Below are 144,179 nucleotides of genomic sequence, written 5' to 3' on the forward strand. Positions count from 1 at the left end.
TGTATCCTTCCCCAACTAGGTATGTATCCTTCCCTGGCCACGCCCGAGTGAAAAAATAGTCCCTATGAAAAAATAGTCCCTTTTAGGTCTCAGGGAGGCCTGAAGCGTGCAGCATGGTCTGCATCAGGTAAGTGCACAAAACACCTCCCTTTATGAGCCTGGCGCCTATGGCGCCAGGACTAATGTCCAACATGAGCCTGGCGCCAAAGGCGCCAGGACTGAGTCCAAAGAGCCCCTATGAGGGGCCCCTGGGCTTTTACCCGAGGGCATGATGCCTGTTTCCGGGGGTGCTGGGCCTGGCCTGGTGCTCCGGGGGGAGGCAATCTGACAGTTTTGATGCTTTATTTCATTTGAAGCTTTTTTCTCCGTTTTATATTTTGATTAATGTTCCTGACTTTGTTCATCCATACATCATTATTTCTACATGCGTCATTTGAAATGAGCGGACCCTCTTGCTGTATATATCTTCTCTGGCTCCCTCTATTACCCTAAAAAATGAGAGAATTGCCCTCCTTTGTGTTTCCTCGTGGATGCCAGTTGTTTCCTGCACTGCCATCACCACCAGGAGAAATACAAAGCTATAACCGCAGCAACGTAAAAAAAAATCTGTCCCTTCTGGAAAGGATATAGAGGCAGCCAGGGGTGTTGCTAGATCTGGAAAAGATCTGGGGCTATGCTAATTTTGGGACTGTCGGGACTGGGGGCTAGCTAGCCTTTTGGTTGTAACCCCTGAGCTTCTATCCGGTGCTACAACCCGGGGCTATTGCTCCCTCAGCCCCCCTCTCCCCCCAGCAACGCCTCTGGAGGCAGCCCAGATCACAATAAGGACACCGCTCTCCAACAACCAGGTCCCCAGGGACCACCTTCCCTCAGCCCGCATGCGTGAACTGAGTTATAGGCGCGAATAAACGGAATGCCAATTAAAATGAAATTATGATTTCGGCGACTCAGACAGTCTAAGGGCTGGATGAAAGCATATGTAAATTACATGCACAGGTTTGCTTAACGAGGGCTTATTGCCCGCGCTGATACACGCACCTGAGCTTACCGCAGATTCGTGCTGTGGGTCGATAAGGGAGCGGAGCTTTGCTTTCTCCCAGCATGCTAGAGGAGATTATATAAAAAAGAAGTACTAGAAACGAAAGGCCGGCTTTTTCAGCATTTTACTCCCATGACCATATTTTGAATTCATTTTTTTCCTCAGAGTGTTTGAGAGCTATGACCAAAAATGGAAAAGAGTGAAAAGCAACCAGGGTCACCCCAAGATAGCTTGAGCTCTGGGGCAAACAACCTTGAGGTCATTGCCGAGCCCTTGGGTACCCCAAATTCAATTACAATCAAGAAAGGGCCTTGCAAAGGAACCCGAGCCCTGGGGTATTGTAGGCCTCTCAGCAGATCTTCCAATAATCCCCTCGCCCCACTCTGATGCCTCCGCTTAGAACTCTCAAATGCTGGTAGTATGCTATGTACACAAACGTTATCAGTTCCCAGAAAGACTCAGCCAATAGCACACCTCGCCTAGTATACAATGGCGCGCAGGGCACCGACTCTGGGCCTGGTATCAGTTTTGAGTGGTTGCAACTGGTCTGAACATTGACAGATCCTGAACATGCCCTCTGGAGTGTGTGGTCCTGGACATAGGAAGTGCACTCTACATAGAACAGTTACAAGGAACTACAACTTGCACAGAAGGTCAGTACTACAGCGCTTCGTGCCGCAGGACTGAGGTTTAGTGTTGGGAGAGCATGGTCAACCCGGATCTAATAAAGCTAGTGGTAAGCTAAACATTTTCCAAGGTAGGGCTAGATAATTACCATATACATCCCAGAAACAGGACATAACATATGGATCCTTCAGTCAGCCCGGAGTATCTGGAAAACCTGGCAAGCGGAATATTGGAGCTCATTGGGGTTGGAGTGAGTTGGTTTGAATCCCGGGTGGGGTGGAGATGTGTGTATCAACAGTGTGTCTCATTGGGTCCAGATATCATCCCTTCCAGTGCAAACCAGGGCTAAAGTGTAGTGCTGCTCGGACGAGTTTGAGGAAACCCTGAACTATGCCACTATTGTAGCGTTAGACCCCATCAAACTTTTCAAAATGTATGTGAGGTTTAGGCGAAAAAGGTTTCCGCGAGTCCCACCTTTACGTAGCTATGGCACGTGCTTCTGCGGTTGTGATCTGTCTAAAGAAAGTATTTATAGAGGCACAGGGTGCTGTAAGTGGCTGATTCCCAAAGTAGTCACTGTAAGTGAGAGACTTTCTCCTTGTTTACTCCTGATTTACCTTAAGTAAAGCAGGAGTAACTTCATAGTAACGTCTTTGTGAATCAAATAGCCCTCTATAGGTTTAAGTCAAGTGTGAGTCAGCGTTACTTCTTTGTGAATCAGCACCTGCGCTTAAGGTACTGTAGGAACGGACCATTTATTTAACTGGACTCAGAATAATAGTTCAGAATTCCCTGAGGGAGGGTGATCGTTTGCCAAACATAGACACATGGTATTGTTGGTGAGGAAACTGAAAAGGATGAAAAGCCACTTTGGGGGATGCACGTGACATGTTTTTGGCGAGGGGGCAGAAAGTCTCAGAACGGCCTTAAGAGTTACTTACACACGTCCATGTTTTCTGAGGGAGCAGAACATGGCACGAGTTTGCTTGAGAGGTGCACAGGCATCGTTTTCCTGAGGGAGAACACATGCTCAGTGTCTGGCTTGCTAGTTACACGTGTGAACATTTTCTTAGGGAGCAGACAGCTAGTGAATGGCTTAAGAACTGCACATGCATTTTCAGGCGTCGGTAGACAATCACGGATACACATAAACGGCGTTTCTGATGCCGTAGCAGGAAATCATTGCGCTTGCATGCGTCTAATACACACATATTCCGTTTGAGGGCAGAGAAGACATTCACAGAGACTGACCTGAGTGCTGTACACAGGCATTACTTTTTTGTCTAAGGGGATTCAAAATCACAGCCAGTTCAAAGAGAGTTTTTTTTTTATAGGGCTTCAAAACCTCTTTGGGATATTCAAGGGTTCTGATTTGGCCCAAGAACGAGCAAGTCTTCCAATGGGGCTTGATGTTTTGCGAGAGATTTGGTCAGCAGAGCCAGACATGCCCGCAAGTGCCCAGGGCCACACACGAGCTCTGACCAGGACTCTTGAAGGGACTACCTGGTGTTAGTGAATTTCAGTATCGATAACCCAAGTAATCCAAACATGAAACATTGCTTTTAGTGCCTCCTTAAATAGCTGTCCCAGGGTCACCATCAGGGAATGAAGCTGTCTCCCAATAGTAAAAAGAGATGCCCTTGGGCCAGGGATGGATCCAGCAAAGTCCCCAAGGATGGCAAAAATACTTGCATTGGCTATGAAACCTCTCCAGCTGATAAATGTTCGAAAATCTGCAGGATAGCATTTATTTATTTATTGAATGGCTCTTTCTTCGGCGTCTCATGAGCCCGCACATTGACTGCTTATGGCGTCACCATTAGTGTAGTGTTGACTCGGTTAGGCCCCGCGTGCGCTGCGCCATTGAGACCTTTAATTCTTTAGGAGTGGGGGTTTATTGCGTGCCTGCACTATGGACCTGTAGTGCTGAGAGGCGGGTAGAGGAAAGCACATGGACATCACTACTCCTCTGTAGTACTCCTGTAGCGCTGCGCTGCTTCTGTTGTTCTAAATGCACATAACTAGCCACCGTGAGAAGCATCTCTCCGCTCTTGTTGGTCCTTGTCAGTGCTGCTCTACTCCTGCACTACTCTCACACGTGATCAGTCTTCAGGGCTGCTGTACATGGTACGAAGGCGCTGCCCCTGTTTACAGTAATGGCTAATGTATGCCAAAAGCTTCCATTTCTACTGTCTGTGCTACACCTGCACTATTACTGTATGTGGTAAACCAGTGATGATTTCTGTTTGAGGTCCGCCTTCACTGCTCCTGTCTATGGCAAACCTGCACCATTGTTGTATGTGGTAAACCAGCAATGGCATCTACACGAGGTCCGCCTTCATTGCTGTAGCCTGCGGTAAATGTGCACTATTCCTGTATGTGGTAAACCAGCAATGGCTTCTGTATGACGTAAGACTCCATTGCTCCTGTCTGTGGTACGCGGGCACTATTCTTTTATGTGGTAAAATGGTAATGGCTTCTGTCTGTGGTAACCCTGCACTGTTAATGAACATGGTAAGCCAGCAGCGGCTTCTGTAGGAGGTAAGCATTCACATTCACGGCTCATGTTTGTGGTAAACTTGCACTATTAATGATCATGGTAAACCAGTGATGGCTTTTGCAGGAGATAAGCTTTCACTGCTCCTGTCTGTGATACACCTGCACTATTCCTGAATGTGGTAAACCAGCAATGGCTTCATAGGAGGTCAGCCTTCACTGCTCCTCTCTGTGGTAAACATGCATTATTCATGAACATGGTAAGCCATTGACGGCTTTTGCAGGAGTTAAGCTTTCACATCTGTCTGTGGTACACCTGCACTATTTCTGTATGTGAAAAACCAGTGATAGCTTCGATTTGAGGTCAGCCTTCACTGCTCCTGTCTGTGGTAAACCTGCACTATTCATGAACATGGGAAGCCAGTGACAGCTTTTGCAGGAGGTAAGCATTTGCTGCTCCTGTTTGGTGCCCCCCTGCATTATTCCTGTACGTGATAAGCCAGCAATGGCTTCTTTATGATGTAACCCTCAATTGCTGATTGAGTGTGTGAATGCCCTTGTACAGAGTGTGCTACCCTTGCAGGTCTCTTGGTGCTAATTTCACTAACATGATCTGTTCAGTAGGAGACTTTTTTGAATGACACTTAAGATTTATTGCACATGTAGTTTGAACATTCACAGAAAAGTCTGCAATGATCCAGCAAAGTCCCCACGCTGAATACGACCGTGCGCAGCCCTACATGCAAAGTTTTCAATGCGTGGTCCCCGTATTCATGGAATCCAAATCGCAAAGCAACCCGACACGCAAAGAAAACTGAGCTGCGTGAGAAACACCCACAACACACCCCCACACAAACCAAAACCATAGCCATAGATCAACCTTTGCGCAAACCTCTGTGTCCACCTCTGACCCACCATCCGCACCACAGTGACACTGCACGTGGTCCCCTGTAAGTCAACACTGCACCCCAGTGAAACTGTGCAAGGTCCCTCGTAAGTTGAGGCTGCACCCCTGGGCAAGCTTCCTCGTAAGTCAAGGCTGCACCCCTGCAAAACCACGCGAGTTGCGTCGTAAGTCAAGACTCCACCCCTTCGAAACCACGGGAGCTCCCCCATAAATAACGGCTGCACTCCTGCGAAATTGCACATGGTCCCCCCTAAGTGACGGCTGCAGCCCTGCAAAACCCTGCAAGCTCCCCCGTAAATAACGGCTGCATCCCTGCAAAACTGTGAACCGCCCCCCCTACTCCCAAGGCTCCCAAACTGCTGGCATATACCCCTACTGCACAGCAGCCCCTCAAGCCCAGACACCACCCACCAGCCCCCCCTCACCTCCACGAATAAGCCCAGGCTTCCCCACTCAAGGCCAGACACATTCACCAGTCCCCCACACCCCACCACTACTCCAGGCTGCCCCACTCAAGCCCAGATACCACCCGCCAGCCCCCTTCACTTCCGCAACCACAGCAAGCAGCCCCCTCAAGCCCAGACACCACCCACTAGCCTCCCTCACCGCTGACACTACTCCAGACAGCACCCCAAACCCAGCCACCACCCACCAGCTCTCCTAAACTCTACCAATACCCTAGGCAGCCCCCTCAAGCTGAGACACCACCCACCAGCCCCCCTCATCTCTACCAATACCCCAGAAAGCCCCCTCAAGCACATACACCACCCACCAGTCCTCCTCCCCTCTGACACTACTCCAAGAAGCCCCCCAAACCTAGACACCACGCACCTGCCCCCCTCACCTCTGCTACTACTCCAGTCAGCCCCCTCAAGTCCATATACCACACACCAGCCCCCTCACCTCCGCCAATACCCCCAGGCATCCCCTGAAGCCCAGACACCACCCAACACCCACCAGCCTGCCTCACCTCTAACACTACTCCAGGCAGCCCCCATCACCTCTGACACTACTCCAGGCAGTCCTCAAAGCCCAGACACCACCCACCAGCCCCCTTACCTCCACCAATATCCCAGGCAGCCCCCTTCACCTCTGTCAATAACCCCAGGAAGCTCCCTAAAGCCCAGACACCACCCAGCCATCACTCTCAACTATGCCACCACTCCAGGCAGCCCATTCAAGCCCAGCCACCACCCAACAGTCCTGCTCAGCACTGCCACTACTCCGGGCAGCCCCCTCAAGCCCAGACACCATCCACCAGCCTCCCTCACTTCCACCACTGCTCCAGGCAGCCCCCCTCAAGCCCAAACACCACCCACCAGTGCCCCTCACCTCCACCAATACCCCCAGGCAGCACCCTGACAGTCTGCCACCCTACCAGTCCAATGTATTGAGCTTAGGGCCCTTTAGGGACGTGCATGCAATGGATGGAGTCACAGAATAACTCTGAGTCCAAATAACCAAACCAACTCAGGACGATGGCAAAGTACTGTTTTACTATCAATTATCTAAAACATGGAGCTACAGCGAACATCAACAGACGTATGCTCGATTTCTCTAAACAATCTTTTCATAAAAACATGATGATATACTCAAAATTCGTCAGAGGTGACGTCATACTACGTGGCAAATAATGTCAAATCTACTGGGGATCGGGATAGGTTTAAGGGGAACATCTAAGTACAGATTATATAGGAACTAGGATTGCGATTGGCTGCCCACTGTCAGGTGGACAATATATGCCTACCTCTAAAACATGTAATCTTCAAAACCATTAGATACACGGTTTCTGATTGGTTTCTCAAACTATAAGTTCCTTAGTTATATGGACCACTGCAATTGGTTGACATGCTTGTGCCATGTCTGGAACATTCAGTTCACTTAGCAGCACATAAGGTCAGGCCCAGGTGCAAGGAGATGGGGCCAGACTCTACCTCCCCACCCAATTAGCCCAGCATCTCTCATCACCCAAGCCTTCTGCCATGAAGATTGTCTTTGAACATGGGAGTTCAACACTATTTTCATCCGTGGCTCATGGGACAAGAGACCATGATCTGGTTCGTGTTGCAGGTTTTAAATGTCTTAAATGAATAACATTTGGCACTCTTGGTGTTCTTTCTTTGCACCTTAACTAGAGATAATTTATCCTATGCATGTTCACTCTTTTTTCCAGAATAGATAGCCGACCTTGGCTGCTTCAGTCTTGACTTCAGGCCTGACAACCTCACAATGGAGCTCCACTATTCAGTTTATTCTTAATGCTACACAATTTTCCCTTTCTTCTTCATGGGTCCTGGCTTACTAAAATTCATGAAACCGATGTCCAGCTTCTATACAGTGGCGGCTTTGCATGCATTCTATTCACTACATAGCCAGCTTCTATCGTGATGTAGTCTACTTGCGTTACATCGCCTGTACAATTATTGAACGGTTGATTCCCTGCAGCACTTTGTGCATGTGTAATCTTCTTTTTCATATTTAAAAGTTCACTTAATTCATTACTTCATCATTAGTTTCTGTAAAATCCATACATCCTCTTCAGCCAGTATCCCACAGCGCCGTTTATACTATTCTATTTTCTTTACTCTTTTTTATATTCCTTCAGGGAGTTCCTCCCTAAGATTGCATTCCGTTTGGGGATACATTCGATAGTGTTGCCTCAATGGGTATCTTCTTTCGAACATACGTTTCAGTATTGGCACAACTGCTGGTGTCAAACACGGCAAAATCTCAGGCTTCCAACATGTGGGAGGAAAGGGGGTGGGGTTTCCTGCAGAGGCATGCAGCTGCTCCTCTACAGTATAGCTGCAACTCACCCGAACCTCTGTGGTCTGCCTCCACCATGAATCAGACCTCGAACATGTCCACCACCAACACGAACAACTGGCAGCACTGATGAGCAATCCAGGACCGGAGCATCTCCTTTCAATCCCTGGCAGACCTGAATCTGCAGCACCTCATCTGGACAGCAGCAATATTGTGCCAACAACACTGTGGCTACCCCATCCGCATGCAAAGTGGCATGTGTATATTAGCCATGGGTCATTGCAAAGGCTTCAAAGCAAAGCAGGTGAATGCATGTTGAGGACAGAAGCACACAGAATCAAACCTTAGGCATATCCATGAATAATCACTGGGCACATTACAGCCCGTGCTTAAGTGGCCCATGTGGTAGGGATGGCAAAGTCCCTGTCAGGGATGACAACATGACATGCCTGTCCATGGCTGATGAGAAGTCAGTCAGAGAGTACACAGCTCAGTGAGAAAGGAAATGTGTGCTGCCACACAGAAACATCGGGTACAACTGCATTCCAGTGGCAGAAGTGGAGCATGACATTAGAGCAGGTAGTGTGTGAATGCAGATGTCGGTGGGCATGTGAGTATGACATGGGAGTGACACAGCAGTGAAATAACAAATGCACAAGTGATAATTCCAGGCCACCCATCCACAGTGAGCCCACTTTCCACACAACACCCACAATGATAAATACACACTGCAGTGAATAGAGTGTGGGCAAATACACAATCCCAAGCATGTGCAAAGGGGACACATGTACAACAGTGGACCTGAAATAAAAACAATGCAAAAGCGTTTAAATAAACATGAACAGGTGGCAATCCATCGCCAATGAGAGTCAATAAAAAAGAATCATAAGACATCCACACCTCACTTCAACCATACCTCAATGTACATCATCACAAACAGAACAGAAGCCTCCACGCCAACCACACTGACACAACCAGGCCAAACAGGGAGTGATGCTGCACACAGAATGGAACATGAGCATCATCCAGTGCAGCCTCCATTCATCTGATGGCCTCACCCCCACATGTCAGGCGCATGTGCATCCCTCCACCTGCATCACAGCATCACCATGGCACACACAGTCATGCCACAATACACATGACCTGCAATGAACAGATGCACTGTGCGAAATTTAAACAATCAAATGCATAGACAGACACATGAACTGCATGGAGTGTGGAATAAACTCATTGAAAACCTGAAAACCTGTATTGAACATAACTTTATACATGAAAAACAGGGAAGGAATGTCTCTGAAGTCAGGAGGAAAAGTAGAACACGGAAATTAACCCTATTCGTGAACAACTATATACATGAATAACTAGGAAGGAATGTCTCTTAAGTCCGGTGCGAAAAGAAAAAAACTGAAATGAAAGCTATACCTAAAGAACTATATTCAAAGGCAGTGGGCTAGTGCTTCTCTCCAATTTCTGACAACATATCCACCAAGGCTGAGTAACAGGTCACATGCTCCTTACTCAGGCGGACTCCGTTGTTGCCTTTAGGGCTTGTAGGGCGGCCACCAATTGATGCACTGCTCCTCCAGGATGGCAGCCCGCCTCTGCATCTGGTGCAGTGCCACCTAAGCCCTGTCCACCTTCACCTGCGCCTCATGTGCCCACTGCCTCTCTGCAAGCAGCTGCCGCTCATATCGGCGGAACATGGAAGATATAGCTGTCAAGGCCCCCCTGTCGTCCTCCTGCTTCATTGGCGACACCTGCCTCCTCTGGGTGTTTTGCCCTGTTACAGTCTGCCTCCTCATAGTTGCCATCTGCTGATGCTGTGCCCAGTGCAGGCTGTGTTGGTACACCCTCTGACGTGATTACATTTGTTGGGGGCAAACTGCACCTGCACTGCTCTGAGGTACCTGCTGACCCTTTGTTCGCTGTGTCTGTGTTGGTGCCTGGGCAGGCATGATGACCACATCAGCCGACGTTGATGGGACTCGCAGCTCGGGCAGGGACGTTAGCTCCACCAGACAGGGTGATGGTTGTGGGAATGGTGCACAGGGGGCCGTGCTGGAATGTGGCCCGGAAGGCACCCTAGAGGATGACTGGTGCACAGAGGAGGAAGCCGAGAAGGGGGGTGCGACCGAGGCAGAGAACAACCAAAAGAGCACACCAGAGAAAAGGGCTGTTGCCAACAATGCCATGAGGTGTCACTGCTCATTGTGATGATGTACAAGCATACCATGAGTAGACTGTCCATCATCATGGATGACTGTGATCTGCTTATTGAGACCAGACAGCAGGGGCAGCACATGATCTCTGATTGACACATCAGCTGGCATGGGGATGCTGATTTGGGTGGAGGAAGCCCAAAAGGTGCGCACTGCTTCATCTGATGGCCCGGGATTCTGTGCAGGCACCCCCACGGTGGCCTGCACAGCCTCATGCCCCTGGGACAGGGTTGTAGCATGAACACACTCCTCGACACCCCCACCTGACACCATGGGCTCGGCTACAACTGCCACCTTGTCCGCCTCCACCTCCATCACCCTGGATGATTCCAGGGTGTTTTCCTCCGTGGATGGCCCCTGTGTGGCATCACCCTGTCTCACTGCTGCTGAGGAGTCCCCTGCCTCCTTCACCTCCTGGGACTTACCCTTAGCAGCCACGCACGATGGTCCTGGCACTCCCTCAGCCACATCGCTCCCGAAAGATGAGCTGTAACAGGGGAGTGACTGGGGTCTGCGCCATGGTCTGGTGGATTTGTCCCCAAGTCCACACTCACAGCACCACTTCCGCCCTCTTGTCCAGCTGCAGCAACTGTGGTAAAGGAGACACAAACCATCGGCATCAGTGTACAGTGTCAAAGCATGTGTGACATACACAACATTTACAGTAACATGAAATCACCCTGGTTCAACCAGCAATATACACATTCTCACACATGGCCATGCAATTCCCATGAAAATCGACACACCAATCCAGGATCATTGATGACCACAGTCATGACACATTCACGTGTAATCACAGCACAAGGACGCCAGTCCCTAGACAATTACCAAGAAATAAGAGATGGCATTATGGCAATGCCAACGTAACCCAACTCCACCTGCTGCTTTGCTACTGTGGGAGACATGGCACAGGAGCACATGGGTGGGCAGAGAGTCAACTGGTAGGTTGGCCAAACATGGAATGCATGGAAGCACAGATGGGCCGGGATACCGCTGTGTACACATTGGTGGCAAGACACAGTGGAATGTTGGCTCCCAATAGACACTCATGATTGCACTACTCAAAGCATGGTAATGCCAACACCTGCTTGGCATCTGTCCACTGTAGATGAGGTCCCAAATACAGCCCACAATCCAACCATCCATTCTGAAGTACTAGGAACTTTCACACCGAAATATGTGATGTATGATGAGCAAATAAACCAGAAGAGAGCCGCAGTGGGGCTCTGTCCAGTACCTATCAGAAGAATAGCACCTATTGAAGTACCAATACCAAGGAAACCATGGACAGTAAGATATCCATTGAGGAAACCCTATCAACAAATGAAACGAAATGAAGATTGTCTAAGTACAGTCCCTGAAAAAAGCAAAAAGGTCTTAATGGAAAACGAATGGTGATGTCACGAGCACCCGGACTGAGTCATATATGACAAAATGATGACCAGAGAATGATGTAAAGAGACGAAACGCCATGAACAAGGATATCATGAACCTCAAGTGAAAGGACAATGTCAAATGTAAGGATCTTAAGCTGTAAGCATGATGAAGCTATTTGACCAGTTTACACCTGTACATATGCTTGGAACCGCAAGAAAGCTAAGAAAACCATGCGGCTTGCTATGCTTAGTAGAAAGAAGCATGTTATATAAGTATACTTCCACTGTGCACAAGAAGCAGAATTAACCCAGGGTTACTAAAGGCCACACGAGGAAAGTTTCAGCAAGAGGCACCTCGTGCCAGAGAAGCCGAGGTCATATCAGTGGAAGAGATGAACAGTAGCTACAATTAATTGAAACTAAGAACAGAATAAGCTGCCTCTGAAAGGTCAAGATAAGAAGACGAAGGCAGGTGGTGGGTGAAACAAAAATCAAATACACAAATTATGTGGAGAAGAGGCAAATTCATGGTGTCTGAATCACGTGACCAACTGAACAAGAAGAAGCGAGAGCTCACACATACGCATTGGCACCAGGCCAGGCGTAGATATCAGAACTTTTCCAGACAGAAGATGCAGTCTCGAGGCCAACCACAGTGAAATAATTGACACAATGCTACTAAAGTGATGATTGATTGCAACAATAATTGGAGGATGGCCGGTTAACTAAGGGGCACCCACACCTGGCTGACCATTCTGCGTGCTACTAAGCAAAGTGGAAAAGTATGCATGGGATTGGTGCCAACCCAATCACAATGGACCAAGTAATCTAGGGTCCTTTAGTTAGTAGAACCAATAGGACATCATACTTTTAGTGATGTCTGCAGTAGCCATTCTAAAGGAAGGGCTTAGATGCCCCACCTGACAGTGTTTAACCAATATCCTCACTCTGTTACCATGTACAGATATAGTACCTATATTAAAGTTACCTTTCCCGAACCAATAGAATTGTATGCCAACTTTTAAAAGTTAAACGTCAATGATGACGAGTTTTCAGTTTAAATCATGTTGTTTTTATGAAGTTTGTTGGAGTTGGAACGAGAAGGAAGATCGTGCCACTGCTGATATTCATAACTACCCGTTTTTCGTACTTGTCATTAAACGGACTTCCTTTGCCAAACCGTTGAGTTGTCATTATTGATTTGGTGTTGGAGTATTAATCTGCACCCCCATCCTTCTCAAGAGTGCTGCTATCTTGTATTAAAGTGCTTCTGGGCAAACACTGACTCTATGGGCCGGATGGGGGTCTCAGAGCACACTTGGTAGCAGAGATTGATGGTTATCGATTACATAAGACACCCATTGACTGTCAACATAAAGTAACTCTAGGTCCTTGGCCATATCACGAGTCCTTTGCCATCAGGCAGAGTAGACAGTGAAGCTTCCCATAGACAGTGGTTAGATTAAAAGTAGAATCTGCAGATAAGGATCTGAAGGGACCGTGTCCCCCACGTAACCCCTTCCCACTCCTACGGGCAGCTGAGCGATTGAACGGCAGGAGAGGCGGTGACGGAGGCGGTGATCCCGAGGATCCAGAGAGGAAACATGTGAATGGTGAGTGAAAAAGACGACAATCTTTGGCAAAATGTATATACCTTAGAATAAGTAAGGGAAAAGGTAACGGAGGGAGGTAGGAAAACAAAATATAGTCAGAAGTAGAGTTTGATATATATATATATATATAGAAAAAACAAGGAAAGGTGCGCACTCCAGTTCCCTGCATAACCTTCCAGGCCACTGGTATTCTCCTCCGACCGGTTTCTCTGCCAATACACGTCATCAGGGAGGCTGTGTTCACTTGCAGCTCACCGCAGGTGCAGGTGATGATAATCTGCTGCAAGGGCTTCTGGTGGATGCAGTCATCAGGTTAGCAAGGAAAACGCTCATGGCCAATCCCACAGTGGAGAAAGGGGGGGAGTGTAGCCTCCAGTGAGGCACTCCAAAGCCGGGCATATATCACCCTGGTGCAGCACTCTGTCAGGTCTTGAAGATTCCACCCTTCAAGATCCTGCAAAAATGGAAAAAACAAGGAAAGGTGCGCACTCCAGTTCCCTGCGGTGAGCTGCAAGTCCACCCAGCCTCCCTGATGACGTGTATTGGCACAGAAACCGGTCGGAGGAGTACACCAGTGGCCTGGAAGGTTATGCAGAGAATTAGAGTGCGCACCTTTCCTTGTTTTTTCCATATATATATATATATATATATATATATATATATATATATATATATATATATATATATATATATATATATATAGATATAGATATATACACACATATATATGGGGATGGAAATAGTGACTTAAAAAGGTGATTAAAAATAGTAAAAGAGGATACCGGGGAGGACACCGGAGAAGAGAGAGGATACCAGGGGGGACACCCAAGAAGAGAGAGGATTCGCCTAAATTCCTACACTTTAACATAGCGGCTAGAAGAAACTTGTATCCAGAGTCCTGAATGAAGAGGAACAAATAGGTCACCACGGCGGTTAAAGACGCCTGTGAAAGGGATACATTTAAACTCCATGTCGGGGTAAATATTAGAGGCAGAGGTATAAGTGACCAGCTGGAGTATGTCTAGTCTGTTTGTGAAAACAGAAATAAAATATTGAGGCTGAGTACCCCAAAAGGAAATACACCAAACACAGATTACAAAGGAACATACAAAGTACTTTATTCTCTACTAAATTCAACTACAAAAACAGTGCAAAGTCGGATAGCTATCGGCCCTCAGTACAACACAACGAACTCCAGCGTGGTTCAGTGTGTTCAGTGAGAGACTGTACATTTAGAATGCATTCGCTTTTTATGCATTTTGTGGGCACTATGTCCAGCCCCACTTCGGGTTAATATTGTACTTTATACATCACCAATTCTAGGGTTCATGCCAAGTCTCAAATAACCGCATTTAACTGGTTTGTCTTTAATACATGTAACAACAAGCGTATGCATTAACTGTGTATTCTAAAGTTTCGCATGCAGGCCTTCTTAAACATAAATACAATGTAGTAAGACAGATGTTCTTCGTTCAGTATGCAAACACATTATCTCAATATATGCTTGTGGATTAGTTTCATCCCACGAGTAATCCCTTTAAACATAGGTCAACGAAGGACGAGGTCTCAGTTCATGACCTCAACAAGTGGCCTGCTGGCAGATTACACATTAGCTACGTACAGAGGTCAAGACAGCCATGTTGTATTTTGCAATGACATTGTCTTCCATTTTAGCTCACAGGGTGACTTTTCCACAACAAATCCTAAAATGGCGGTTTGACCTAAAATGGCGGCCTACATAGATTAAATGTCAGGACCATGCAACACAGATCTCGCAAGCGACTTTCGAGCAGCTTGGCGTAGGCCAATATTAAATATATTTATTACAGTAGGAGGCACAATATACTTTTTATTCCGACATGTTAACTTCTGTTAATGTGTTATTTGTTGTGACGTCATAGATCGAAATTTTTCCTTCAAGAAACTAGCATAAAATGTACGTGATTAAATAACTGAGATAATATAGTGTACGAATTGATGTTTATTGATTAAAAAGCAGATATAACATTTTTGTGGAAAAAACAGGATTGGAGCAAGCAATGATTGGTGCTCGCTCATATTGTTGGAATTGTTTAAGTAACGAAAGACATTAACAAATGTCGTATAAAGAGAAAGTGAACAAAGTTAAATATGGAAGACATGACTCCATTAGTACACCTGTGCAAGCAGTTGCCAAAACATGTACATAAACTGAAAAAGTACAGTTCAGCATGGGTTAAAGGAACCGCTCACAAAATGTTTATGCTTTTATGCCTTAGCCCCAGGGTGGATCCTTATCTAAAATGGTCTTGCAACACATGACGACATATTTACACGCCACATGCACGGGCAAGAAGTTAGACAAATGCCTAGCTAGTCTAGAATTGTGGAAAATGTATCAACAGAATAAGGAGGAGGAGCCGTCAGTAGATTGGATACTTAATGTATGCACAGAGGGGTGTGGGACGCCTACAGCGCCACCTGCCCCGTCTGAAACAAAAATTGAAGACAGTAAGGATGAAGGGTTATACCCACTAAGAAAACTTAAAGCAGCCACAGGGTATAGCAACCCGGCATCTGAGTCACCTAGGCAAAGCAGTGATGAAAATCTAGACAAAGATAGAGACAGAGATATCTCCTCCAAAGTCCTGAGGGACAAGGAGAGACGCCAGAATGAGGGAAAAGACCAGGCACAAGCAATTACATCTCTCGACACGGAGAGAGAAGGCAAAAAATTGAAAGAGAATGAGGATAGAACGGACGAGATAGCACTGATTATGGATGGGAGGTCAGATTTTATTGAAACTCGATGGCAAAGGCATTGATGACGCGAAACAAAAAGAGAAGCTAGATGATGTACAGAGAAAGGAGACTGAAAAAGTAAAACGACTGAGAGATGAAAGAATAAGAAAAAAGATTGACAGAGACGAGAACAGTTATATCGTGAAGTGCAAGAAAGGCAACAAAATCGTAAACAGAGAGCAGCAAATGATCTGGACAGACAGGAGCAGCGAAGGATATGAGAAAAAAGAATAAAGAGATGAGGAAATCCAAAGGGCAAATGAAAGTAGAGATGCAAAGAAAGAGGAAGATAGGGTCAGAGAAGAGACGAGGAAGTCAGAGAATTCGATGACAATGTATAACGTAAGCGAAGACAGAGAGCACGCAATCTTGAATATCTGGAAAGGGAGGTCAAAAAACCTGAGCCAGTAGTAGACTGGGAAGATATAGAAGAATTATTTCCTGAGTACGATTCAGTACCAGGTACGCCTAGGGCTAATATCGAGTATGACTTTGACACCAGAAGCATCAGAGAGAATATTGATAGAATTTATGATGAAATGGGGCTAGAACAAGTACCCAAGGGGAGGATGAAGACAAGCGCCTGGAGAGCACTCAGCTTTACGATACTGAGGATGTCTCCTGAAGTAGTGGGAATAGAGAACTGTCCCTAGATAAGTTGGAAATAAGTAGGAACAAAGAGGATGCAAGAAGTTGCACGAGTTGGGGACAGACAATATCTGACGCTGAAAGAGAGGAGCATGAGGAAAAGGAGGAGGAAAGGAGACGTGAAAAGCGATTCTCAAGGGGGATAGGGATAAGATAGTCAGATACTAGTGAGTCTGCACTGAGGGTATCAGAGTAAGCCGCACAATCAGACCGACATGAAGAAATATCTCACGGTCAGTGGGGGGTGTCTCCATCACCCTATGTGAGCCGGCTAAGGACATTGCCAGGCAGGCAGCGATGCAGGAACATTACCTCTGCAATAGACAGGAGAACAATTATAGAAGAGAGAGAGGGCTATGCGTCCCAATTTCTGTTGCTCGAGAAGGGAGGAGCAAGACCAGAGTATATTCCATGGCCACACATGGATCCGGAAAACCTGAAAAATAAGCTTCCAATGTTGAAATCGGGAGCCGGAAAATGGATTCACGAGCTAGAAAAAATTACAGGAGCGAACACGTTAGCTATAGGAGATATCAAAGGTCTCTTAATCGCCATACTAGGTGATAGAGCAGGCGATGTGTAGACACGGGCGGGTTACCCTGGTGTGACCACAGTTAATACTGCACATGACAGAGATCCGTTTAACAATTGCAGAGCCAAGGTATGGAAAGCATTACGATTGCTAAATCCAGACATGGGAGCTATTATGACTCAAAAAATGAAGGAGTCAGAAGACCCATTGATTTAAATTCAGAATTTTCAAGAGGCGTGGATACTCGAGACTCAGGAATCTAGGGGGAAATCTATACCGTGTTCTACCATATATTGTGCCAAGGGCTGCCAGAGCCAGTACAGAAACAGCTTAAGAAATTAGTAGGAATTGAGGCTAAACCGTGGTTGGAAATACAGCTGAGCATAGCACATTATTGCAGGCTGCTGCAAGAAAAGAATCACAAAAAAGAAGCTGCGTGAAAGGGTGAAGAGGCAAAATGAGTGCAGAAAAAATTGTCAAAATATGCCCTTGAAGGATCAATGATAACTAGCACAGACGGATCGAACATGCAGCAGGACAATAATCTACAGCAGAACAATAAGGACAATACTGGGTTTTACCGCAGTGGAAGAGGATTTAGAGGGAGAGGATGGCAGAGTAATAAAGGAGGTTTTCAGAGTAATCAGGGAGGTTTTCCAAATATGCAAAATGGCAACTAAGATATTTCAAATGGGCAAGTGATCAGACCACCGCCAGTATGTTGGTTGTATGGAATGACAGGGCAACTAGCACGCACATGCAGAATTCAAGGCATGATGCAAACGACCAAAGAACAGGAGCAGGCATGGTGAATCCACCGGTGTTTTTACAGCAGGGGGAAAATGGAGTTGCACAGAATCACAAGGTGCAACAGCAAATGCCAGGAGCACAACATAACTCGCAACCTCAGAATTTGATGAGTTTTCCACAAGGACAGTCTCAACAGTCACCTATGCAACTGTCACAAACAGTAAGTGCAGGACAGGCTGCAAACCCTGGAATGAGGAGTAACACTGGTGATGGGGAAAGTCCATCTGCACAAGGTGGGACAAAATTATGTATGCACTAGGACAGCTCACTGGGAACCCTGATGTGTTCTATCATCTCAGTGACACCAGACCCTCACCAGGAACCAAGGGTAGATGTCGTTGTAGGGGATAAAGAATATTCCTTCCTAGTTGACATGGCTGCAACACGTTTGTGTATACGTAAAGGCACATTTTCCTTGTCCGTGATGATATACATACTCTACAAGTTGTGTTCCTTTTACAAAGCTACAAGTTGTGTTCCTTTTACAAACGCACTTCCAGTCTCTAAAGGAGAATGTGTCATGAATGTACCTTGCTATATTCGCGACAAACCCCAGTAAACATTTTGGGTCGAGACCTGATGAAAAAGTTAAACATGACAATCTCATTCATGGAGGAGGGCATAGTATGTTCAACTCCAGGAATGCACTATTTGAATGTATGCAAAATGATTAGAGCATATGCAGGACCCACGACCATGAGGGCCGTACCATTAGAGCCTGAAATATTTGCGTATGGAATACGTGTGCTAATGGCAGGGCTGCCAGGCCTTGCTGAGAAAACCACGAGGACCCCACATGAATTTCTATTTAGACCAAGAATACCTATACAAGAGGAAAAGGGACAAGTATTTCCCTTGGTGATACACACAGCTGCAATACGAGGGAAAATGGCTTTGATTGATGGTTGTGATGATGAAGGCTGTCAATGGTGCACAGTAATCGCCATTGAAGAAGGATACAGATTGACTGACGTCACTGATGACAATCTGTTTGATGAGCAAGCAGATGGGGGAGAAATGGCAGTTGAGAAGCACCTCACTTTTTGGGTGAAAATGATCAAAAGAGAAGTGCCACGGAGAATGATGTTGGCACAAACTCGTCCTGAATATTTTGATGATGACATCACCCAGGTGCCTGTCTCAGTGTGGACCACAGGCCTCTATGAAGTAGGCTTACTGAAATGGGTCAGAGAAGTGAAACTTAAACTGAAGCCAGGAGCAATTCTTCCAAAACCACAACAATATCCCATGTCTAGGGAGGCAGATGAAGACATTTTTAAGAAAATTTTGGCTTTGATGGAGCAGGTCATCTTAGTGACATCAGAGTCGTCATGCGATACTGCAGATTACCCTATCAAGAAATCAAAGGGAGGGTCTTGGAGGCTAATTCAAGATCTGAGGCCAATAAATGATATTGTTGAGGCCGAGTTCCCTTTAGTCCTGAACCCGGATTCAATCCTATGTAATATACCTGTTGAGGCAAAATATTTCACGGTGATTGACTTAAAAAATACATTCACAATCCCATTGCACAAAGACTCACAAGATCTAACATCATTCACGTTCAGACAGATGTGTCTGAAAAGCACGAGGCTACCCCAGGGGTACTGTGAGTCTCCTATTTTTAACAGAGTCCTGCAGATGGACCTAAGCAATATTGGATTAGAAAGTGTTGTCTTGCAATATGTGGATGACATCTTAATTTTTCAGCATGACAGAGGAGCAATGCAGGCATGATTCTGTTCAGCTACTGACTATACTGTCTGAGAAAGGACATAAGGTTGACAAAGAGAAGTTACAATATTGACAACAAGAAGTGCTATACATAGGTCAGCTGATCCCACACGAGGGGAAAAGAGTTACTCCAGAAAGAGCTGAAGACATACTGATCACAGCCAAGCCACACATGGTCAAGCAGATGCAGAGTTTCTTAGGCCTCTGAAATTATGTCGGAGCATGGGTTTTCTACTACAGCTCATACACCAAGCCTTTGCTTCAGGCCCTGAAGAAGGCACATGTGACGAAAGGAATGATTGAATGGTCTGAGACCATGGAGGCAGGATTTGCTGAACTCAAAAGAGCCATTTGCACGGCACCAGTTCTAGGGATTCCGAATTGAGCAGAGGAATTCTACCTGTTCTTACACACAAATGGCAGCATTATGATGGCAGTGCTCACACAGAGAACCACATTGGGGTACAAGCCCCTGGCATATTATAGTGGAAACTTGGACCCAGTGAAGAGGGGTCATTTCCTGTGCGAACAAAGTTTAGCTGCCGTAGCATTTGCCATCAAGAAGGCTACTACCATTGTAACGGGATGCTCAATGACATTGTATGTCGAGCACTTGCTATTTGCTATTCTAGAGAAACCGAAAGGCACACTGACATCTCTGAGAGCTTCTGCTTATGAAGTGATCATATCAAATCCTTCGATTAAAATAGTCTGATGCAAAATAGTGAACCCAGCTATGTTCATAGCCTAGCCAGTCACTGAAGGAGAGCCAATACATGACTGTGTGGATTATGAAGAATTCTATGATGAAATCCCCAGAGTGAAAGAAAATGCATTGGCAGAAGGAGAAATTGTCTTCATTGACGATTCAATCAAAACGACGGGCAAAGATATACAGGCGTTGCTGTGATGAAGCACACAGCAAATGGAGGATTTTGAGTGCTTCTTAGTGCACAAATACCATCCGATTATTCAGCACAGGCTGCAGAATTATTACTGTTGATACTCGCTATTGAGAATCACGCAGACCAGGAAGTAACGTGTACAGTGACTCCGCCTATGAGACGTCCACAGTGCACGTAGGTGTAGCGCGCTGGAAAACAAGGGGCTTCCTCAGAGTGGACGGTATGCCAGTGCAGCATGCAGCCCTATTGGACAGGTTGATTAAGGCACTACAGCTCCCAGTGGGCATAGCGGTCGTAAAATGCACTGCCATATGAAAGGGACAGATCTTATCTCACGCAGAAATCAAGCAGCAGACACAGAAGCCAAGCGTATTGCATCCAAGAGCGAGACGATCATGGATGTGGAAGTCACAAATGTACATGAGAAAATTATTGTTGCGCGGGGCAAACCTGAGAGTTACAACAATATGGGATAAACACAGTTAATGGAACTCCAAGGGGAGGCACCACAGGAGGTGAAAAACCTCTGGAAGAGGCGAGGGTGTTCTTTACACCCCTCCGAAAGTTTGTGGCGACAAGACAGCACTGGTAAACCAGTAATGTCTATAGCCCTGTTAAAAATAGCGCTAGAGCAGTTACACTATCCAGCACACATGACAAAAGAGAATCTAGCTTCAACGGTCACTGAAGACTGGTTCATACCGAACATAGCAGAGCATGTTGCATTTTTTATGGTGAACTGCATAATTTGCCAACAGTTAATGGCTGGGCACACACTAAAAGTACTTAGAGGAGTTATCCCAAGGCCCAATGGACCTTTTCAGCACTTGCATGTCAATTACTTTGACATGATTCAAGTATGTAATGGGTACAGGTATTTAATTGCTGTGGTGTGTCCATTCTCTATATGGATAGAAGCAGGTCCATGTACACACGCAGACTCTACTTATGCTGCCAAATGTCTAGTGAGAGAAGTATTTCCCAGGTGGGGGGTGTGTGAAGTCATGAGATCAGATAACGGGACTCACTTTGTAAATGAAGTTTTCGAACAGATTAGCTGGTTGCTTGGTATAAAGCACAAGTTCTCATCAGCGTATCAACTGCAAGGTAATGCGGTATGTGAGAAACTTAACGGCTTGTTAAAGGAAAGGATAGCCAAGTTGAAGCTTACTCTAAAAAAGGGATGGTTGCACTGCCTTCCTTTGGCACTGTATGCACTTAGGAAGCAACCCGGTTCTGACCATCATCTAACGCCGCTTGAGATAGCCGCAGGAAGAAGAATGCACACTCCACTGACCCCGAGACAGAGCTAGATGTGATGCCCAGTCAACAGGAGAAATCTTAGGGTCTGAAATGCAAAATGACTTGAATTGCATTACATCTTGCCTTACTGTAATTTCAGGCCAGCTGCAGCGATGACTAAAAGGGTGCTGGGCAGCACGGAACACAGAAGATCTTACTGCAGACAGAGCTCAAGGACTATGTCTTCAATCCATCTTCCCTGGAGATAACGTTCTGGTAAAGAATCATACAAGGAAAATGTGGGACAAGCCAAGGTTTAACGGTCCCTTTACAGTGGAAGACAGCACTCTCTCTGCAGTGAAGCTACAAAGAAGAAGAGCTTGGATCTTTTTGGGGGACATCAAGCCATACATCGGAGAATGACCCCTATCTGCACCCCACCGTGAAAAGACTACAGACAATGGATAAGAACCACAGCATGTGCAGACAACATCGATGACGAGGAAGAAGGCTGAATGAGCAGCAGCAAAGTAAAGACAAAGAACTTTTGTGAAAAAAATTGTGGCTTCATTTTGGACATTCCTCTGAGCAAAAAAAAGGGGCTAAGGACATAAAAACGGACACTCTGTGCATCCTACTTGCAGGGTGAAGATGAAAATTGCACTCATAAGCCACAACATAGTCTGTTGACTTTGAACTTTGGACTGAGGCACACTGAAGCCTTGATTAGGAAAGAATATGCAAAATTTTGATCGAGGACACATAAATTGGAAGAAAATACAGTACCCAGATTCTTTCCACACAGAGACCTTGTTCGGAATCACTTGTGGTGTCCCACAGTAGCGACATCACCAAAGATGTACTGTCCTATTTCGATCTAGTGCTAAGATAGTACCTGTCACTGATGGGAAGGCTCACCAGTATCACTGACTTTCTTCAAGATCCTGAAAATGAAAAAACTATAAGGAGGTTGCTTACTGTAATTCCCGAACAGTTCCTCCAACTTCCTGAATACAGCGAGGTAAAACCAAATGTCCCAAGTGGAGGAAGAAGTGAATAGGCTTATCAATGTACTGTTCTTAGCCTAATTGAAGACTATCCAAATCTTGTTGGATGAACGACAGATGTATTAACTTTTCTTTGAGATCCAGCAAATACAGAATGTCTATGCATAATCCTAAATGGTATTGTGATCCAAGTTGCTCTTCACACACACCGAAATTGCAGAAACTGTTCACAGTGATTGAGAGCCTACAGTCCCAAACTTCAGCAAGGCAGGACAAATGTTCCTGTCACTAGAAGACAGCAGGTTGGCGGGTAATGTCTTCTTTCTCCTAATCCAGGATTTTCCAGAGTTTGTGGGGAGACCTGTAGATGTTGACGTTCTCACATTCATCAGAGACCCAGCTAATTCTACACAAATGAGTATGCTCTTGCATGGTATAGTGATGCAAGTGGAACTTTCTAACCATCAGCAGAACTATTTGAGAAGATTTTAAACTTTCCGCCGAGGGATAGATCGAGAGAGCATTGCCAGAGATTTCATGTCTTATTTTTATTTTGGCAAGGACACAACATGTCTTCGGGAATGAAGCAGATCAGAGGCGTACATTGGGAGTTTGTATATTTTGAACATGCACAGTAAAGAGACTTGCTGAATTATTGCTTGGTTTGGACACTTCCCAGAGCCCAACAAGAGAACTTTATCCAATAGAAAATTAATTGTTCAGACAAAGGGGGACAATTGTTTAGCAGCTGCAACTCACAAACAGAATCCAGAGATAACATTGGTTAGAATCTGTAGTAAAGTTAGCATCTCTTCAACGGATGATCGAGATGGGGATCCAGAGCAGCAATCTCGTCCTCCCGCAGGAGGAAAGACGTCCTCAGTTTTCTGGAAGTAAAAGCTGCCGATTAACCTACAGGCTCATAATGTATTTATGTATTATATTCATCCTTGTTTTACTGTCACTGACAATCAGAACTGCATTTATTATTGGTGCACAAAGCGTTCCAATTCCAGTACACCCACCTAGTGAGGCACACATGAAACCTGCGAAGGCACCCAGACCTTACATAGTCATTCCAGTCCCTAGAAGCCCTGATGGTGGAATTAATGAACTTGTGATGGATGTGATTAGCAATGACACACACACACACTAGTGGTAACAAGCGAATCAAAAAGCCGGAGACAGGGTCGGCAGAGTATGAATGTAAAAAGGTTACTGACAACCACACGCATGCAAACATTGAATGCACACACACCAGGCCTAGTGTCAACAACTGTAGAACCACAATCCAAGACATGGGAGAAGAAAAGACTGCCTACTATGAGAAGTTCCACTACAAGTAAAGTAAAGAGCCAAATGATGAAAGCGGGTGTCATGGAGAGACAAGAAGTGTCGGAAAGAAAACCAACAGAAACTGTGGTTTTAGAAACTCTTGATCCAACACCAAGAAGGGCAAGAGCAAACCCAGAGGAGAAGATCTCTGCACGAGCACAACTGATAGCAGATTTGTTATGGCCGTTCATAGCCAGAGCAAGGAAGAGGCAAGAGAAGTTGGGGAATAAACCCATAGAGACAACATTGTCAAGCACATATGTTACAGTGAAAGGGACAAGTACAAGTTCTACAATAAAGCCATATACTGGACCAATGCCAGAGTGGATATGGACATTTCTAACCAGAAAGAGAAAGGTGCAAGAGGACAAGGAAAGAACTTCCAGACTTGTGTCTACTCAAATGGCACAGATGAGAAGGCCTGCACCTTGGACCAGGATACCTGAGAATCCTCCAGCAAGAAAGAGCCATACAGATGCATTCAGGGATGTAGTTTTAGCGAACTACAGGATCAAGAGAAGCATGCACGGATACGACAGTGAACTAAACGATTACTTGCACAGCACAGCACATTTGGGAAACAACATTTGGTACCAGCACATGAAAGAAGTTGTCCCACACATAGCAATGTGCAAAACCAGAGGCCAGTTCATGGGTAGTGACATCTCACTGAAATGGGCAACTGAAGCAACCTGTCACTCACCGGGTGTATAGCCCCGTGGTGCAGTGGAAACCCAACCAGACTTGATTGCAGAGCCCTGGTTTAGGCCTAAAGCAGGGCCTCCTCTCTGTTGAGGGATAGGACTCTTTTCACCGATATGCCCCCAGACTGCTCTGAAGAGATAGTCAAGTGAGGCCGATCGTTTAAAAGAGAGGGAACAAAACACTGCTACGACCACCAGCTGAAAAGGAATAAACACTGTTTCATATTAGGTGAAAGCAAAGGGCATTTGCAAGTGGATATATTTATGATATACCTGAACTATGCAGTTTCTAGCTTTTCCTCTAGACTACCCCACTCTAAGAAAAAAGGAATAATTAGCTACCTTTTGTACTGAGTAAATAAAAGGACAGTAACTAGTAAGGCAAGGAAGTAATTCCCCAATGAGTATACCCAGCCTTACCGAGTTGGTATGGAAACAGGAAGAGAAGAAACAAAGTCCACAACGACTGGTATAAAATAATAAAGGGGAATGTTAGTACGGGTGCTACCCCGATGAAATGCAGAACACACTAGAGTCGGGATGGTGCACATCTCTGCAGAGCATCCCCAAGTGCACTGGCAAGATGTAAGTCTATCAGGAGACTGACGCGTCGTGATGTTGGTAGGAGGAATGAGGGTCAATTGGCAGATAAGAGCAGACAACACAGGTGGATAATCAGAGGATCAAGATAGCAAAAGTAATACTTGCGGTGTTGCAGCCGTGGGCAGGAAAGCAGTCTGGATATGCTGGCTGGAGGTCTAAGATGTTTGAAGTAGAAATGATGACAAAAACAAGAACAAGACAGTCCGGCTTTCCAAAAGCGTGGAGTAAACTGCGGACCACGATCAGATATAATGACAGCCGGGAGCCCAAAGATACGGAATACGTTCTGTAAAAACAGATACGCTAGCGTGGATGCTGATGGCAGACCGCTACAAGGCATAAAGATAGCCATCTTCATGAAGAAGTCGATCACAACCCAAATAGTGTCCATACCGACTACCGGAGGGAGATCCATAATAAAATCCATGGATATCATATACCAGGGTTTGTGGGGAACGGGTGGAGGCTGTAATAGACCGACCGGCCTGGAACGAGAGGGTTTGCATTGGGCACAAATAGAACAAGAGGCCAAATGATCAAAGACATCCCTGGACATAGTAGGCCACCACGCCCAACGACGAAGCAACTCCAAGGTCTTCTGTTGTCCTGGATGGGCTGCCAATAGAGAGTAGTGAGAGTAGGCCAAGGCACATGTTCATGCTTTCCCTGGAGGGATAAACAAACAACCTGGATATAAGGAAGGCCCTGTACAAAGTCTAGCTGCAGAGAGGGGCATTCCACTGGATGCGCAGACACCCATTGCGAGATGATGGAAAGCAAGGCAGGCTGTGGTGTGCAACCACAGACCACCCGGCAGGGTAACAACAAGTTGGGCCTCACAGTGGCATTGTGGGTCTCCGTACATAACCACGATAAAGCAACAGCACAAGTGTTGAGGTGGGCCGGGCAATAGCAATCAGGAAGTTGAACTGGGAAAAAAAAGGTGCCAGCGCGCTTGTCGAGCCGTAAGACACTTCATGGACTTAAAAGCCAGGAGCCTATGGTGGTCAGAGAACACGGTTACAGGATGTAGGTGATGGGGTAATTAATTTCATATGGCATGAGTTTCCTAGAAAAGAATGCCACAGGATGTACCTCCCTGGAGTCAGGACATTGCTGAGAAAGAACAGCCCCGATGGCGGAACCGGAGACTTCAAACTCGACCAAAAAAGGAAGGAGCAGATCAGGGTGTTGAAGGACCGGGGCCAAGGACAAGGCATCTTTCAATGTGTCAAACGCCTCCTGGGCCTCCGGGTTCCACTGAAAAGGCAGCTTAGAACTGGTCAAAGCAGTGAGGGGGGCTGAGATTGCAGAGAAAGCGTGGATGAAGCACCTATAAAAATTGGAAAACCCCAAAAAAGAGTGAAGTGCTTTGACTGAACCAGGTACCGGCCATTGGAGGACCTCCTTGACCTTGGACTGGCTCATACAAATGCCCTGATTGGTAAGATCATAACCCAAAAACTCAACGTGCGTGGAATGGAATACACATTTTTCGGCCTTCACGAAAAGGTGATTTTCCCTTAACCTTTGTAAGACAAGACATGCTCGGAGTGGGATTCCAAAGTAGGGGAATAAATAATAATGTTGTCAAGATAGACAACTACGAACCTATCCAGGTAGTCACGGAAGATATCAATCATGAAGGCCTGAAATGTGGCCGGGGCATTACATAGTCTGAAGGGCATGACTAAGTATTCGAAAAGCCCGTAACGAGTCTTGAAGGCAGTCTTCCATTCATCCCCCCCTCATGCGCATGAGGTTGTAAGCCCTGTGCAGATCCAGCTTGGTGTAAATAGCAGAAGACCCCAATTGATCTAAAAGGATGGAGATGAGCGGGAAGGGTACTGGTTTTTTATAGTCACTGCATTCAATGCCCTATAATCAATACACGGATGAAGGTCCCCCTCCTTCTTGGGAACAAAGAAAAGGGGTGACGCGGCAGGGGACCTGGATGGCCTAATAAACCCCATGGCCAATGCCTCTTTAATGAAGTCTTTCAGGACCTCGTCCTCTCGAACCGTGAGAGAGTAAACCCTGCCAGATGGAATCTTGGGACCAGAGAATAGGTCAATTGGACAGTCATAGGGCCTGTGGGGGGCAGGTGTTCAGCTGCCTTCTGGTCGAAAAACATCTTGATATGCAGAGTACTGCTTTGGGATACTTAGAGCAGAAGGGGATGTAACAGCACCTATGAAGGCCATAGAAGCCACCAAGGCCTGTGAAGATGAATCCAGTGATACCAACGTATGGCTAAAACAGGTCTCATTGCACACTTGCGATGGGAATTGCACCGTCCGGTTTGACCAATCAATGGTTGGATTATGATGCTGTAACCAAGGTATTCCAAGAAATACCCGGAACTGGGGTTCCTTGATCAAATCAAAGGACACTGTCTCTGTATGTCCTTCCTTGGTTTGCATGCGAATAAGAGATGTAGTTTGAATAACCATCCCGGACACCAATGTAGTGCCGTCCACTGCATGGACCGTTTCTGGTCGATCTTTGGATAGCAGTGGCATCGCATTACTAATGGCGTATTCATAATCCATGTAGTTGCCAGTAGTGCCGGAGTCTATAATAGCCAATGCCTGAAACGTTTTCTCGGACAAGGGAGAAAAAACCACAGGCAGACCAACTGGCGCGGTGGGAGAAATACCACCGATGGAGGAGTCCAATGAAAGCACACCCGGCATAGGGACTCCACCTACTGCTGGGGTCAAGCGTTTCCTGACTTCTTGATGGGTATTTTAGGACAATCTTTGAGAACACGATCAGCAGAACCACAGTACATGCACAGATTGTTCGTTCTATGATGTTCTCATTGAGCTGGTGTCAAAGGCCCTCTGATAGCCCCTAGCTGCATAGGTTCCGGAAGCGGTGTCCGAGGGCCAGACTCCAGGGGTGGCAGGACTGGTTACACCTGTCTCTTTACCCCCTTGCGTGCCACGTGACAGGCATAGTTCTGTAAAACTAGATCTAGGAGTTCACCATAAGCCGTAGGGACCACCAGAACGGTTGCCAGAGTATTTTTGAGTTCATCAGAGAGCACTTAGTAAAACACTGCCGACTTCTTTTCCTCCGGCCAATCTGTCTCCGCTGCAAGTTGATTAAAGCGAGTCAAATAGGAGAACAGAGAGGAAGAGCCTTGCTGCAGGCACAAGAACTCCAAGTCGGTTGACTTGTAACGGGTATCGAATACCCTAGTCATAGCTGTGATGAGTGCATCACAGTCATAGAACAGGTAACTGTTTGTCTCCAATAGAGGATTTGCCCATGCAGCAGCCGTGCCTCCCAGAAGAGAGAGCACAAAAGCCGCCGTGGTGGTGGAGTTAGGAAACCCCGTAGGATGGCATAATAAGTGCAATTTGCACTGATTGATGAAAGTCTGGTACTGTTTTGGGTTTCCAGAGAACTGTTCAGGTGCAGCAAATGGGGACTGGGTGGCCATGAGAACTGGCGTTGAGTCCCGGCCTGGGAAGGAAGAGCCGGAACCAGAGGCTGATGCACCAGAGCGTTCGAACCCCGAAGGGCGGGGGCTTGCCATTTCTTGCAAGGCATTCATCCTATGGTGCATTGCGTCGTTAGCAGCGTCCATGTCAGCTCGTAAATCGGCAATCAACTGCATCAGGGTAGTCAATGGGTCTGCACCCTCTATGGCTTCCGATTCTGTCACTCACCAGGTGTATAGCCTGGTGATGCTGCGGAAACCCAACCGGACTTTATTGCAGAGCCCTGGTTTAGGCCTAAACCAGGGCCTCCTCTCTGTTGAGGGATAGGATTCTTTTCACCGATATGCCCCCAGACTGCTCTGAAGAGATAGTCAAGTGAGGCCGATCGTTTAAAAGAGCGGGAAGAAAACACTGCTACGACCACCAGCTGAAAAGGAATAAACACTGTTTCATATTAGGTGAAAGCAAAGGGCATTTGCAAGTGGATATATTTATGATATACCTGAACTATGCAGTTTCTAGCTTTTCCTCTAGACTACCCCACTCTAAGAAAAAAGGAATAATCAGCTACCTTTTGTACTGAGTAAATAAAACGACAGTAACTGGTAAGGCAAGGAAGTAATTCCCTAATGAGTATACCCAGCCTTACCGGGTTGGTATCGAAACAGGATGAGAAGAAACAAAGTCCAAAACGACTGGTATAAAATAAAAAAGGGGAATGTTAGTACGGGTGCTACCCCGACGAAATGCAGAACGCACTAGTGTCGGGATGGTGCACGTCCCTACAGAGCGTCCCCAAGTGCACTGGCAAGATGTAAGTCTATCAGGAGACTGATGCTTCGTGACTTTGGTAGGAGGAATCAGGGTCAATTGGCAGATAAGAGCCGATAACATGAGTGGAGCAATCAGAGCATCAAGGTAGCAAAAGTAATACTTGCAGTGTTGCCTCCATGGCCAGGAAAGCAGTCCGGATATGCTAGCTGGAGGTCTAAGATGTTTGAAGTAGAAATGATGGAAAAAACAAGAACAAGACAGTTTGTGTGAGCAGGCAAGGGGTCTGGTACACGGGAAACAGTAACGAAGTGCAGGCTAGTTCAAAGGCAGGCCGTATAGGCAGGCAAAGGATCCGGTACATGAGAGGCGGTAACCAAGGCAGTCCTTATTAACAGGCGAAGGGTCCAGTACATGGGAGGCGATAACCAGGTAAGGCAATTCCAAAGGCAGTCCTTATAGGCAGGCGAAGGGTCCTGTACACAGGAGGCAGCAAAGAAGCCAGACGAAATCCAAGGTAGTCCGTAATAACAGGCAAGGGGTCTGATGCACAGGAAAACAGGTCACAAGAAAGAAAGAAGACGGAGCTTCACAAGGAATAACGCCTGAGCAACTTCAATCAGAAGCAGTGTTCTGCATTCGTCATGGAGTGATGTTGGATCCAAAGTGAGGCACTGAGCTCCCATTGGTGGTATCCGGGAGAGCATCCAGGGCAGATGAAAAATGTAGTCCCCTCGGACTGTGGTAGCCAGCTGCCATGGCAACAGTCCTTTTCTACAGCAGTTTCCACCATCGATGGAACGGAGATACAAAGCGACAGAACCTTTGGCAGAAAAGGGTACCAGATTTCCGAAACTGCTTATGGACAGCAGGTTGAATGTGAAATATCATTTTGCGGGGATTTGGTGCGCCCCGACTTATAAAACAACCGATCCAAATGAAGACGATTATGTCCAGGACATAAAGACAAGAAACAATGGAAAGACGAAACACATTGTGATCAGATATGAGAAGCTAGAAGATAAAGGAGCGGAAATCAGAAGAGAAGCAAATAAAAAAATGATCGTCCAAGGAAAAACTCCAGAAGAGGCTCAAAGTTGGAAAAACAGAGGCCAAATGCAGATTTGGGGAACAGTGCTTTCACAGGACGGATGGGAGAAAGGAGTAGTGATATGTAGAGCATGGATGGTCATAGGTCAATACGAGCCTACCATCAACATAGTGCGAGATGGATGCAAGCCATTTTGGCCAAAGCTTACAAAACTGCTGACATCTGTCGAAGACAGAGGAGGACCCTTGCAGATAGTGCCACTGGAAAGCTCAAAATTGTGCTTCAGGAATAATGGCACACGAAAGATGGGAGAGAATCAGAACTGTGGACGAGCTTTTGATGTCCCTGGAATTGTGCACGGAACTGCAGTAATTATGGATCATTATTGGGCATGTGGATCCAAAGGATACATCAGACTGCAGAGAAACTGGGGAGGTATATGCACAATAGTGAATGTCCACGTTCCAGCATTGGTGGTCCCGAAAAATGACCTGAACATTGACAGTTTCCCGAAAGCAGACGCTCACCTGAGGAAGAAGAGATCTGTGGAACTGCTAAATCGAACGAAGAGAGAGAATGACTTTTCTGCAAAATCAGAAGAAGCTTTTCATGCAATCCCATATGAACATAGGTTGTTTAGCCTCACCTCATCAGTGTTCGTGACAATCTTCATGCCAAGATTCCAAGGTGGAGCAAATACTAAATGGTTGCAGATAACCAGATGGGAGTTACTGCAGACCATCAACACAACCATAAAGGGATTCAACGCAATCAAGGAGGAGTTAAGGGCAATCCGACTGATGACTCTCCAGAACAGATATGTGCTTGACATGATCACAACTATGGATGGAGGTGTTTGTGTAAAAATCAGAGAATCATGTTGCACATTTATACTTTCTCACGATGAGGAAAATTGAACTCTAACAGGAGCCATAGGTATGCAGACAAAGCTACCGAATCAGATGATTGATGAAACAGACAAAGTTGATGATGACAGTTGGTTTGGATCACTATTCTCATGGGTTCCAAAATGGATGGCAGATGCAGTCAAGTTCCTGGGAGCCCTGCTAGTGATGATATTGTTAGGATTCTGTGTTATCAAGATAATAATCTCTCAGTGCCAGAAAACTGCGAAAAAGCCATAGGAATGAAGATCATGATTGATGTCAAGCCAGGATGGAAGCCCAAAGACCTGACTGACGAAGAAATAAGAGACTTTGTGAAGGCCAGCATTCATGCACCAGAAGGAACAGAGTTTCTATATCCCAGGAAGCATAGAAATTATGTGGGAAGATGGGTTTATTGCATCCCCAAATGGACAATGTCAACTGATGACGTGGAACAAAGACGAACACGTAAGAACAGCAGGAAGTTTAAAAGGAGTAATAAAGATATGGACCCCAAAGAGACATTTCTTCAGACCATCATGTATAGACCCAGAAGATGAAGAAAGAATGGACCCAAGCGATGAAGTGAAGGTGAATACAGAAGAACAAAAGAACACAGATCCAAAAAAGGAAGTGAAAGTGGTTGATGCATCGCCCAGAGGGGGAGTGTAGAGGAGGTCCCAAATACAGCCCACACTCCAACCATCCATTTTGAAGTAGCAGGAACATTCACACCGAAATATGTAACGTATGATGAGCAAATAAACCAGCAGAGAGCCGCAGTGGGGCTCTGTCCAGTACCTATCAGAAGAACGGCACCTCTTGAAGTACCAATACCAAGGAAACCATGGACTGTAAGGTAGTAAGGTATCCATTGAAGAAACCCTATCAACAAATGAAACAAAATGAAGATCGTCTAAGTACAGTCCCTGAAGAAACCCAAAAGGTCTTAATGGAAGACAAATGGTGACGTCACGAGAACCCGGACAGACTCATATATAGAAGAAATGACGACCAGATAATGATGTAAAGAGACAAAATGTCAAGAACAAGGATATCATGAACCTAAAGTGAAAGGACGATGGCAAATATAAGGAGCTTAAGCTGTAAGCATGACGAAGATATTTGACCAGTTTACACCTGTACATATGCATGGAACCGCAAGAAAGCTAAGAAAACCTTGCAGATTGCTATGCTTAGTAGAAAGATAGTGCGGCAAGTGCCACTATATATAATCTACCTCAAAAGAAGCACGTTATGTAAGTATACTTCCACTTTGCACAAGAAGTAGAATTAACCCAAGGTTACTAAAGGCCACACGAGGAAAGCTTCATATTTAACAAATCAAGAAGAAGAGGCAGAAACGAAACTCAGCAAGAGGCACGTCGTGCCAGAGAAGCCAAGGTTGTATCAATGGAAGAGACGGACAGTAGCTACAATTAATTGAAACTAAGAACAGAATATCCTGCCTCTGAAAGGTCAAGATAAGAAGACGAAGGCAGGTGGTGGGTGAAACGAAAATCAAATACACAAATTATGTGGAGAAGAGGCAAATTCACGGTGTTTGAATCACATGACCAGCCGAGCCAAAAGAAGCGAGAGCTCACATCTATGCAAGGCACTAGGCCAGGCGTAAATATCAAAACTTTTCCAGACAGAAGATGCAGTCTCGAGGCCAACCATAGTGAAATAATTAACCGATAGCTACTAAAGTGATGATTGATTGCAACAACAATTGGAGGAAGGCCGGGTAACTAAGGGGCACCCCACACCTGGCTGACCATTCTGCGTGCTGCTAAGCAAAGTGGAAAAGTATGCATGGGGTTGGTGCCAACCCAATCACAATGGACCAAGTAATCTAGGGTCCTGTAGTTATTAGAACCAATAGGACGTCATACTTTTAGTGACGTCTGCAGTAGCCATTCGGAAGGAAGAGCTTAGTTGCCCCACCTAACAGTGTTTACCCAATCCCCTCACTCTGTTATCATATACAGATATAGTACCTATATTAAAGTTACCTTTCCCAAACCAATAGAATTGTATGCCAACTTTTAAAAGCTACACATCAATGATGACGAGTTTTCAGTATGAATTATGTTGTTTTTATGAAGTTCGTTGGAGTTGAAGCGAGAAGGAAGATCGCACCACTGCTGATATTCATAACTCCCCATTTTTTGTACTTGTCATTAAATTGACTCCCTTCGCCAAACAGTCGAGGTGTCATTATTGATTTGGTGTTGAAGTATTAATCTGCACCCTCATCCATCTCAAGGGTGCTGCTATCTTGTCTTAAAGTGCTTCTGGGAAAACCCGACTCTGTGGGCCAGTTGGGGGTCTCAGAGCACACTACTCAATCATATCAAACAATATATCTCCCATACAAACTGACCTGTGAGCATGCAACACATACATGCACAAATTGCAGAGGCACACATGAGAATGCCATAGCCCCGAGCACATAGACATGGCAAGCACACACATCAACTCAGAGTGCACATGCAGTGGCATGACAGATCACAAAAATGTCCCCAAAATGTCAATGCCATAAATTGATCCTGCCAGACATCCATACACATGTGTCTCCTCTAGACATTGAGGGTGGATAGGCACACATTACAATGGTCCACACAACATCATGTCCATCATATATGCCCCTCACATGGGCACTAAATCCTCATCTGGCACCATTGCTGTCCAAGCACGTCTTACCATCATGTGAAATTTCATGTGCACGTTAGCGCAACTGTACCATGATACACACTGAAATTACCAGCGCACATCCAATTAACAGATGTCACCCTTCACATATGGGAATCACTGAAACACAAATGCCACATACATAAGGGTGTAACTACAGACATGCAGGCCCATGCACCACACACGTGCACTGGAGAGCAGTGCACCACATGGCTACTAACCGGCAGCATCCAGATGCTGGTTCCACGCAGACATCTAGGGAGAAAGCTTCAGGTAGAACCTCGCTAGCATCCGCATGTTGGTGGTGGAAAATGTGCACGTGCCCGCACAGTGCACCTCCATGGTGTCACCGGCCTTCAGGGCACGCAATGCCTTGGTGTGAGTCCTGGATTTGAGGACCTACCATCACTTGAGCACGCTCTTGGGACAGCGAACTGCATCTCCTCTGCGTTGATAGAAGCCGTGATGTTCACCCAGATCTGCTTGTGTCCTCCTAGCCCCCATTGCTTTGCTGGGTCAAAGAAGGCATCATAATTCTCCATTAGCTGATCCACCATGATGCCAAATTGGCAGTCCTCTTGCCTCGTTGGCTTGGGGTTTCTGCTCTGTTCAGTGGATGATGGTGCAAACATGGCAACTCCAGAGGCAGGTATGGGTGTGCAAAGTGGCCCTGGAGATGGGCTGTGGAGCAGTGAGGGTGGAATGGAGAGGTGGGAATGAGACACGGTAGATGAGGTGGTCACAGGGTCAGACACAGGATCATAGGCAATGGCAGGTCAACCGCCAGTCCCAACACAGTGCAGATGGGCAGCAAGAACTCATACTGGGCAGGCAGCAGCAGATGGCAAGGTGGGAGGCAGGACAGGGCAGGATGAGGCAGTACAATTGTCACAAAGGCAGGAGGAGGGGTGTCTTCTGTGGCTAGCATCGAAGGCAACCGGGTAAAGGCCCTTAGTGCGTGAGTTAAGTGACAGGCGCAGCACACAGCTTGTCTAGGTGGCTCACAGCAATGACGCTGATATTTATGTGTTGCTAAGTGTGACAGTGGTTGTGTGCGAAAAATTTGAAGATGGACAAATATCACATACATGTATTTGGGGTGTTGCACAAGCTGTTTCCTTCAGGTAATACGTACCGTATTATGCTTTTTGGGGCTTACCTCCGCGCATACACGCATGTATTTCTGTCAATTTTGTAGGCCTACGTTGGGTCGCATACGCAATTTTTGATTTCGGTAGTGACTCTGCGTATCATGTACTGCTTTTTTCACCTTTTGGAAGTTTTCTGGGTATCGCGCACACAATTGTAGAGTTTAGGGGTGCCTCTGCGTATCACATATGCATATTTTTGCTTTTGGGATACATTGGAGCCTTGCTGGACCACACATCTATGTCACACATCACGCTGACTGTTCCCTTCCTCATATTGCCCAGAATAATATCTTTGTGAGCCTTCCATTTCTCCTTCACATATAAAAACATGAGTGGAAAGGCCCTAAGTGGGAAAGGGTGTAGATGAGGCCGGGGACGTGTCGAGGAAACATCTACCCCAGCCCCCGGAGGACATGGTGGCTCTTAGTCCACAGGTGACCCAGCACCTGGACGACAACATGGTCACAGCCAGACAGGTGGAGCAGTACCCCGTAGTGCCACTAGGGTAAAGAATGGACACCCTACTGAGCAGGAAGAGGTTCCTACCCAAGACATGGCACAAGAGACGAGTCCGCAGAGGAAGAGGCAATTCACTGATGTGGAGCTCCATATCCCCTTTGGCTATGTAACTGAACACCATTGTGAAATGTTCTCGTATGCGGGGAGTATGTTTAAAACTGAACAATGATTGGTGCATTGGCAGCATGCCACTGATCTCATCAATGCCTTAGGTGTAGAGAGGTGCAATGATGAACAGCTCTAGAAGTGTTGGAAGGATCTGACGCGGTGGACCAAGCATAAGCTCAGTGCCAACCTGACCTCTGCATTGGCCACTGGTGGGGGCCAGCGGAGGAGGAGGATCTGACTCCAATCGAAGAGGTCACAAGTCAATTCATCAGCATTGAGCAGGTGCAAGGCGTGGAGACCCATGAGGACACATCTGTTGAGTGGTATTTGTGTGCATCGTATGTGTGGACAATCATGGTTGACCTACCCATATTTGTGTAGCAGTACAGCTGGTTGCAGTTGTCAGGCATCCTTGGGCAATACATGTTGGCTACCATGTACACTTCTGTCACATGGCTGGCATTCAGTGAATTTCCTGTGTGGTCCACATGTGTGGCACATGTTAGCGTGCCTTTTCACATGCATGTCTGCTGGCCCACATAGCTGTGCTAGTACTTGCATGCAGGGTTTGAATGTTCGACACGTGTGCAAATTGCAATACCCCATGATGTGCACCCCTGACAGAAACATATTACCCACAGGATACACCTCTGTGTCACGCCAAACAATGCCACATCCACATGTATCATTCATTGACACGGTTTTGGTGCCTGTCTAATTGCATTATACATCAAGTACATGTGATAAATACGTTGACCACACACATCATTTGCTACATATTTTAACGTTTGTATTGTCACCTGCTCTTACGGGACCTTGTCAGGATGTATATCTGAGCTTCCTGCTGTGACACTGTGCAGTATGACAAGCCTTACAGAGAATCATTGCCCACATACCACTGCCCAGTGTAGCGGGCCTTGTGAATATGCAACTTGGCTTGTGTAATGCAAGCTGCAACACTATACAAAACAGCGTAAATAATAGTTGATGGTGGGTCTTCATGGCATGGTGGGCAGTCAGGTATACTCCAATAGAAATGACTGTAGACATCCCATGCAAATGTTTAGGGGCATGAATATGCCAATGAATGTGCCTGACTGCATTGCAAGTCGTGTAGGTGCATTGTTGATTCACACGTGTGTTCATATGGTTCAAAATAGTACCACCTGCCTCACATGATAGCCCTGCATGTGTTCATCAGTTAAAGCATGTCAGGCACATGCCTTATCCCTTGTATCATTGTGTCCGCCACATCAGTATGTCTATATGTGTCCACTAATGGCATGGACTGGACCAGGGGTTGGGTGCTGCTGCATGTCAGAAAATGCCATATATCCATTGCTTACAGCTCACATTGTGTCAAGTCATGATGTCAGATGCATGGGTGTCCTGCCATTCTGTGCCTGCATGGCCTTTGATGACCATGTGCATGTTTGTCAGGACACACATGACTACAAATGTCAATCCCTGCCCATATGCAGGTGATGATGCAGCGGAAACAGAGGAGGAGGAGGAGGAAGAAGAGGTGGCATGGATCGACTGGCCGAGAACATGACCACACCAGCGGCCCAGGATGCGCAATTACTGCAGATCATGTGGTCCTCAGGCCACTCCCACAGACTGGGCATGGAGGCCAGCATCAAGGGCTGGCGGGCTGATCTGAAGTGTCTGCAGGAATCCCTGCATGCATATGGTAGGGCACATACAGACGCCCTAGCATATGGGATTCTGGTGCATATAACCGTGTCATGGCTGTCCCTGGCCAATGAAGACCAGGCCTTGGCACTGCATGGATTGGATCCAGCACCACACCAACATCAATTGCAGGTTGCGGGACCCAGCATACCCATGCCTCCTCAACGACTGTTGCTGTGATGTCCATGAGCCCATGGAGTTTTGTTTCTTTTCACTCATGTGGATATTGACATGCACCCTTCCCCTTAAGGGTGGACATTTTCTTCCCCCAGTCCAGGGTGGACATATTATTATTGTTTTACCTGACCAGTGTGGTCTGATATTTTGTTTCTTTTACTCCTTGATCGGGATGGAACCATGTGTCTTATTTGTTAATACCCCTGTTCAGGATGGTGGCATGTGTTGTTTTTACCCCGATCCAAGATGGAGTTTTGTTTTTTTGTTTCCCTTGGGAGATGGTGAGTGCAGTACTGGAGATGCAGCCATGCACAGTGGTGTCAACTTTTTATTCAAAATGATATTCAAAAACGTTACAAAGACATTATGTTCACTACGTGACACTAGACTGGAACAAGTGGTGGTCCACTGCAGATCCAATGGGACAATTAATTTGACCCGGCTAAGAAGACAGAGGTTACCATATACACCTGTCTACACATGCCTGCTTCGTGGGATGGAGTGGTGCGTGCTGAATAACTACACCAGCTAGAGCTTTGCCTATTTGGAAGGTGTTCTCTGGATTATGCATTGATGTGCAGACAACAGCACTAATAAGCTTCTTAGTAGTTTCGCCCTGGAGCACTGTGGATTTACTCCTGAGTTTTTGTGCCACCCGCTTCAATCCATATTGGAGAAAGAATTTGTGGAAGACATTTTCCAACAGAATTTGTTGCGAGTTGGAGGGAAGACTTACACCCGTTTTTGTGTCCTGAAGAAGGTCGGAACTACATTTGGCTGTAATTTTAAGCCCTGTTTTAACTGACTAAAACATACGTAGATGCTGTCAATAAGCTATGCTATTGCCATATATACACACCAACAGGAGATATGGGTGTAATATAAAGAACACATTGGGCCTCATTACAACCCAGGTGGTAGCCATGCCCTTATTAAGGGCACGACTGCCGCCGGTAATGATTTTTTACCGGGTCCCAGAAAAGGGCAATAACCGGGTCATTCCGACCTTGGCAGACCCGGTAATTACCCTTTTCTGGGACGTGGTAAAAGTGTATCCCCATTCCCATTTGAGCCTTATAGGGCTGAAAGGGAACGGGGAGGATGCTAACAACGGGCCCGTTAATGACGGGCCCGTTGTTAGCATCCTGGACTGCTTGCAGGACCCGCTAAGGATGCCTGGTCTGCCCAGGCGTTCCTTAGCGGGTCCCGCAGCAGTCCTCATAATAGGGCAGCCCGTAATGAACGGTGCCGGTCCCGTACCGGCACCGTTCATTACGGGATCACCCGAGTCCTAATGAGGCCCATTGTGTATATTAATACAAGAAAGACATCAATGATAGTTGGATTTTCTGGGTACTGTTTTTTTGAATGTTGGCATTGGTTGTATTAGAGTATGTATGGGTATGTGGTAAGATATAGATGTCAAAAGTACGATTTGTTTTGTGAAGAAGTTGTGTGGCTTTTAATTTTGAGTTACTTTGTGAATTAAATTGATGTTTTTGTACTGAAATTGCTTGTATTTTGTTTTTCCAACCTCACCACCAAGGTCCACTTTTTAAAAATATAACCATATTATCTACCTGAAGGACCTTTTGGTATGCAGGTACCTTATAATTTATACAGTGGTGTCAACTGCCATGTCTGCCTTGAGAACAACAGCATGACATGTGCATGTAGCAAAGGATTGGTGGGCTTTTTCCACATATGTGCTGAATGCATGATTTTGTACTATGATTGGTGACATACCATATCCCATGTTATTGCAGTGATGGTGATTCATCCAGTGACTGCACTCCATGGGAGGTCTGCCCTGCACCCTTTCACCTCCCTAGTGCCCATGCCCTGTGCCAGGCACTGGCCCTCCTTTCACAAATGTGGAGGTACAGTTTCCGCTGGTGGTGATGATGGAATCACATCAAGGCAGCTCTGTCAGCAGGTAAGTATGAGCACAGTCTCTCGTGGTATATCTGTATTAGTTGTCACCACAATATGTGCATCCATTCTCAGACATTTTAGTTCTGGGGTGTAATGCTTGAGTCACGGTAACTGTCAGTGCAGATGTGTATCTGTCCACATGCATGTGGTACATCATCCCCTCCACCCACCTTCTGTTCATCTGTTGTCCTTGTAGTTGTTGCCAGTGTACTCTGTGATCCACGCACACTTACAGGGACAGTCATGTCCCGACTGTGTGGTCCGTTGCAGGGTGATTGAACAGTTGTGTATTGTCCTCATATTCATTTACAGTGGTGTCCAACAGGGTTGGGGGATTGGTGCAGGGTATTGGGAGGTGGTTGGAGGCACTTATTTGCGGGAATGTTGCGGACATGTGTCTCTTTTTGATTTATATGATATGGTGGGGTCTGCATGTTGTTTCTGTGATGTTAAACTGCTGATTGATCTTTCACAGATGACCTTTATGTTCCAGTCTGCCCTTCTCCAGCACCCACCATCGTCCTTCCTCGCCCCAACATGTGCTAGTTTTCTATCTATGTCTCTTCCAGGCTCTCTGACCATACTGGTTTTTATTCATTTGTTTCTGTGCCTGTCTTACTCTCTCGCCCACCTTCTCTATGCCCTCACCCACTGTAATGTCCTACATGTCTCTCTATCATCCCCTCACCAGCCAGTCTCCTCCTTGCACCGCAATTCCCCTATCCCTCTCTCTCACTCCACTCTATCGCTATACATTCATCACTCAGTGTCCTGTCTCACTCTGGCTCTCTGTCATGCTTCTCATCAGCTACCACACCTGTACTTCCACTCTCCAGACCTTCACACCTCCTCACTTGGAATCCTTCTCCAACCCTGCATCCAAAGGCACATGTGACACCTGACAGGGGGTGTGCAGGACTTGTATACCTGCAACCAATGTCCCCATTTGTGGCCACATCCAGGGGGGGGGACTGACAGCTGTTTACTGCAATGAGATGTTTGCATTCCATCGTCTTAGACTTTACATCATCAGCTCCCCTGCCAGTCTTTACTGCACTGTCCTGATGCCACAGTAATCAGGGGATGCCATTTGTGGCATTGAGAATGCTTCTAAGGGGATCCTGGGTTTCCAAACTCTTAGTGATCTCTATTTAGGAGTCCGCTCAGTGTCATTCTGACTCCATTCTGATGAGAGTGTTCACAGTGTCCCCTCACTAGGACAAGGGGTAGTGGTACCGGGTCCTTCACTGCATGGCACTCTGGGGGGCATGCAGTGTAGGTGTTGTGGGTGGGGAAGGTGTCACTGTGTCGGGTGATTGAATTGCATTTGTCTGAGGTGTGTGGATCTGACTGCATGGGTGCACGGGCACATGGTGATGGATGGCTGGGGAGTTATTGTTTGCATTCGTTGCATGGTACTCAGTAGGGCACAAGTTACAGTGGTCAGGGACTTTTTGATTGTGTTTTGTGCTTTTTGTGGACAATGTAGGGTAACCTCACAACAGACAGACATTGAATTAACAGCCCACTAGGGAAAAAGGCTAGGTGCACCCTTTTTCGGGGAGAACAAGAGCTTTGTTTTGTATACAAAATATGAAAATGGCGACAGGGTATTATTAGTCCACTGCCACAGAGTTCTCGGTCTTGATCAAATCAAGCAGCACGTTATGGCCATGTAGGTCATCATGCGTGACACATTTCATGTACAGTGTTCAGCCACCACCCTCATTGACGTCTGCCTATTTAAATGCTTATATTCACATTTTGTCCAGTGTCCCATTGACTGACTCATCTTCTCCTCCAACTTCTTCACACATGGGTGACCGTCTCTTCACCTTGGGTCACTGTGAAATGATTGGTTAGGCTTTTGATTACTCCTCCTTATCTTGGGGTCTAACTACATGATGTGCACCTGGCCATCAACATGAGCTCTGTAGACAACTTCGAGGTCAGCCTGGTCCTTGCAAACAAGACAACTGTTTTCTCATCCCAGAAACGCAGGCACCTCCATCAGGCCTCCCCGATTCACTCTTATTGACGTTAGCATCACCCTTTTCTCTCCCTGGTACAAATGACGGACCTTGTTGTTCTCTGTTGCCCACTTTGTCATGTACTCCTCACAAGGGGCAGACCTGGGGTTCCTGCATGTGCCACTGATCCATCTGATTCATGACAGATGTGTGATCTTTTTCTCTGGGTGTCTGGTGATTCAAATGTGATGACCATTATCCTGGTGGTGCTGGTGTCCTGGGTCTCAGCTCGTGTTTTGGAAGCTCAGGACCTCTGCCCCGGCTCCCATGGGTGTGACCTTCACAAGCCCTACTCCTGTTTGACTGCTTGCATTCTTGTCTAATTGTACAAAGTTGTAACTTGATATATGTGTATGTGTGTGTGTATGTGTGCGTGTGCCCTGCATTGCCTGTGGGTTGTGATGTGATAGTCAAGCAAGTGAAGAGGCCTTTTTGGTCTGTGTTTCAAACACAGCCTACGAGGATTGAGGCTGACTGTCTAATACAGTGTTAGTTCACGTTCTGTATATCATGTGCATGCAATGTATTGTATGTGACATTTTGCCTTTGCCAAATTCATGAAATTGGGATCATTAAAAAGAAATGGTTTAGTTCATTGGTGGCAGATCAATTCTAAAAAAAAAAGTGGTTTTGAGATTTTCTCAGAAAACTAACTGAAAAGTGTACACTCAGTTTATTGAGAAAATCGGAAATAAATGTTTATTTTAAGTTTTTCTTTCTTCCAAAGTAAATAAAAAACTTGTCAAACTCGAGTGCTCCCCTAATTTCGATGATAATAAAAGCCTACAAGTTAGAATTTTTGTTGGATTTTTTTCAGCAGACTAAGTGAAAACTCTTTGCCAGAGCTTTCTACATGTTATGCTGAGAAGGAATGCTGTAAGTGCAGGATTTGATTTCAGCAACTTCTCCAGAGGCACAATGCCAGACAAAAAATCATCATTTTTGCAATTTCGCAATTTTTACGTTGAAAGGAATGTACATTGTGCACACCCTAATAAAGACTCCCCCCCCTTTTGATTTTTAGTAGCGGAACAGGAACAGGGTCACCTGCCATCTCTGTCAGCTCTAGTGTAGTTATTAGATTTCAAATTCTGAAGTTATCGATTGGGGTCCAGTGAGATGGTGTTTAGAGGGGTCATGTCACATCACAATCGGTGGCCTGAACATTTAGCAGTTACGTGAAATATCTTTCGTTTTACAGAATATAAAAGTTTCAGATGGAGCTGGAAAAAGGGTGCCATAGAGAGGGTGCTCAGTACGAGCCGAGAAAGTGTTCACGTTTAATGCAGAGCTGGAGGAGGACCACAGGTGTTTTTTGGCCTTCGGAATTGCTCTTGTATTTGTTTGCATCTGACTAAGGCACTCCGTTTCATCTTCGAGGCCAGATGCCTGCAGCCCATGGCTCCACACATGTTTTAGTCCACGACTCTCATGATCCTTTCACATTCACTATGCTACCTAGGGCTGATAGGAGTTTTAGTCTAAAATATCTGGGGAGCCAAAAGGTGTAGACCCCTGTCCTAGACATAGAGGCATCCACCACTTGGATTCTGCCCTCCTATTTGCCCCATAAGAAGATGAAACTTTCTAATTAGGGTTTCTGTGGTTTTGTTGGCGTACATCACAGAAGCCCTGTTATGGCGGTCTCATGTAAATTATTGCCTTCCAGTAGAATGGGTACTTTACTTTGTAAGGGCAGTAGATGTTTGACTGTCATAGCTGGTTCAGCTCTTTTCAACACCCCAGTGTCCCCTACATCACACTGCATTGTGGGCAGGGAGGGGGCAGAGCTTGGGCAGGGAGCTGGAACCGGGGAGCTGGAAGACCGGCATGCCATAGAGCCGCAAGCGGGAGTGAGTGTGTGGCGGGACACAACAACAGGGCGTTGAGTGGAGTAGCCCACCCTACAAACAATAAAAAGGGTGCTGGAAAGAATGCAGCAGTGGCTGCAGGGTGGGAGTCCCAGCCAACTATAGCTCGGCAAGTGATCATGCAATAGGGACCTTCGCAGTTAGTGTGCAGCACTTCAATTGCAGTATTGCAAAGACATGGAACCATTTGATGACACTGGCAGCTGGAATGAATGTTTGTGTAGGTAGCGTTTGACAGGATTGCTGGCTGGTTGGAATGTCTGTAATGTTAATGTTTGACAAGACGTCTGGGTGGATGGAAAGTATGTGTAGGTAGCTTTGAGGACACCGTTGAGTGGATGGACTACACTTGTAGGCAGTCTTTGATGAGACCGCTGGCTGAATGGAATGTCTATGTTGGCAGTCTTTGAGGAGGCTGATGGCGGGATGGAATGGTGTATAGGTGAATTTGATGAGACCGCTGCCTAGATCGAATGCTGTGCACGCAGCATTTGAGGAGACCGCTAGAAGCATTGTCCTACAGCAGTGATTTGAAACCTGTGGCTGTCCAAATGCTTTGGACTACAACTCCCATGATCCTTCATCATTGACTTTGGTGAACAGGGCAGATGTGAGAGTTCTAGTTCCAAACTCCTGGAGAGCCAAGGGTTGCAAATGTCTGTCCTATAATTAGTGTTTGATGAGACCACTAGTTGGATTGGATCTCTATGTCGTTAGTGTATGTGATATCTGGTGGTGAACCTTTTTATCATGGCGAGTCCCTGAGGGAGGCCAAATTATCAAATATTGCCATGGAACCCTGAGACTAATGGATCAGCGGGAAAGTCGACTCGTATGTTCAGATCGGCTAAAATGGTGAAAGGTGGACATTGTATTACGTGAGACGCAATTGACTCTAGACAAGACAGCGTCTGTGCTGAGTTCCTACACCAGCCTGCTTCAGAGAAACGTTTCCCCATTGTAAACATGGATTGAAACAATACATATTTACAGCAGAAGTATGTTTGTCTTGCTGCAAACACAGTGCAAAATTGCACTTTCACTGGTGCAAAGTTTCTGTAGCATAGTTTCTGATGTGATTTTAACACAAAAGTGACCCTGCATGAATTCTGGGGTCCCACATAAGATAAGACACACATGGGGTGCCTTTCCCTTACTTAGTGGCAATTGTGATTAGGGGATGCCTAAGAATGCCACTCTTTCTCCAATCCCAGCTAGCCTCTTAGTACGCTCCTCACCGCTTCTCCATTGACAGCTAGCCTCTTAGGATGCCGCCACTCCTCCAATTCCAGCTAGTCTCTCAGGGTGCTACCACTTCTTCTCCAATGCCAACTAGCCCTTCAGCATGCTGCCACTCCTCCTTCAAATCTAGCCAGCCTCTTATGATGCTGCAACTCCTCCATTGACAGCTTGCCTCTTAAGTTGCAGCCACTCCTCCTCCAATCCAGCTAGCCTCTGAGTGTGCTGATACTCCTTCTCCATTGACAGCTAGCCTCTTAGGATGCCACCACCCCTCTTCCAATTCCAGCTAGTCTTTTAGGATGCTGCCACTCCTCCTCTGTAGCCAACTAGCCTTTCAGGATGCTCCCTCTTCTTCTCAAATGCCAACTAGTCTTTTAGGATGCTGCCACTCCTCCTCCAAATCTAGCCAGCTTCCTAGGATGCTGCCACTCCTCCTCCAATGCCACCTAACCTGGTAGGACTCTGCCACTCCTCCTCCATTGCCAACTAGCTTTTCAGGATTCTCCCACTTATTCTCCAATGCCAACTAGCCTTTTAGGAAGCTGCCACTCCTCCTCCATTGCCAACTAGCTTTTCAGGATTCTCCCACTTATTCTCCAATGCCAACTAGCCTTTTAGGAAGCTGCCACTCCTCCTCCATTGCCAACTAGCTTTTCAGGATTCTCCCACTTATTCTCCAATGCCAACTAGCCTTTTAGGAAGCTGCCACTCCTCCTTTGTTGACAGCATGCCTCTTAAATTGCTGCCACTCTTCCTCCAATGCCAACTAACCTGGTAGGATTCTGCCACTCCTCCTCCAATGCCAACTAGCCTGTTGGAATTCTGCCACCCTTACTCCAATGCCAACTATAATGTTAGGATGAGTCCTTTTGTAATTTGGAGATACCATGTTGGCAAATCAGGGTTTGGAGGTTGTAATGAACAAAACTATGCGTCTGCGCAATTTGACCCCAGAAGGACTTAAGGAATTAAGGTTCATGATAAATATGGCACAGGTTGAACTCTGGGCGTGTCTGTTGAAAACAGAAGGACTTCCTTTGGGTTGTCGCTCATGTCGCCAACATAGAGATCTAGTGTATTACGATAGGGATTGGCTAGTTTTCATGGACACTGCAAAGGATTGTGCCCACATGGCGCTGAAGGACAGCCTCCCGTTGTTTCCACGACAGTAATTACTTCGAAAATACTTCAGAGAATACATGTAGTTGTGGGTTTTACTGTCGTGGAAATGGCATGGAACCTTGAAGGAGTGTTGCATTGCCGCACTACACAGAACAGCAACAGTGATTCAAACAGCTGTGTAGTCAAAGACTACCTTGTTATGGAGGGAGTATATGCAGAAGTAACTGCAGTCCTTTGCTCTGCTGTCTCTAATCACCTGTCAGGTGATTATAATTGCACAACATGTTGTTAAACGGTGCTTTTCCAGAATTCCTTCAGCTTTTAAGTGCAGTAAAAGTTGGTACTATTGTTACCCAATTCAATGGTATTCAATTTTTCAACATTGGAAGGATGAAGTCGGCCTGCCACCGAATTCGAATTTGCAAAGTAGGCTGTTTCCATGTCTGAAATGAACGCTTAACTCATGAGCTATCTGAACGTCAGATGTAAAGGTTAGTTTAGTGCGTGTCACTTTGGCACCAGTCTTGACATGTGTCCACCTGAAGCGTGTGAACTGGTTGACACAGTTTTGAACTGGTAGTTATTAGACTGAGCAACTCTCTGCTCGGGTGCAAAGTTAATGACCCTTATAGCGAATGAGTGAGACAAGTCCCTCGAACAGTTTTGTACTTTGACAAATCATTAACTCTGCCTTCTAGTTTTTTTATCACGTGTTTATAGCTTTTTTGTCATTTACATAGCAAAGTTATTAATTTTAAGTGTTTTAGCCTTGGGCCAATAGGCCAGACGTACCCCAGAAGCAGCAGATTTAACTTCAAATGCTCTGCAGTCAAAAATGTCAAAAGGGTCCGAAATCAACAGCGTGTGTAAATCAAGCTGGAGAGGGGGGTGGGATTTTCAGTGTTATGTCATGCATTTTAGGGGTAAACCGACAAGCTGAATCAATTAGGGGTAAATGATTCAGCTTGATGATTGGCAAACTGAAATAAACACTTTTAGAAGATCTCAATTTGAGCAGTTAAAGAAAAAAAAGCCTACCAGGAAAAGTGATTTGATGATCACAAGATTTGGTCAAGTGCAGAAGCCGGGAATTGAGATTACGTGTCCTTTTCAACGATCTCGAAATTACCAAGTATACCACATCCCAGGCTTTCCAATGTTTAATTCTACATCAGTATACTAAGGTTTCTGGATTATTCTCTTTCATAAACACGACCAGTAGTTTGTGTTTAATACAGTAGAATCACCAAACCAGGTTCTAAATCAACATGAAAGTATACAAAAAAATCTTGGGTAAAATGGTGGGTAATACTAGTATAATTTACTCTACTGTTATCTACACAGCACTTACCAATATAATATTTCTATTTTGTGGCAGTGTAATTAACAGATATTAGATTAAAGAAGAATGGAGGGAACAGTTGTGTGCTTTTTAGATCAAAAATATAAATATTTATTGTGATTTGTTTCAGAGTTTCTTTCACTCAAAATGTGAACTAACCATATACCCATCACACAGTACAGCCAATTTTGCCATACACATGATTTCTCTATAATTTTCTAATGTGACCCAAAATAAAAATAACAATTATCTTTGCATCATTGTGACCCCTGATAAACCATTCCAATGTTGTCAATTTGAATTTCTTGTCCACAGTTGGCCGTGTTAAATTCAAGCATATTTTATTGACAGTATTCCTATTCAAATTTCAGGTTGATACAATATGAGTTCAAAACGTATGAACCTTATTAATTGTAAACATCCTCATTCTTGAATTTAATGTCCTCAACGCATGTTTAGTCAATAGATGGCTCATTGGGAGGACTTATGTGGTGTCAAAATTCATGTTTTTTTAAAAAAAGACACTTGTTTTTGGTAATGATGCAGATTAAACTCATTCTTTCCTTGAAGATATTATGTTAACTCAGAAAATGATTGAAATCAATATTGTCCTTTAGTAGAATTGGAGTGTCTCTACCAAACCAGCTTGTGTGGTAGCACGCCATCTACCACGTCTACCGATATTAGTGTTATCCACATAATGGTACTCAATTTATCACCATTGTGAGAGAGAAAGTCTGAGTTGGCTCTGCATGGATCCAAACCTGGGACGCGGTGCAAGATGAATACAATAAGAAGCAGCAATCACTTAACCCACTGAGCTATCTCTACACCTCCCTATATACTATATAAACATAAGGTAATTCCTGAAATGTGCATACGTTCATAGATATATAAGTGTTACAGGTAACACATTAACAATTCATACTTCAGCAGATTGCAAACACAGAAATCTCTCTCCCTTGCTCTCAATGACACACACACGCACAGAAATTATACAAATACTGCTCACCACACAATAATAATTGTGATGATGCTATAGCAAATGCTATTGCAGAAAATGTTATTTTCCTTATTCGAAGGGGTAATCTCACAGTCCTACAGGAACAAACAGTTAGACTCTTCAAAGAAAATTAGTTATTTAAGGGCAATCGTGCTTGTCATTACTTTGTGACACCTAAGTGTGTTGGACAGTACGCCCGGGATCTCAAAAGTCGTTCTAAGAGCATCAAGGGATTTGCCTGGGGGTAGCAGTCACTACCCCTGGTTGCCCCTATATGATGTCCTGCATTTAACCAAAAGGAAATCTGATAATTTCCCTAATCGCGAGGAAAGAAACATGTTGGGATCTTTACTGTGCTGAAATGAGAAACTGCATTTACTCAGAGGAATACTTGACAGCACAGTGTATGTTTTCGTTCAGAATGAATTACATACATCACAAAAAAGGTATTCAAACATTTTAAATATGTTGACAATTATTTATCACAATATCTAGATGGTGACAGGGGCACACGAACTGAAGACACCCCAAAAGTGTTCTTTGTAAAGTCTAAAAAATAAATAGAAATAACCTTTTGTGAATCATGAAATAAATATATTAAAACACCATAAAAATATACACCAGAGCGTTTGTCATTTCATATGGTAGACTGAGGCCTACATATATGGAAAGGCTCCTGACGTTTGCTTTGCAGCGTTTGTCTAGTTTGAACCCCTTCCTACTCTCTTGGACGAAGGCTGAAGCGGGTGCCAGAGCCATAGCTGGACTCCCAGGAAGAGCCCTGGTGCCTGCGCCCCTGACCATGTTCAGCGGTGACTATGACCCTGTTTGCTGTACACTTGCCTGCATGCCAACAGTGATCTGTTGCTGCAAACATATTGGAGAAATTGCGTAGATTCAGATTTGATCTCTGAGGCTCTAGTGGTAAGTATGAGGCCAGGGGTGAACTCAAGCAGGTTTTAACCCCTTTGATGTGCGGAGGAAGCTGTGTGGCATACCGGGAAACTGGGAGATTTGCTTGCCTTTCCCTACCAACCTTTACAGAGGAACTGGCTTGTCGCCAAATCTCTCAATTGCCCCAGAGGTCAGTGCAGCTCTAGGTCAAGAGGGGCCTTGTTATGTTATGTTTCTCGGCTTTCATAATACACGAAATCACTACTGCAGTAGTTTCTGAGGGCCTAGGCTTGTCTGTGGAGTGGTGTATCGTGCCCCGGCCAGGGGACCCCTGCCCAGGCTCTGCTGGAAAAAGCAAAATGAGCGTGGTGAAGTAAGAGGATGGGAAAGTGGGACATAGGTGCTAGGAAGCAGGGAGGGAGAGATGCAGCGGGCGAAGAATGCTTTGTGATGGCCTGGGTGACGCCAGTCCTGTTCAGTGGCCCATGGTTAGGCACAACGGAGGAGGTGAATATGTCACAAAGGGCTGTGATAATTGGGTTGTGTTTCAAGGGCAGTTTTGGAGACGTTAGTACAAAATGTAATGTTGGATGAATGAGGGGCTCGAGAGTGTGCTCGGGTAATCCTGAAAGTGTGGTGCCTTGTAGCAGGGGGTGAGGGGGAGGGGGCAGAAGAAGACAAGCCCTCTTAGAGACCAGGTGGAGGGGTGATTTATCCAAATGCCATTGATGAAAACATATGAGAAGGTTTCAACGCAATCCCCCACAGCTCCACAGCTTCATCAGATAATGCTAGCAGAATGCTCCTCCCCTGAAAGACCCAGCTGGTTCCTGCTGGGCGTAACCTACTCATTTGTACTTGACATAGACATATATCTTGGCAACCTGTCCGCACGCGGTTGGCGCGCGCTATTTTGATCTCACAGACCTCATATTTCCTGTCCTCGTCAAAGAGAGGCTACCGTGGTGTCAGGGCTTTGGACGGTGTTGACCCTCCTTGTCCATCTAACAGCGCTGCTCACTCCTGCTGCCAGCAGCTGCCAGGCCTGGCCCGAGGCAGAGAGCTCACCTCTCGGTGCTTCTTGGACGCGCTAACGTTAAAAGCTCCGAACTCCCCGCTAACAGCAGCACCTGCCGAGCCAAGGAGAGAAGACATTCCATCTGGGGTCAAGGCGACCTCCACAATTCACGAGGCAGGTTTCAACATCACACTGGCTTTCTTGACGGATTGGGAAGAAGGATGTAAATGAGTTTGTGGGTAGCCCCAGCAATTTCAGATAAATGCCAAGTCAGTCAGTTTGCTGACACACCGCAGGGGCACAGAAATGCACCATTCTGCATGAGTTGTAATTAAAGCAATGCGTGGCAGCTAGAATTAAAGTGTACTTCACTCCAGAGTGTACTCTTTTACTCCAAAAAAAAGTTCAAGCACAGCTTCATTCAAATCCCAAAGAGCCCCAAAGAAGCAAAACAAATCTGTGTGTATTGCACATCCTTGAGAGATATTCCATTTTGGCTGGAAAAGTCATGTCTGATGTAAAACTGCCTTTAGATTATGAGTTAATTCTGTTTGTATTCACAATCTTAAAAGCAACAAAAAAAAAAACAAGGATATCTCCCATTTCAAGTTTACTAACCCAAAGCTCAGACGTGCATTGCTTCTGGGGTAAAATCACGTGTAAAGGGCGGTATGGGAGGGGTGCAGATGTTTCATGTTTAGTGTTACTTTGCAATCATCATAAAATAGCAGCACTGTTGACATCACAACATGTTTCTTAGAATGCATTTGAACATACACTGTCATACAACATGAGGGCAAGAGCAAGACTGGTGTTATGAAGTGCATTCATTTCAAAATAAATGGGCTACATTATAATTAGCCACACAGCCATCATCCAACTTTTTCATGATTGAGCTTCAGAGCGATTGAACCCAATCATTAAAGGCCAGCATTCCCTGTTTGTATTCTTGTAGTAATTATGCCATATTTGTATAGTCATTATGCCACATTTGTATAGTCATTATGCCATGTGCCACGTGCTATTTTGCATTGAAGGGCTACCCCTCAATTCAGTAAAAACACGTTTTTGTTTGATGACAAGAAAAGGGGGCTAAAAAGTGGGCAGCTCTCGCACATCTTCTCTACAATTTTTCCATGTGATGCACAGCAAGGCCAGGAGCTACCTTTTGCGATTTTCAAATGCATGTATAGTAGCCGTGTGAAACACTAATGCAGTGGCAGCTTGTTAATTATTTATTTGGATGGGTGTAGAACATTCCCTGAATATGTGGAGCGACCGAGCGCAGCAAGGGAGCCCCGAACCAACCAAGCAGGTTTGGGGGGAAGGGGGTTCTACCTCCCTGAACATTTTTTTTAAAACATTGGTTTAAAATTGTGCATTTTCAGAACACTTTCTGTGAAAATGCGGGTAAAAAGCCAGAGTTTGCAATGGGTTTTATAGGGGAAAAAATGTAAAACTCCAATAGCTGCTGCAAACATTGCACAGGAACATTTTTCCAACTCCTTTTCATTATGCCTTTGCCCACGATAAATGCCAGTATGAAGAACATTTTCATGCTGCTCTGCCCATGTATATCCATGGAAGCTGCACCAATATTTGCCAGTCTAGACAGGCACCACCAATGTAGGCCAGTACCACAAAGGAACACTGATTTTCCTGCCTTCGCCCTTGATGCCCAGTAAATAATGCTTAGCCAGACCGTTGACTGGATCAGCTCCTTTCTTACTAACAGAAAATAAAAATCTGCTGGGGCCATGCTGCCTCTGACCTAGCACGAATCACTTGTGGAGTTCCAGAGGGCGCGTGTCTTTTGCCAACCCTTTTCAATGCCTATATTCGGCCGCTCTGTGACTTACTTGAGAAAATGGGAGCACAATTTACAAACTATGCTGGCAACACCCAGTTGCTGATTGAACTGAGTGGCGATTACTAACGATGCTAATAAGATCTCAAGCATCTACAAGGCTGTAAAATGTTGAATGTCAGCAAACGGGATGTGTCTAAACAGTGCAAATACGGAGCTCGTGGTTTTCAAGTAAACACTGGCGAGGGCTAAACTAGACCCTAAATACTCAAGTTTCTTTATTGAGGATAACTGGTTTGATGTGCTGGACAGAGTTAAAACACTTGGTATCCTCTTTGAGTCTTCCCTTGGTGCTGACGCCCAGGTCGACAGCACAACGAAAAAGTCGCAGTGCCATTTGAGAATGCTGAAGTTAGTCAAACCTTATGTATCCTCAAACAATTGTGAAAACTTGGTGAGGGCAACCATCATGCTCAGACTGGACTATTGTAATGCGCTCATGAGCGGTGCAAGCAAAAATTGCACCTGCAAACATCAGACGTTGCAGAACGATGCAGTCCATATTGTCAAGAATGTATCTAGAAGAGAGAACATCTCTGCTTTTATGAAGGAACTTCATTGTCTGCCTGTGACATCTGGAATCTACTTCAAGATAAACGCTCTCACTCATAAATGCCTCGGCCCCTTCTTACCTTAAAGAGAGTCTCATGCAACATACAGTCTTGCAATACCTTGCCCCTAATATGCCATTGTTTAATTAAATGGCTCTTCTGATACCCTGTTCTGTTGTGATAAGTTATTGGTGTTAATATGCGCCCCGAAGCCTGCAGGATTTGGCACGTAATAAATAAATAAATAAATAAATAAATAAATAAATAAATGCATGTTTAGACTGGACCCACCACTCTGATCCAGTATTGCTGGCCGAGTCTGGACATTTATCTTACTGTGATATGGCATGTTTTCCTGGGCATCAAGGTTGGAGGCAGTAGAAGTGTTCCCAAGTGGTACTGCCCAGTACTACACAGGAACACTCATGTTGCCTTATCACATAAGGGTACATGAGTGTGGAATATCACAGTAAAAAAATGTCCAGACTGGACCCACTAAATATTGTCCAGTAACAGGTAGTAACACTCATTATTGTGCCTTCACCCTTGATGCTCAGTAAAAATTGCTATTGCACAGTAACAAAACATGTTCAGACTGGACCCACCGACGTGGGCCAATACCACGTAGGAACACTCATTATTGTGCCTTCAACCGTGATGCCCAGTAAAAAATGCAATGGCACAGTAAAGAAACATGTTCAGACTGGACCCACCAATGTGGGCCAGTAGTACAGTAGTACATTCACAATTCAGAATTGATTCGCTCTCCCATTCACACACACCCCCAATCAATCAACATACAATCTCTCATTCACGCAAAAATGTAGGCACACACAAATATTTCTTTTCATTTTCTTACCTGTAACCTCGCTCTGGATTCCAATTTGGGCCTAGTAAAAGATGGCAGACAGCAGGATACAAAATTGAGTTTCTAAACACATGCATACAGAAGGTTATTGGCATCTGGGTAGTGGTATGGGGCGTGGATATGTACGAAGGGGGTGGGGGTGTGTCCCCTCTTAGCTTACACGTGGTGTGTTGACTGTGGGAATGCTAAAGACGGGTGGGACGATGCCACCTCTCCCCCAACAATACTTAAGTACTGGAAGTCAAGGGGCCTCATTACGATTGTGGTGGTAAGGCAACAACGGCGCAGGTAGTGTTACCGGTGCCGTTGTTACCATACCGCCACATTACGAGTTCTGCTCCCGGGTGCCGCTCTGCATGCCTGGTCAGACCAGGCATGCAAAGCGGCACCCGTGAGCAGAGCTGGATGGTAGCAACGGTAGCGTTATGAACGGTACCACTGCTACCATCCTCCCCATTGCCATTGAGCCCTATGGGGTCTCAAATGGGAATGGGGACATACCGGCTGCGGGTCTCGTGCAAGGGGAATTACCGGGTCTGCCGAGGTCGGAATGGCCTGGTAATTCCCCTTTTGCGGGACCCGGAGCCGGACCCGAGTTTGGGGGTAGCCATACCGGTATAAACGACATGGCTACCTCCAACCTCGTAATGAGGCCCAAGGTCTTTCTCTGGCAGAGAGGAATGGCAGAGAGAACTGGTGTATGTTAATGATGAGGGGGAGGGAAATGTCATGACTGCCACTGCTGTAATCCGACCCAAGGACATTGGAGATCCATTCAGGCTGTATTTTGCTTGAACCAATGATGGAGGTAAGGCTGCGGGGACTGAAGCTTCTACATCGGGGCATTGGTGACCCCCTAACTGATGGCATTGACTCCCCTATACGCTGTGATATATGTAATCGATTGCTACATGGCCTGTTGTCTTGAAATCACTGCGCTGTTATGTCCCAGTAGAATACACTGATGTGTAGTAATGTGAACCGCTTGTTTTATGGCTGTCCTATAAATAAAGGTTAAGAGAAAAAAGGGAGAAAAAAAACAGTACCAACATACAATCTTAATCATATGTTGACCCGTGCAATGGGAACCTAATTGACTCAAGCGTCAACAATAGGATTATATATTCTATTATATTTCAAACTCATTCTTTAACAAATCTGTACCTCTAACAAAAAATGTTTTTCAATCCTCCAAAAGGATTTTTAAATGACATATTACACATTTACTTATTTAGTTATTTATTTTGGCATTTGTAAAGCGCGCCTAACCCTAAGGCATCTGAGCGCTGATATTCTTAGAAGGTTACAAGTTGCAGGCATATGCTTAACCGTTACAAGTTGTGGGAATCCAGGTTCCTGTTACATACATATGACATGTGATAGGGAACAGAGGGTTAAAAGTTGCAGGCTATGCTTAATGGCTACGAGTTGTGGGAATCCAGGTTCCTGGTTACATACATATGTCATGTTATAGGGAACAGTCAGAATCAATACAGGTCAAAATTACATTCAGCAAGGAAATTAAATGTGATTGCGTATGGGGTCAAGGAGGGTTATTCAAATGCTATCTGTAGCAGACTTGCATGCAATTCAAGATTGCATTAAAAAAGGACATTACGTAAGTGAGTGTATGAGGTCAAGGGATGGATGTGTAGACTTGCAGAAAGTTAGGTTAGTCTAAGTATCTTATTCAGGTGTGAAGAGCTGAGTTTTCAGGCGTTTGCAGAAGGTCCATAATGAGGCCCCGGACCTGAGAGAGGGTGGTAGGGCATTCCAGTGTTTTGCTGCAAATACTGGAAAACTGTGGCCTCCTGAATTCTGAAGTCTGAACATAGGGATGCATAGGAGGTGTGTGTACGTGCTACACGTTGGTCTGTTGTATTTGTTCAGTGCAAATTTGTTCGATAGATATTTGGGAGCTGAGTGGGAGATGTATTTGTGGGTCAAGGAGAGGGTCTTGAAAAGGATGCCGTTGTGTACCGGCAGCCAGTGGGTGGCGCATCTTGCATCACCAATATGATTCTTTTGGGAATGTTCAAGGCTGTTCTTAATGCATTGTTCTGCATCAGTTGGAGTTTTTTTTAATATTGCTTTTGTTAGTCCCCATGTAGAGGGCATTCCAATAATCTAGTCTGGATAGGATCAGGGCTATGGTTAGTGTTGTGCAGATGTCAGTGGACAGGAATGGTCTGCACGCGATTATGAGCTTGGATATGTAGGCAGCTGCTGAGGCAGTTGCATTGACTTGCCTTTTTAGAGTGAGGGCGGATCAAGATAGATGTTTAAGGTTTTTACTTCCTTAGACATGTTGATGGTATTGCCTTCAATTGTGAAGGAGCCGTAGGTATCGTCGAGATTATTTATGCGGTGCTGAGGGCCAATAAGGAGAAGCTTTGTCTTTTCATTGTTGAGACAGAGGCCATGTTGGGCCATCCAGGCCTGCATAATTTGGTAGATTTGATTGAGGGATTTAGAATTTAGGTCATGGGAGCCTGTAAGGGACATGAGGATTTGGGTGTCATCAGCATAGTTGGTGTAGATGACACCCAAATCATCAAGGCGGTCGAACAAGGGCTTCTTGAATATGTTGTAAAGCGTGGGAGAGACGCATGAGCCTTGCAGCACTCCGCAGGAGACTGGGATTTGGTGGGGCTGAGGCGGATAGTGAGAATACCCTCATGGTCCTGTTGAACAGGAACTATTCTATCCAGAGTACAGCATCAGGGGCGAAGTGGGCGGCTGTTGCAAGGTGATCGCCAGGTGTATTGTGGCCAATGATGTCGAGGCTGCAGATAGGTCCAGTAGCAGCAGGAGGGCAAGTTTTCCTTTGTCTTTGAAATGATCCATTTGAATTTTAAGATCAAGTAGGGCAGTCTCAGTGCCATGTCCTGGTCGGAAGCCAGATTTGGTGTAGGCCTAGGAGGTTGGAGGTTTCTAAGTGATTTTAGAATTGCAGGTAGGCTGCACAATCCAGAATTTTAAGGAGAAAAGGTACCGCTGTTATTGGTCTGAAGTTAGTGGGGATGATGAGGTCAAATGTGAATTTTTTAAGTAGGGGAAGTATCCAGGAGTCTTTGAGGATGGTGGGGACTGTATTTGTTTGGAAGGAGGCGTTTATGAATGCGGTCATGAAAGGTGCAAGTTCAGTGGCACAATCTTTGATGAGCGAGGCTGGGCAAGTATCGCCTTGACATCTGTACGGTTTGAGACTTGTAATGATATTCAAGGCTTCAGTAGGTGAGATAGGGGCAAAGTTGAAGAAATTGTTTGGATTCTGTGCTGTTGGTATGGGGATTTGTACTGCTGGTTTAGCGTTAGATTCAGTTTTTTAGTTCTATTTTAGTTTGGAGTGAGGCTATCTTGCCTAGGAGGGCTTGTTGAATGTCTATGCACCAGACCGTATCTTTCAGGAATGCGTCTTGTAGGGGCACTGGTGACTCAAGTTTGTAAAGGATAGTGAAGAGTTCTTTTGTGCCTGAGTTGGCTTTGGCGATTCAGTCCTTGTATGTGGAGCTTTTGGTTTGGATGATGGCCTTTTATAGTCTTTGGAGGAGTTGGTGAGTGTGATTTTGTTTTGGTCCGTGGGGGCTTGTTTCCAGTTAGCTTCTGCCGCTCGCTTGGTATTGCGTTAGGTTTTGAAGTCGGGGGTATAGCAGGTGTTGAGGTGGGCCAGTGGTTTGGCTTTGCATATGCTTAGTGGTGCTACCTTGTTGATGGCCACTAGGAGAGTCTGATTGTACAGTTTGACTAGTGTCGTTAGATTATTGCTGGTATAATTCTGCAGATTTCGTGATTGGGTGCAGGAGAGGGAGGATGTTCTCGGGTGTTATGTTGTGGGAGTTTCTGGATGGTGCAGCTGGAGCTTGAGAGGGTGGTTTAGTCGGGGTCTTGATTTTTGTTAGGGAGAATGCAATAATGTGGTGATCGGACCATGGGCGGGGGTATTGGCTTGGATCTCGATTTGGCAGTTATAGTCAGCCAACCAATCGAGAATGTACCCTTTGCTATGAGTGGGGATTGTGACGCAGTGGGTGAAGCCAAGAGCTTCAATGGTGTAAAAGATAGTGGAGGAATTGTTGTTGTTGGGATCATGGAGACCCAGGTTGAGGTCGCCTAGCAGAATGATTTGTGACATAGGCTTGGTGTTTTCTGAGAGGAGAACAGCTATGTATCTTCTTCGAAGGTCAGGATTGCTCCAGGTGGCCTGTACATGAGATGTATCGTCACTGTGCTGGAATGGGTAAGGGATAGTTTGATGGAAAGGAGTTTGCCTGAATGAAATGCTACAATTGGAATTTCTCTGATGAGGAGGTGGCTTTTGGTAGTGATTGCCACGCCACCACTTTTTGCCCCGTGTCTGTCTGATGTATAGATGGTATAGTTGGCAGGGGCATCCAGGGAGAGTTCAGGACCTGCTGCTGCATGGAGCCATGTTTCTGTTATGGCTAAGAGGTCTAGCTTGTTGGACATGATGAGGTCAGCAATGTCAAGGGCATGTGCTGAGAGCGATCTAGCATTAATGAGAGCTCCTTTGAGTGTTAGATCAGCTGGGTTAGTATTAGTACATGGTGTAGGCAGGTGAGTCTGCGTGACTGGCGTTGGCATAGCTGCTGTCTGTGTAGAAATGGCCATTGTGCAGTTGGTGTTGATGCTGGTGGCTAGAGGTGTTGGGTCAAGTAGGTTGGTTAGGGTGGACGTTGCTTCCTTAACAGGAGTCTTTCTATTTCGATGTGATGCTATGGGGCGGGCAGGATGGGCTGTCCGGCTATAAGAAGGGGTATTCTCAAGTTGAGGTGAGATTTATTTCCAAGGTAAAGAAGGAATTATTGTGGTTGGTGGAGAAGACATTGGTGGTGGACATTTCTGCATCCAATTCATGTTCAGGTTGCATTTCAATAATGTTTGTATCACTTTCTCATCAATTCCTGCCCATCAAGAGAGGCCAATTAATTTGATCATTAAGCCCCTCTCTTTTATGTGCACCCAATTTATACATCAGTTATTGCTCATTTTTCAGCAATTTCTAATCCAAATTTGCATGTTCATGTACTCTTTCAATGACCCATCATACCACATCTGCTTCAGTATAAGCAAAATCAATAAAGTTCTGTACCAAAAGGGGCTTGCAAATTCTTAGTCTGAATTTTGGACCTGTGCTCTCTGATTCGTGATTTCACCAAATGTGTGGTCTTGACACTTGGTCAAATAAATGTCATTCTTTGAAATATATGACCATTCAAATGCCACATTTTTCCCAAATGTCCGAAAAATGAGATTTATTTTTGAAAAACAGCAAGCAGTTGCTCGGAACGTGAACATTAAAGAAAGGTCAATTAAATAAAGGCTGCACAGAGCCACCCCTTTGTTTAATATTCGGTCTTAAGGAACTTAGCAAGGAGGCCTTTATATTTGTGCTATTTCTAACTATGCCAATTACTTTAAATCAATCTTTACACAGCTTAACTGTATCCAAAAAAGTGGTAACAAAGACAATTTGTCTGCTTTATCTCTTTTTATCTTTCTGTGAAAACAAATATTCTCTCTCTGCCTTCACCAAACATACTAACAGGGTTCACAATACACACCAGCTGCACCTAACGCCCTCGCCCATCGAACGGGTCAGGGATCTCGTGACCCTCACCCTCTTGTCTCTGTTGCCCAAAAGTGTGCACTGCAACATCAAACCACCCATGCCATCAACCCAATTTGGTAACCTGGAAATGGCCAAGAAATGCCAATGATAAGGCAGTTTTCAACAACCCAAAGTAAGCACCGTACCAGAAAAGAACCCAAAAGTCTCCCGAAGTCCCTGAAAACCAGTGATAGTCTCGAGTCCACTTTTATATCCTCCAGACTTCCCCAGCCTCTCTTTACCACTAACCAAATGACACTAACCAAAGGACACCAACCAAATGACACTAACCAAATGACACTAACCAAATGACACTTACCAAAGGACACCAACCAAATGTCAGTTTGTTGCGTCTGCTTTCCCCTCTAATTATCCAAAATAGACGACCACCAGCACGTGGGCAGCTGCTCAACGTCTTAAACTCTTTGACCTGCTGTTCTGGCCTAAGAGGTCCAGCTCTTAGTCCTTGCTGAGGCTATTCCAAGTTGCTTCTGTCCCTGGCATTGCCCTAAATGCCCTTCTGGTGCCATCCCATTGTACTAAGGGTTGGGGAGTTGCCGACCTGCTTTTGCTGCACTTCTGTATCCCTCATACATGCTCTGGAAAATGTGTCATCGCCTTCTCTGCATTAAGCTCCATGCATTAAGAGCATGCTCTTGAATCTGAACCACTAAAAAGGAAACAATGAACAGGCCAGTTTCTCTTAGAGCTCACAGGATGGGGTCAGATTCAGCCACATGTCAGGCTGTTCTACACATAAAACACCTCTGCTCCGACGCTACGTGCCTCTCTGGGGGAGTACACTCCCCTGTCTACCTTATGGGAGAGCTTTAGTTCACTTACCTCACATGTACCCTCACCTTGTGTCCTGCATGAGTGGACAGTAACAATATATACGTTTCTGTATGAGCCGGAAGATGGCTTTCCATGTCAGCTACCTTGCAACGCGCAAGAGATTGAAATGTGTGTCATATACAGTGGTAGTTGTAAATTGCAGTATCGATTTTCTTCACAGCAACCTGGCACTTCGCATTCATGAAGGCTGGCACTTTAGATTTGCACACGCCGCATCATTCTGTACATATGGTCCCAGCTTTTTTGTTAACCTGTTATTTTCTAAATTATGTGCATTAAATAAGCGTGAGATGTTAAATAAAATAAGTAGAAATAAAATAAACATGGGAACACAGATTTAAAATAGTGCTTTTCGGTTTTTTTAAGTGTATTTTTCAAGTTTGGAACATGATTTATTAAATAAAAGAACTGTTCGGCTTCATATTCAGCTTCGGTTGATTACTTGACGAGCTATGCCCATAGTTCTAGGGCCACCGATCTATGCCCAGAGTTCTAGGGCCGGAGAGCTATGCCCAGAGTTCTAGGGCCACAGATCTATGCCCAGAGTTCTAGGGCCGGAGAGCTATGCCCAGAGTTCTAGGGCCACAGATCTATGCCCAGAGTTCTAGGGCCGGAGAGCTATGCCCAGAGTTCTAAGGCCACAGATCTATGCCGAGAGTTCTAGGGCCGGAGAGCTATGCCCATAGTTCTAGGGCCACCGATCTATGCCGAGAGTTCTAGGGCCGGAGAGCTATGCCCAGAGTTCTAGGGCCACAGATCTATGTCCAGAGTTCTAGGGCCGGAGAGCTATGCCCAGAGTTCTAGGGCCACAGATCTATGCCCAGTGTTCTAGGACCGGAGAGCTATGCCCATAGTTCTAGGGCCACAGATCTATGCCCAGAGTTCTAGGGCCGGAGAGCTATGCCCATAGTTCTAGGGCCACAGATCTATGCCCAGAGTTCTAGGGCCGGAGAGCTATGCCCAGAGTTCTAGGGCCACAGATCTATGCCCAGAGTTCTAGGGCCGGAGAGCTGGAGGGTTCACCAAACCTCCCCAGTGCCAGTGAGCTATGTCTTTGTCTTCTGGCTTGCCCAGCACTTTCACTTGTGGAAAGACTAGCAGACCCTTGCACTGTAAAACACACCCTGCAGAAAAACCTTCATACAACATCCCACCTGCTTTCTTATTGTGGATAAGGTGGAGGAGTGGTCTTAATTCCTTCAATTTGATTGAAAAATGTGCTTCGAAATGCCTCAAGTTCCCCCTCTTTCTTTTATATGTATTTATTGGAAGAACAGGGATGTCATATTCGACGAGAAATGACTTCCAATAACATTTTTACAGATGGCGAAAGCATTCACATGAGGCGTGCCTGTACAATAACATAAATATGAGAACAAGTAGCTTTCTTCATTACTTATCTATGTTTGGACTGTTGATTGGGTTTTGGTGCTTCTATTCTTGAATTGTGCTTACAATGGGCGGTTGTCTGGTCACCACTGCACTTCACACTTTCCGCATGAATGCCTGAATGGACAATTTCCTACCCATGCAAATACACTCTTCTCAAACCTCGAGGAGATTGCTCAACTTGCAGCATCTTTTATCTTTCTGGGAAAGGAAATATTCTCTGTCTACCAAGCCCTTTTAGAGAATTATTCACCAATTTCCCCGGGTAACCTCTTACTAACAATATTCATTACAAAATGTGGGCAGACCTGTAAAATTCACTTGAGGTACAATTTCACCTAATCCACAAGAATTGGTCGTAAGATATATTTACTTAAGAGTTCTAAGAAGCTGACTCTTAAAAAAAAGTATGGTGCTCTCACTCATGGGTTTTGGAAAAAGAGACTTCAATCTTCCAATTTCTATGGCATATATTTAAGTCTAGAAAGGCAATTTGATTCTTTGTAAACATAGACGTAACACTGAAATACTCATACATTTCATTAATCCATATCAAGAATGCTTTTAATCCTCTTTGACTGCCTCTCAAATAAACAATATATCATCAATGAAATGTTTACAAATAATAATGGACTTTTCTAAATAAATCAAATTCAGAAAGCATGCATTCCTCCTCAAACCTAGCAATACCAGTACTATACCATATAGTCCATACAGTAATATTCTCTCACCGTTTTCCTCGGAAGCAATGCACATTCTTTTGCCTATCTTGCTGTTAGGTTTTTGAAGTGGAGAAGAGGCAATGCCCTATTCTTAAATATTCATGTTCCTGCTTCTTGATTGTTAGAATGCGAAACCCATTAAAGGGTTTAACGCCCCATGTGCCCCACAACCCTTGATGCTGCCTCTTCACAATAATCCTATTTCAAAGAGTGGGTCCTTGATGTTCATTAAAAACAAATTCGACCCCACTTCAGACAGTTGCTCACAGTCTGCGTCACAGAAACCGGGAAAGTTGCAGTTGATCAATTAATGACAAGTCTCTGGAAAGCCAGCTGTCTTGCAGAACTTCAACAATTCCAAGTTAAGTTTTTGCCTGGACCTCTTTTCTGCTATGTCCCCTTCATTGGACTCTCATTTCATCTCTGAGCACACCAACTCAGCTCAGCTTCTTGTTCAATCGCCAAAATAACAAAGGTTGTCACCTCTCCAACCCGATGCAGCCATTACCCTCAAGGTCTGCTACTTGGGCATCTAGTGGGGGGCGTTGCTTCAACACTCTGCAGAGAGTCCCATCCCACTGAGCCCATCTCCTACCAGATTTGGGAAACAAATCTTATGGCTGCATTCTCAAACCTAGATCGCTTTTCCTAACCTCTGATCTCCACCCGATGCCATGCCTCTCCCTCCTTATGTAAGCTCCTCAACCTCACACATTTATCGTAACCACCAGAATCTCATTTGCCCATTGCCTTCGCCTGACACCCTGCAGAGTCAGCTTTCCCCTCTAATTATGCGAGATAGATGACGGCTACCAAATGGGTGGATGTTCAATGCTTTAATCTCTTTGACATGTTCACCTGGCCTAGGAAATCCCTCACTTATTCCTTGCTGATGCTATTCCAAGTGCCTTCTGTTCCCATCACTTCCCCAAATGTGACCAGGTCCTTCTTGTACTATCCCATTGTATCTGGGGTCAGGGAGTTGTCAACCAGCTTTTGGATGCTTCATCTGTATCCTAACTAGATGCTCTGGGAAATGTGCCATCACTTCCTCTGCATTGAGAGCCATGCTCTTGAATCAGGCCACGGAAACACAGAGAATGAATCTGCAGTGTTATACTCAATGCTGGTATGTGATGCAATCTCTCCCCAGTGTTACCTTTCAGCAGCCGAGGCAATCACATCCTTCGAAGGGTCAATACCCGTCGGCGTTATGTGGTGCATGGTTTGTAATGTGAACCACAGCTTGGTTGTCTCGCCAAAGAATAATCATCTTTTCTGCCAATTCTGCCAACCATTTGTGAAAAGTCATTTTATGGCAAACAATTCAATGATTCAATGAACATATTCTTCCTAATCTGGCTCTTCTTCCTCCACTCCGAGAGTATGGGCTTTGCACACCACTTATTGCCCAGCACCACCCCAAGTCTTCACTACTTGGTGCATCTCTGAACAACTGAATTTGTTCACTTATTTTCCAAGACTCCCCCCAGAGATAAACCCCATTGAACTGGGTCAAAATACCATCCTGCAGAGCTGGGTCCCCTTTGATTCCGGCTCCCAACTAGGGGTGTAGTGAACTTTGGTTTTTACTACATATTTGGATGAACTCCAATAGGTATTTGGCTCTGTCCGGATAATTTCCTTATATGCGACTGCAGCCGAATACTTTGTATTATCATTTCATGGCAATGTAACACCTCAGAGAGGCAGCTATGGAGGGCAGATTTCAAAAGGAAATGGAATTAATCATTGAAAGCATTCCTGATTAAGCGTAAGACTAGTGTCATATCTTTATGTATTGGAGGTGGTGAGGATGAGTGAAAAGTGATCATGATTTGTTCCTGTGGAGGATGCCCGTGGAGGAACTTGAATTCATAAGCGGTAGTGGAGATCAGTAGGACTGTGGTAGTCAGTTAATGTTAGGCAGTGACATGCACTAGCATAAGAGGCCTTTGGAGAACTTCTTGTCGGGAAATCTCTCCAGTTCCTGTGGGCCAGTCTGCCAGAGGGAGTATGGAGAGACATGTGTGAGGACTCTGGGCCTCATTACACGGATGGCGGTAAGGATTTACCGGTACCGGTAAATCCTTACCGCCTTACTACGAGGTCCCTTTGCGGGTTGGTGGATTTAACGCCTGCTTTTTGCAGGCGTTAAAAACCAACCCGCAAAGGGACCTAGGGAGTTAATTACGGTACCGCAATTTGCGGTACCGTAATTAGCGCCTTCCCCATTCCCATAGAGCCCTATGGGGCAAAAATGGGAATGGGGTAGGGCAATGGTGGAAGGGGGAATTACCGCCCCGCCAACCTTGGAATGGGGCGGTAATTCCCCTTTCCGCCAAGGCGGTGCCGGTATTTTACCGGCATGAACCATGGCGCTAATAGCGCCATGGTTCTCCGCCATCCGTGTAATGAGGCCCTCTGTATGGGACATAGTCAAAGAGCTGTGCCATTACTGGTGCAATTGGTAGAAGAGGAGGATGTTTGGAAATCAGAACACTTTCCAACCTGTGTGCTGCCTGTTCTTTGTCAATAAGGGCTCATGATGAGTTAATTACATGTCAGACAAAACAAGATGCAGATGACATTTTCCAAACCATATTGGCCTCTTTGGAGTACTTGTTTATTTGGAAATCTCTAAAATAACATCAGTCAGTATGTCCCAATAGGAAATGTTTGGGAAAGGAGAGAGTGATGGAGCAGTCTATCCGCTAGTGTTGAAGAGTGAGAGACATATCAAAGCAATAGAACCATGTATCCTCTCGTGTGGTGGGGGATGGAGGTGCGGTAACTGGATGTGGTTTGAGATTTGGTGGAACTGAGAAACTGTCGAACAGGCAAGTGTTCTCTTCGATCTCACAAGGTTTGGGCAGATTCAGCCACATGTCAGGCTTTTCTACATGTAATTACCTCTGCTGCGACTCTACGTGCCTCTCTGGGAGAGTCCACTCCCCTGTCTACCATATGGGAGAGAGAGTTCCCACGTTACAAATATTAGGAAGATGGAGTCCACTTACCTTACATGTACCCTCAAAGTGTGTCCTGCATGAATGAACAGAAACCATATATACATTTCTGTATGTGCGGAAGAAAGGTTTCAAATTTGCTTTCCATGTAAGCAACCTAGCAACTCCAAGCGATTGCAATATGTGCGAAACGCAATGGTAGTTGTAAATTGCATTATTGATTTTCTTTAGCAATCTGGTACTTTGCATTCAGCAGCCTCGGGTGCAGAGAAGCAAAGGCACTACTTCAAGTGGCCACTGGAGTGTCAGCTTGAAGGAGCTTGTAACTGAAATGGGGATGCTAGAAGAATCGGCAGGTCTCAGATTCGGAGGTGGCAGAGATTCAGCTTTGGAGTCAAGCGGACTCAGAGATGCAGAGTGTGAAGGCATCCTGAAGAAGGACACAAACAACAGATTCAAATCTTAAAATGAACACTTGTATTAACTTAAATGTCCGAATGGAAAAAGGTCGAACTTGCCCTATACTAAGGTGGGATTTCCCTACCTAATGAAAACTAAGGAAAGTCTGAGTAAAAAAGGTCAACTGAAGTATCTGTCTGTGTCCAAAACCTATACTTGCCCTCACAACTAATTCTATACAAAGTGCAGGGATTTCAGTAACCAAAGGAAAACAGTGTTCAAACCCCCAAAGTTGTGAGCTTCTTCCAGCTTGCAGCTTCTGATCAACCCTCTTCCCCAAGTGTGACAATAGTTGCATAACAAAGTCTCAAAATACTCCTTTGAAAACCATGGAAAAAGGAAAAAGTTTAAATCATGACCCAGGGTTTTGTTTGTTTGTTTGTTTGTGCATTTATATAGCTCTCCAAACCCTCAGGTATCTGAGCACTGCTTATTTCCCACGGTGTGTGGTGCTCCTTTATCAACCTTAGAAGGATGTAACACTGAGTTCGGCCCTGCCGGGATTCGAACCTGCATCAACGGATGTCAAAGCGAGCACTCTACTCGCTGTGATATCTGACCGGTTTTCTTCCCCAAGTTTAAAGCTGCTTCCAGCAAAAGCACTGGGGTTCCCATTCCCGAGTGCAAAATAGTTTGCACTGTAAGCTCTGCAGCTTCCTTCCTCAAGTTCAGAATAGCTCACAATTGAAATTAAGATAATTTATTATAATTTATTATTGTACTAGAATTAAGTCTTAAATATCAGAAGCTTGGATTAATCAACAACTGGCTGCTGTTGGAGTCGTTATTGATGGTTTTATCCCTGATTGGAAGGAATTGTGTTCTGAAAGAATTATGTTTGGTTGGGACCTAATGGAGATCTAAAGTTTTATGGCATGTGAGATAAAAATTACTGTGCTTTTGACTAATAATAACATGAATTGTAACGTGCAAGTGTTTTTATTAATAATGATTTGTGGTCTGTGATTTTTAATAGTTGTATCAATTGGATTGTTGATTTTGAATGGAAATTTGAATTTGAATCTGTATGTTTGTAAAAGTTTAAATACTACATACAAATAAATAAATACATAAATAAATACATACATAGTTCACAATGTAAGCACTGGGGTTCCCTTCCCCAAGTTCAGAATAGTTCACAGTGGAAGCACAGGTTTTCCCTTCCCCGAGTTTGGGAGAGTTCACAATGTAAGCACAGGGGTTCCCTTTCCCAAGTTCAGAATAATTCACAATTGAAGTATGATTTGCCTGTAGTACTTCAATTATAATTGGAGTTGGTGTTATCCCCTTCACTGTGTTCAATGGGGTTCCCTTCCTCAACTTTGTTTCACACCAGTATTTAGGAAAAAGCCATCTACTTTGTTTTGATTCAATTTGAGGATTAAAGAGGTTTAAGTAATTTATAAAGTTGAGCAATGAACATTTTTACTATTGAAATGCTTTTCCCAGAGTAGAACCGTGCAAAACTGCTCATTCTCCTTCTTCAAAGTGCACAGTCCCTTTAGCAGTTTACATATTGGTGAATTTCAATGAACAGTTCAAACTAAGACTTTCGAGAACATGTTCTGGTCCATTCAGACACACGCGACCTCTCAATGTATACATTCGCAATTACTGAAGAATGGTTCACAGCGCTCGCAGTAAGTTTCACACCGGGTTTCCTGACCTCTGAAACTCACCGGCTTCCTACGCAGGCTTTCCGTATACTGTGCTGCATTTGCTTCGATTTGGTTGTCTCTGGGGTTCCTTCCTCTGCCCCTGAGACACTCCCGTGCTCTCGCAGCGCCACAGAGGAAAGAGCACTCTGCTTCTTTGTACGAAGACTGGCCTTTCGTCGTGCCACCTTCCCTTGCCATGCTGTTGAGCCAGAGAGCTCCTGATCTTGCACCATTCTTGGATTACTCCAAAGCAAGCCTGCTCTAAGGGTACAATCCAGGTTTTTGTAACAAGTTCCCTTTGCCTTATAATATCACAGCCAGTGTCCCTTGCCTGCAGGAAATGGAGGGGTAGAAAAAGGATGTGAGCCCTTAATAGAAACTAAGATGGTAGGAGCTGTCTCTCATCTCAGCCCATTTCTTCCTTCTGGCCACTCTAACTCAAGCCCCTTTTCAATGCCTGCTGACTTCAAAGGGATTCTAGTGGTCAGCACCCTGGTGTGAGCGTGGCTTTATTAAATCACTGCTGCCTTTGAGGCACTAGTTCCCAGAAAACCTCATGGGTGACGTTCCTGTGCTCTGAAAGAAGGTGTTGCCCTTCCTGCATCAAAGTCAAAGGAGCAACATCCTGCCCATTGTTCCACATGGCTGTTGTGTAGACATTCAGACCAGGCACTAATACACATCAGCCTGGTTATAGCTGCAGTTTTGCTCACAGAAATGACACTAGTATGATATCAAATTCTTGTGGGTGTACAAATGTGTGCTGTTAGTAATCACCATACTGCCATGCTAGGCATGCCTTGTATTTAAAGCTTCATGTGCCACCAGACTGACTTAGGCATACAAATATTACATTTGGAAACAAAGGCACAGAAGATTAAAAAGCCATCTCTGCCTATGGGCACTTTGTGTCCAGTAGCTGTCATGATAGAACATGTGACATTTGAACCTGCTCAGTGCCACTGCAGAGCTGGTGCTGTAGATATCAGGTTACAGAAAAGGCATGTTTGCACACTAGAATGTTGCCTTGAAGCATTTAGGAAAGGGGGTTGATTAGCAGACCCCTCTTTCAGAAAGAATTACCCTCATAATTCTAGCATTAAAAATCATAAATGCTCTGGCTATTCTGCATTCAGTAGATGGCATTCTGTCAGAGGTATCCGGCAGACATATTTGTCAGTATTCACTGTGGATTTTATTAACACTGGCTCTCTGTATGCCGATTTGAAATCCGGTAGAATGGTTGCTTGTTATGTGTACATTGTGAAGCAATTGCAAGTAGTAGGCAAGCCCTGATTGTTGTGCCACGACTTTGTAGATATTAATTGAACAAAGGTTCTCTGGTGATCCTGCTGGATTGCTCAAGTTGACTATGGTTTCAATTTCTTGTATGGTGAAGGGGCAGTTATCTCACAGGTACCTGAGTTGTGCTTAAGTTGATGCTTAAAGATGCTGTCCATTTCGTCCAGATGGTTTTGCATCTGTACAGTTTTGTCAATGAAGTTGGCTGCTATTGAACATTTGTGAAATGGGTTTGTGTCATGTTGCAGGCAGATGGGCTCTTGGACTATTTAAGATGTGTGAAAACATCCTTCCAATGGAATTATGAGAGTTTATGATTTGTATGTGTTTTTTTCTAGCATTGATTATTTTCCATTTAAGAAGAGTATGCCAGCCCCTCTTCTGTGGATCTTGGCAAATATGGTAGGATGGACCAGGTTTCTATGGCATTTAGTGTTCCAGAGAGGTCCTGCAACTTGACGTTTATTCCATTGTCCGAGAGCTGCAGCTGGGTCTTGGAGCTTAGAGTCAGTGTTTCAGCAGGTGTAAGGAGAAAGGAATAGCCAAGAGTACATCATGTCCTATCAGAAGGGGGAGGGCAAAACCTTCCTCCTGCCATGGCAAGCCTAATTAACTATCAAAGTCTCCATGGATCCTCCCTGTCCTTTTATGTAAGCAATGCAAATGGTGGCAACAAATAACATAATTAACATACTGATAGAGTGTACTTCAAACAGGCCAACATGGGGGCCTGGCTGCAGAGTTTTACCAAAGGATACAGGAAACCACAATAACCTTTGATCTGCACTGTGTCAACCTGAAGCCAACTACCGCCTCTCAGTATCAAGGACAGTGACCTGTCATGTCGGGACTATGTGTTTACAGTAGGCAACTCCCGCAGGGGGGGCACATTTAGAAGGTATGAGAATGTGGTTTATAGGAGACAGAAAGACTGTTCTTGCCACAGCTTCAGGGGAAACCTGTCGCTTTAATCAGGAACCACAGAGAGCTCCATTACCTAGAGAGACCCTTTGATCCATAACAGACAGGAAGAAGGGTGAGACTTAGTATTGCATGTTTTCACCCCTTTACCATTTCTGTTGCAAAGTACTCTAGTTAGAACCTCATGCATACAGGAGATTGTTAGTGGGGACCCAGGATTGGTTCATTAAGGTAGACTTCAACCACTGTGGCCCATTTGGCTTTAAAAGAGTGCTGAGCCCCTCCTTTGGGCAGATCAATGAAGGCAAGTCCCACAATACGCACACACCAGTGTAAATACAACCTGCTAGGGAAATCTCATCATCTGAAGACTGTGCAAGGAGTAACAAGAGACACTCCATCTTCCACCAGTGAAGGAAGGCCAGGACCTCCAAGAGGGAAGCACGATCCCTCCCCTAAACATCTCCCAGGGAACAGAGGGAGACACTGAAACCAGAGAACTCTCCAGTAGCCCTAGAACTGGTACCCAGTCAGCACACAGTGTGCCCTGCTAGGCTCTGCAGGCAAGCATCCTAGTTGGGAAGTGCCAGAGAGTCTATGTACAAAACCAAGGACAAGGCTGTTGCCTGTAACACTCTCCTCAGGTTTGGGCCATCCTTGTTAAAGAAAAACACAAGCCCAGTGACGAAGCTAGGAGGAGTGCATCGACAAGCATCTACCAATGTCCGCCCTAAAGGACATTTTCAAGTCAGTCGAGCCCCTTGAGCTGCAACCCACTGCACCACTGACTGTTGTCACACCTCAGTCGTCCGCAACGCCTCAACCAATGCTTCAGACCCACCATACAGAACTGAGACAATGATTCCTGACCCTGAGTCGCCATGTAGGCCAGCCTGCAGCCCTCCATCTAGCCTCACTCACCAAACTACCTGCCGCCTGATACCCGCAGCTGTCTCCCATCTTGAACTCTGTCGCAGGAGCTGCAAAGCGTCCTGAAACTTCAACCCTGTTGAGCTCCAAGAACTTCTACAAGCACACAGTACATTGTGGTTCTGTCCCCCTGGGCCTTCTCAGAATGCACCTAGTAACATTTTACAACCCATTCCTCCCTTTGTGTTGAAACCAAGTACACTTGAACTATTGCGATTAATTACTTTACCGACTACCCTCCTGTCAGTATCCAAAGTGCATCCCTTTTTCCTTCTTGAAACTGTCTGTCCTCTGCATTCCTTTACAGGGTGGGTTGTATTTTGTAGTGTGCTAGAACTGTCTGTTGAATAAGAATAAAGTAGATATTTGTATACAACCTTGACTGGACAGTCCCTTTTATCATTGGGTAATAATTGTATTTTCCCTGTGTTGCAAGTAACCAACGATCTACGACCTTGCGGAAATAAGCCTGCTGTCCCGTCCACGTTACCAAAATTGGACAATGAGGTTTATAATTTGCTTGTGTTTCCAATCTGTTCGGATCTTGTCTTGTGTACTAGAGGTGTGGGGCTGATTGATGGTTTAGAAACCGATATTCATCCATGGACCTGTGGTGCCTCGTAAGTTAATCTGTCACAATAGGTGTGTGCATGACTACTACATAGTTGCCCGGTAACCCTGTCTTGGTAAGCAGGTCCTAAATGTCTGTGCTGTGCTTGGATATGGAGCAAAGGTTCAGGGGAAGATGATTAGTCCTGTGGTTGCTTTCTGACCGTTCACTCCGTGGAGGGTTTACTTCTGGATTGTTTGATAGAGAGTTTCTGAAGGTGTTCAACGTGACTTGGATTCATCCTCCAAGAGGTTAAGAAGGTTTCTCTTAGGATTGTAATCATCCTACTTACTCAAGTCTCATGCTGAAATGAGGCCAGTTTTTATTTATAAAGTGTATGATCCAAGGTGAGCTGAAATATGGAGGATTGTGTGCTGCTGGTATTGGTTTTGGCTCACAGGACATTAGTTTGCATGGGTTTGATTATTGAAGAATAGTGTGAAAGCCTGTGTACATGGGCCAAAGTGCGTAATGAAAAACATTTTCAGAGTGTTCATATATTATGTGGTATATGTGATTTTAATTGATTGTAATCCGTGTTAATGGAAAACAATATTTTTTAGGTTTTCATTAACACACTAGGACCACTATATATCCTAAGGCAACAGCTCCTTCTAGCAGTGACAATAGGCGAAGCGGGCAGTCTCTACTGTGCATGAATGCATCGGACTAACATACGTTGTTAGTGGGATACAGAAGATACAGTAGGTTTTAATTCACCCAATAGGACCACTATATATCTTAATGCAGCAGCTCCCTCTAGTCGTGACAACAGGCGAAGCGGGCAGTCTCTACTACAAATGACTTCATCGGACAAGCATACACATGGCCTTTTATTATATAGGCAGAGTGGAGAAAGAGTGGCTGCCTGAGGCTGTCAGACCTGTGATTGTGCTGAACGGAGAGTCTGTTTGCCATTCCTACTCCTAGAGGCGGGGTTTCATTCAAAGGCACCCTTCACCTGCGGAGCAGAGCGGAGTGGAGTGGAGAAAGACTGGCTGTTTGAGGCTGCCAGACCCGTGGTTGTGCTGAATGGAGAGTCTGGTTGCCATTCCTACTCCTAGAGGCGAAGTGTATTCAAAAGCACCCTTCACCCGTGGAGCGGAGTGGAGAAAGAGTGGCTATCTGAGGCTGTCTGAGGGGGATCGAGCCAATAGCCTCCAACAGCGCACGCTCGAGATGGAAACCTGCACAACGACCCAAAGGACAAGAGGCCAAATGCACCTTGCAAAGGTATTGCTTCCCTCGCTCTCTGGAAACAAGGTGAGGATAAGCCCGGGGGGAGGAGGAGTCGCAGTCGGTGCCACAAGGGCTTGGGACTGAGATCATAATCACTGTCCAGAACTCCATCCCATCGAACTCTATTAATGGGGGGAAGCGATAGAAGCGGGCTCCTCCCCTTTTCTCCTGCCTCCCTCCTCACCTGTCCCTGCTCCTCATGGACTATGCGAGAATACTGAGACCAGTGAGATGGGTTCTCTGAGTTTATCCCAAGCCGCTGCTGACCCCTATCAGGATCCAGCTTCACCCGCCCCTTCCAACGTGATGGAAATTCCAGCCAAGGCGGGCCCGGCTATTTCCAGCAAGAGTTCTTAACTACTGCAATGATGCATAAGGCTTATCAAGATGAGACTCCCTTCTTGAAACTGCCATCATCCCCCCAGACCCATTGCCATGTGCTCCATCTGTGTTCAAGGCCAATCTAAGCGCGACTCCCCTAAGTGGTCCCCCACAGTCCCTTGGGCGAAGGTTCAAGGGGATCAATGGACCGCAGCCTGAATCAATGAGGTTCTTTTTGAAGAGAAACTGACCTATCCCTTCTTGGAAAACACCGCCAACGAACCCCTGGATACATGGTACAGGAAACCCTGCATTCGAAGCTGCCTTGAATGAACCCTCAGACAAAGTCCTGCTGGAAAATGAGCACCTTCTGGAATCATTCTCTGAACAGACGGAGTGTTCTCTTGTGAGGGGGTTTACAACATCCCCTCCCTCGAGTCCATCAAAACTAGTTAATTCTACTGAGCTACAAAACCCCATATATGAGGAGACCAGCGCCTGGCCTTAAACCTACTTTGGCTCAGAAAAGAAGATGTGTGCTGGACATTCGGGACGCCGGAGAGCAGCATTGGTGGTGAATTCTTGCGACAGAATCCAGCGCAATAAACGCCAAACGACATCGCCTCTCTATCATTTTTAATTGAAAACAGAAGGAAAGATCAGATGAGAGTACGGCCTAACTCAGAACTGCCACAAAAACATACTCAGGTCTTGAGTCACTCATCCACCCCATAACCCTCCCCCCTAGTCCCCACCGGCAAAAAGTCAGGACAGCACGTCCACCCCATATACACTACCAAAGGCAGAGAGTTGGGTACACATATTAGCTTATCTAGAGATACGCCTGAGTCGGATTTGGACTCTTCATCTTCTTTGGAGCAGCGACAATACCCAGGCTCTTACACCACTTCCAGGTTAGCACAAAAGAAGAGTAGAGGTCCAAGCTACAGAGATAATTCATCCAATCTACAAACGCAATGCAGCTTGATGTCAGCTTTGACGATCTCACTTGCACCTTTCCTGAAATTATATGAGGCCATAAATGACAACTATAAAGACCAGGCTACTATGCTGGCCATGACCCATTGCAAATTGATTTGATTGAGGCATTTGTTGACTCTCTGCAGAGCTGGCTCGATAAAGAACTTGCTTCTGAAACTGTGCTGCAAAAACCTTTGTGTGACCACATAACAGAAGTTAAAGCTAACAAAAAACTCCAACTGGAAGCAGCAAGAGAGATATTGAAGTGGGGTAGAGACGCACCTAAAGAAATGCCCAAAGTGTTGTTAAAGATACTCAAACATTGGATTCCAAAATGGCCACCGGGGCAGTGAGACGCGAGTGAAGCGCTCTCTGCCCAGGCCTCCCCAATAAGCACATCAAATGAAGCCAACACGGACGAAAGAAGGCTGGACCTAACCCCACATCTTCACGGGCCCCCGGCGCGAAAAATATGGAGAGTTTGACCCGCGGACGTGCCCACAGAAGGACGGCGGTGCGCGGGGAAGGAGAGACCATCCCTCCCCCATCGCAAAGCAAAGGAGGCACCAGCCGGCGGAGTCGGGGGTGACAAGGAGGCAGCGGCCCGAAACTGAAGGCGGACTGTAAAGGGGCAAACTACAACATGTTCTCGAGTCCAGGACCCCACCAGCGTGAGAGGCAGAGAGACCCGGACCACACAGGTGCTGCATCACAAGGGCCGAGAATGGGGAAGGAGAGACATCCCCTCCCCCACCGAAGGCAGCGGGAGACACTCGCCAGTAGAGGAGGCCAGAATGGGAGCGCTGGGAGGCAGAGTACGGGCCTTCACGCCTCCTCCAAACAGCAGCGGAGGAGGCTCGCAATAACAGGGGGAGAGAACAGACAGCAGAGGCCCCACGAGAATAGCAGCCCATGGTGAGATAACAGAGCAGAGGGATCCGGATCCCAGGGACAAGCAGGCACGGCGGCTGGAGCGGAGGTGGGGGGGGGGTGCTGTTCCCTCACCCCACCGCCCCGCCCCACCGACGCAAAAACTTCCAGACCTCGGGAGTGGGCTAAGGGCCACAGAGCTGCGGGACACTGGCCCTCCTCCACAAGAGCGGCTGAGGAGGTGCAGCTGTCAGAAAAGAGCAGGCCAACGGCGGCGGAGAGACCAGCCTTGGGACCGGACACAAAAGGCGAGTTCCACCGGACCCCACAGCACAGTGGACAAAGGGGCACCCCTAAGGAGGTAACATATACCCCCACTCACAAGGGGAATTGCCGAAGCGGACAGGCGGGCGTGGCCCCTTCTTTAGAGTCTAGCTCCCAGGTGCTGGGAACGTGAGAAGAGGACCAAGAGGGAAGGCCCCCCTCCCCTTCGTGAGTGGTGGAAGGGGGGGTGACAAAATAGGGGGACCCGGAACAGAGTGGCAATCTAAATGAAGAAGGAGGATGGTCTCAGCGGAGTGAACAAAGCTGCCCTAACAGAAATTCACCAATCAAACATCAGCAGCCCCCCCCACACGTCACAGAGCGGACAGCGGCAGTAGCCATCGGAGAGCATATATACGGTAGGACACTCCCGGCGAACCCAGTGATACCCCCGCAAGCCCAAACGGATCATGTCAAAGGCCAACGGGAAAGGGAGCATGACACAACAAACCCCTCAGAACACTAAACAGGATGCCAACATCCTCCAGATGTGGTCAGCGGATTCTTCAATACAAACCAGAAGAAAGGGACAAGAAGACCTCCCCCAGGCGAAGGCAATGCCCCTGTACCCCACCATCAGCTACCCTCCAGAGATGACATGCAGACATGGTTCATGGAACTACAGGAGAAATTCATGTCAACAGTACAGGAACAATTCGCAACGATGAAGAACGACATGAAGCAGGTGTTCCAAGACCTGAAGCTCAACGTGGCCAAGCTAGAAGAGAGAACTGATATACTCGAAAGATCTTTTCAAAGTATTGAAGAAGAAACACAACAAGTCAGCGAGGCACAGGAACACCTTTTGTGACTAACCCACAATCTAGAGATCCAATGCGAGGACCTAGAAAACCGCTCGCGAAGATCCAACATACGCATTAAAAACATGGCAGAGTCAGTTCAAGACAAGGATCTCAAGATGGCGGTCAAGGAGGTGTTCAGAGACATCCTGGAGGCACAAGAAACGGAAGAAATTGAGATCGACAGAGTGCACAGGGTGGGCGCGAAAAGATCTGGAGTGCCAGGGGAGAGGCTACGAGACGACCTGGTGGCCCTCTCCTCATATCCACAAAAAGAGCAAATCTTATGGAGGGCAAGAGAGATGGACCACATACGAATGAACGGGGAAGACATTCAATTGTATAAAGACCTGGCCCTGGTAACACTCCAAAAGAGAAGAGCGATGGCCCTCATAGTCAAAGCACTAGTGGCGAGACAAATCTGATAGAAGTGGACCTTCCCTTTTGGGTAATTGTTCACATGGGAGGGCAAACAGAGAAGACCGACCACGTGGGAGGAAGGCCTCAACATGATGGGGCTACAGACAGAAAAAGAGGAGGAAGGAGATTGCAAAGCAAGGAGAGAGTCACAAAGAAGGCTGAGAGGATGGGAAACGGTCAGACAAAGAAATAAAAACACAGGGAGGGAAGGCCGCAAGCTGTCGCCTTAGAATGAGAAAATGGGACATTGCCAGCATCGCAGGACACTCCGCGGAGACCCAGACACGACAAGCAACCCGGGGTCTGTGTGGAGGGGACACAGAGGCATTGAGAATCATTTGACAAGGCGGTCTGGGGTGAAACCCTGGCCTTGGAACCCAGTAAGGACAGTGCAAAATGCGGGTTTTAGGATTCCCCGCGATGTTCCTCCCGAGTTCAAGGAGGGCAGGGGGCGATAGGCGCACGCCGCAGCATCCATAGGAACCCGAGCCCCACTCTGGGGAAAGTTGTTTGGTTTAATGTTTTTAGTTGGGGGGGGAGTTCAAGGCAGTGGGGGGGGCAGGGAAACCGGCAAGCGCAGCAAGTAGGTGGAATCTTGGGCACTGGACCTGGACCTGACATCATGGGGAACATTTGCATCCTAACACGCAACCTCAGGGGCATAACCTACCCAGCGAAGAGGATGAAACTCGAGAAGTTGCTTTAGAGGGAGAAAGTGGAGGTATTACTACTCCAAGAAATGCACATCAGAGCCCGGGACAAGCAAAAAAACACACATAAGGGGATATAAGATCTGGGCGCAGGCAAACGCATCTGAAAAAGAGCAGAAGTGCTGATAGCGATAAAAGATGGATGGGACGCCAGACTAGTAGACAAACACATAGATAAAGAAGGAAGATATGCATTTTCCAATGCGTTGATAGGGGGCCACCGCATTACCCTGGCTTCAATCTACGCCCACAATGTAGGTCAGGATAGCTTTATGAGGGACACGCTAGGGAAGCTCGAAGACTATACAAGGGGAGAGGTGATCCTGGGAGGAGACCTTTATATGGCATGGCACCCACAAATAGACAGAAGCTCAGGGGGCTCCCAAGGCCATGGGGCACCATCGAAACGCCTTAGGCAACAGATGGAACAAATGGCCCTATGTGATGTTTGGAGGGAACTTAGGGGGGGATCAGAGGGGATTTACATACTTCTCGCATGTCCATAATACTATGTCGAGAATTGATTATTTCTGGGTGTCAGTGGGACTAATGGGTATGATCCAGGGGGGTGGAAAAAGCATCAATTTCACTGTTGGATCACACTCCCCTATGGATGGAGCTGAAACTACCAGGGAAGAAAAATGGCCTATGGCGGTGGAGGTTACCCCAAGATCTACTCCAAGATCCCGTAACGGAAGAGACAATTAGGGAGTTGGTGGAAGAATATTTTGAGCAAAATGACACAGGGGAAGTCTCTCTGGGGACGGTATGGGAGGCGTTTAAAGCGGTAATCCGAGGAAAGCTGATCGCTCTGAAGGTTATGAAGGACAAGCAGAGGCACAGATGGGAAAAAGAGCTAGAAAGCACAATAGCAGACATCCAAGAGAAAATCCTGATACAGCCCACACGTACATTAAAAAAATCCTTAAGACATACACAGGGTCAACTAGAAATGCTTCGCACTAAAGGCGCAGAGAGATCAATGCCACACCTCAAACAAAGATATTATATCAAGCCAACAAAGCAGATAGATTACTAGCCAGACAACACAGGGTAAAACAGAAGGATATGATGATTAAAAACATTTGAACCACGCAGGGGGAGCCACTGATGCATACACAAGACATGGGAGAGGCATTTAGGGAATTCTATCAGAAGCTTTACTCCACGAGCTTCCTGGATAGTGACGCACAAGACACTTACCTACAGACCCTCCCCATCCCACAAATATCGGAAGTGGACAGATTAGCCCTGGAGAGCCCGATAAGACAAGAGGAAGTGAAAAAGGCAATAGCAGACCTCCCACTAAAAAAAGCACCTGGCCCGGACGGCCAGGATGGCTTCATGACCCCTTCTATAAAAAATGTACGGACACTTTAATCCCCTTTCTCACCAGGCTCCTAAACTCCTTTAAGGAGAGCGAGAACGTGACCCCAATAATGAATGAAGCGAAGGTGCTAGTCTTCCACAAAGCAGGGAAAGACCCAGCATACCCCGTGTCTTACCGGCCAATAACCCTGATAAATTTAGACTCTAAGATATACACAAAAGTCCTAGCAGCAAGACTGTCTCCGCTTATTCCCAACCTGATAAACCTAGACCAATCGGGCTTTATTCTGGGTAGATAAACACACGACAATATCAGACGGCTCACACATCTGGTGGAAAAAACAGGCATCACACACACTCTGGCAATACTACTATCGGTAGATGCCGAAAAAGCATTCGACCGGGTGGAGTGGTCACTGCTGTTTAAGATTTTAAAATGCATGGGATTTGGGGATCAATATATAGCAATGATCAGAGCCAATTATAACTCTCCTACAAGTAGGATCGCCATCAATGGCGAGGTCACAGGAAGAGTAGTTATCTCAAGGGTTACAAAGCAGGGATGCCCGTTGTCACCGCTTCTATATGCCATCTTCCTGGAACCTATCCTAATTAAAATAAGGGAATCCACTCACATTAAGGGGATGGGAGGAATGCAGCACAAGGTATTTGCCTTTGCGGACGATATGCTAATAGCCCTTGAAGACCCAGGGAGGACACTGGCGGCAATTGTCGGGGAATTAGAACTGTACAGGGCTATCTCTGGACTCAAAATAAATAGGAGAAAATCAGAAATTCTGATACTGGCAGTAGATTGAGGAGAAATAGAAAGGGAAGCAACAGTGCTAGACCTTAAGATTGCAGAAAATGGGATTAAATACCAGGGAATTACACTGACACATAGGGTAGGGCTACTATACTGTAAGTGATTTCAACCCGGCACTCCACCTAAGTCAATGCCTAGTGTGTGATGCACAGCTGGAACCCTTAATTATATATTTGTGTCTAGAAGTTATTTTATTTCTGAATGATGTACCCTTATATCACGCCCCTCTCTTTGAATCCCCCCGGTCTCATTGAACCAGGAAGCAGGCTGTTTTGCAAAGTTAAAAGATTTATTTTATGGATTTGCACAATATATATCACACTATTCAATATTTATACAATGATCACCATTGGGGTGATGTTACAATCAACAATCTCTTTAATCAGAAGGAGTATGGATAAGAAAAATAATGCAGCATAGAATAAAACATTGTGTGGGTTCAGTCAAATGCAATGTCACTTTTTCCCCCTGCACACTACTCAATCACCCCAATATGCAGTATAAAGAGATGGAAGGAAAGCAAAACAGGTTTCAAGAATAAACACTCAACAAATACAGTTTCAATCCCAATTCCCCTCAGCAAGCATAGTGCGAGAAACAGGAATGATTGCAAACAGGTCAAATGCTTTTGAATGTGGCTTTGAATTAGTGGGGGAAAACACTGAAAAAATTGATGTAATTCTCTAAATTGGATTCAGAACTAGTGGGAGCTGCTTTGTATAGTTTCAGGTAAAAACTAGCAATGATAATTGAATAACTAGCAGATTGAAAACTGAATTCTGAGGTCGGATGCAAAGAACAGCTGTTTTACACGTGATGAAATTGAGCCAAATGAAAAATCTGCAGCAAACTTTTCCACGTGCGAGAAACGCGATTGCGGGAAAACTATACGGAGTTGTAAAGCTGAGGATGTTATCTTCAATTTGACACTTACATTTTGTTTCTAGCATACATGGTACGGAAGTTATGAAGGTGTTTAGTAAAGGTCGGTTTTTCTTAGAAAGAGTCAAGATTTTCAAATGAAAGATTTGCTTTTGAATTACAAACAGGATTTTCTTTACACTAAGGAGTCTATGAAGATACAAGATACCCAACGGTACATCCACCAGATCAGTGATGCCGCTGTCTGACTTTTGCCCGCCGAGACACTTGTCTTTCTTCAGCAAATATATTAGCGCAAAGATGATATTATCACTACCATTACCAAAGGACTATATGGATGAGGGAAAGATTCAGGAAAGACAAAAGATTTCTACAATGCAGTTCTGGATATGATAGAATGGTTTGGATAGGATTACATATGGATAAGATATTGGCTAGGGACAATTCTATGCTATAGATACTCACAACTACTGTTTGGAATAGGCCCGTCAAGGATCTGGTCAAAGTTTTCTGGACGGGAATTCTGCTAGCCCTCCGGACAGGATTCAGGGCGCTCGGTTCTGCACTCAGCACGGCACTCTGGACACTGCACGACCTCTGGACAGGATCTGATGGGTTGGTTCTGGGTTGCAGCTATCAGGTTACAGCTCTGCCCTACTGGTTTGGATCTCCGGATTCTAGCCAGAGTTCTTAGCGAGAAAGCAGAAACAGCTCAGCCAGGCTGTTCTTTTTGGTGTGTTTCCCCTTGGAGATCTGGAGTAAAATCAGGTTTCAAGATTTTAAAGGCCAAGCTGAGCAAAGTTCAACTTTGGAATTAGGCCTCTCTGCTTTCAAAGTGCTGGAGTCTTGGATATGGGTTTCTTCTGCAAAGTGCTTCGCCAGTAAGCAGTTGATGGGTGAATCTGTGTGTCTCTCTAGGTCCTAAACTGTCCCTATTTATGTATTTCCCTAAGGGGTGGGTAGGTTGAATTATACTAGGCACACCCTCTAGGAATCCTATTGGTTAGGGTCTGTCCTCTCTCCTGATTTGAGAAGGAACCCTGGTGCCATGATGATGCTGTATTTTACAATCCAGGGAGTACCTCCCCTTTGTTTCTCTACAATAAATCTATTTTTCATATAAATAATATTTACAATACAACCAACTTGCTAGCAATACATATTTATATCACAGATTTAGTAGAGCAAATATCCGTCCGGGTTCCATCTCGGTGAGAGCTTTAGTTCCAATTTGACAGTTTTTTACGCTTTTGGTTGGGTACCCAATGCCAGATCTATCCACATTTTATTACATATATGCGCACGACATCTGGGCATAATCCTGTGAAGTTTCATATTTCTAGCATCATCACAATTGCTACAAAATTACAATTTCGGTAGTCCTGTCTCTGAACATAGCACAGAGTTCAGAGTAGTTTCAAACTGTGAGCAGAATTTTCATGTTAACAACCTATATTTTACAGATTTTTGCAAATTTTGCACAGTTCTATGTGAGTCTTTTTCAAAAAGATATTTTCTTGTGGGTTAAGATACACAAATCTGCCTGGTCCCGCCCCCATGGTTTTGCTGGGACAAGAGCAATCCAGGCCTCTCTTCCTGCTGGCAGTTAGTTTCTGTTCACACTTGAATTTGCATTCCCTTTCAGTCCAGGAAGCCTATTGTCTCTTCCCAGAGAAGCAGAGCAAAATCTATTCCTTCTTTCATTAGCATCTAACTGAGAGTTCCAGGGCAGAGAGCAAAAGGAAGGCACCTTTGTTTTGGGCAAACTGTGGAATGTGCTTTGAAGTCCTCTGATTGGTATCAGTTCACTTTAAAACACTTTGTTTAAAATCGTCTTTGCTAAAATACTTTACATTTTCAACACGTATACACACATATCTCTAATTCCAATCTTTTTAAAACATAGAGATTGAATAGTAGCAACCTATATTGCTTTTGATGGCAAGTCACTTCTTTTCCACAATTTGATCTTAATGTACAAGTTTAAGCTAACAGTGTAAGTAAATGACAGATTTGATACAGGCAGGTGGCGGTACTGTGCCCATATTCTGACAGATTTTTCCAGGCAAGCCTTTTTTTATGTGGATATTCTTGTGATGAAATCTGCTTCTCCTGGCATTGTGCTTATGGGGATTCCTTAAATAAGGTGATGATTAACACCCAACAAGGATGTTGGATCTTTTCTGATGTTTGGGAACCATTATTTTGCAATTTCAACAGCCAAGGAAAAACAGATTTTAGAGCACTTCTGGGATTTCCTGGCAACGAAGCACTGCCTTTTCAGGTAGTTCCATTTCACTCTGTGGGCAGCCCAATGACAGGTTTTGGCAGTGTGGTCTCCTGTTCTACCACTGACACAGGCAAAATAGATTGGCAGCCTATTTTTCCAGTTTCCCTGCGCACTTCTCAGAGGTTTTTAGCACGCATAGGGCTTTTTGGCGGCCATTCTGTTGTTTCTGGTGAAAGAGGCACACAGTGATGTTGCAGGGCAGAGCCTAGTGGGTCCATGTATCCCACAATACGATAGGAATTACCCCCAGCTCTTAACACACATAAGGAGGGACCTAGCGAGATGGAACCCATTGTTGATATCTTGGTGGGGCAGAATACAATTGGTCAAGATGACCATCCTTCCGAAGCTACTGTACTACTTCCAGGCACTCCCAATTAGGGTCTCAAGATCCTTTTTTAAGGCACTCAACAAGGCAGTCACATCCTTCATATGCAAAAGGAAACCACTGAAGGTAGCCAGGGCGGTCCTTACAGCACCTACTCGGGAGGGGGTGTGTCCCTTCCCCACTTCAAAAAAATATTATCAGGCGGCGCAACTAAGGGTGCTTCGGGAATGGATGGGGGAAGATCCGCAGCCAATATGGGCAAAACAAGACAGGGCAGTTGCTAGAACTCCACTAGTGGAACTACTCTGGAAAGCAAAACAACAAAGACATCCCAACCTTCGCATAAGCAAAATTATGAAGACCTCACTGGAGGCCTGGGACAACCAAACGCATAAGGGGACAATGTCCACGGCAGAAAGCCCCTTTACACTCATATGCCGGAACCCCCAATTCCCCCCCCCCGGAATGGAGCGAGGGGCTTTTGAGAAATGGGAAGTGGCGGGGTGCACGAAAATAGGGGAAATGTTCGTGGACAAGGAATTTAGACCATTTGAGGCTTGCAAGTCCCTTTTACACCTCACAATGGGAGATACATTTAAATACGATCAGCTCAGACATTGGTTGACATCGCCTGAAATCATTAAGGCTGCCACGAGAAACCTCACACCGTTCGAAACTTATGTCACCACTAACTCAGGGGCGAAGAAATGGGTCTTGATACTCCTTTATAAACTCCCAAGATGAAGAAATAAAGTGGGCATATATGATCAAGTGGGGGAACACCCTAGGGGAGGAACCAGTAAAACACCAATGGTTGGAGTTGTGCACACAGATCCCTAAAATGACCCGCTCAGCACAAACAAGGGAAATGTGGGTTAAAATAGTAACCCAATGGCAGTATACCCCAGAAAGACTGCACGCAATATTCCCTCAAACTTCAACTCTATGCTGGAGAGGGTGCGAAGAGGTGGGAACGTAGAAACGTATTTTGTGGGAATGCAAGGGGATCAAAAGATTCTGGGAGGAGGTAAAGACCGAGATGGGGAAAATGTTCCCGAAAGTGGGACAATTGGGTGAAAGGTATGGCTACTTGGATTGAAAGACAAGGCAGCCAGGAAATACAGAAAGCCACAATGGAGAAGTTTAATGGGCCTGCTCATAGCGGCATGGACAACAATTGCCCAAAGCTGGAAAAAGAGAGACACCCCACTGATATACACATGGCTACAGAAGGTGTGGGCACAAATGGCAATGGAAAAGTGACTCACACAATCCAAGGCACTGGCGATTCATTTGTAAGGGAATGGGGAGCGGTCCAAGACTACCTATTGTCAGACTTTATGGAACAGTGGTGCCCCCATAATATCAAAATAACTGACATTTTCAGTGGATAAGTGGTTCCACTACAGAAAGACAATAAGCCCCAGGGTAGGGGGGAGTTTGGGTGGGATATTGAATTTTGTTGAGTGTTATGCTGTATTGGAAAACAAAACACATTTAAAAAAAAAAAAAGATACTCAAACATGTCCACTTTACTATAACTTGTCCCACAGGAATCTCCAAGAGGGGCCAACTGTGGACTTGACAACAACAATAGCTATGATTGCATCTATCCCTGCAGGCTCAGCAGAGCCGGTTGAGGATGATGGGCTCATCCTGGGACCTAGCGCTTCACTAGGATACCACACAAGCACAACCTCTGTGAATCTTCCCTTGGGAGTAGGAAGTGCAGATGGGAAAACGGTCTCCAGCGTGGAGGAAGTGGTGCCCTCCTCAAGCATTCCGTCCGAGGTGGAAGAGGTTGAGGGGAGTACCTATGAAATATTCTATACAAGAAGAAGAAAAAGGAGGATGCGAAAAACTACCCCTTCATCCGCCCGGTCCAACAACAGAAAAAAATCTAAGAACCAACTGGCAAAAATCCAGCCAAGTCAAACAGTGCTTGTGGCTTTATTCGAAACTTCAAAACCAACCTACCAGAAATGGAATTGGAGACTCTGAGACCATTTCCCCTATGTTCCAGTCAGAAAAGAGGAAAAACCCAAATGTCTCTTCTTCTGAGGACAACTTTGTGGTGGACAAGTCAGAGAAAATGAGCCTGCAGACCGTGTCAGTTAACTCAATCGATCAGAATTTTCTGGATCTATCAGTGTACGAGATGCAAGAGGTTGATCACGTGCCGAGAGTACCTCCACCCCGGGGGATAGACCCAGAGGAGAATGAAGTACATCCCCCACCAACCAACATTGACGTGTCGGTGCCTACCAAGTCCCAATCTCAAGTATCCCCAAAAGTCTGTTTTTTGACGCTGGAGGAGGGACACAGAAAGGTGGTGGCAAATGTGGCATATAGATATTTGATGCCTACTCTACCCATGGGAATTCCCGGGTACGGGAGTGGCCAACTCTTAAATAAATTGGCCCTTGGGGTACCAAACCTTGCTAAGAAAATGGAGGAAGGAGTATTAATTCCAAGGCTCTATGATGAGACAGCGACCAAAAAATCCCCACTGAGGTCTCAAGCGAGTTTCTCATCTATCTAAAAAGTAGTTATATCCTAAGCCCCGAAAAGAGCAAAGTAGCTCCAAAGTTTATATTGGGTAGCAGGCGCCCTTAACACTAACAGGATCTGTTAATGCTGGGATGCCACCAATGCTCAGCAAATGTTTTGGGCTCATGGAACACTAGGGGCTTTAGCCACCTGTTCAATCACAATGCTGGAGGTTTTGACAACTTTGACATCTTGTGTCTCCAAGAGACTTGGCTAACGGCAGCGCCAGGAGCAGAGGGTTTTCACCTTTTTCTAAACCCTGCTATCAAAAAGGGAAGACCAAGTTCAGGCCTCCTGATATTAATTAAAAAGGACTTGGGTTTAAAGTCTGTTAAGTCCACTAACCAAAACCCTTACATGCAAACCATTCTACTGGAATGGGAGGGGACATGTACAGGCTCCTCCACCCATCTGGTGGTCATTCTCATTTATTGGAATACTGGCGGGGGACAATTTGGGCTTTATGAACTTGATGATTAAGGGGATTGAGGACCTCATAATACATTTTGTAAACTCTATGATAATAAACTGTGAGGACCTCAACATGAACTGCTTGAATTCAGCGGCGAAGGGATCAAACTCTACCTCAGTTTTGACCTTTGAGAAAAAGAAAAAGTCTAGGACAACGACCTGGATGCAGGAAATCGCAGAGCAAGATTTCCACACGCTGAACGGTCATAATCCGGGGGACATCCCAGGGGTTGCGACATGGACTAAAGGGAGCCAGAACTCCACCTTAGACTACTTTTTATCTCTCCTACAACTGTTCCCTTGGTCAATATGCTGAAGGTGATCCCCATGACACACAGCGATCATGATTTAGTGCAAGTGACATTGGCTCAACCGTTTTGTAAATAGGAAAGTCAATAGGATGTAAATGTGCAAGTGGTGCCAGTCAGAAATCGTCTTCATCTAAACCGTGATGAGGTGGCCTCTCTGAATAATCACTCGCTGGCAGATTTGGCCATTAACAACGTAAGAAGTGATTACGTGTCACGTTTGAGTGACTACTGGGAGATTAAAAGAGCAGGGGAAAGACCACAATTTAAGCCAAATCACCAGTTTGACCAATCGTGGTAGCCAAAATGCGAGAAACAAGAAGAGAGATCAGAACACTAAAACTCATCAGGGAGTCGGACAAGGGCGATACAATTAAAAAAAGAAAACAGCAATATAAAAACTGTCTCCTGTCACATAAAGCCATCACATTTCAGTTAGACTCAGAACAAATGCTTAAAACATTACCGTCCAAGGACTCAAGAAGTCTTTTGTTGTTGTTAAATGATGTAGGGGGCTAACAGAGGGCCCTCCAGTCCAACTCAGTAAAGGGCCCCAGCTCCATGTACCCATTGGAAAAATTGTGGATGGTCTCTGTCCCTCTCGAAGGAAGAGATTAGGACAAAATCAAGAAGGCTAGTAACTCTAGGGCCCACGGCCCAGATGGCCTCTCCAACTACATTCTTAAATTAGCCCCAGAAGAGTGGGCAGAATTTCGTATGACCCTTTTTATGGAGATTCTGTCCTGAGGAGAGACTACGGATCCTGGAAGCAATCGGTGGTGATCCTGATTTTTAAAAAAGGCTTTAGAACTGACCCGCAAAATGATCATCCCATCGCGCTCTCGGATGTTCTAGGGAAAATCTTTGCCTCTTTATTTTAACAAGGCTGAAGAAATGGGTCAGGAATTCGGGTCACTGTGACTTAAGACAAACAGGCTTTGTAAAAGAGGTAGGATGCAGGTGAAAGCTCCTATTGTTAAACATTCTAAAACTTAGAGCTTTGCGGGAGGGAAAGAAAATGTTTATCACTTTAGTTGACTTTGCACAAGCCTTCAACAAAATTGACCGGGATCTGCTGTGGTCAAAAATGGAAACATGGAACTGGCCTTGAGACATCCTCTCTCCCAACATTTCGCTATATACCTCCACCTCGATGCCGGTAAAGCTAACACTAAATGGGCTTTTTTCAGAAAAAAATGAAACCTCAAGAGGGATAAAACAAGGTTGCCCTCTTGCCCTGGAACTTTTTTACCGGTCTATTTCTGATCTTAAAGAGGCATTAGGAGGGGGCAATTTTTTTCCACCCAGAATAAATGGTGAACAAATTGGGCCTCATTCCGAGTTCAGAGGTAACCACGCCGCTATTTGCGGCATGGCTGCCTCCGAACTCGTCCAAACTCCGGCCTGGTGAATGGAGTAATTACCGGTCCATTCCGAGGTCGGAGGGACTGGTAATTCCCCATTCACCAGGGCCATTCCCCATTCCCATTTGAGCCCCCATAGCGCTCAATGGTAAGGGGGAAGGTGGTAATAATGGTACCGTAAATTACGGTACCGTTATTGATTCCGGAGTCTCTTTGTGGGTCCCGTCCTTAACGCCTGCTAAAAGCAGGCGTTAAGGAAGATCACGTAAAGGGAACTCGTTGTAGGGCGGCATGGGTTTAACGGCACTGGTCTAGTTACCGGTGACCGTTAACCCTTACCGCCCTACTCGAAATGAGGCCCATTGTCTGGCTACTCTATGCAGATTACTTGATCATCCTGGACCAGACACAGATTGGTCTGCAATGCAAAGTGAATGCGCTACGAAAACATATACAGACCAATGGCATTAAGATCAATGTATCTAAATCTGCAATTTTGGTTCTCCAAAATTTAACGGGAAGAAAAGACAACAATGAATCTGGCACTTGGAGAACGAACCAATAACCATAGTGGACAACGCAAAGTACTTGGGAATTGATATCAATCCAAATATCTGCGATGTGTAGAGGAAGAGTCAAAAGCCCCTACCAAAAGCTCTGCCCCCATGTTGCCTATTTGTTGGGAACTGGAAATTGTACTAGTGAGAATGCCTGTCCCGCAAAGAATTCTTGAAACAAGGTATCCACTGAGAAAACCCTATTTGCATTCACAAAGATATGATGGTCTTCTGGACATGGTCCCTGAAAAGAGTGAAAATGGATGGAGAAAGAGGACTAGTGACGTCATGAAAATCAGCACTGATGCACCTTGAAAAGATACATAAAACAACAGAACATAGACATTCTCTAAGATCTGAAGATGGGTGTCAAAGATGAGAAACATTTGGGGTTTGAGATGAAGATGCTCATCGAAAGAAACGCTGAAGAAAATGCCAAGTCATTTTACACTTATACAGATGCAGTAACGCAAGTAGACAAAGTGATCCTGAGGCTGGCTACGTAGTAAATAGATTGCGGCGATGCGACAATGTATATACATAGGAATGTATAGAACCTGGATGTAGCACAATGCACTTTAGCCAGACTTGAACCAAGTGAATGAAAAGGGCTTCAGTGTAGCACAGTTGGAAAATAGCTAATGGCGAAGGAGAATTCAAGAAAGGCTGGCCCGCCCAGCACCAAGAGTCGAGGCCATCATGAGCCTGGTTGTCTGTCAAGTAGCTACATAAACGTGAGAAAGAAACAAACTTCTGTTTGAGGTGGATTGAAAAAACACTGATGGCATCAAGATTGCATCATTTAATAGTATTATATGCAGCAAAGAGCTCAAAAACGTGGTCTCCATTCACATGGTCCGTTTGAAATAGACTTTGGGTTGAGCTACACCGAAACCAGAAGATAGAACAATGCCACACTCCCTTTTATTCTGAGGCACAGAGAGCTTCTGCAAGGTCAAGTTAAAAGCCTTAATTGAATGGCAGACCGCAAGAGTGATGATAGATGCCAGGCTAATTGGATGGGAAGCTATGGTCAAGAGCAGCCCACAGGCAACTGGAGTACCAGCCTGTGTGCTGCTAGCATGTGGAATATTCCAGAAGGGTACAAGCGTGCCAGCCAATTATAGAGAGCCATGTAACATAGAGCCCCATAGTTTGTGTAACCTATGGATCATCATGTGTTTTATGACGATGGAAATGACTTGCACTAGAGGCGGGATTAGTTGTCCGCCTGATGTTAGAGACCCAATCACAGCCCCCGTCAGTATGGAACATATACCTAGAGGTTCCCTGAAAGCCTATCACATCCCCAAGTATGTTTTTGTAGTTTGCCACGTAGTGTGACGTCAATGATGACGATTTGACTATAAAAGTTGTGTTTTTTATGAAATTCACAGAGAGATTGAGCGAATGTCCGTTGATGTCCATTGTTACTCCCTGTTTCAGATAATTGCAAATAAAACAACCCTTTGTTTTGCCAATGTCCTGAGTCTGTTTGATTATTGATGTATGAGTAAATTCTGCATCCCCATCCGAGTAAATTCTGCATCACCATCCATCTCTAAGTATTGCTACCTCGTATTAAAGGACATAGGTCTATGGGTTCAGATGCTAAGCGAGCAACAAAATGATATGATATGATATGACATTTATAACGTGCCTATACACAGGTGTTTCAAAGCGCGATGAGGCAAGGGAGGGGGAACAGAGGGAAGATAGACAACGATCTTACTAGGCCAGGTGTCATCAGATCGCACAAGTGCAAGGGAGGGGGAAAAAGGAAAGTGCGGGGGGAAGGGAAAGTGCAGTACATGGGATAATAAGATAACAACATAAAATAAATAAAGAGCGGCCAGCTGGTGGCAAGTGCAGGGTGAGTGCAGACATAAGTGCTGGTTTGGGGACTTTAGGGATACAGAAAACAGTCCCCAGGTGCAGGGGTTGCCAGGAAGGCAGCGCATGTGTGCAGCTGGCAGGGCTTGGGCCAGAGGTCAGATAGGTGGCCAGGTAACCTGTGGAGTCTCAGGATCAGCCAGGAATTCAGCAGGGGAGAGGGGAGAAAAAGCAGAAGCAAAGAGGAAGGTTTTTAGGTGCTTCCGGAACTGAAGATGGTTCTCCTCAAGTTTCAGGGAGGCTGTTCCAGAGGGAGGCCCCAGCCGAAGAGAGAGATCTACCACTAACTCGTTGCTTGAAGAAGCGACTGACCCTGAGGGAGTTGGAGGCGGATGAGTGCAGAGCTCGAGAGGGAAGATATTTAGGAAGAGTGAGTAGAAGGCATTGAGGCCCCAGGCCCCAGAAGGCCTTCTGGACGATGCAGGGGGTTTTGAACCTAATCCTCGCAGCCACTGGGAGCCAGTGTAGAGACGTCAGTCCTGCAGAGATACGATCCCTGGGCTTGAGGCCAAGGACAAGTCTCACAGTCCTGTTCTGGATGAGTTGCAGAGGGCGTAAAGTAGAAGCAGGAAGATTTAGAAAGAGGCTTTTGCAATAGCCCAGCCTGGAGAGAACCAGCGCTCTGGAGACAGTGAGCTTCAGGGGGAAGGAGAGGAACAGCACTGAGAGCAAAGACCAGAAACCTGGCTACACAGGTTGTGTGATCCTTAGAAGGTATGGAAAGTTCTCCTTGATACCAGCTCATAAATTCTATAAGCAAAAGGTAACCCCTATCCTGACTTATGGAGCGGAAGTCTCGCTAAGTTTGTTATGGGATATATGGCCAAAGCTGGAGGGGCTTTTTGGAGGAAGATCCTCCGGTTGCCACGATGCGTTGCCACAGCACTGATAAGACATGAATTGGAGCTTGTCTCTTTATATGTGGTGGTGACTTTGAAAGCCCTCCTCCTCTGCAATATACTATTATTAGCGAGCTCCCCTCCTCAATTAAAGGTTTTGAAAAAAAAGAAGGCAGTGCGCTGGGACTGGGCTGTTGAAACCTGGGCCAAGCATTGTATTGGAATATTGGCAAAAATAAATGCGACGGAAGAGCTGCCGGTATACAACCCTGAAACGGTTAAAGAGAACATTTGGCTTGAGGATTATGACAGTAAATGAAAAATCACAATCTAGTTTTCTCTGCCTTGCCAAGGATGTGATTAAAGCCTTAAATGTCGTACCTAAATACCTGACGCGATTCCCTAATCCGCACCACAGAACTGCCTTCATGAGGTTCCGATTTAACTTGTTCCACACAAGAGGGGTTCTGGTTAAACAAAACGAGGTGGAGGAACAAGGGATCGCCTGCAGACTATGTAGCGAGCCAAATGAAACGTTACCGCATTTAGTCCTCCAATGCCCGAAGCTGTGAGACATAAGCACAACCTACCTTGGTGGGTTTGTGAATGCATTGGTGGTCTGCACTAGGTCTAGGAATTGATCTTAAGCTGACACTAGCACTAACAAAATGATTAGAGGACATTTTTACCCAACTAGGAAGGGTCTAAGAAATGAGTCGCGTTTGAAGAAAAGAGGCCTTTCCTTGTAATTTATGTTCTGATTTTTGATAAGTAGTTTCTTGTTTCTTCTATTTTTATTTCTTGTGCATTATCTGGTGATTGCTGATATCTTAAGGCGTGCATGGTGTGTGGTCTTGCAGGGCCGTCATGGTTATCTAAGATGGCGAGTCTTGCAAGTAAATTGGGGATTATGCAAGAAAGATGATTAGATGAGTTTGCTTATTAAAACACTATCAAACCGCAATCTTGAAAAAGTGGCACCTTTATTCAGCTAACGCATATTTTCATGTCTCAGCCTTTAAGACATCTGAGGGCCCTTCTTCAGACAGTTCCCATTCAAATGAGTCAGCGATTTCCTTGAAAATTGAGGGCTAAGAACAGTTTGTAAAAATAGCTTTTTACAATTTGCCGAAAGTATCGTAACTTTGACAAGTACATGAACCCCTGACAGCATCGGCAAAACGATACTCAGAGCAATTGTGTCTGGGGCAAATAAAAAGAAAATGCAAATAGTGCTATTGCACACAGTACTAGGACTAACACAGCATGCCCGTCAGCTCCAGGCTATACCCAATCTGTGGCAACTATGTTATGTGATACTGGCTGCGTGTAATAGGCATGCTACAAATGTTTTGGCAAGTTCTTGGCTCCTATCACATACATGGGCATTCCCTATTGCCTGGCAGTAGAAGGGGCAGCCGAGTGGTTTTGCCCATTGATTTGAGGTGGAGGATTATGCGGGCATAGTCTCTGGTGGTCCCCGCTGTTGGACGGGGAGTGGGTAGGGCTGAATTTGCTTGGCAGTGTACCTCAAAAGAATACAGCCCTGACGCGGGCATCGCCAGCACTTCTTACCAACATGTTATCAAAGAGCTGTCAGCGATTGGACCAAATGACTCCGAATTCGACTCGTTAGCTTTATTGTGAGCCTTGAGAGGGCGGTCCTGTGGGGCTTCTTAACCCCTGTGAGCGGCACCACTTAGCCACCCCCCGGCCAGCATAGACCAGCAGTCTTGAGCATCACTGGAGGATATGGGAGGGAGCAGGGACGGACTGACCTATAGGACAATAGGCCCATGGTTGAACCAGAATCACAAAATGATGCTTGTGTGGGCTAGTTCTTTTGGCCAATGTGGGCCAGTTTGATGAGTTACTTCACTATGCAGCTCATAGTTTTGACCAGTGTTGCTGAATAAATATTATTTTAAATGCACAATATGCATCACATTTTATCAAAAAACTCGCCCTTGGGTACTAACCGAGCAGTGTCACAACAGGAATGAATAGCCATTTGCAACTGTGGGCCACTTTTCCATTGGTGCCCGAGACAATGTTTTGTGTCCGACCCTAGGAGGGAGGATTGTAAAATAGAGCAATCGGTCTTTCTTTCCATAAGGCACTCCTGAGGTGACTGCGTGAACATGGGGGATGGGAGGGGCAGATTGAAAATGTGGTCACTCAGCCTTTTGTCCCACAAAAGGCAATCCTGGGCATCACTGGGTGGAAATGGGATGTTGGGCTGAAAAATGTACTGGCGAGCCTTTCTTTCCTAAACGCAATTCTTTGTACCTCTGGGTGAAAATGGGAGGGCAGATAGAAAGACTGGCTACTCAGCCTTCGTTGCGCAAGGCAATCCTGGGGGTCACCGGGAGGAAATGGCAGAGTGGATCAAGAAATGGACCTCCCATCTTTTTCACTCTGACCATGGCAGGGTGGGATCATTCTTTGTGTAATGTAAGGCCCACCCACTTGGAAATGATAATATGTGAAATGTTTCTACTATCTAATCATCCAACACTGAAACGTGCTTGTCCCGCCCTTGTGATTACTGGCACAGACTATGCAGGCGTATCTGCAAATGCGTGCATTTTTTTGTTTCCAAGTCCTGTGGCATATTCACCTTTAACCATACTGCGATGTGATGTATTCGAGTTTGTGCCCGACACAATCTCATATTCCGGCAACAGTAACTAGAACGGCAGGCTAGTGCCTTTCGGCCTGCTTGCGTGTGTGACATTGCGCATGCGCGAGCGTCTGCCGTCTGAAACGCTGACGCCCGCGGATCTGAGGGTAAGTTGCTTTGTGCGGGGGCACCTTAACTTTCAGGCGCGATCTGCTGATATAGACAGCGAGGGCGGGCTCAGAGGGGCTTCCATACGTTAAAGTCCTTGGCTGCTTCCGTAAAATGTCTGGCATGGTGCCCACCGAGTGCCAGGCCATGCCTTATTCCAGCCCTGTCTAGGTTAATTTCTGCTTCACCTTTCATGGAAAAGGATGGGTTGCACAATTTTCGGGCGGCATTTAAGAGGTGGCCTCCACCCGCTGGCCCCTCCATCAGAGTTGGCGGGTATTGTTTGCAGCTCAGGTGGAGGTCATCCTCACTTTCTTAGCTCTGCGCCTCACCGGGGCCTGCAGGAAATGTGAAAAATGAGGCTATACCATGATATCGGGGGTAGGATCTGCAGGCTTGCAGAAAGATATTGCACTGTCCGCTGAAACCGCAGCTGATGCGCAGAGTACGCTGTGGCTGTCATGTCATTACAAGTGAAATGTGCATTCCCTGATCAATTTCTGCACGCTTTATTCGACTCTTCCAGAATAGGGCCTGGTATGAGAAGCACTGGAGTTTCCTTCAGCTAGAGCTAAAGGTAGAGAGGGGTGGGGGCAGGCCTAGCTTGGGTGACAGACCCTACACCTCTAGATTGGGTGGCCACAGCCCTCTGTCCATTGAGGTGCAGCCACCCAAGAAGCTTACGGTCATGATCTGGGATATGCAACCTATGCATGGACACCCTGGGTACGAGAGTGTCATGTCCCTTATTCCCAGAGGCGTAGACTGGGTAGGGCCTGCGCGGGCACAGCCCACCCAAAATCTGTAAATGTCAGCAGCGTTGTGTGGGCATTTACAGATGTTAATGTCACGGCAGAGGGCCCAACTTAATAAGCTTCAGGCCCCACTTGTTACACAATCCTGGCTATGCCTCTGCTTATTCCTAAGGGGGACGGCGCACCATTGTGTCCTGGTCTAACCAGAGGCTCTTTGTAATTATGGAAACAAAGGGGTGCGCCCGCTCTACTCCTTTCCTCTAACCAACATTACCTCTGGGCTCTCTGGGTAGGGTATGTACTTGGGAGGGAGCCAAGAAACAAGTAGGGCTATTCTGTAGACATTGGGCCTCATTACGAGTCCGGCGGTAACCCGCTGGTGCTACCAGAGGATTGCCGACGGACTCGTAACAGTTTACCAGCGCCTGACTGCCCAGTGCCATTGGGACATTACAAGTCCTGACCGATCGGCGCGGAAAATGTTGTTCCCCTGCCTCACCAGACTCCATGGGAGTGGGGAGACAAAACTTTGCCGGTGCTTCTGTGAAAACTCTGCGGGTGGGTGCCGTTGCGCCCGGCTGGGCACCCTTATTTCTGGACCACCACGGTTGTAATGAGGCCCAGGGATAAGGGATACAACCACGTACCCTAGACCTAGGTTTGCAGACATCGACAGCCGAATTAATATTCAGCTTAATATTCATGAGATAAGTGATTCCAAATGTATGCACATGTTTTGCTCATGAATATTAATTAAAGAAATCCTGAAAACCTTTCAGATTTAGACCTTCGCTCACTGTGCTTCCCAAGTTCTAACTAACTCACAGTCAGATTTCCTTTCCACTGTCACCCCTATGTGCTTTCACCCAACTTTATCCCCTCCTCCTTCTCGCTCCCTCCTATATCTTGCCAAGTCTTGAAAGCGGTATTACAAGAAACCCCACTGATGATGACTCTGCTGTTACGTTATTTTCTTCTATCAGTATCCTTTCCTTTCCCATCCCACCTCTCCTCTTACTCTGACATATTTAACCTTAAAAGGGGCGGCAGCAGATTGAGGTACAGCAGAGGACGCAAGCCAAGGCTACAGGCATCCACCCACTTTTGTGTTAGAGGACTCCCACTTTGGTTTTTAGAAAGTGTGCTGCCTCTTGTATTTAATGAATGTGTCAGCCTTGAATGTAATGAATGTGTCAGTGGGAGCCAGCACCTCTAGTGCCAAAGTGGGGATTTGAACCCAGGAGTTCAGGTTCCTTAGCCCAGAAACTTAGCCAACAGGCATTTATAATAAGTGTTCTTTTATGACTAGCTTCTAAGAGCGAGCCCGGATTCAAACCTGTATTGCTATGGTAGTCTTGCTTTCAAAACAAACGCGTTGCCCCTGAGCTATCCTCCTGGACCATCAAAGCGTGGACAAAACAGAGTGTGAAATGTGTCACATTTCGAAGAAACTTGTGAACTGCAGTCAATAGCCTTCTACATTAAAAACCGTTTCAATAAAATCAGAATTCAAGCATTGTTTACGTTTTAAGAAGATTAGTTGAAATAGCTCTAACAAGCCCTGTACACATTTTATTTAAACTAGTCACAATTATAGTTTTGGGAGTTAACCTCCCGTTTGCAGTTATGTCCTGGGCACCAATCCTGCTTACAACAGAAACACAAAAGTGCATTTACAGCGATAAAAAAACTTGCTTTTTTGCTTTAGAAAATGCAGAATCACTGCCTGATTTCTGGAAATGTCGAGTTAAACTCTGCAGAAGAATGTAATCCCATAACGTGTGCTTAATTTGTGGGGGTGTTTGCCAGGGTTCAGCCCTCCCACTTATTTCTGAGCCCCTGCACTTATTGTCTAGGACTCAGTTTGATTATGATATGGTTTTTGGCAACTTTATTATTGTAACTTCCAGCCACATAATAAACACCTGTAGAATCAGAGCAAAATGCAAATGATGATTCTGTTTCAGGACAGAGTATGTTATTATTTTATGTGCATGTTGATTGGAATTTGTAAATCACACATCTGCTGTAGTAAATGAGTACATCCGTCAACCACAAATAGGAGGTGGGAGTTGCAGCTTTAACCCATATATGTTGACAGCATGTGGGGCAGCCGTGAGTGGTGGCAACAGTGGGAGGAGATCTGCCCATCCTGATGTGTCATGGGCATGTTAGAAAATATTTAAGCCCCATCATTATTTTTTTTTTTTTACAAATTAAGCACTGACACTGGTTCAGAAGTAGATTTTCTGTGAATTTGGGATGTTTGTGGAAGTGACGAAACCGGAATTTTGAGCTGGTAAATGCATTTTTCATTATTGTGGCAGCTCATTCATTAAACCCTTAATGCTTAGTCTCAAGGACCTCCTTTGACGGTTCAAGCATGTGAGTGCACAGTCAGTACCCACACATCTGAGCCTATTCTGTATAAACTGCGTTGTATTATTTTAGGTTCATGCAATTTAAAGTAGCATAGGCGCCAGGGGCCTTGTTTTAGAGATTATTTTTCGGATCTTATTGTATTTCATGAGTTCACAGATTTTGGGCTTTTAAGTGTGCACTTTACCAGCCATGCCGTAGAAAAACTCCTTTTCTCTGGTTATGTTTTCGGGTGTTGATGTCTCATTTCCTAATAGACAAACGTTAATCTGTCCTATGTAGTTATGATATGATAGGTTATTTATAAAATGCTTAATACCCCGAGATTTCTAAGCACGACCGGGAATCGAACCTGTGGTGCTCAGTGACGTCTTGCTTCCAAGGCAAGCACATTGCCCCTGAGCTATCCTCCTGAGACACGATATGATCTGATGAGTCATTTGTAACGCGCCTGTACACAGGTGTTTCTAGAAACAAGACAAGGTAGGAGGACGTAGGGAGGACAAATAATTGATCTTACTAAGCCTTCTGCCATTCAGATCCTGCAAGTGCAGGGGGGGGGGGGAAATGTGCCAGGGGAAGGGAGAAAGGGAAGTGCGGCCAGGGCAGCAATTGCTCTGAGTAAGTGAAGCCGGGGGACTGTAGGGTTACAGATACAGCCCATAGGTGCATGGAGGCCAGGAGGCAGTTTGCAGGTCGTGGTGGAACCCTGGTGCCCATTGAGTTCAGAGGGTAGCCAAGAAAACAGCTAGCGTGAGAGACAGGTGGTCAGAAAGGGAGAGTAGAAGAGAAAGCAGAAGTGAAAAGGAAGGTCTTGAGCTTAGCTAAGACCAGTTAAATGAACCTATCTTATTTCACTTTAAAATGTTCCTGTGACCTCAATGACGTCCATGTCCAAATTTCTTTTTAGGAAGGACTTGTGCCCTGGAAAAACACACACAGAAAAATATAGAGACTGGACACAGGTTGGATATTAGAAGTGTGCCACAACTTGACGAAAGTGGGAGAAATGTGCTTGGAACCTAGGGGCAGCAATAGAATAACCAGAGTGTATCAAAACTAAATCCCTCAAATCAACCATACCTCGAAACATAGATGTCCCTTTCATAGGCTGAGGATAGATGAATGGCCCATAGAATTCTGTGATGCCGATCCAAAGTGCATGGCTTCCACCACCGTCTAAACAGGCTGGATCCTAAGAGAAGCAACCTGTAGTTGGCATCCTTACGCCTGCCTCCCAGCTGGCCCTACCGTTTCACTCCAGTCACCTTGCTCAAGGTCCTCCATGTCACAGCTGTAGGACACAACATAACAGCAATGGACTAGAAAGGGGGTGGCGGCTGCTGAAAAGTCATCAATGATGGACTCTCATTATGCTGCATCTGACCTTAACAGGCAGTAAGCTTGACCAATTACTGCACCTTCTCCTCCGACTGCAGCAAGCCAATAATAAGAATATCTAGTACTACAATCCCACAGGTTTCCAAGCGCTGACATTACAGTTGATATCATTATCCCACAGCGTGGTACTCAATTTATCGACCGCGGAAGGATGACAGGCTGAGTTGGCATTGCCAGGATTGGAATCTGCATTAGCAGGCTAAGCGCAGATGTCAGAATGAGTGCTCAACTCTCTGTGCTATATGGCAGGCTGAGACTGGGACGATCCCACCACACACGCTATACAGAAGCCCCACCATGCACTGGATGATCAGAAGACGTGCACGGTGCCACTAACCTGTTACACTCCACCAGCACGGCGCAGAGTGGCCAGGAACCCGAGCAATGGCAGAGGGGCATATGACACCTCCATCCTTCTTAGTTGCTTCCAGTTCCACTCATTTCTGCCACACCTGAATGTGTCTTGCTCTAAGCCCCACCTACCCCACAGTGCTGCCTTGCCGCTCTTGCCTCAAGTTTGAATTGTGTCCTGGATATGGGGCAGGCTGCGGTAAGTATTTCTTTTTTTATATGTGAAACACACTACTTTGGTATGAAGTGCTTGCATTATTGAGTGCTGGTAATATCAAGGGGGAGTGCTCATAAGAGGGACCTGTGAGAAGAATGATTGAATGCGCCATGGTTCATCTGCATGCGATTGCAGTAATATTCCTGTTTTACACCCCCTGAAACCTAAAATCATTAGTCCGTGTATCTAGCTGTTAAGACCACAAGGTTGATAGATGTGCACAAACCTCTGTTGGGACGGTATGGCTACACTGCCTCACGCATGATGCAGCGGAACATGAGAACTGTCAGCATGTCCATTCCCCCATGATGGCATCCAGTGGGATCCCACAAGGTGCACTCTGGAGCACTGTAAGGCATTGCAAGAACCCCAAGACCTTCAGGAACTGGGAACAGTCAACCAGGCATGATTCCCACATGACCTGGTGGGAAATCTATTGGGTTCTGAATCAAGGACCCAATTTCTAATCCCAGCTTCTCTATCCGTCTAAACAGAGTGATCTGAGTCAAACGCGTTCGTCCCTCATGGGCCTCAATTTCCTTGGGTGCCAACATAAGGAGCAGCTCGAAAAAGGCCAGGTGACAATAGTAAGCCCTGAGCTTCTGCCTTTATCTAATGCTGGGGTTGGGCAGGGTGGGAGGGTGGAAGATAAGAAACTCCATAAAGGTGGGTCCTCAGAAAATAAACTCACACCTACCGGATGTCCAAACACTTATGAGTCTCAGGCACCATAATCTACCTAGGATACCCCATCTTCCAGGATCATACTTCATTGCCTTCTAAATACCAACTTCAAGCGAATCATTGAAAACCTGTGAAATGCGGAGACTGTCACCATCAGTGTGGCAAGGCCACTCCTGAAAAAGCAGTCACCATGAATGTGGCAAGGCCACTCCTGAAAAAGCAGTCACCATCAATGTGGCAAGGCCACTCCTGAGAAAGCAGTCGCCATCAAAGCGGCAAGGCCACTCCTGAAAAAGCGGTCACCATCAGTGTGGCAAGTCCACTCCTGAAAATGCGGTCACCATCCATGTGGCAGGGCCACTCCTGAAAAAGCAGTCACCATCAATGTGGCAAGGCCTCTCCTCAAATAGCAGTCACCATTAATGTGGCAAGGCCACTCCTGAAAAAGCAGTCACCATCAATGCGGCAAGGCCACTCCTCAAAAAGCAGTCACCATCAATGTGGCAAGGCCACTCCTGAAAAAGCAGTCAACATCAATGTGGCAAGGCCACTCCTGAAAAAGCAGTCACCATCAATGCGTCAAGGCCACTCCTGAAAAAGCCATCACCATCAATGCGGCAAGGCCACTCCTCAAAAAGCAGTCACCATCAATGCATCAAGGCCACTCCTCAAAAAGCAGTCACCATCAATACGTCAAGGCCACTCCTGAAAAAGCAGTCACCATCAATGCGTCAAGGCCACTCCTGAAAAAGACGTCACCATCAATGCGGCAAGGCCACTCCTCAAAAAGCAGTCACCATCAATGCGTCAAGGCCACTCCTCAAAAAGCAGTCATCATCAATGCGCAAGGCCACTCCTGAAAAAGCAGTCACCATCAATGCGGCAAGGCCGCTCCTCAAAAATCAGTCACCATCAATGCGGCAAGGTCACTCCTGAAAAAGCAGTCACCATCAATGCTGCAAGGCCGCTCCTGAAAAAGCAGTCACCATCAACGTGGCATGTGGCAAGGCCACTCCTGAAAAAGCAGTCACCATCAATGTGGCATGTGGCAAGGCCACTCCTGAAAAAGCAGTCACCATCAACGTGGCATGTGGCAAGGCCACTCCTGAAAAAGCAGTCACCATCAATGTGGCATGTGGCAAGGCCACTCCTGAAAAAGCAGTCACCATCAATGTGGCAAGGCCACTCCTGAAAAGGCACTGATAATGACGAAGACCTTTCTATAAGAAATACAAACCCAGATAATAAGGTGCACTCCCCATGCAATAATTAATGTGTAAGTCATAAGCAACTAAAACATGAGAACCGTTCACTAATGAGTAACTCATTGATCCATTTTAGAAATTCCCAACTAAATACGAATTAGTGTGTAGTGCACCCATCACGGCTCGACCAATAATACAGTTGAATTCGTCCATACTTAATGAGATATGAAAACAATGAGTCACATCATTTGCAATGGATGAGTGCCTGCATCAAAAGGGAAAGTGAAAAGAGAGCGCGAGGGGGATGGAGAGAAAGCGACAGAGAGAGAAAGAGGGGGGACAGAGAGCGAGCTAGAGAAGGGAGAGGGCTATATATATTGTACTGCCGCGGTCGCTGTACTATAGTTGAGTATCACGTTCCATAGGAAACCCGAAAAATGAAATGCTAATACCTTTTGACCTGTACGATGGATTTGGATGAAATTTTACAAACAAAATTGTACTTACGGGCCCCCCCAGAATGAAACTTAGGGAAAAATCTGTTAAAAAGTCAAGAAGTTATTAATAAAACAAAATCTGCAGTTTCAGCCTAGTCCCCATTCATTTTCCCATAGAGGAACTAGTCCAATTATGTCCTGAGCGCACAGCGAAAAACCGATGGATGGAATTGGACCAGGTACGAAACAACTTGGACATAAAGGGCCCGATTCATGGAATTATATGTGCAGAAAATAGGGAACTTGCGCACCGAACTGTGTGTGAAATCCCATTAGTCGATTCATGGAATGCGCAGGACTTTTTCAGGACTTGCACGGGGTTCGCACAGGCTAGACACCTCTCTATGAGCCATTGAGCACCTTGCGCGAGACACCACGCAAAGCATGGTCGCGGCTTGCACAGAGGACTGGGAAGGGGGTGGAATGCAGAAAATGGGGAAGAACATGCGAAAAAGTGGGCGTTCTGAGGGACGGCCTGCAGGCAGTCCCTTGCACGCCCACAATTGCGCCAAACGACACATATTCATGGAACCACCCATGCAGCCTCTCGGCATAGAAATGGCCACACAAATCCCTCGATCTCTACGGCACCCGAAGGCAGGTTTAAAGACACTTGCGCATAGGAATCACAGCATGGAGGTGGGTTTGCATGTGAGATTTAGGGGTGCATGTATACAACCGGGGGTTATTGCATCCAGTGGTTTTTTTAATATTTCACTGAGAATCGGGCATCCCTTTTCCCAAAATTACAGTGATATCTCCTATGGTGATTTGCAGCAGAGTGCCTTTTCAGAAATGAAAAGCCACCAATTTCTTTTGTTCGATGCGAGAGATATTTGCAAATATTCTGAATAATATTTGCGGTTCTCCGAAAACAGAAAGTTTAAAAAATGCCTTTTGGAGGAGGAAAAAGGAGGAAATCTCTTTAGGCAGGGAGCGAAATCGAGAAGTTGGGGCGGTGGCCAAGATCAGGGCTCAAACGCTTTCGCATAATCCTTTTTGTTGTTGTTGCATATTCATAGTTATTTTCTTTAATTTTCTTATTCAAGGTTATGGCAAAAAAATGAATCAGGCATCAAAAAAACATTACACGCATATAATAACCCTGGACATTTTCAAAATACTTGGCGTTATTTATAATACATTGCTAAAATAACCGAGATTATGGGAAAATGGTTTTTGAAAAAATAGAGTTACAAAAATGAGATTAATACAAGAAACAAGAAAAGTGAAATTTTACAGTTGCAATGAGGTGTGGGGTAACCTATTAGGGCAACATGTCCAGGGGTGCAATATGGCCCTAGACTGTGAGTACGAAGGCCATGCTAACTGGCTGAGGCCAAAGGTCCTGACAAGTGGGTCCAGGAGACACGTTTAGTGGCCACGATCTCCTATTGGGTCCAAAAGAAACATATTGAAGGAACATGTACAGTGGACAGGTCCAAAGGCCATGGTCATTGGCCATGGCCCCATACTTTCTTAAAATATAGTGTGCAAGACATGTATAGGCCATGGCCACCTAGTGGGTCCAAAAGAAATTTGTTGGGGGAACATGTACAGTGGCCATGGTCAAAGGCGGTGGCCGCTGGCCCTCAAAAAACTATGGTATAACAAGTCCCTTGAAATTCACTGAAAAAACCTTAGTTAAGGTGCTGTTAACTTGAGTAGATTTAACAGAACAAAACCCTTGAAATTCAGCAGATGTGGGAAATCATGACCATGCTTAACTCAGCGCGTTCCCGTTGCACAGCCTTTGAGCACATACATATTATAAGAGAAGGGATTCACAATGACTTACAGAATGACCTTATGGGAGACATCAATAGGAACGCGCCGACTTCAGCTGGCCATGACTTCCCACATCTACTGAATTTCAAGTGTTTTGCTGTGTTAAATCTGCTCATGTTAACTGACCAATAACTAAGGTTTTTTTGGTGAACATTTTTAAATATTGTTGGGGGAAATTCTCCCGGGGTCGGCTGGGCCGCCCTCGGACCTCCGGGCAGGGAGGCCCCAACTCCTCCCGTATATCCCAAAAGAGATAGAGTATGAGGCACACGCAAGAAGCAAGGTGAATCTGCTGTTTATTAAACAAAACGGCAGGGATGGGTCAAGGATCGTACGCATCCGTCCTGACACTCTCTCAACATCGTGGGGCTCGCAGGCCCTTTTTACCTTAGTATGACGCGCTACTTGCGTCACCTGAGAAAGTTAGCAAAAAACCTATCGCCACTCTGGATTGGTTCCCCGAGTGGTAGGGTTAGTATAGCATACATATAGAGAACGTTGTTATTGGTTAAGGGTCAGTCAGGTGGTATACCTGGGTTGTCCCTTTAGTTTGATACATAAAAATTGTTACATGAAGACCCCTGAGGATTGGTTAATGTTAATGGCGTCAGTGATAAGAGCCCCATGTTCTGATTGGTCCACCCGCGAGCCCCCCAGTCTGGGACCATCGCTGTTCCCAGCTCGCGGTGCACCTGTCACTTGCAACAATGTTTCACTATGGGTATGTGCAGACAATGTGAGGATTTATTCATAAGCAGGAAGGCCGACTACTCCCACCGCCGCAGATGTCCATTGAGTCGCTTAATTGTATCTGCCTGTTTCTTGAGACGGGGGATCCAGGCGCCTTCTTCCTTCTGGGCTTGGCACCCTATCAAGTTCGGCTTGGTCACGTGAGGTGGGGACCGTGGTTGAGGCAGAATTCTGCACAATTAATATTGCATTTCTTACTGTGTGCCTGGCTTATCTTGCAGGTGCGACCTTGGCGTCGGCTTGCGGAATGAGAGTTTGCAACGTTGTGCCCTTGACTGTCTGCTTTCGCTGGGCTCATTCTGCAGGGTCAGCAACCAAACTCTTGCTCATTTAATGTTCATGGAGGCTTTTGCTTGCGGCCTACTTGGGCCTGGTGCATAGGTGGAACCGTTTAATGCAGAGCACTTTAGGTTATGGTATCATATCGCTTCATCCCCGGTATCGTGTCTTCGTTATATTTCTCATTATGGTACATTGGTTTAGAAGAAGCGTGAGCAAGCCTTTTTAGATGAGTTCATTATGCGTCTTGCGTTTCTGCATTTGAAAAGCCTATGTGGAAAATAATAAAGATGCACGTCCGTGGGTGTGTCCGTCGCCTACGTCATAGCACTGAGTATGTTCTTCGTGTGGATTGGTGTGGGAGTGTCCAGTGTGTATGTTTGCACGGGTGTGCTGACCGTTGGCTAGGTCGTCATGGCATCTCTAACGACGTGTTGATTTGGTGCTGGATGGTTTAGTCGAGTTCATCCATGCCGCAGGTGTCGGCATGTGCAGGGCAGGCTGGTGGGCAGGCGGGTGGGCACGCGAGTGGGCACATCCGTATGTTCTTGTACCAGGGTATTTGGTCGTCTGGGAGATGGGCAAACTCCTCTCGTGGCGAGTGTCTGGGCCGTGATCCTCTAGGCCAGGGTTGAGAGGGGATTGGTGGGAGCCTTTTGTTCACTTTTCCCACTTCAGTCCCCCCTCTGGTCGACTTGTCGACCACAAACATATCCTTTTCCTTATCTCCTCTCACTCTCCATATTTTAGTTACTCCTCCCAGATGTCCATAGTGATTAACATGGTCTTCAAATGACCAGTACATATATACACAGGTTCCTCCAGGTGTGCAGTATACCCATTTCCCTATGTAGCTCCTTGGGTTTCTTGGGTTTTCGAGCTTCACAGACGGTGGGTCCAGGTGGTTAGTGATGATCTGGTTGCACAACCTCTCTCTCTCTTTTATTATTGTGCCTGTGTGTTGGCCGTCATCTGCTGGCATCAAGGGGTGCATACCGACCATTTCGATCATCTCGTCTGTGGTGCGTGCCTTCCGGGCCTTCCAAAATCTTATTATGATAAGTGCGGCTCCAGCCAAAACAATGCATCCAACTATGATCTTCAGTCCATCTGACAGCCAAGATGGCATCCATGACCATAGCGTCGAAAACCAGCTCTCATCCTTTTTTACACCTTTACTTTCATCCATCATTTTGGAGTGCATCTGGGCCAATTGTGATACTGCTACTGTCAGTGTACCATTGTCAGCATCATTAGCAGGAATGAATGTGCAGCATGATTGTCCTATCTTTGCGCAAACTCCTCCTTCCATTGCTGTGAGGAGGTCCAGTACATATCTGTTCTGTAGTGCCACCATCCTCACTGCTCGCAGTTCCTCTTTTATTGCGTTGAATCCATTTACTGTAGAGTTAATTGTCATCATTAGTTCCCATCTAGTTATCTGGAGCCATTTTGCGTTTGCGTAAGCCTGTAGTCCCGGATGTATTATTGAGGAGAAGAACATTGCTGCTCTGCTGAATAGTCTGTGTTCTGGCGGAATTGAGGTGAGTGCTGTTTCCGACCTTCCCCACAGGTAATTTCCTGTCAGAGGTTCTCTTTGTCTTTTCTTTCTATTCAGGACAGTGCTGTTGCCGTTGTTTCGGGACTCTGGCCCCTTCTGAAGCTGTGCAGATCTCTTCTTCCTCTTGTTTCCTTCATCCATTTTGGGGAAGTTCGCCACATTCACATGTTTCTGGGGCACCACTAGTGAAGGTACATTAACGTGTACTATTGTGCATACACCATTCCACAGGGGGGGCAGTGTGTGGTATGCCTTGTCTCCACAGGCCCAGTAATGGTCCATTACTACTGCTGTTCCTGCTCCCCCCTCAGGTAGCTCTGTCACGCTTGCACAGTTGGTGTTGTATCCTACGTCCACTTGTGTTGGTAGCATACCTTGGGTGCAGTCATCGGCAGTATCGTTATTGGGTCTTCATCCTTCTCTATCCACGTTAGCATGGGTACGTACTTGACCCAAGTCATCCAACATCTGTTGTTGTGTTCAGCAATAGTTGTAGTATCTTCTCTCATTACCATGTTGCTGCCAACCACTCCTGTGTCCCATTTGTCACCCAGGTACACCTTCCCTGTTATTATTATCAGTGGTCTTTCCCAGCATCCTTGTTTACCAGGAACTTCAGTGGCGTACCAATCACATGGTAGGTACTGTAGTGTAACTTTCTTTGTTTCTCCTTTTTCAGGGCCACTTGTTATGTATCTGAATGCTTCAGCATGTAAACTGGCCTTGTGGTAACTCAAATAACTCTTAAGGAATTTATTTTCGTACGGGTATGTGTCTCGTGATTTCCATACCAGGTGCACCGTGTTCCCTTGAAATCTCCCTTTCGTTTGGAACAGTGCCAGGTATATTATACATTGTGCTGTTTTTTCATCTATTTCCGTGGCAACGAAAGTTCTGGAAGCACTCATGGCGTTGTCACCCGCAGGCGTTCCGACTGGCGGTTTCTTCCGCGCTGGGTTTTGGGACGTAGGTACGGGAGGTACTAGTCCCTCCTTTGTGTTTGTTACTTTTTCCTCCTTGTAGCGCGGGGCTGCTGGGAGTATATCTTCTCTCCCGGCCCAGCGGTCCCTGCGTTGCAACTATCCTTTGGAAGCTCTCGCTCTTCCGGGTTTCTTCGCTCCTGCCTCGCTCTGTCCAGGCTCCAGTCACTCGCGCCCTACAGCGAGTGTTCTTCTTACTTTCTCTCCCCTCCAGTTTTTTCTGCTGCCGCCGCGCCTCGGCGGTTTCTGTTTCTCTTCTCTTGCGGCCCCGTCCCCGCGGATAGGCGCCGCCCCTTTCCCTGCGCTTTTCTTTTCTCTCTCCGCTACTTGCCTGGCACCTTTCTCCTTTGCTTACCTCTCCTCCTTGTCCTTGTTCCGCTTGCGGCCTTGGCTGGTGGGTGTTCCGGCTCCCACGACAGGACTCCCCTGTTCCGCTGCAGTGTTGCCTTCAGTTTCGCATACGGATCCAGTCTACTATCTACCTCCTACCCATCTGAAAGTCTACTTTCTGCTGGAACTACGCCTTCCGGGCTACAGACCAGAGGAGTCCAAGGGTTTTTCCCCATTTAGGTTTTTTTTCCCCTATTTCGGCTTGGTTCCGGAAGGGAGGTCCTCGGACAGCTGTTCTCTTCAGCGGTCACGGTGGCCTCCCTCCGTGACAAGCAAGCTCATCGGAAAAAGGAGAAGGATTATCTACTCCGACGGCATCTGCAGGACCCCGACAGCGATTCTGGCGATTCAGGTGAGGAGAGTTCGACAGAAGGGGGAGAAAAGGGAGACCAGGCATTTAAACTGTCACAGATTGCAACGCCAAAGAAAGACACCATGTCAGCCGAAGGGCAAGTGCAAGAACTTTGGAAGGCTATTCAAGCTATGTCTCAGGAACTTCAGGGAATCAAAGCTGAGAACGCCCTCCTTAGACAAATGGTATCCGCCCGGGAACCTCCTCCTCCAGAACTACCGCCTACAACACTATCCTCAGGAAAATTTGATGGTGCCCCCAAGAAAGTGAAGGAATTCCTAGAGGCGTGTACCGTCTACTTTACTTTCCGACCCCGCACTTTCTCTACAGACCAAGCGAAGGTCGGCTTCCTAATCTCGAACATGACAGGCAACACTCTGACCTGGGCCACTCCCCTAGTCACAAGCAACAATGCCATTCTCCAAGATTACGCAGCGTTCCAAAATTCTCTGAGACAGACTTTCGAACGCCCAGAGTTGTCATTTACTGCTTCTGAAGAGTTGTTGGATGTAAAGCAAGGTTCTTTGGACGTCCTGTCTTATATCTCTGCTTTCAAAACAGTAGCTTCTGGCGCAGGCTGGCCAGAACTGGCACAGTATGCCATTTTCAGGAGTGGTCTAAAAGAGGAAATTAAGGATGAGTTAGCCAGATCTACTCGCTCACCTACTTTCTCGGACCTGCTAACTGCTGCACTACATATCGAGTATCGCCTACAGGAAAGGAAGATGGAAAGACGCAAACAACGAGGCTCAGGATTCCTCCCGGATTCTCGGACATACTCTCCCCCTAGTCGTTCTCCCGCTGCCGCTTCAGAGGAACCGATGCAGATTGGCTTCACAAGAGCACCTCTGACTGCTGCCGAAAGACGGCGAAGAAGAGAAAAAGGACTTTGCGCTTACTGTGGGTCGGATCAACACCTTCTAAAAGACTGCACAGAACTGCCTAACAAGAGGCAGGGAAACGATCACCCTCGGCATCAATAGGGACTAGTGTGCGGGGGTTTCCAGTTCTGTCTACTCGTCCCTATGTTTCTCTAACAGTTTCTTCTTCTGACTCCAAGGAAGATTCCAGACTCATGGTAGTTTCAGCTATCATCATGATAGAAGGCGAGAAGGTGGAGACTCTCGCATTATTGGACTGCGGAGCAGCAGGAAACTTCGTTGATACCCTATGGGCCGATAAGGTCGGTCTGCGCAGGATACCCCGGAAGGAAGGTCAGAAGATAGAAGCAGTTGACGGCTCTCCACTATCATCCGGACTCATCACCCATACCACTGAAGAGCTATCCTTAACAGTTTTTCAGCACTCGGAAGTGATAAGGTTCGACATCATCCGGGCTGCACATTTTCCAATAATTTTGGGAATCACATGGCTTCGCAGACACAATCCCCAAATCGATTGGACAAAGAACCAGCTGAATTTCTGTTCTGCATACTGCACCGAACACTGTCTTCCACCGAAGGGCCTTCAATCTATTCCGGCTCACACCTCCAACTGTGTGGGGGTTTTGGCACTACCCAATTTTTGTTTGAAATACTCCGAAGTATTCCAAGAAAGCCTTCACTCCAAACTGCCACCCCACCGGGCCGAGGACTGTACCATAGATCTGGTACCAAATGCACTAGTTCCCTTCGGCAGAATGTTCTCTTTAACACTTACGGAGAAGCTTGAGTTACGTAACTATTTGGACACAAATATGACGAATGGGCTGATTCAGCCTTCGAAATCCCCTGCAGGGGCTCCCTTATTTTTCATCAAGAAAAGGGATTCCACTGAACTTAGACCCTGTATAGACTACAGAGGTCTAAATAAGGTCACTATCCGAGATCGTTATCCCATGCCATTGATCTCCGATATCATCGAGGCTGTACAAGGAGCCAGAATTTTTACCAAACTTGACCTCAGAAACGCATACCATCTGCTCAGAATCTCCAAGGGTGACGAATGGAAGACGGCATTCCGCACTCCATTCGGCCTGTACGAGTACAAGGTGATGCCATTTGGACTGGTTAACGCTCCTGCAGCTTTTTAAAGATTTATGGACAGAATGTTTTCCGACATGCTTTCCACTTCTGTCATCATCTATTTGGATGATATCTTGGTCTACTCCTCAAACTTACAGGAACACATCGTTCATGTCACTCAAGTTCTTGAACGTCTACAGAAGAACGAGCTATTGGTTAAAGCCGAGAAGTGCAAATTTGCAGTACCTTCTGTGCAGTATCTGGGTTACAAGTTATCGGAAGAAGGAATAGACATGGATCAAAGGAAGGTTCAGGCCATTCTCGAATGGCCCGCCCCCACTTCTGTCCGAGAGGTGCAGAGGTTCCTGGGACTCTCCAACTATTACCGAAGGTTCATCCCCAACTTCTCGGAAGTAGTGTACCCCATCACTCGCCTACTCAAGAAGGAGGCCTCTCAGTTCCGCTGGTCAACCGATACCGAGAACAGTTTCAAGTTGCTCAAACATCTCTTTTGCTCAGCTCCGATTCTCCGACACCCGGACCAAACTCAGCCCTTCATCCTGGAGACCGATGCCTCTGCAATTGCCATCGGAGCGGTACTACTTCAGGCTGTCGGTGGAGTGGAACATCCGGTAGCTTACTTATCCAAGACACTCTCACCCAGTCAATTGAATTATTCTGTCCTAGAAAAGGAGCTGTTGGCAATGAAATTGGCTTGCGACGAATGGCGCCATCTGCTCATGGGGGCCCGACATCCCTTCCTTATCAGGACTGACCACAAGAACCTGAAAGCCCTCCAGGAAATGGAGTGTTCTAATTCCAGGCAAGCACGTTGGGCCTATCTTTTCTCGCAATATGATTACCAGATTTCTTACATTCCTGGGTCACTAAACCCCCTGGCAGATGCCCTATGCCGCAAGGACTCCAGCAAGGAAAGGGCTTCGTTATCCACTGAACCCAGGTTTCATCGCAACCGGATATTGGCCCTTGTTAGCTCTTTCCTACAAGAGGTTAAAGCCGCGGTGGTACAGGAACTTCCCCAATTACCGCTACACTCCGACTCTCCTTACCAGGAGAAGGACGGCTGGCTGTTCTTCAAGAAACGACTGTATGTTCCGGAAGGCATGCTGCGGAAGAAGATTCTGGATTGGTGTCACACTTCTCGCCCTGCAGGTCACTGTGGGGGAATTAACACCCTGGAGCTCATCTCGAGGAATTTTTCCTGGCCCACCGTGAGAAGAGATACCCTGGACTTTGTGAAGACCTGTCCTATTTGTGCTCGGTCTAAATATCCTACAGGGAAACTGTTGGGGTTACTCACCCAAGTTGAGATGCCTACTCGCCCCTGGGGGTTGGTTTCTACGGATTTCATTGTAGACCTACCGGTATCCGAATCCTGTACCTGCATCATGGTCACGGTAGATGCGTTCTCCAGGATGGCACATTTCTCTCCTCTTTCTGGTGTTCCTACAGCCACCAAGATGGCTGAGGTGTTTGCACGAGACATCTTCAGACTTCACGGTTTACCTGACAAGATCATCTCTGATCGGGGTAGAGTGTACACCTCGAGATTCTGGACAGCCCTGTGTAACCGATTGGGGATTGAGAGAGCACTCTCTTCGGGATTCCATCCCCAATCCAACGGGATGACGGAATGTCTGAACGCAACTCTCGAACTATATCTGAGATGTTACGTCACTCAGCATCAAGACAATTGGGTTTCACTACTGCCTACTGCAGAATTCTCGTATAACAATTCCAGGCACGCTGCCATTGGTCTCTCGCCATTCTTTTGTACTTATGGGGTCCACCCTAAGTCCATTCTTCCTGAGGTTCCCAGTTTCACCAACTCCCCAGCGGCCGAAGAGGTATTGGATCAGATCAAGGATGCCCATGCCACGGCATTGCGGAGTTTAGAGAACAGCAGGAGACGATCGAAGATCGGAGCAGATAAACATCGCAAAGAATGTCCAGATTGGAAGCCAGGCGACAAGGTGTGGTTGTCCACTCGGTTTTTACCCAGATGGACAAGGCCCTCTAAACTCTCCCCTCGCTTTCTGGGTCCCTTTCCCATTCTTCTCAAGATCAATCCTGTGGCTTACCGCCTTCGGCTGCCTCCTTCTCTGAATCGCATTCACCCTGTATTTCATTCGTCTCTCCTTAAACCTTTCTATTCCGATTCTCATCACAGACCAGTGCCCAGACACACTCCCTCACAGACACCCAATCAAGCAGAATTTGAGGTCTCCAACATTAGAGACTCTAGGTTCTACCGAGGGAGGTTGGAATACCTTTTGTTCTGGAAGGGTTATCCGGAGTCGGAGGACTCTTGGGAACCTGCTTCTCAGGTGCATGCTCCTCGCTTGCTCGCCAGGTTCCACCGCCTGTACGTCTGGGGTGGTGGGGACTGGAAGGGGGCATACTGTCACCCGCAGGCGTTCCGACTGGCGGTTTCTTCCGCGCTGGGTTTTGGGACGTAGGTACGGGAGGTACTAGTCCCTCCTTTGTGTTTGTTACTTTTTCCTCCTTGTAGCGCGGGGCCGCTGGGAGTATATCTTCTCTCCCGGCCCAGCGGTCCCTGCGTTGCAACTATCCTTTGAAAGCTCTCGCTCTTCCGGGTTTCTTCGCTCCTGCCTCGCTCTGTCCAGGCTCCAGTCACTCGCGCCCTACAGCGAGTGTTCTTCTTACTTTCTCTCCCCTCCAGTTTTTTCTGCTGCCGCCGCGCCTCGGCGGTTTCTGTTTCTCTTCTCTTGTGGCCCCGTCCCCGCGGATAGGCACCGCCCCTTTCCCTGCGCTTTTCTTTTCTCTCTCCGCTACTTGCCTGGCACCTTTCTCCTTTGCTTACCTCTCCTCCTTGTCCTTGTTCCGCTTGCGGCCTTGGCTGGTGGGTGTTCCGGCTCCCACGACAGGACTCCCCTGTTCCGCTGCAGTGTTGCCTTCAGTTTCGCATACGGATCCAGTCTACTATCTACCTCTACCCATCTGAAAGTCTACTTTCTGCTGGAACTACGCCTTCCGGGCTACAGACCAGAGGAGTCCAAGGGTTTTTCCCCATTCAGGGTTTTTTTCCCCTATTTCGGCTTGGTTCCGGAAGGGAGGTCCTCGGACAGCTGTTCTCTTCAGCGGTCACGGTGGCCTCCCTCCGTGACAAGCAAGCTCATCGGAAAAAGGAGAAGGATTATCTACTCCGACGGCATCTGCAGGACCCCGACAGCGATTCCGGCGGTTCAGGTGAGGAGAGTTCGACAGAAGGGGGAGAAAAGGGAGACCAGGCATTTAAACTGTCACAGGCGTATGGGATCAATGAGCAGACGTAGCAGCTGTCTTCTGTTGTTTGTTTACCTATTTGAGTCATGTGTTGGTACCACATGTTGTTTGAGAGACGTGTGCTGAATTTTGTATGTAGTTGTCAATATCTTTATTGTCTGAGTATGTGCTGCGTTTAACTCTATTTCCCTTGTATGGAATTTTGCTAGTACCACCTGACGTAACACCTGTTGCAGCTGGGGGTGGAGGTATGTTAGGTTTGGGTACAGCAAAAATATTTTTAGCATAACTGTTCCGCCATACAGAGGCAGCCACAAACCCGGTGATCATCAAAATCCCTATCATCTTTATTACAGAGGCTAGTCTCACCGGCATTTTACTCTTACCTTGCTGCGGTCAGGCAGCTAATTCTTGCGACGTTAAAGTTGCCCGCTTGAAAATTCTCAATATGCTTGTTATTAGTGTTAGTTGTTGTTTTCAAGCTCTCCCTATCAAGTAGCCGTTCAGTGCCCAGGCGAAGAGCTGTTCCCACGCCAATCTAAGCGATCTATCTCTTAGGACAGGCAAGTATGGGTGGAGGTGGGGCATTGATTGTTCTATAGCCAAGAGAAGTGCTGTGTAGTAGACACTACTTCAGGTACTTTGGCCTTTTTATGTAATAGACAAATTGATGCGATAATTCTTCAGGGTAGTTATTGTCTGAGGGTATCATCTACTCCTGGGCAGTGAACTTTGTTAGTTATCTGTTTTCTTAGCAGTACAATAATACACCGTACCTGCATGTGCGAGAGAAAAGAAAGAGAACATTCAAGTGTTTACATGTGTATGTGCAAAACAATGTCCTTCAGTTGGGTTATTATTGCAGTGGGTAGGGGGTCAATGGGCAGATGGTTTGGGGCTCAACTGGTAGAGTTTTCTTTACTCTTTGATCGTGTGACCATGGGGTGGGCGGTATGGTAATTACCCCTCTTTATTTCAGTAGTTGTCTCTGGGGAATCAGGGGGGTGGCAGGGTATGGGGACACTTTGGCCGTTAGTTGCGGTAGAAGTCCCTTCCTCCGTTGGCGACGCTGTTGCTGCTCTTCCAATGGCCCTGTCGGTGACGCTAGGGCGGGTCTGGAGTTTGCAGATCTTTACATCGTGTAGGTGATTCCAAGCACGTTTGTCCTGTAGCTTTACTGCTCTCGTTGATACTTCCTCTACCAGGTGGGGGCCAGTGAAGCGTGGGCTATTCCACTTTCTGTTGAAATTGCGGAGTAGTACGTGGTCACCTTTGGCAATTTTGCACAGTTTTCCCTTTTCCAATTCTTCATCCGCGTCTTCTTGTTGATCACTCTTAGACCCGCCCGGCGTGCGCTCGAGCTGTTGAGACACAAACACTACACTAGTAATCAAAGAAGACACATATTGGTACATTTCATCACCAAGAACACTTGCAGTACTCTCATGGTCGGTGAATGCTCTTGATGTTGGCGTCAGAGGAAGGCGCATTTGGCGTCCGGTCACCACCTCGTGAGGAGTGAGGTGGTGGTCGGAGCCTGGTCTATTCCTTAGCTCAAATAGGGCTAGAGGAAGGCAATACAGCCAACTCTTCTTTGTCGTTTGCTGTATTTTTGCAATTGCTTCTTTTAATAGGCCATTCAGGCGTTCGCATATACCGTTGGCCTGCGGGTGATACGCACATGCAAATGTATGCTTGATGTTCAGTAAGGATGTGATATGCTGGAACATTTCATTGGCGAAATGCGGCCCATTGTCTGACCGCAGTATTTCGCACACTCCCCACCTGGGGAAGACCTCCCTCACTAGGAATTTAGCTGCCCGGAATGCATCTGGGTGTGAGCAGGGCCCTGCCTCAATCCACCTCGAGAATGGGCACACAACTACAATCATATACCTATTTCCTTGACATACGTTGATCATATCAACATAGTCAATATGGATGTGTCGAAAGGGTCCCTCTGGCCGGGGTATAGTACCTTTTATCACCTTCAGCGTGTGACCGGCCGTGAACTGCTGACATGTGAGACAGTTGCTGATAAAATTTGACACATGGGAATTTAACTCGGGGCAGAACCAATCTTCCCTAATTCGTGCTGCGATTACTTCCTTGCCTGTGTGGGCTGGGTGGTGTAGTTGGCTCAGGGCGGTGTTCAATAGTGCCAGTGGCATTACCATCTTTCCAGTGCTACCCTGGCGCCATAGTGCGTCAGTTGGCGACATTGTACATCCTCTTTTTACCCATATTTCTTTTTCTGCCATTGGTGCAGCCGCTTGTAGCTCCATTATCTGTGTGGCTGGGAGATGGGTGTACCCTTCTTTTATTAACATCTCCTTAGCTATTCCCCTCCCTCTCCCTCTCTCTGACTCTGGGGGGTTCCATATCTCGCCAAAATATGCAGCATACTTCGCGTGTGCGTCTGCTGCTGCATTCCCTTTTGAAATATGGTCTTCTCCATTAGTGTGTGCGGTGCATTTGACCAAGGCTAATTCTTGGGGGTCATTTATTACTTCAATTAGTTCAGCCAATAAGAGGGCATGTTGCACTGGGGTGCCGTCAGCTCTCCTAAATCCTCTTCTCCTCCACTTGGACAACCCTGAGTGGACAGTAGATGTGACATATGCACTGTCGGAATATATGGTCACTCGCTTGTCAAAGCTTTCCTTCAACGCCAAGATCAGTGCGACCAATTCCGCTGCTTGGGCAGAGTAATGCTGTGGTAATTGTACACATTTCATCGCCACACACACCGGTACCTCTGTCATTTTTACCACTGCTGCCCCAGTTCTCCTAATCCCGTCACTTTGGTCAATTGTTGATGACCCATCAATGAACAAGAGATCACCTCCGTCTAGTGCATTCTCTTCAACCCTTCTAGTGCATGAATACATTTCAGTAATCTTTGTACAATCGTGTGCATAGTCTCCTTCCTCAATTGCTTCTGCTATAAACCTTGCAGGGTTGACCGTGCTGCATCTAACAATTGATAGTTCAGCTCTAGATAATATAATCTCATAACCTGACGCCCTCTGCGTTGTTAGTGTGGACTTAGGCTTGTTCAATATTGCAAATAGTGCATGTTCCACAAATAGTGTGGTTGGGCACCCCATGGTGATTGCTGATGCTTTCTCTACCGCAAAGGCAGCTGCGGCGAGACCTTGTTCGCAAGGGAAATGACCTAACATCACAGGATCTAAGTGGCCGCTGTAAAACGCTACTGGTTTGTAGCCCATGCTTGTTTTTTGAGCCAACACTGCTTTCATTACTGTTGAGTCGCAATGTGAAAATATAAAAAATTGTCGTTCATAATCTGGGGTGGCCAGTACCGGAGCGGTTGATATTGCATCTTTCAGTTCATCAAAAGCCTCTTTCATTTTCATTGTCCACCCCAACTTTTTCTCCTCTTTGTTAGCTTCTTTTAACCCCTCAAGTAAGGGTCCTATGTATGAGCTGTAATCAAATACCCATGCTCTGCAGTAGTTGCACAGGCCAAGGAACTGCTGTAATTCTCTCACTGTTTGTGGCAATGGTGTTTTTAAAATTGCCTGTGCTCTTTGTGGTGCAATCTGTCTTCCATATTGGGATATGAGCTGTCCAATGTTAAGTACTTGTTCCTGACAGTATTGTAGCTTTTCCTTGTCTACCTTGTAACCTTTTTCAGCCAATATTGTCAGCATCTTTACTGAGTCCTCTCTGCATCTTTTTTCGTTTGGGCTGCAAATTATTATGTCGTCAACATACTGTAACACTGTGCTGTCTACTTCAATGTTACCCAAATCCATCTGTATTACTCTGTTGAATATTGAGGGTGACTCGCAGTACCCTTGTGGCAATCTGGTGTGTTTCCACTTTGTGTTTCTGTAAGTGAAGCTTGTCAGATCTTGTGAGTCTGGGTGCAGGGGTATTGAGAAAAAGGCATTTTTAAGGTCGATCACTGTAAACCGTGATGCCTCTGCCGGAATGCCGCACAATATTGTGGCCGGGTTTGCTGCTATGGGGTATTCTGCTTCCACTATGTTGTTCAAAGGCCTGAGGTCCTGTATGAAGCGCCAAGATCCACCTTTAGCCTTGCGCACTGGGTATACAGCTGTGTTGCATGGAGATTCTGATGGGACCAATATGCCATTATTTATAAGGGCCGTTATTGTTTCACATATGCCCTCATCTGCCTCTTTTGATAGTGGGTACTGTTTCACTCTGGGGAGTATTGCACCCTTTTCCAATTTTATTCTTACCCCCCCTATGCTTTTTTATGCAGCCCACGTCATAGGGGCTAGTAGTCCATAATGATGTGGGTACTTTTGCCATATCCTCCTCAAAAAAGGGAACTGGGGTGGACGTGGGTGCCTCAAGTGCCATTGCAATTTTCTGTGCCACTTGTTTGTACGTCACCCTTAGCCATATTTCCACACTCATCATAAATACCATTTCACCTTCTTCCTTTTCTCCTGAGAAGAACTTGTTGGGTGTCCTGACCCACGTTTAAGCTATCATGCTACAACATTTGGTGCTGTGGGCTTAGAAAATTCAAGATGGCGGAAAACCCACATGTGCGCCGAAATCCAGGAAAGCTGTGCAGTTTGTGCGCACACCAAAATGGTTGCCTCACTTGCCAAAGAACAAGAGTAACAGGGGATACCAGGAATATCCAACTACTGTGACCTGGCCTGGATAGAACATGCACAAAAATAACATCAAAGGTCAGAGTAATAAAGTGTTCAGGTGGCTGTTGTTGGTGTAGTAACAAAACCTACATACTCATGCTAAATATGGAATGCTCCCAACAGCCATACAGCATCTACATCTCTCATCATATGAGCATTCTATGAGGAGAAACAATTAAATTGAGCCCTCTAGACACTCAAATAATTTAGTATTTATTATTTATTAACATTTATTAAATGAATCTCTAGAAAAAGTCATATTTTAATAAAAAACATACAATAACATTGGTATCAATAATAATATCAACAATAATTCATGTGGATCAATCCCTCCAATTCATTGTCGGATTGATCTGATACATCATTCTTATCCATAAAACACATCCAACCACACTACAACCATACCACATACATACACAAGCCCATCAAAAAATCATTCATAATACAAACAATGGTAAAACAATTTTTCTTCAATAAAACATCCAACAATCTAAAACATCATAATACAATATCTGATCCATCATTAATGAGGACCGTCAATATAACACCTAAGAGCCTGTTCTATGTAATTATGAACTTTCCTGGCTCGGGTAGACTTGACTTCTAATTTTGTTCATGAATAACAAAACATCCCCAACCCGACATGTTTCTTTCTGTATCACATCTAGTAAACAGAAATTCTTCAGGGGTGTTATGGTCCAGCAGAGTCAGATGGATTGTATATGGACAAGAAAAAGATATGTAGAATACACCAACAACGCACACCTAGATGTAAACAAAAGAACACTGAATCAATCAAGCTAAAAATGCTCTTATTATATGATTGATCAATACTGCCAACGTGTTATTATTAAACGTGGCGTAGACTAGGTTATTAATACCTTATAACTATCCTCTACTGAGAAGACAGAAAGCGGACCCTAATCCACAAACATGTCAGAGATACCATAATGAATTGGTGCCTCTAAAATCTATCCACCATCACCAACACCTCGTGAAACCTCTTAGACATTCCAAATCAACCGAGTAATACCTCGCCAAGGAGTGAGACCACGAGTGACCCAGTGAACGGCATCACTAAGACCCCACGGGAAAGAAAGGATCCCATAGTGAAAGTGATTATTTAAAAAAACACTTACATTACGTATCCTGTAATTATGTGGTGTACGAGCCAGACCAGAAGTAACCCACAAGATCACGGTAGTTTGGGCATCGTATCACCAAAAAAAGGGTCGCCTGGAATCCGAACTCTGATATTCAGAGTGAAAAACTCTCAACCTGTGTTCAATACAGGATAGATGACGACTTGATACCTGTCTTGAAACCCAGGGGTGAAAAAGCAAAAAAATGAGAACACAACTAAATGGGAAACCAAACACTATCGGAATCATAAAGAACAACATAGAACGCCTTCCATACAAGCGTGGCAACAGGAAGGCAGGTGAAAGAGTGGTACCCGACAGGAATGTCTGTACACTCCACACGTCCTCTAGGTGTGCCTGTATCCTAACTGTTAACCAACTCACCTCTATAGAGTAATCAGGTTCTATTCAGTCTCTGCATAAGTCTCGACCACATCAAGGCAGAATGTTTCTAATCCATTGATATGGACCGCGGCAACGAAGTTAGTTGTGATCGTAAAAATATCGACATCTGGGACAGAAGAGAAGGAACCGTAAACAAAAATGCATCAGGATCCTGTACTAAATCTATTAAGTGTCCCAAGACTTAACTAGGACCAAACTCCTGCAACTGCAAAAAAACAATCTAATACACAGAATGTGTCATCCTTGTGTATACACATAAGTACAACTTACCTCCTGTCAACACTAAATAGTCTGAACTAAGAAACGAATAACACGTAAGGAGGCTGTAAGAGTATACTACAAGTTCCTTATATACAATCTAAACAGTCATAAAGTCAAAACGAATGTGGCATGATAACCGTGCTTCGGTAGAAATATGATACACATGCAACAAAGTTGTATGGGGGCTCTTCCTAAAACCGTTGTGCCTCAGTGACTCACTTCCGATAATAGACTAATATAATAACCACGTGTGAGTGGGAAAAGCTTACACGTGAAGTATAGCTTCAAAGGGAACTATCCCTAAACACCTTTCTTACCTCAGTGGTTATTATCCAACTAACGGGGTAGACGTGTAGATCCAAAGTGACGGTGTATCCAACATTCCGGCTCAAAGACCCTGGTTAAAAAACGTACCCGTGTTATCACGTGACTATCACGTGACTCGCACGCAACGTCAGCTGAATCAACGGGACACACCCCCGACAGGAACATTAGGAGAGCGGCCACCAACAACAGCCACCTGAACACTTTATTACTCTGACCTTTGATGTTATTTTTGTGCCTCACTTGCCACCCACCAGTGCGAGAATGATAGGCCGGGTGCCATGAGGGAAATGGGTTGCCAAAGTTAAAACAGTAGCGCCGGTTAGCTTCAAAGCGCTTTAAAACCACCCTGTGTTTCTCTGAAGGCAGGCTCAAAATGTCTATTTTAAACATTGCAACACATCTAAAAACTCACTGGACACCAGCAGACATTTGGTAGAATGGAGTGTTGTGTGCCTACAAAATCTGGGAAATGAAGAGCCCAAAACAATGCTTATAACAAAACTACTATGGAGTCAGCAGTTTAAGTTGCACTGGATTTAAAGACACTAAAATCGAAAATGTTTAGATTAAATGAGTGACCTATGTTTGGTGTCACATGCCTTTGTAACTGTTGAAATGTCATAGTTTTGCACTTAGAATCAGCATTCTAGCTGCATGTGTAAAATTGCAAGTTAATTTAAAAAGCAACAAAAAAAACATGACAGTTAGCTGAAAGTCTGGCTTAAGGAACTTGATTTTGCTTGACAGCTACCCCCATCAGGAGTGAAACTTGAGTCACAACTGTGTTCCCAGGCCTATCTGCCTTTTGCTGGCCACACTAAGGATATACCATCTCTCTGATAATTGAATTAAGGGGAGCCCCCCACAGAATACAGGAGCTCTGAACAATGTAACCCCCTTCACCCAGGCAGATGGTTTATGGCAGGAGTCGTAAATGGTCGTAAAAAGTGGCTTCCTCCTGAAGGAAAGGGGAGGAGCACTGCCTGTGAGAGCAAGCTGGCTTGGCAGAACTGGAAAAACCAGAAATTCAACCTTGTGCTGAGGGTAAACCACACCCCTTTGGAGCCAGAACATAACTTTAAAAAGATGGATCATTCATAGAGCGGACATGTGAAAATTGTATAAATGACACCATAATTCTTGTGATTTTTCTGCCCACATTTTAAGAGGTTTTTAGAACCGGTGGCATGTTCAGGGGGGTTTTGGCGGAAAAGAGGATATTACTCAAAATGTGTGCATGTGAAAAATCTGACACTTCATCAACTAATGTCCATACTCCTTGCGCACATGTGTGTAAATTTGGGGTAATGTACGGTATCGCAAACCAGTTAAAAAGTGCAAAATATTGCCATTTCTGAATGCAAGCTCCCAGGAAGAGCAGAGTTTGAACAGGGTATACCTCCTGTGATATGTGATGGGTGCATGTAATTTCAAACCACTGTGTAGTTATGAAATATGTATTTGGTTCAAATCTAGATTTGTGTGTAAGTTGACAGGAGGAGTGGACTTTCTGCAGGCTGTAAAATGACATCACTCTGACACAACCTAGCTCCCCCAATCAAGTGAGAAATGGAAGTTTGACCAATGATAAGTGGAGAGGGGCTGGCTAGTGATGCTGCTCACATACACCCATTTTAAAAACACATAAAAGCAGAGAGACAGGACAGATAGGGACCTTCAAATCCATTTGCAGCTGGAAGCTCTGCCGGGAAAATCCATACTTTACCTCCATCAATCTCCAGAGAAAGCTGTGCAGAAAGATCCAGACTTCAAATCTATCAAATTTCCAGAACCAGAGAGAGAGCAGAGCTGACCCAGACCACTGTTAGCAGAACCAGAGAGAGCTGACCCAGATCACTGTGAAGTGCAGAGACCAGAGTTCCGTCTAAAACCTGACCAGATCCATGGCGAGGCCCATTTAATTCAAGAATATAGTGTGAGTACATAGCAAAACTGTGCAGAACCAATCTCTTAGTTAAAATAATATAGTTCAAGCTATTTTAATCTAAGTAGAACTGCCTCCTAACTGTCACCTGTCATTTGTAAAGCTGTCACTTGTCATTTTCTAGTTGCAAGCTGCACTTGTCTTTTTGAACTTTAAAATTTAAAATCTGAAAAACGACCTTTATTTAATCGCTCATATCTCCGTAACCGTTTGTGCTAGAGACTTGCAGTAACTTTCATCTGGAAGCTGAGATCCTAGGCTTTCATAGGACCCCAAAAGGATAGTGATAGTCCTTGTAGTTCCTCTGTAATCGCGCCCGGCGCACCCGCAAATTTTACCGCGATTTGCACATTTCTTCACGTGTAAAAAATCTGCTGCTGCTTGCCTTTCATTTGCCAAAAATTTGTTTAACCTACCAATTACTGCTAGATCCTTGCTAAAGTGATCCTGAACTTATTCAAAGCATATACCACTCACCCTAAACCTCCTAGAGGGAATTAAAAGCATTTTAGTATATTTTTCACTTAATTGCCAGCACATATCAAAGCATTTTGCCTGTGTTTTCAACTTCTGTAGTCTAAGTTGCTGGGTGAACTGAATTACATTTGAATTGCATTTCTGAGAATTGTGTGCCTTCCTTCCATTTCCTTGCATAGCATAAAAGGGGGGGGTGAATTGTACAAGAAAGTGATTACATTGTCTTTGCTGAAATCCTATCAAGTTATTTTCTTTACTGCATTTCATTCCACATTGCATTCATTTGAAACCATAAAAGTATTGTTGCTATCTTATCCATTTCATGTCAACTCCTTAGTGATTATAAAGAAGTGTGCTAGTGCCAGATTCTCCGTTGTTAATCTTTATCATATCAGATTAAGTGTGCTATTCAATTATTAATTTATTCTAAAGTGTGATATATATACCTATTGTTTAAACTATCAATTAAACCTTTTAACTTGCAAAACAGAACTACTTCTTGGCTCAGTGGGGTCAGGAGGATTCCAAGAGAGGGGTGTTAGATAGGGGTAGTCATCCAGAACGCATGAACTGGACATAAAGATATATCAATAAGGGTTTTCATTCAGTATTATAGACTAGGCGTTGATTTAGCTGTAGTGTTGAATTGAATCCTCTTACAAATTGGGGGCTCGGGCCGGACGTTTGGGTTAGATCTACCATTTGTGCAGATTAATACAGCGTGCCAGCTGACCAGATACACATATCCGGTCGGATCACCACGCTGTGTTACGCTGTAAAGCATTCCTCAAAAGGGACACTCCAAGAAAAGTTCTGTTCTGCAAAAATAAAATACAAACTTCTGTAAGTCAGGACAGAGACCAATCTCTAGAATGACGACCTTAGTAGACATGAAAATAGCCAGAGAGCACTTCTTACATAAGTTATTTGTTAGAGGTGAATGGGCTGAGCAGGGCCAGGAGGCCTGGTTGCAGGCCATCACGCGACAGGCCACTGAAACAGGGTCAGACTTATGGAGAGATCAGGGTCCATTACATGTGGCCCTGAGTGAACTATATATGGCTCCTAAGGCCAAAGATGAACACGACAAGATTGTTAGGATAGCGGCATATTTATATTTATATATGGGAGCCATACAGAATAAATGTGCTGAAGGCCATGATCTGGCAAAAAGGCAACAGATGGCGTTAGAGAAGGCCCAATCTGATCTGGACTCTTCTGAGCAAAGGCTGCACAGAAGCCAGGAGTCAGAAAATGAGACCAGGCAGTACATCACTAAAATAAAGGAGGATATGGATGTGCTGCAAAAGGAAAAGTCAGAACAGGATACCAGATTTCTGGCCTTGCAGAAGGAACACCAAGAAGGTTTGGACTCCCTACTGCAAAGCCAGAAAAAGCTGGAGCAACAACTGGACTTCAACAGGGTATGTGCTGAGCAGGTAGTCACCCTGCAAGGCCACCTAGATAGAGTGAAGGCAGAGAGCAACAAACTAATTCTGAAAGACCTGGATACCCAGGCAGAGTTTGATCAGGAGCGGCAGAAATCTGGTGCCTTCCAAAGGCAAAGGGACGACCTGGCAGCACAGATGCAGGCTCTCAGTCAGGAAAGAGACACCATAGGCCAGGAAGTCTGCCATTTAAAAAGGAAAATGGAAGAAAATCACCTGGCCCTCCAGGGGCTGGGTGACCTCCAAAAAGAAAACCAGAACTTGTTAGAGCACACCAGGAGGGTGGAAGAGGCTCTGGCAAGAAAGGAGCAGGCCAATAGGGACACAGCTCAGGAGGTAACCCTCCTGCAGCAAAGACTGGCCCAGTTCTCCAGGACCAACCAGGAAGCACGGAGGGAAAATGAGGCTCTCTGCCAGCACAATGAGAGGCTCCAGCAACAGGTAGCGATGCAGGAGAAACTGATAGAGTCGAGTAAGGCCTTAACAGAGGAACTGAAAGCACAAATGCAGGCTCTTGCATTGCAACAGGGAGCAGGGGCGGATAGAGATGAGGTCCGCTGGGAAAGAGAGACTCCTGACCATAACCGCAGGAGCCCTAACATCAGGGGCCTTCATCTCCCCCAGTCCCTGGACTCTACCACCCCCATGTCCCCTGGCGCACATGAGCACAGGGCCACGGGGATGGCAGATTACTATCCAGCTAAGAGTATGGGGCTCATAGGCCAGTACCACTCAGGAATGGAGGGGTGGGCATCCGGGTATGGGCACCCAAGTACAGTACAGTTCAATGGGGAACCCCAGGAGAGTAGGCCCATTAAGGGCATCCTGAAAACCTCTGCCCAGTTAGGTCAGTGGAGGGGGTACCCAGCAAATCCTGGCAGCAAGGAGGAATCTGAAGACTCCTCTGAACTGCGCAGGACACAGGAGACCAGGTCCCCACATTCTGCCAGCCATTCCCAGGCTCGCAGAATCCGGGAAAACCTGGAAGAACAGACGGGAACCTCTGGGAGCAGTGCCTCTGAGTCCGAGGACGAATGGACAAGGGTTACCCGAACCAAAAAGGCCAATAAGGCAAAAAGGGCCTTGCTTAAGGACCCCTTAAAACAGATTAAGGCAATCAGGAGCGTCATCACGCCTTACCATAAGAACGCTAAGTATTCTGTTTGGGAGCACTTAGAGCTGTTTGAGCAAATGATGGAGACTTTCCATTTGAAGGACGGCCAAAGCTGCATTCAATATGTAAAGTGGACCTTCTCCCCGGAATACTCCAGTTTCTTTGCGGGGCTGGAGGACCAAAATCATTTAAGATGGTCCACCTATAAGGCGGCCATCTTGAAACATTTTTCTGTTCACAGAAATCCTCAAGAGGCTCGCAAGGCAGCCTACAATTTGCAATGTGGGGAGGATCAGGCCCCACAAGAATTTGTGCAGGAGTTAAAGCGTGCTTTTGCACAGACCACAAGAAGGGTGCGCACGGATAGCAGAGAATTTATTAATACGTTTTTCCATGCCTTGCCCAAATTTATCATGACCCAGCTCGTGAGGGATTTTCACGAGAAAAGATCTTTAGACTGGGTCATTGAATAGGCTACCCGGATCTATGAGGTGCAGAAACCGGTAGATAGCAAAAGTAATGCCCAGAAAAACCCCAAAGCCAACAGCACCCCTGCTGCTGCCAAGGTGGCAGAGGTAAAGGTCACCCCCGTTTTGGATTTGGAGATGGGGGGGCCTAAAAACCTACCTGCACCTAATAATGCTAGGCCCAGGAGGTCCTCGGGTCAGTCACAGACAGGGAGCCACGGAGGCAGCCCCACAAATGGGGTCCCTCGCTCTCCTGATTATGTAAGTCCCCGTTACAAGGGAAATCGACCCATCCTGGGTTATGTGTGGACTCCTCCAGCCCAAGGGGGGGGGATCCAGCCAAGCACCAAACCCAGGGAACTTCCCTCCAAACTTCCCACAGGAGGGCAGAAATTTACCAAACCCTGGGCAGAACTTTTTCCCCAGATATCCACCCGACTTTCAGCCCCAAAACCATCCATCCTTCTTTCCCCAATTCCCTGAGCCCAGACCACTGAATCCGGGAGAGGGGAGGCCAAGGGTGGAGGGGTAACCAAATCTTCCCAACCCGGGGTATTACCAGAGGAGGGACAGCTACCCTTCCCGGGATCAGCCCAGGGGAGAAAACAGGGCCCCGTATCAGCCTGAGCGGGTTTCCCAGTTAGAGCGCCAGGTTCAAAACATGGCGCGGGATCTGGGTCACATACTGAGGGCTCAGCAGAACCCTCAGACCGGCATGCCGGCGCAGAACGCACCCAACTCTGGACCTGGTGCCCCAGAACAATGACGGGGCAGCACCCCGATAACTCACCGGTTCCCAGGGAGGAGGCACAAAGGGAAGGGGGGTGTAAAGCCTTGGAGGAAGCTTCCTTCCTCACTTGTAAACAGCCCCTGGAAACCCAGGAACCGGAAACAAAATCTCTTGCCCCTGAAAGTCTGCCTCCTAAGGAGCAGAGGGGGGGTAGGAGAAACAAAAGACCCAAACAGACTCAGTTTGAGGAGGAGGTACAGGTCTTCCAATTTGAGGGAGAGGGATCCTCAGAGGATCCTGGGAAAAGGATCTTCTCCTTCAGAGAGGGGGGAACTCCTCCCAAAGAAAAATGGGTCCCTAGGGATGCAAATCCAGACTGGGGAGATGTGGAGACTGAGCTACCGCCGCCCACTATCTCATCCCAGAACCAACAGCAAGAAAATCCCCTGGTTCAAACCCATCCTGGTGACTGCCTCCAAAAATGGGGGGGCGGCCCAGAACCGGAGCCAGGGGAACCCAAAATGGCTCTGATCTCCAGTTGCCAACTTTTTCTTTCAGATTCCCAAGGCTCTCCACAGAATTCTGCCCAAATCTCTTCGCTAGCGATGTCCAAAACCAGAAAGTTAGCCCACCAGTTGTCCAAAAATGTACATTATCTGTGCCCCCTTGAGGAGAAGGAGGGAAGATATTATGCCCCGGTACAAGTACAGGGGCAGGGTACGATTTCAGCGCTGGTGGACACGGGATCTCAAGCCACCCTTCTGTCCAGAAGGGCCTTTGATGAACTGAATGCAGGAAGGGGAGAGAATTACCAAATTCCTCTCACCTCTCTTCCTGGACAACTGCAGAACTTTGACGGGAAGGAAATTCCCGTTGAGGGGACTGCAGACTTGGACATTAAGATCGGGCGACACAAGTTGAAACACCCGGTCATAGTTGTGACTCCAGAAGGCACCCCTTGTTTACTAGGGAATGACCTCCTGAGAAGGTTGTCACCCCTAATAGATTGCGTAACCAAGGTCCTCTGGACCCAGACTAACCGACCAATAAAATTAAAACAGAGTGTCAACCATGTTAGTTTAAACGGCACCTGCCACATGGTTGAACAAAAATCTGACCAAGTAGAATTTCACTTCCAGAATAGCCAAATTCCAGACGTGACAGTAATAGCAGTAGGACAACAGACTGGTGATGGGGGGTCCTCTCTATTTCTGAAAATCAACCTTCCTTCCAGTCTAAAGTGGTACTCCACGCTGGAAGGAAACACTCTGAGATTCTATACTAATCCACAATCAGAAACTCCCACTTCTATAGTCCAGAAAGATGTGAAATCAGCTTAGAGCCTGGCTGTTATTCAGCAAATTGGAGAGCAGTTGTTCATCCCTGTCCAATTAAATGATGGGAAGGACTCTGTTCTCACTCGAGTGTGTGTGAACAACGGTAAGAGCTTCATCAGCGAAGCCATGTTCCGCCAACTCCCAAAAGATCCAGCCATTCCCACATTCAAACTGATAGACAAATGGGAAATGGACCTGGAAGCACCTAATTCCAAACATCTCCTGCCAAGCAGGTGTATGCTCAAAATCTCCATTGGCAACAAGAGCATAGTCCATAATTGTTGGGTCGTGCGAGACGTCACTGCCACCTTTTACTTAGGCAGTGACATTCTCAATCGCTTTGCCATTAGTTTGGACCTAATAAACTTCAAAGCTTGGTCCCGATTAGCGGATAATCCCATGGGCTTTGATGATCCAGAAAAAGCATTTAGGTAAGCTCAATTGCTACCTTATGCAGTTGAAATTCAGATCAAAGAGGAAGTCACCATCCCAGAAAGGACTTGATAATTCTCCCTGGAAGTGAAAGTTAAAAGGGGACAAGAGTTGAAAAACCCTGATGCTTACATACATCTAAACGCTTCTCTCCAACAGCAAGGGTTGGGGGTAAACCCAACTCCATTAGTCAACATAGAACATGACACCATTCCAATAGAGGTGGATAACAGCGACTTAAAGAGTATTACTCTAGCCGCAGGCACCATTATTGGAATGGCGGTTGATGACCGACATTTTTCCATCGACTTAGTAAATGAACTGTTAGGACCAATCCCCAAGGACTGTTTTGACAGTGACAGTGAGGACAATACAACACCAGACAGGATTTTTACCCGGCATGGGGGGAACTTCCTGGTGTACACTTCCTGCCCCTATGGTAAGGAAGATGTGACTTGTGACTTCAGGAGGGATGAGGTGATTTTCCAGGTCCATGAGGGCTGCCTTTCCCACCTGAAGCCTCCAGTCCAAATCAGCACTCTGACCAGGGACTTCTCCACCCAGCTGGAGGAGGCCGCGGAGATAGCCAAACCAGAAGTCTTTCCAGGCTTCAGGCAGATGGTGGAAGAGAGAGTCAACCTAGCTGATGCCTGTGTGACTCTGGAACAAAAGCAAAAGTTGAAACAAGTTTTCTTGGATTTCCAAGATCTCTTTGCGGTAGACTCATATGACTGTGGTCACACCGACATCCACACAACAACAATCCCCACGGACCCTGGCATGACTCCTGTGTTTGTGAAGCAATATCGCTTGCCTCTCGCATCAATGGAGTCCCTTACTGAAATAATTAAGAACCTTGAGTCCAGGGGAATCATCCGTCCAGTCCACAGCACCTTCAATAATCCGGTGCTGGGAATATTGAAGCCAAACGGCCAGTGGAGACTCTGCGCCGACCTTAGGGAGCTCAACAAACGGGTCCATACTTCCCGATGGCCTCTGCCCTACATTGACCAAGGGCTGGCCCAGATCCAGGGGTCACAGGTATTCACTGCAATAGACCTGACCAATGGATACTGGACTGTGCCTGTCAGTAGGGAGGACCAATACAAACTGGCTTTTACCTTTGGGGGCCAGCAATACACATGGACCCGGACTCCCTTCGGATACCTCAACTCCGGCAATGAATTCAACATTTTTCTACATAAGGCCATGCCCGACCTGGGTGCGAGGGGTAACCTGGCTTATGTAGATGATGTCCTCATCAAAAGTTCATCTGTGGAGGAACACATAGCGGAGATCCGTTATGTTCTGACCCAGTTGAGGGCCGCCGGAGCAAAACTTTCCTTTCAAAAAGCACAGTGGTGTAGAACCCGTGTTAATTTCTTGGGGCATGAGATTACTCCTCAGGGTCTCTGTCCCCAGGAAAAGAAAGTGGAAGCACTTCAAAAACTGAAAGACCCCACAACTCTGCGAGAACTAAGGAGCCTCCTTGGACTGACTAATTACAGCAGAAAGTTCATTGAGGGCTACGCAGAGATTACCAGACCCCTGATTCATCTCCTGAAGGGGGGGGTCAAGTGGGAATGGGGTCCAGAACAATCCGAGGCAGTAAAACAACTCAAAAGAAGCCTCTCACAAGCGCCTTGCCTAGCTTACCCTGTCAGAAACAAGGAGTTCTTCCTGGAGACAGGGTTCTCTAATACGTGCTTGACGGCAGTATTATACCAAAAGCATGACAAGGTCAATAAAGTAATCTCCTATGCGAGCAAAACTTTATCCTCTGTGGAGGAAAAATTCAACGATTGTGAGAAGGCACTCCTGGCAACGGTGTGGGCATTGAAGAATTACCGCCCGTTTATCCAGGGGGAACACATCATAGTGGAGACTCCACACCAGCCTCTGCAATATCTCCAAAGTGACAGAATCCGGGCCAGAAATGTGAGTAATTCCCGAATTACTTCCTGGATTCTGTCAATGCAAGGCTTTCCTGTGGAGGTCCGATATGGCCAAAACAAGAAGAGTCCCCTCGCGCAAGGTCTGGCTGACTTGCATGATTGTGCCAGAGAAAACTGTCTCGAGGACGAAAGTCTCAAAATCAAGGACAACATGGAGGCATACCTTAATTCCCCACACAAAGTCTTTGAAGAAGACAAGTGTGAGGGAATGCCCACTGTCTATGTGGATGGATGCTCTTACCATGTTGACAACAACGGGGAGAAAGAACTGGTGGCAGGCGTAGGGAATGCATGGGTGAATGAGTCCCCAGAACCCTCCGCTGGATACAAAATTGGTCCCCGAAGTAGTCAGGTGGCAGAATTGATCGCTGTGCATCAGGCCATCCTCACTGCTGTCCAGCATCAACTCCACAAACTGGTCATAATCACAGATTCGGATTATGTACGGAACGGGTTCGTGGAGCACCTGGTTAATTGGAAAACCAGAGGCATGTTATGTGCTAACAACAAACCCTTGAAACATGGGAAGTTGATCCAAAACATTGATGATCTGGTCACCTCGAATGAGATGACCATCTATTGGAAAAAGATCAAGGGTCATTCCAAAGTAGAGGGACCAGACAAAACTGGAAATGACTTAGCTGATCAGCTGGCCAAAACCGGGGCCATCCAAGGGGATCTAATTGAGATTGAGTCCCTGTTGGGGGAAATCCAGGTCACTGCTATCACTAGGTCCCCGACAAATGCTCACAACGACCTTTCAATTGCACAATGGAGTAAGGAGACCCCTGATGCTGATTTGATTACCGCTCAGAAGGGGGATCCAATAATTGGTAAATTTTACCAGCACCTTGAGGACCCTGAGAACTTTCCCCTGACTGATACCGATTACATTGGGAAAGAGGACCTAAGAGTGTTGATGAAATGTCCAAAAATGTTCCGAATCCAAGACGGTTTGTTGGTAAGGAAATCCAAAGCTGGCCACGATCAGTGGGTGGTTCCTACCTCATTCCGAAGCCTGATGTTAAGTCACGCCCATGATGCGGCCACCGCCGGTCATAGGGGGTTTCACACAACATTGGAAATCTTAAGAGAGGTTGCATACTGGCCACACATGGGGCAGGACCTCGACCAATACCTGAAGGGGTGTCTTGTGTGTGCACAATTTCAGCCATCATCCCTCACGCATCGTGCACCTCTCCAAAAGAGGGGGATGACACTGCCATGGTCAGATTTACAAATCGACTTTGTAGGCCCTGTGATTCGCTCGGCTAGGGGGAATAAGTACATGTTGACTGTGACATGCTTGTTTACCAAGTGGGTGGAATGTCTCCCAGCCCCAAATTGCAAGGCAGAAACTGCAGCTGCCTTGATGATTAACCACATCTTTTCCCGTTTTGGTCTACCTCAAAGGATTGAGTCAGACAGAGGTAGCCACTTCACCACTCAAGTAATGACAAAGATGTGGGAGATACTGGGGGTCAAGAGAAAGCTGCATATTGCTTATAGACCAGCTTCTTCTGGGGCAGTAGAGAGATATAACCGGACAATTGTGAGCATATTAAAGATGTTTGTGGCAGATTCTGGGCCAAGTTGGGATATCCGATTACCTCTGGTCCTAATGGCTATCAGATCTACCCCTTCATCTGCAACCAAAATGTCACCATTTGAGTTGATGACTGGGCGCAAGATGGTGCTTCCCCAGCATTTGCTCTACAGGACCCAAGAGCAGACACTGATAAATGCCTCCACTACTCATGAGTATGTGGAGAATTTAAGGAAACACCTCCAACATGCTTTTGCTTACACTCAGCGGAATCTAGAAAGATCGGCTGATAGCATGAAGACCCATTATGACCTGAAAACTTCCAGGAAGGAATATCAGGTGGGGGACCGGGTCTATCTATACAACTTCCAAAGGAACCAGGCCAAGCAGCGCAAATTTTTGCCTACATGGAAAGGACCCTTTGAGATCATCGACAAGATCTCCCCTGTGGCCTACAAGATCCGCATCCCCAAAGGCGGTTCGGCAGAGGGGGAAGACAAGTGGGTCCACATAAACCAGTTGAAATGTTGCCATCCCAGGCACACTCTGCAACAACTGGAGGAATCCTCTGGAATCCTAGCGGGCACTGTCTCAGACTAATTCAGTTCCAACCATAAAACATACCACATCTAGTCTCTAAAATATTGTGATTTGCATGAAACTGTCTCTTAGTTATACTGTTCTTTTTTCAAAATAAGAATGTAATGTTTCATTATGATGAAATGCATATGCTGCTCCACTATCTCAACAGTGGTGGAAAAATGTCTATGAATAGGTATTGCCGCTCTTCCTTTGTCGTCCTAGGAGAAAGAAAACCTGGAGACGGGCCAAGGAGGACGATCCGGAGACCGGGAGCAGAGACGCGATGGGCCCTGTGTACCGCCCAATACTCCCATCAGGACCGGCGAGAAGAACCAATCGATCAGTACCGGATGGAGAAGAAGATGCTGAGCTGTGCCATTTGCAGAATTGGAAGAAGATTATGCGGACAGACCGGTGCGTGGGTCAAAACCCTTGTGCACCCGACTCCCCATCGACTCAAATTCAAAGTGCAGTCGCGTGGGGGGGCTTGTTGGGTGTCCTGACCCACGTTTAAGCTATCATGCTACAACATTTGGTGCTGTGGGCTTAGAAAATTCAAGATGGCGGAAAACCCACATGTGTGCCGAAATCCAGGAAAGCTGCGCAGTTTGTGCGCACACCAAAATGGTTGCCTCACTTGCCACCCACCAGTGCGAGAATGATAGGCCGGGGTGCCATGAGGGAAATGGGTTGCCAAAGGAAAAACAGTAGCGCCGGTTAGCTTCAAAGCGCTTTAAAACCACCCTGCGTTTCACTGAAGGCAGGCTCAAAATGTCTATTTTAAACATTGCAACACATCTAAAAACTCACTGGACACCAGCAGACATTTGGTAGAATGGAGTGTTGTGTGCCTACAAAATCTGGGAAATGAAGAGCCCAAAACAATGCTTATAACAAAACTACTATGGAGTCAGCAGTTTAAGTTGCACTGGATTTAAAGACACTAAAATCGAAAATGTTTAGATTAAATGAGTGACCTATGTTTGGTGTCACATGCCTTTGTAACTGTTGAAATGTCATAGTTTTGCACTTAGAATCAGCATTCTAGCTGCATGTGTAAAATTGCAAGTTAATTTAAAAAGCAACAAAAAAAACATGACAGTTAGCTGAAAGTCTGGCTTAAGGAACTTGATTTTGCTTGACAGCTACCCCCATCAGGAGTGAAACTTGAGTCACAACTGTGTTCCCAGGCCTATCTGCCTTTTGCTGGCCACACTAAGGATATACCATCTCTCTGATAATTGAATTAAGGGGAGCCCCCCACAGAACACAGGAGCTCTGAACAATGTAACCCCCTTCAGCCAGGCAGATGGTTTATGGCAGGAGTCGTAAATGGTCGTAAAAAGTGGCTTCCTCCTGAAGGAAAGGGGAGGAGCACTGCCTGTGAGAGCAAGCTGGCTTGGCAGAACTGGAAAAACCAGAAATTCAACCTTGTGCTGAGGGTAAACCACACCCCTTTGGAGCCAGAACATAACTTTAAAAAGATGGATCATTCATAGAGCGGACATGTGAAAATTGTATAAATGACACCATAATTCTTGTGATTTTTCTGCCCACATTTTAAGAGGTTTTTAGAACCGGTGGCATGTTCAGGGGGGTTTTGGCGGAAAAGAGGATATTACTCAAAATGTGTGCATGTGAAAAATCTGACACTTCATCAACTAATGTCCATACTCCTTGCGCACATGTGTGTAAATTTGGGGTAATGTACGGTATCGCAAACCAGTTAAAAAGTGCAAAATATTGCCATTTCTGAATGCAAGCTCCCAGGAAGAGCAGAGTTTGAACAGGGTATACCTCCTGTGATATGTGATGGGTGCATGTAATTTCAAACCACTGTGTAGTTATGAAATATGTATTTGGTTCAAATCTAGATTTGTGTGTAAGTTGACAGGAGGAGTGGACTTTCTGCAGGCTGTAAAATGACATCACTCTGACACAACCTAGCTCCCCCAATCAAGTGAGAAATGGAAGTTTGACCAATGATAAGTGGAGAGGGGCTGGCTAGTGATGCTGCTCACACACACCCATTTTAAAAACACATAAAAGCAGAGAGACAGGACAGATAGGGACCTTCAAATCCATTTGCAGCTGGAAGCTCTGCCGGGAAAATCCATACTTTACCTCCATCAATCTCCAGAGAAAGCTGTGCAGAAAGATCCAGACTTCAAATCTATCAAATTTCCAGAACCAGAGAGAGAGCAGAGCTGACCCAGACCACTGTTAGCAGAACCAGAGAGAGCTGACCCAGATCACTGTGAAGTGCAGAGACCAGAGTTCCGTCTAAAACCTGACCAGATCCATGGCGAGGCCCATTTAATTCAAGAATATAGTGTGAGTACATAGCAAAACTGTGCAGAACCAATCTCTTAGTTAAAATAATGTAGTTCAAGCTATTTTAATCTAAGTAGAACTGCCTCCTAACTGTCACCTGTCATTTGTAAAGCTGTCACTTGTCATTTTCTAGTTGCAAGCTGCACTTGTCTTTTTGAACTTTAAAATTTCAAATCTGAAAAACGACCTTTATTTAATCGCTCATATCTCCGTAACCGTTTGTGCTAGAGACTTGCAGTAACTTTCATCTGGAAGCTGAGATCCTAGGCTTTCATAGGACCCCAAAACGATAGTGATAGTCCTTGTAGTTCCTCTGTAATCGCGCCTGGCGCACCCGCGAATTTTACCGCGATTTGCACATTTCTTCACGTGTAAAAAATCTGCTGCTGCTTGCCTTTCATTTGCCAAAAATTCGTTTAACCTACCAATTACTCCTAGATCCTTGCTAAAGTGATCCTGAACTTATTCAAAGCATATACCACTCACCCTAAACCTCCTAGAGGGAATTAAAAGCATTTTAGTATATTTTTCACTTAATTGCCAGCACATATCAAAGCATTTTGCCTGTGTTTTCAACTTCTGTAGTCTAAGTTGCTGGGTGAACTGAATTACATTTGAATTGCATTTCTGAGAATTGTGTGCCTTTCTTCCATTTCCTTGCATAGCATAAAAGGGGGGGGTGAATTGTACAAGAAAGTGATTACATTGTCTTTGCTGAAATCCTATCAAGTTATTTTCTTTACTGCATTTCATTCCACATTGCATTCATTTGAAACCATAAAAGTATTGTTGCTATCTTATCCATTTCATGTCAACTCCTTAGTGATTATAAAGAAGTGTGCTAGTGCCAGATTCTCCGTTGTTAATCTTTATCATATCAGATTAAGTGTGCTATTCAATTATTAATTTATTCTAAAGTGTGATATATATACCTATTGTTTAAACTATCAATTAAACCTTTTAACTTGCAAAACAGAACTACTTCTTGGCTCAGTGGGGTCAGGAGGATTCCAAGAGAGGGGTGTTAGATAGGGGTAGTCATCCAGAACGCATGAACTGGACATAAAGATATATCAATAAGGGTTTTCATTCAGTATTATAGACTAGGCGTTGATTTAGCTGTAGTGTTGAATTGAATCCTCTTACAAGCTCCTCATCTGACACCTGGGTGAGTCTACATCCCTCTGCTAGTGCTATCACTGCCCTCCATGCTCTTCCTTCTCTGTCTTGGGCATGCACTGCAATGTAATCAGCGGTTGCTATAATGCTCTCTATGTCCACTGAAATCACCTTTCCTTCTTGTTCGTTGGCTGGTGTTTCTGGTCTAAACAAGTAGGCTGCTGGCCTCCTCCAGATCTTTCCCTCTATCCCTGGCATCCATGCAAACGCCATGTCCGTCCCGTACTGGAACAGTTCACCATCTACTGGCTCAGCCCTAATCACTGTCTGTCCACAGTATGCCTGCATAATCTGTCGTGCAGTGAGCATGTTAATTCCTGGAGTGGAGCAAATTATGCCGTCCTCCGTAAAGGAGATCGTCATATTCAACCTGCTCATTATGTCTCTCCCCATTATATTTACTGGTGAAGCCCTAGAATATAAAAGTGGGACTGACATGTCATAATCTCCTATTGATAAGGGAATGTTATCAGTAAAGGGAACCAACCCCCTAGCCCCAGAGAATCCTTGGGTGTTCATGGCTTCACCTGACATCTTAAATTTACCTTCCCTTATGCAAGACCGGGTCGCCCCGGTGTCAACAAGGAATGATAATTTTTTGTCACCTATTGTTACCTCTATGCGTGGTTCCTCCGCACTATTAGGTGTTACCGACAGGATGGGACACACCAAGGTCGTCTGTGGGCTGTCCTATTGGGGGTATAATGATTGACCACTTCCCGTGTAAGGGTTGTGTCCCAGGACTGTCACCCTACCCAGTTGTGTTTGCTGTAGTTGGGTATTGGTTGAGGTTATGTTATGGTCTTGGACTTGTGCAGGTGGCTGTACTTGCTGTGCTAGGGGTTGTTGTGTAATCGCTACCTGTTGTTGAGGCGGTGGATATGTCCGTGGCTGTTGTTGTGTTACTAGTTGTTGCTGTCCATTTCCCTGTTGCAATGTCTGCTGTTGCTGGAAGCCCTGCTGTTCCTGTGTGAGCTCTTGTTGTCCCTGTTCACTCCTCAACGGTGTGCCTGGTCTCACTCTACACGTACGTGACATGTGGCCTACCAATCCACAAATCCAACACACTAGTGGTTCCCTGTTCTGCCATGGAAAGCTTCCTGTGTTGTCCTGGTATACTGGGTGCCCGGTGGGGTAGGAATTTCTAAGTCCCCCCACCTGTTGTGGTGTGTTAAATCCGTATCTTCTCCCTCTCATTATTCCTCCCCTTCCCCGGTTATAATTATAATACCCAGCCCCTGGCGTTGAGTATCCTCCTCCCATGTTAGTCGTGTATGGTTGGAGTGGCGGCATCTGTTGTGTTACAGTCTGCGATGATTGTATTTGGGAGGGGTCTTGTGCAGCCACTACTTGTGTGGGGCTTTGAGTTACTGTGGCAGGTGTAGTTATTAGTGCGCCTTCCATCGTGTATTTAGTGAGTTTCTTCTGTACTAGTTTAGCCTCTTCCGTTTTCCTATCCTCTTCCTTTTTTTTCATTTTTTCTTACCATGCCCTGCAATGATGTACTATAGTCAGTTGTATTTCTGGCCATGCTTTTGCTTCCATCCCCACTACTTTCTTCAGTTGTTTCTGGACTGCTTCTGGGAGCCCCTGTACTAGTATATGATAGAATATTGCTGGTGTTTTGTCCCATTGTTCTCTAGTTTCCATACGCCACTTCTCTTGAATTTCCTGGATATAATCAACAGGATCTTCGTTCTCACGCATCTTGCGCGAGGTAATTGCTCCTATGTCTGATGTGTCTGGGTACTGTACCCTCAGTGCCTGCCATAATGCATGTCTGCAGTTTGCGAATGGTGCCCCATCGTGAGATGTGTTTGTTATTGTTACCCCGGGGAAGCCCGCTCTCTTCCAGATGTCATCCGCAGCATCCCCTAATATTGATATGAGAAGGCCCTTTACATCTCCCACTGCCAATTTCTGTCCTGCGGTGTGTTTTTCCATTTCATATATCCATTTACCCGCACCTCCACTTAATGATGGGAGCCTGCACTTTATATTTTCCTTGTCTGCATGCTTCCAAGGGACGTATTGTGGCCTAACCCCTCCCCTCTCTAGAAGAGGCATTAAGTTGTGTCTCGTTTTACCCCCTGGGTTCCACAAAATCGAGTCCTCACACCCCTCCTCTTCTTCCGTCTCTTCTACATCGTCAGCTTCGTCCATATTTCTCCTGCTCTTTACTCTTTCTCCTCTACCACTACCCCTTCTTTCATCATTTCCTTTATTTATTATGGGCGTGTGTATTCGTTCTCCCTGCCTGCGTCCAGGGAGGTCTCTAAGCCTTCCTGCATAGGGTGTCAGTTCGTTTGTGAAGGGCGCGAGTTTAGATGGGCATGTTGCACGTAATAAGCGTGAGGTGGTGGAGCATGCATGACGGGATGGTGACGGCGTGGCTTCACGTGTCTGCCTTTCCGCCATTCCATGCTCCTCCCCCTCACTTCTCTGCAGTTCTTCCTTTCTCCTGCAGATCCATGGTGAGTCTTTATTTGTCCGGGTGGTGTATAGTTTATCTAGGCTTTCCCTTTCACTATTTCTTCCTTCCTTCTCCATTCCTTCTTCTTCCTCACTACAAAAGTCATTCATAAATGGCAACCCCCAAACTGCCTTTTTCCCCCCAATCGTTACTGTTCTCAAGTCTATTAGGTCCGTTCCTCCCTTTTCATCTTTAATAATCACTCCCCTTTGTGCCGATGTTGTTGCTACTTCTGTGCCTCTATATACATGCCTCCTAACTTCACTCTCCCCCCTCCTATCTTCTCTTTCCCCTTCATTTCTCTCCGCTATTTCTCTACCAATTTCCTCTCTTTTCTTTTTTAATTCTTCCATTACTTCACAACTCATTTTCTCCAATATCTTTTCATCTTCTTTCTTCCTTTCCCATCTCTCCCTCTCCCTTTCTATTATACTCTCTAGCATCCTCCCTTCTTCGTATTTCCTTGTCGTTTCTGACAGTAATCTCTTCTTCCATATTGCCATTTCATTTTCTTTCTCCTCTTCCTCTTTTTTCCTATAGCGCAGTGCTGCTCTTGATACCCTTTCTGCTGCTGCCTTTAACCTTTCGGCTTCTCTCCTTTGCTCCTCAGTTCGTTCTCTCATTTTTCCCAACTCATTCTTACCTTCTTTCCTTTCCCGTGCTCGCTCTCTTTCCCCCCTCTCGAGCTGCTTGATCAGTGCATTCTGCTCATCCCTTAATTCTGCTAATCGTTCCTCCAAAGTCTCTTCCTTTCGTCTTAACAGCTCTTCCCCCTTTCCTTTCCCCTCTTCCCCTTCCATTTCACTCTCCCTGGTATTATCCTTTTCTTACCACCTCCTTCTCTTCTCCTGTTAATGAACCTCGTAATTTTAATAGTATCTGCGCAGCTACCCACTCATCATTTCCTACATCCGTAGTCTGCTCTTCTTCAGTCCTCCCCTCCCCTGCTAGCATCTTCCTATGAGCTGATCTCGTTGTACTAGTCCGCTCCCCTCCCGGGTGGCCACCTGTAGCTGTATATGGAGGCGGGCTGTATGCCGGGTTCGAGTACCCCTCAGCCGCCCTTAATTGTTCTCTTGCTATTTCTCCTAGTTCTCTTAAGGGATACAACCCCCCTCCCTCTGTTTTCACTACCTTCGCTAGGGGTGTATCGTCGCTCTGTTCCTTTTTTATTTCATTTTCGTTTGAGTTGTCACTCTTTTCTCCTCCCTCGTGTCCGTTCCCCGTGTTCTGTTTGCCTTCGCTCTCCTTTTCCCCATTCTCTCCCTCCTCCTTAATCTCCTTATCTCCCGTTGTTTCCCCTACAATGAACATTCCGTTTGGTCCTGGTCGGGACCCTTGGAACATCCTCCATAAGTTGAACACCTCCACGTGGTGCGTCAACTTCTTCCCCTTGTATGTATTGTGCAGATGGTTTAATAGTGAGTGTTGGGTATATGGATCGAAGCTACCATTAGGCGGCCATGGTGTCGTCATTTTGTTGTCCGTCCCCTGTGTCCATTCTATGCTGTACTTGATCAATTTCTCCCTATGGGGTGATAGTGTTTTACATATGTGTTGCAGCGGGGTAGTGAGGGTGTTCCCCCACCCCCCGATCCTGTCCCGTATGACATAGTAGCGCTCCACTTGTTACTCTTCCCCTGTTTGGTAGCGGTTACCTCACTAGCAGCTTACAATATACAGCCTTATATCTTTACCTGGCCCCGTAAGTTTGGGGACTTGCGATAGTCCGCTAAGGAAAAATTAGTAAAATATAGTATTTACATTTGTATATTCTTTTCTTTCGTTTCTTCCTTTATACAACACCCTTACGGCCCCCTGCGGCCGAGGCGCACGTAGCCCCCTGCGGCTGCGTGCCCCTTGTGACGACCTTATACTGCCGTCCTCCTTTCACTTGCTCCTCCTCCCACTTGTACACTTGCCGTGGCCGGCGTTCTCCGTGCACAGCCACGTCCCCCTTTTCGCCTTCCCCCGATCAACTCGTTACCGTGTACCTCCGTTTCCACGCCCTTAACACAGCTCTCCTCCCCGCCACTCAAAAATAAAGATGCCTGGTTCTCGAGATGTCCTATGAAAGCCCTACTGGTGACGTCACCGATCTCTTCAGACTACTGGTAAGTTCTTCATATATTCTATAAGTCCAAAATACACTTGCAATCCACCCCCATTAACCCCACAGCTGTCTTCCTGTCACTCCTGGAACAAGGTAGTCAATAATATAATCGGACTGCGCACACTGCGTTGCCTCGCGTGTGATACGCCCCTCGACAGGAGGGCTTAACCAGCCAATTATCTTCCGTATTGGGCAACTATCTAGCTACCGCCTACAGGGAAACGTCATCTATCTATCGAGTTTCCTGCTCGAACAATAGGGATCCTCATCTACTCATTGATCAATAATTGCCAAATCGTAGGAAACCATGCACACACACACACCCTTACACATGGTCGCGACCTAGGCCAATCAGTGTTTATGAGCGGCCGCACGTGATGTTTTCGTGCTCCGCCCCCTTCTCTCCCGTAACGTAGCGGACTGCTCCCGCACTCGTCCAGCTACCATTCATTTCATTGCCAACACTAAATTATGAAACCTTCGCCGCGCACCTGTGCAATACCTCCCGTATTCAATTCCTCCCCCCTCCCTCACAATTTCACGTTGTTTGTTGTGTGTGGCATACTCACCAAGTTCTCTTGATGCGGGGCCGCTCGACTGCGTGCACCCCTCCAAGCGGCTCGCCACCTCCCCTCGTCTGGACTACGTCTGGACACTCGCCAACCGCGGGCGGGATACTTCTCAACCGGCTCCCGAGGGCCAATATCCGGATTGCGCTGTCCGGTCTTCTCGCAGTTCCGCGATGGTCCTGTAGTCCTCAAAAGGGGGCAGCGGCAGAGGGGGCCGCGCCGCCGGGCCTCCTCGCAACGGGAGTACTTGGAAAAATAAAAATAAAAGCGGACCTTAAACAGATCTCAGCAGTGCCTCCAACTTGTCGGGGGGAAATTCTCCCGGGGTCGGCTGGGCCGCCCTCGGACCTCCGGGCAGGGAGGCCCCAACTCCTCCCGTATATCCCAAAAGAGATAGAGTATGAGGCACACGCAAGAAGCAAGGTGAATCTGCTGTTTATTAAACAAAACGGCAGGGATGGGTCAAGGATCATACGCGTCCGTCCTGACACTCTCTCAACATCGTGGGGCTCGCAGGCCCTTTTTACCTTAGTATGACGCGCTACTTGCGTCACCTGAGAAAGTTAGCAAAAAACCTATCGCCACTCTGGATTGGTTCCCCGAGTGGTAGGGTTAGTATAGCATACATATAGAGAACGTTGTTATTGGTTAAGGGTCAGTCAGGTGGTATACTTGGGTTGTCCCTTTAGTTTGATACATAAAAATTGTTACATGAAGACCCCTGAGGATTGGTTAATGTTAATGGCGTCAATGATAAGAGCCCCATGTTCTGATTGGTCCACCCGCGAGCCCCCCAGTCTGGGACCATCGCTGTTCCCAGCTCGCGGTGCACCTGTCACTTGCAACAATGTTTCACTATGGGTATGTGCAGACAATGTGAGGATTTATTCATAAGCAGGAAGGCCGACTACTCCCACCGCAGATGTCCATTGAGTCGCTTAATTGTATCTGCCTGTGTCTTGAGACGGGGGATCCAGGCGCCTTCTTCCTTCTGGGCTTGGCACCCTATCAAGTTCGGCTTGGTCACGTGAGGTGGGGACCGTGATTGAGGCAGAATTCTGCACAATTAATATTGCATTTCTTACTGTGTGCCTGGCTTATCTTGCAGGTGCGACCTTGGCGTCGGCTTGCGGAATGAGAGTTTGCAACGTTGTGCCCTTGACTGTCTGCTTTCGCTGGGCTCATTCTGCAGGGTCAGCAACCGAACTCTTGCTCATTTAATGTTCATGGAGGCTTTTGCTTGCGGCCTACTTGGGCCTGGTGCATAGGTGGGACCGTTTAATGCAGAGCGCTTTAGGTTATGGTATCATATCGCTTCATCCCCGGTATCGTGTCTTCGTTATATTTCTCATTATGGTACATTGGTTTAGAAGAAGCGTGAGCAAGCCTTTTTAGATGAGTTCATTATGCGTCTTGCGTTTCTGCATTTGAAAAGCCTATGTGGAAAATAATAAAGATGCACGTCCGTGGGTGTGTCCGTCGCCTACGTCATAGCACTGAGTATGTTCTTCGTGTGGATTGGTGTGGGAGTGTCCGGTGTGTATGTTTGCACGGGTGTGCTGACCGTTGGCTAGGTCGTCATGGCATCTCTAACGACGTGTTGATTTGGTGCTGGATTGTTTAGTCGAGTTCATCCATGCCGCAGGTGTCGGCATGTGCAGGGCAGGCTGGTGGGCAGGCGGGTGGGCACGCGAGTGGGCACATCCGTATGTTCTTGTACCAGGGTATTTGGTCGTCTGGGAGATGGGCAAACTCCTCTCGTGGCGGGTGTCTGGGCCGTGATCCTCTAGGCCAGGGTTGAGAGGGGATTGGTGGGAGCCTTTTGTTCACTTTTCCCACTTCAATATATATATATATATATATATATACATACATATATATATATATATATAAAGAGAGAGAGAGAGGGGGGGGAGGGAGAGAAAGACGGAGAAACAGAGACAGACAGATAGAGATAGAGCAAGAGAGAAACAGAGAGAGAGAAAGAAAAAAGAGACAGAGAGAGAGAGAGCGAAATGGAGAATGAGAGAGAAAAACAGAGAGAGAGAGAAGGAGTGAAATAGATGGGAAAAGAGAGCAAGAAAGAGAGAGAGGGGGAGAAAGAGAGAAAACAGGGAGGGAGAGGGGAGAAAGAGAAAAAGAGAGAGGGAGAGAGAGAGAGAGGGAGAATGAGAGAGAGAAACGGAGAGAGGGAAGGAGTGAAACAGATGGAGAAAGACAGAGAAAGAGAGAAAGGGGAGAAAGAGCAAAAAAACAGAGGGAGATGGGAGAAAGAGTAAGAGAGCGAGAGAGGGAGAGAAGGAGGAAAGCAGGGCAGAAAGACAAAGACAGACAGAGGGAGAGATGGAGAAAGGGAGAGAGAGAAAGAGAGAGAGAGGGGTTGTTGGATGGAACGGGAGGATACAGAGAGACAGAGGGAGGCCGAGTGATAGAGTGGCAGAGTGAGAATGAACTGAAGATACAAAAAGACAGACAACTAGAGGTTGGGAGATAGTGGGGCAGAGATAAACAAAGCTATTCAAGGATGGAGGGGTCACGTTGGCGAGGAGGGACATTGTGAGAGTGGATGGATAAGTGAAGTACAGAGTGAGAGCGAGAGAGAGAGAGAGAGAGAGACAGAGAGAGAGAGAGAGAGCGAGAGAGAAAGGGGAGGGCTGTAGGGACTGCAAAATGGAGAGTCAGAATGAGCAAGGAAGGGAGAAGGAGGAATAGTGAGAGGAGAATATATGGGAAGGGAAAGAAAGAGCCAACGAGCCCAAAGAAAACACTGACTGCGAGAGGCAACACTTGTTATAGGATCAGAGAGATAGACAAGGAGAGAGAGACAGATAAAGAGAGTGAAAGAGGGAGAGAGAAAAAGAGGGAGGGAAAGAGAGAGCAAATAAGAGGGCTGTTTGTTCCATTGGCTTGGACGATATGCCTCTTGTATTCTGCTCTCACGCTCACTGATTGCTGTAGCTTCAGCCTGATCATGGGGCAGTCACATTATGCAGGAGCTCCCCGGCTGCCTGGTGCTCCAAGCACATCACAAGTGTTAAACACAGAAGATGGAGAGTCCATCAGAAACAATTACCTGCATGAAATCAAATTGATGTGATGGTTTCAAGGATGATTTATACGGCAGTAATGGTGCCACTGCAGATGCCACTGAGCTGAGTGGCAAGAGAGCCTTTGCAGTGAACCAGCCCAGAGTCATATCACTTTATGTGAATGCATTCCACACATCGCAATGCCACATGCGGTAATTACCGTTACCCGCAGGCGCTGTTATGAGGCCCTTGTCTGTTTGGGTAAAGTCATGTCCGACATGCAACTTTAATAAATACTGTTTTTCATAAGTGGCCCGTGTCAATTATTTTTAAAGAAAATAGTGCAGTGCTCTCCATGTCTGACGGATGGAGCTGCATATGTTTACAGTGATGTGTAAATGATGGACGAGCATTGGCAAAGCCAACAAACCTGGTTTTGCACATTTAGGGCCAGATTCATGGAAATATTTGCATGTAAAATCGGGAACTTGCGCACCAAAGCGCGCGGTAGTCCCTGTTCGGCAATTCATGGAATCGAATGCGCAGGACTTCTCCTAGACGTATATGGAGTTCGAGCAGGCTTGGCACATCTCTGCGAGTCGTCGAGCGCCTTGTGCAAGACACCACGCAGAGCAGGGGCGTGGTTTGCGCAGAGGGCTGGGAAGGGGAAGGAACATCAAAAATGGGGAAGAACTTGCAAAAAAGTAGGCGTTCCAAGAGGCGGCCTGCCGGCAGTCCCTCGCTCACCCACAATTGCGGAGCACAAGACGTATTCATGCATTCAATTGTGCAACCTCTCGGCCAGGAAATGGCCACGCAAGTCCTCCATAATATCCGCCACCCTAAGGCAGAGGTAAGTACACTTGCGCATAGGAATCTCAGCGTGTCGGTGGGGTTGAATGCCGTATTTCGGGGTGCGTTTACGCAACCGGGGTTCTGATCCAACTTAGGGGTGCACATACTCAGTGTAGCGGGGTGCAGGAACAGTTTACGGGTGTTCGCAAGCAGATTTTGGGAGATTTTAACTGAGTTATGATTTTACATGCGCTTGTTGTCGGGGTGCCAGACACAGTTACGGGAGAACATACGCAGGGTCCCCGAGATGCAGATCTGTTTGCGGGGGACAACACGCACTGTTTGAAGGGTGCGTGTATTCCCGCCCGGGGCAGCGTTCAGTGGTAGCTTTTCTGGCTGTTAATGCTTTGCGTGTGGGCGTGTTGGGGGCGTTCCAGGAGCGACTTGTGAATACTTGCGAATACGGTTATTTTGCGCAGTAAATTCCATGCGCCGTGTCCCCGGCATGCGCTCTTGCAGAATTTCTGAACACATTTCCATGATCAGGCCCTTAGAGGTTATGCTTTGTTTTGCTTTGTGGGGGATTTACCATAAAATCGTACCCTCTGCATTTACAAGGCCAGACTTGGGAGATTGAATTTGTCAGCTCAGTGATGTGGGCCTCCACTTTAGCAGATGTTCTAGCTTGGGTTGGAAGAAGGAGAATGTTACAAGGTTTTTGGCACTGTGGTAAGTATTCAGTGCTTTTGGATGTCCCTGTATTTGCATGACAATAAAAATAAAAACAACAGCTCACAACCTACTACAATTCCGAACAAGACGTTTGTCTTTTGTGAAGGCATGGGATAGGCATTTGCCAGGAACTGCCACAACAGTTTTGCCTGGCCATAAAATGACAAC

This window comes from Ambystoma mexicanum, chromosome 9 (assembly GCF_040938575.1).
Source record: "Ambystoma mexicanum isolate Mex_15411 chromosome 9, UKY_AmexF1_1, whole genome shotgun sequence".
In the NCBI taxonomy this organism is placed as follows: domain Eukaryota; kingdom Metazoa; phylum Chordata; class Amphibia; order Caudata; family Ambystomatidae; genus Ambystoma; species Ambystoma mexicanum.